This window comes from Hemiscyllium ocellatum, chromosome 2 (assembly GCF_020745735.1).
Source record: "Hemiscyllium ocellatum isolate sHemOce1 chromosome 2, sHemOce1.pat.X.cur, whole genome shotgun sequence".
In the NCBI taxonomy this organism is placed as follows: domain Eukaryota; kingdom Metazoa; phylum Chordata; class Chondrichthyes; order Orectolobiformes; family Hemiscylliidae; genus Hemiscyllium; species Hemiscyllium ocellatum.
In genome coordinates, this window is record NC_083402.1 from 120,852,347 (window position 1) to 120,974,242 (window position 121,896).

At 42.3% G+C, this 121,896-nt stretch overlaps 2 protein-coding genes across 3 annotated transcripts in view; one reads left to right on the forward strand and one right to left on the reverse strand.

Annotated features, from left to right (window-relative positions):
* Positions 1-4,124, forward strand: part of LOC132824792 (coronin-2A-like) — a 153,829-nt gene extending 149,705 nt beyond the window's left edge. For both annotated transcript variants that reach the window (XM_060839539.1, XM_060839543.1), the window contains exon 13: positions 2,456-4,124. In XM_060839539.1, the coding sequence (XP_060695522.1) occupies positions 2,456-2,587 (132 nt within the window). In that variant the 3' untranslated portion in view covers positions 2,588-4,124. The remainder of the gene's footprint in view (positions 1-2,455) is intronic.
* Positions 4,125-46,250: 42,126 nt separating this feature from the next.
* On the reverse strand, positions 46,251-102,401 carry gda (guanine deaminase). Its single transcript, XM_060841761.1, has 14 exons — positions 102,270-102,401; positions 83,124-83,212; positions 81,194-81,368; positions 77,079-77,166; positions 73,658-73,763; positions 72,416-72,443; positions 69,991-70,098; positions 66,974-67,081; positions 64,524-64,621; positions 63,193-63,260; positions 54,876-55,022; positions 49,854-49,972; positions 49,722-49,749; positions 46,251-46,318 (listed from the first exon to the last, which is right to left on the reverse strand). Exons 1-14 carry the CDS (start codon positions 102,399-102,401, stop codon positions 46,251-46,253), a joined length of 1,362 nt encoding a protein of 453 aa, XP_060697744.1.
* Positions 102,402-121,896: the final 19,495 nt, after the last annotated feature.

Genomic DNA, 121,896 nt, shown 5'->3' on the forward strand with positions numbered 1-121,896 from the left:
CTAAACAGTGCTGTAATATCACGAGAGTTTCTGTTTCAGCTACCCTTCCAGGCAGTTAGTTCCATACTCCAATCACCCTCTGGGTGAAAACATTTCACTTCAGTGCATTAACCGGACTGCATGCAGTACTCCAGGTGTGGCCTAACCAGATTTTTACACAGTTTCAGCGTAACCTCCCTACTCTTGTATTCTACGACTCAGCTAATAAGGGCAATTATCCCAAATGCCTTTATCATCAGCTCTCCTTCCTTCAGGGATCTATAGGTATGCGTGTTAAGGTCTCTCTAATTGTCAGTACCTTCCAGGGTCCTACCATTCAGCGTGTTGCCCTTGTCTTGTTAGCCCTCCCCAAGTGCAGTACTTCACACTTTTCCAGGTTGAATTCCATTTGCCACTCCTCTGGCCAGCTCACCAATCCATTGATGCCCTCCACAGTTTAAGGCTGACCTTATTAATTACCAGCTGATCAATTGGAGGTTTGATCAATTGTCATGTAACCTTTTGAAGGTTACAAACTTCTTGATTGTTTAAGTCCAAATGAATGTACATCATAAACAGGAAGAGCTCCAGCACTGAGCCCTGTGGCAGCCTATTGAATACAGCATTCCAGACACAGAAACATTCTTCGTAATACAATCCTGTCCTTCCTACCTCTCTGCCAATTTTGGTTCCAACCTAAAGTTTTGCCCTGGATTGCATGGGCTCTTGCTTATCAAAAGCTTTGAAGCTGTTCATATAAGTCATTATCAAATGCATTACCTTCATAAATGCTTCTGGTTACCTCCTCAAAGGATTCAATTAAATTTGTCAAACATGACCTTCCTTTCACAAATCAATGCGAACTGTCCCTGATTAATCCATATCTCTTGGAGTACAGATATATTCTGTTCTTCTGAATTATTTCTAATTCTAATCCCCATCACTAAGATTAGATTGACTGAGCTGTAATTTTCTGGTCTGTTCTTTCCTCCGTTTTTTAACAATGGGTCAACATTAATAGTCCTTTGGTACCTCGTGTGACCAGTGGGCATTTGAAAATTAGAGCCAAAGGCCCCTAATATCTTGCCTCCCTCAACAGGCTCAGCTACATCTCTATGGATTTCTCCATTTTTGAAGCTGCTTAACCTGCTATCTCTTCTCTCTCTGCTAATTTCTTCTTATATTTCACACCTTCCATCCTGAAATCTACACCCTCACTGTCCTTTTTCATCGTAAAGACTGATGCAACATATTTTTTAAGGATTCTGCCCACTCCTTCTGGGTCTACAGCATATTACCTTTGTGCTTCCCAATGGGATCTACTCTTTCAGATTTTGTCTACTTTGTCCCTTTTCATGCAATCCAGATCATCTGCTTTTTTTGCCAGTTATTTTAAATCTGTGCTTTCTAGTTACCAACTTTCTTGCCATTTGAATCAGTTTGTCCTTGTCTTGTTGCATGTAAGCATATGAATTGGAGAAGTACCATATTTGACCCCTCCTAGTTTGCTCCACAATTCAATAAGATCAGAACTTCAACTCCGTATTCCCATCGAATCCCTATCATTATAGTTTGTCTACCTCTGCCTTTAAAGTGTTCAATGACTCTGCCTCCTTCACTCACTAGGGAAGAGAATTCCAAAGACTGTCAAGGACTGAGAGGAATGAAAATCCTCCTTACCTCTGTCTAGAATGGAGGACCCCTCGTTTTTAAACCATGTGCCTAATTCTAGCACCTCCCACAAAGGAAGCATCTAACATGTCAAGTCCCTTTAGAGCCTTGTATTTGAATAAGGTTACTCTTCATTATTTCTAAAGTCCAATAGATACAAACCCACCTGTGCTTGTATGATAACACCTCAGCCTACCCGAAGTATTGGTTGAGTGAATTGTCTCTGAACTGCTTCTAATGCATTTACATTGTCTGTGAAATAAGCCAGCCAAAACTCCACACAGTACTCCTGTTGGGGCCTCATCAGCACTCTATGCAACCGTAGCAGAATGTCCTTACTTTTATATTCCAGTCCCCTTCCAATAAACGTCAACATTCCAATTGTCTTCCTAATCACTTGCTACATCTGCAAGCTAATTCTCTGAAACGTACTGTCCAAAACCCCTCTGTGTTTCATTCATTTATGTATGCTCTGCTGTAAAGCAGGTCCTCAGCTCATTCACTGAACTATTGTCTTGGTGGTTTTAGTCACTGGTTGTTTGCCTTTGCATTCCCATTTCCTAGACCAACAATGCTGCATAATACCCTCTGAGGAGGAAACAACTGCCTGCCTGTCCTTTAGCTGGTCGTGTATTCAGTCACCAGCTCTCCCTCAGTTTTGCTAATAAGCATTTCCCAGATCAGCCACTTCAGGCTTTTCTAACATAACCCTTGAAAGATTTAATCAAAGCAAACAAAGCTTTCCAATTAAAAATGGTTTCTCTTGAGGGGAAAAAAACATGACTTCTGGTTTACTTTTGTCCAGCTTCTGCAGATGTTTTACCGACAACAAGAAGAGATTCGAAGGCTACGTGAGCTGTTGGGGCAAAAGGAAATTCGAGTGAAACAGCTGGAGCTGGAAATTAAGAATATCCGCTTCACCCCCATCAGTTACTGAAGAGGAAATGTCGAGTTGTTTTGGTGGATGGGGAGGGGAAAGGGTGTGGAAGGGAAAGAACAGTGTAAATGCAGCTAGCCGATATAGCAAAGCTACCCTGAGAACTTGAAATAATTATATTTTTATTGAAAAGATTAATTTTTAAAACTGTACTTGTACAGGGTGCACATTTTTGTTTTTTATTTATCTCTTTATATGATGGTGTATATACACTAATTTTTTTTAAAAGCATACAGTGGCTTGAAATAACCTATACTTCTGAGCTTGTCAACTGTAACATGTCTGATTTACTCCAGTGGCTAGGGGTTGGTTAGCTCAGTTGGCTGGATGGCTGGTCTGCAAAGCTGAGTGACGCGAGCAGTGTGGGTTCAATTCCTGCAACAGTTGAGGTTACCATGACACTCCTTCTCAACCTCTCCCCTTGCCTGAGGTGTGGTGACTACCCTTAGAAACCACCACCAGTTGTCTCCTTGTAATGAAAGAGCAACCCTAAGGTCCGGTACAACGACGGTGATTTTATCTTTTTACTCCGGTGGTTACTGTAGCTTTTTTTGTGTGGACTAAAGATGCATTTCCTTTTCATGGTCACCACCAGATACTGATTCGCACATCTGGTGGGGCTACTGTAAGGAGAGGAAATGCACCAAATAGCCAGAATGATGTAAAAGATTGTGTTGGATTAAGCAAACAGATTACTGCCATGGAAATTAGTCAGCTTTTTATAGAAATATATACATAAAAATGATTTGCTATATTGTTTTTTAAAAAAAAATCAAGAGTTATATTAACTCGGAAGATTAACTTGGCAGTTTTTAGGCTGAAACATTGTGCATAGCATATCTGTCCGTCCTCGTATTCATTTATTCATAATTTTAACTGATTTTGCTTTTGTTTTCGCTTTGTTTGTGTCACTAGTGTTTCACTATGGAGTCTGTTCTGTCACGCTGTTCTGTGTGGCTGCCAGAGACGTGCACAATTTTAGAAGGTGCAAAGTTTATTTAAAACAAACGTGCTGGAAATTGTGAACATACCTCAGTCCTCCTTATGTTCAAGATTACTTCACTTCAATTAAGGAAACTATGAATAAAGCAAGTTTTTTAAGGAAAGAAAAAAGTTTCAAAATCCCTTTTCACCCACTTCAAAGGCTTTTGGGGAAGGTTGCAAGGGACTTTGTCAAACCTATCTTTCCAATGAGATACAATGAAGTTTGAGCAGTGCTGATCCAGAACTGTCTTCCAACTAATGCATAATACTGTTGATACTGGAAAACTTGACATTAAAGCAGAAAATACTGGAAAAGACTCAGCAGGTCTGGCAGCATCTGTAAAAAGAGAAAGAGTTAAATTTTCAGGACTTTTGTGACCTTTTCACTGTGTGCTATCAAAAAATCTCATTCAAAAATTTCAAATTATTCCATTTTGTTTCATTTTATGTTCTCTTTGCATGGGTTATTTGAAACATAATTGAAACAGAGTTTTGCTAATTATTTGCTACAAAGTTTTGTACACAATGAAATTGTTATGCATCTTTTTCAAAACCGGGTTGATCTAACTCATTCAAACAAATTGTTAAAGTTGTCTTTTATTTTGATTAATTTTATCTTGCTGTAAGTTTTTGAAACTTTTCAGATTTTGATATCTGCAAAGAAGGAAAATAATCAATTCATACAACCCAAAATTTTGTCCATTTTAATTTAACAAGTATATTTTAAAGATGTATACACCTCAATTGGAATCACAAATGCTCCTATCTCTGTAGACTTTGAGTTGTGGATCAGCGGTCTATCTTTTGATATAAATAGATTAAACAACAAAGTCAAAGGCAAATGTTTCTACGTTGAAACCAGTTTATTCAAAGCAATTTTGTACTTAGTGGCTTTAATGCCACCCCTTACCAAAAAGCAGGATTTGGATTCATGAAAATGTTTTCTGCAAATGGTTTGTGTTTGAAGTCAGTTCTGAGGGAATAACAACTTGCACTTGCATAGCATTTTTAATAACGCATTAGAACATTTGAGGCACTTTGTAGGGAAAATACAAAACAAAACTGCAAATAAAATGGCAATCATTAAGGAAAATTGTGGATAACAACATCATCAAGGTCAGTTTTGAGGAGCGTTTACAAGGGAGTGAGAAGTAGAAATATTTAAGGAAGGAAAGTTTGGGGCCTAGGCAACAGAAGGCCTATTCACCAATTAGTGCATCCATTAAAATCAAAGCTGCTCAAGAGGCCAGAGTCAGATCAGCATAGATAGCTGAGAGGGTTGCTGGGTTGGAAGCGAATACATCAGAGGAATTTGAAAACAAGGATGACAACTTTAAAACCAAGTCATTGCTTGACCAGGAACATGATAACTGCTACTAAAAATGGATGTTTATATTGTCAAACCGTGCCAAGCATTTCCTGATCAATTGCGTATCAATTATCTCCACCCACTTTCAATAACATCTTCTTTGTTTTCCTGGGGGGATTATCCATTTTTGAAGTAGCTCAAGGGGAAAGTGCACATTCTTGAAAAAGTCATATCAATATGTTCTAGTTTCACAAACACAAGTTATATTTCTGACTCAGGCATGAGTGTTCCCATTTGATGTAATGGAATGTTATAGATCAGATTGAAAATCACCTCCCTTGTCCTGTGCCTTTGCTGTAAAGATGACAAGTGATACTTGCACGTATTGCCTCCAAAAACTAAATTATAAAGGATTTTGCATTGAATTTGCACTACAGAAATAGGCCATGCAGACCAAAGTCTGGATTAATGGTGCTGGAAGAGCACAGCAGTTCAGGCAGCATCCAAGGAGCAGCGAAATTGACGTTTCGGGCAAAAGTCCTTCATCAGGAATAAAGGCAGTGAGCCTGAAGCGTGGAGAGATAAGCTAGAGGAGGGTGGGGGTGGGGGTGGGGAGAAAGTCGTCGAGAGATAAGCTAGAGGAGGGTGTGTGGAGAGATTTCGCTGCTCCTTGGATGCTGCCTGAACTGCTGTGCTCTTCCAGCACCACTAATCCAGAATCTGGTTTCCAGCATGTGCGGTCATTGTTTTTACCATGCAGACCAAAGTGTCTACACTAATGTTCACACATCACAGGAGCCCCCTCCCATCCTCCTTCATCTTGACTTATTAACATAGCCTTCTGGATCTATCTCCCTTGTGTGTCTTTATCTAGCTTCTTCTGACAGGCACCTATATTATTTCATGACTGTTCACTTATTCTTGCAGACAACCCTTTTCACTGTCGCAAGTGAGCTCACCTATCTCTGCTTTGATGAGGAATCCTGTTGCCATGATAGTCATATAGATAATCACAGAGTCATACAGCATGGAAACATACCCTTCGGGTCCAACCAGTCCATGCCAACCATAGCCCCAAACTAAACAGGTCCCATTTGCCTGCACTTAGCCCATAGCTCTCCAAATCTTTCCTATTCGTGTAGTTATCTAAATGTCTTTTTAACATTGTAACTGTACTTGCATCCACCACTTCCTTTGGATGTTCATTCCGCTTCTGAACCATACTTTGTGTAAAACATTGCCCCTCATGTCCTTTTTAAATCTATCTTCTCTCACCTTGGATAAAAATGCCGCCTCATCTTGAAATCTCACACACTGGGGAAAATATGCCTGCCACACACCTTATCTCTCCCCCTCAATATTTTAAAAACCTCAACCTTTTGTGTTCCTGTGAAAAAAGTCCCAGCCTACCTAGTCTCGAGATCCTTATAACGCAATCCTTCCATTCCCAGCAAATCTTTTCTGAGCCTTCTCCAGCTTGGTAATAGCCGCCTTATTACAGGGTGACCAGAAGTGGGCACAGTACTCCAGAAGAGGCCTCACCAATGTCATGTACAACCTCAACATGACTTCCTGATTCCTTTACTCAAGGGTTTGAGCAATGAGGGCAAGTGTGCTAAATGCCTTCTTAACCACCCTGTCTACCTGTGAAGCAAACTTCAAAATATTATGTACCTAAAACATAGATGTCACTGTTTGGCAACACTACCCAAGGCCATACTCTAAATTGTGCAAGTCCTGCCCTTTTTTGATTTCCTAAAATGCACCATCTCACATTTATTCAAATTAAACTCCATTTGCCACTCCTCAGCCCATTGACCCAATTGATCAAAGTCTGGTTGTAATCTTTGATAACTTTCAGTATTCACTATGCTACCAATTTTGGTGTCATCCTCAAACTTACTCACAACACCTTCTATATTTTCATCTGAATCATTTATATAAATGACAAACAAAAACGGACACAGCACCAATCCCTTGGAGCACTGCTGGAAATCGGCCTGCAGTCAAAAAAAAACCCTCCATGATCATGTTGGTTGGCCCAGGTTGTCAAGTAACAGTGAGTTTGATGTACGTTATACCTAACTTGTGTTCCGTTTGACCTCTGATAAATTGCTTCTTACCCTACAGCAACACGTGATCTACTGGAAGTTAGTCAGCTAATGGAAATGGCCATTGTACAGAGAAAGAGATAGGCCCTGGGAATCATTCATGATTCTTCTCTACACCAATCTCCCAGTTCTATATTTGAAAGAAAACTACCACTGTGTTACAGTTGGAACAAATTCTGTGATGATTTTAATCTGTTTAGGATTTAACATATGTTTGATGTTAAAATATGCAATGCAAAAGTAAACTATTCTCCCATTTCAGATATTTCAGTAATATGTTGGTCTCTTCATTTCTGATATATGAAATTTAGCAGTATGAATTAATACAACTGACTAATCACTATCTTTTATGAAGAGGAATTGAGTTAATAGTGTTTGAAATGCTATTTTCATTGTCAATCAACAAGTACTGAACTAAAGGATCAGATATTGCCATCTAAAATGCTTCTTAATGGAAGTTAATGGAAGATTTGATAGAGCAAATATGAAGAACCTGTTTCCAGTGGCAGGAAGGTCTGTAACCAGAGAACAAAGATGTAAAATGATTGAATGAGTTGCTGATTTGGAGGTTGAATATATATATGATGAGGTGAATAGCCCCCCTGTTGCACAGTAACAATTTTGCAACTCTCATGACTAAACTAGGAACAATACACAACATTTCTGGGAACAGAGTTTAAATAGTTGGAGGTAGAGAGAGGGTCAGACTCCATCTCAGGAGTACTGACTTTCAGCTCTCCTGCAAGAAAGAAAGTTGGATGGCTTTGTGCTGTTAGAACAAACTTGGGAGGAAGTTCTTGGAATTAGTAAATGCCTAAGTATTGGAGTTAAGGTTCAGAAAACATAATGGAGAGCTGAGAAAGTGGAGAAGTTGCTGGCTCTTGGGAAAGTCGTGAGGAGGTCAGAGAAGCATGTAAATATTAAAACTTCAGGGCAGCTGAGGAAGTGCCAGTTGAAAAGTCCCAAAGCAGTATTTGCTTCATAAAATTGAGCAAGGTTAGTGTTGGAATTATGCTTGTGAATGAGTACTGGGATGTAGTTTCAGAGTCAAAGGGATTATAGACCCAGGAAAGTAGTGTCATTGATCAGAACCGGAGCAGATTTGAATGGTATAGTTCTTGAGAGGGAGGCTGGATCAACAATTGTGAAGAATTGTAGTCTCTTGGGAAGTTTAATGAGATCCAATGACCCATCATATTAGTATCTTGGGAGTTATCCTTGGGATCTGCCTTGACTGCATTTGCTATCAGGTATACACTGTACAATGTTCAATATCAGTGCATTACCCATGTTTACCATAATCTAACTGAATGCTGCACAGGTACTTTACTAGAATTGGGGCAATGCAGAAGGAGATCATTTGGCACACCATGTCTACACTGATTTTCTCAGCATTAAAACTTCCAGCTAATTTCCTGTCTTTTCCCCATAACCTGGATGGAATCATACCTGGCACATAAGAAGATGTCAAGGTCAAAAAGTGTGACAGTGGAAAAGCACAGCTTGTCAGGCAGCATCCAAGGAGCAGGAGAGTCGATGTTCCTGGCATAAGCCCTTCACAGGAAGATGGTTGTGGTGTTTAGTGGTCAGTCATCTCCGCTCCAAGTCATATCTGCAGGAGTTTCTCAGGGTAGTGTCCTAGGCTGAACCAGCTTCATCAATGATCTTCCCTGCATCCAAATGTCAGAAATGGGGACATTTACTGATGATTGCACAATGTTCAGCACCATTCGCGACGACTCGGATACTGAAGAAGTTCATGTTCAAATGAAACAAAACCAACACAATATCTGGGCTTCTTTTTTTTTCTTTTTCTTAAGCAGTGCCCTTCACATCAAAGGGCAATGCTCACTCCTGTTTATTTTTTTATTTTTTTCTTCTTCTTGTTCTTTTTTTTCTTTTTTTTTATTAACCCCCACACTACCGCCTAACTGCGGTAGTGCTTATTATTTTTATCCCCAGCACCCATGGTGTGTGTGTGCGCAGGTGTGAGACACAGTGAGAGACAAGGTGTACAAATCTTTATTCAATTTCCACCACCAGGAAAAGTAGGAAAACACCCGAGTGGCCTGTGACAAGCAGTGCCCTTCACATCAAAGGGCAATGCTGTGTGAACAAACAGTGAAGGGGAGGGCAGGGACTAAATCAAAATAGAGTTGGAGGGGGAACAATATCTGGGCTTAGCTGACAATTAACAAGTAATGTTCATACCACACAATTATCAAGCAATGACCATTTCCATTAGGAGACACCACCACTTGACATTCAATGGTATTACCATCACTGAATCTCACACTGTCAACATTCTGGGGCTCACCATTGGCCAGGAGCTCAATTGGACTCCACATTTAAATGCTGCGGCAGGAAGAGCAAGTCAGAGGCTGGAATCCTGCAGTAATTAACGAACTTCCTGAGACACCAAAACTTGATCACCATCTACAAGGCGTCAGGAGTGTAATGGAATGCTCCCCACTTGCCTGGATGAGTGCAGCTCCAACAGCACTTAAGACGTTTGACATCATTCACAGCATAGCAGCCTGCTTGATTGGCACCACATTCACACCCTCCACTATCAATGCTCAGTAGCAGCTGTGTATGCTATCTAGTAGATACATAGGAAAGATTCACTAAAAATCCTTAAACAGCACTTTCCAAAGCCACAACCACTTCCATCTAGAAATATAAGAGCAACAGATACATGGGAACGCCACCACTTGCAGGTACACTTCCAAGTCACTCACAATCATGACTTGGAATATATTGCCAGTCCTTTACTGTCACTGGGTCAAAATCGTGGAATTCTTTCCCTAAGGGCAATGTGAGTCTACTTGGTGCACATGGACTGCACCACCTTCTTGAGGGCAACTAGGGACGAGTATTAAATGCTGGTCAGCCAGAAATGCCCATGTCCTATGACAGATTAAGAAATACTGCACATTATTTCTATTTAAATAATTATCCAATGTCCTCTTGAATGCCTTAATTGAGCCTACCTCTATCACACTTGCAGGCAGTGCATTTCGTATCCTAACTACATGTTGTGTGAATAAGTTTTTTTGTCACCTCACAATTACTTTTGCAAAGCACGTAAATTGTGATCTTTTGTTCTCAATCCGATTATGAGTAAAATAGTTTCTTCATACCCACTCTTTCCTGATCCCTCAGCATTTTAAAAAGTTATATCAAATCTCCTCCTGTTAGCTTCCTCCATTCCAAAGAAAACAATCTTTTCCAATCTATTATCATTAATTGACTGTCTTATCCTGGAGCCATTCTTGTGAAAGGAAACTTCTACTGCGTTATAGTTGGAACAAATTCTGTGTTGACTATAATCTGTTTAGACTTGCCTTCTTTCCAATGCATTTTCAATCTTACAATATGGCACCCAGAGCTGAACAAAATACTCCTGCTGAGATGTAACTCGTGACTTGTTTAGTTCATAACTTCCCTCCTCTTGTACTCTGTTCTCCTATTTATGAAGTCAAGAATATTGTATACTTTATTAACAGCCCTCACTACTTGTCCTACCATTTTTATGTACTTATACACACAGGTATATCAACTTCTGCACATCTTTTAGATTAGCATCTTTTGTTTTATGTTGTCTCTGCAATTTCCTTGTACCAAAATGCATCACCTCACAGTTCTCCACATTGTATTCCATTTGCCATGTATCCAAAACTCCACTAATATGTCTGTCTTTTAGAAGTTCTATTCTGTATTCTTCATAAATTGCAATTGTTCTAAGTTTTATGTCATTTGAAAATGTTGACATTGTCCCCTGCACACTAATATCCAGCTCATGAATATATAAATATAGCAGGAAAAGCAAGGGTCCCAATACTGATTCCACTACAATGTGTCAAACCTTCTTCCAGCTTGCAAAATACCCATTAACCATTACACAATGATTCATATCCTTTTTGTAGCCATGTTGCTACTGTTCCTTTTATTACATGACCTGTAACTTTCCTCACAAGTCTGCTGTGTCACACCATATCAACTACATTTTAGATGTTTATTTTACATCATATTAATAGCCTTTCCCTCAATAAGCATCTGTGTTACCTCTTCAAAAGAACCTGCAGCAAGTTAGTTATACTTGAATTTCCTTTGAACTCATGTTGGCTCTTCTGAATCCATCCCCATTTTTCTGAATGACTATCCTGGATAATTGTTTCTATAAGTATGCCCACCACTGAAGTTAAACTGATAGATCTGTGCTGGCCCCACCTTTGTAACTTTTTCAAACTAAGGTGTGATGTGTGCAATTTTCCAGTCTTCTGCTATAACCCCAAATCCAAGGGAGATTGAAAGAATGTTGTCAGTGTCTCCATAATTTCCACAATCATTTTCTTCAATATCCTTGGATTCAGTTCCTCAAGTCCTGGGCCTCACCAACTTTAAGTTTTGACAGCTTATCCAATACCACCGCCTACTAATGACTTTGGTTCCTCCTTTGTCACCCTGGGAGACATCTGCATTGTAGGTAAAGACCAATACAAAGTAGTCATTTAACATGTCAACAATGCCACTTGCCTCTAAGGGTAAACCCTTTTTTTGGTTCCATATCAGCCCAATTTCTCCAGCACCAGTCTTTTCATATTGAAGTGCTTATAGAAGATCTTAGGGATTTTCTATTATGTTAGCTGCCAGTCTTTTTTCATAATCCCTCTTTGTTTCTTATTGTTGCTTTGTATATTGTATTTTGGTTCTAAATTGCACAGTATTGCTGTTTGTTCAAAATCAAATATTCTGTTACTAAGTCTCTTGATGTCAAATTTTATCTACTTTTTAAAAAAAAACAAAAAATACTGATACCTAAACAGATTGTAAGATAAGTTGGTATGGGATTGTAACACAGTTTTTGGGATTTTCCAGGGACTGAACCTGGGACACCTCAACCCAGTGCTGTACCCCTTGACCCACTGGGCTAAGGGGTCATATATCTTGGGCACGTACAGCAAGGTTGAGTGCTCCCCCACAAAGCTAAAGTTGAAGCTTCTCTGTCCTTAAAACAAAACAGGAGTTCCTCCAGTTCCTGGGGAGGATATTTGGATTCTAAAGAAAGCTTTTCCCAAAATTTAGTGAGATATTAGCTCCCTTAACAAATACATTGAAGAAAAATGTTAAATTTTACTGGACAGAATCCTATTAAATTGCATTGAAGATCAAGTTGGCACTAACAACATAAGTAAGGCTAGGAAGGAGGACCCCTTTGGGGATTATCAAGCATTTGGAAGGAAATTGAAGAACATGTCCTCGAGGGCCATAATCTCTGGATTACTGCCTGAGCCGCATGCTAATTGGAATAGGGATAAGAAAATTAGGGAAGTAAACATGTGGCTAAGAGATTGGTGTGGGAAAGAGAGTTTTCATTTCATGGGACTTTGGCATCAGTTTTGGAACCAGGGCGATCTATACCGATGGGACAGTCTCCAACTGAACCGATTTGGATCCAGTGTCCTGGCGAAAAGGATAAATAGGGTGGTCACGAGGACTTTAAACTTGCGAGGCGAGGGAAAGGGAAAGCAACAGGGAATGTAGAATCAAATAGTAAGATAAGCAGCAGGTTAGCATGTGTGCAGGGTTTAAGTTCAAGGCAGACTAGCAATCACGCAAAAAGGAAGGATACCTTAGATGTGATGGAAATCATGAGGATAAGAAAATTAGCATTAAGGTGCTTTACTGAATGCTCGAAGCATTCGAAACAAAGTAGATGAATTAACAGCGCAAATCATCGTAAATGATTATGATGTGGCAGGCATCACAGAGACGTGGTTGCAGGGGGTTCAGGACTGGCAGTTAAACATCCAAGGATTTACAACTTATCGAGGTGGACAGGGAGACGGTGTTGTTAGTTAAGAATGAAATTAAATCTATGGCATTAAATGATTTTGGGCCAGATGATGTGGAGTCTGTGTGGGTGGAGTTGAGGAACCACAAAGGTAAAAAAAAAACTATAATGGGAATTATGTACAGACCTCCCAGCAGTGCTCAGGACCAGGGAAAAAGATAGGGCATGTCGGAAAGGTAAGGTCATGGTGATCATGGGAAACTTCAATATGCAAATGGCTAGGTGAATTACATTGCCGGTGGAACCAAAGAAAGAGAATACATGAAATGCTTACAGGATGGCTTTTTGGAACAGCTTGTGACGGAGCCCACAAGGGAGCAGGCTATTCTGGACTTAGTACTATGTAACAAGCCAGACTTTATAAAAGATCTTAAAGTCAGGGAAGACTTAGGAGACAGTGATTATAATATGGTAGAGTTCAGTCTGAAGTTCAAAAGAGAGAAGGCAAAATCGGATGTAATGGTGTTACCGTTAAATAAAGATAATTATGGGTGCATGAGAGAGCAACTGACGAAAATTGACTGGAAGTAGAGCCTAGTGGGGAAGACAGTAGAGCAACAATGGCAGGAGTTTCTGGATGTGATTGAGGACACAGTACAGAGGTACATCCCAAAGAAAAGAAAGATGACCCGAGGGGGGATTAGACAACCACAGCTGAAGAAGGAACTCAGGAAATGTACCACAGAACAAGTGAGAGCCTATAAAGTGGCCAAGCGCACTGGGAAATCAGAAGATTGGGAAGACTACAAAAACAACAGGATAACAAAGAGACAAATAAGGAAGGAGAGGATCAAATATGAAGGTAAGTTAGCCAGTAATATTAGATATGATAGTAAAAGTTTCTTTCAATACATAAGAAACAAATGAGAGTCAAAAGTAGAGTTGGGCCGCTCCAAATTGATGCAGGGAGACTAGTGATGGGAGATAAGGGAATAGCTGAAGAACTTAACAAATACTTTGCGGCAATCTTCACAGTGGAGGACAGGTGTAATATCCCAACAATTAAGGAGAGTCAAGTGGCAGGGTTGAGTATGGTGGCCATTACAAAGGAGAAAGTACTTGATAAGCTAAAAGGTCTAAAAACTGAAAAATCTCCTGGCTTGGAAAGGCTACATCCTAGAGTTCTGAGGGAGGTGGCTGAAGAAATAGTGGAGGCGTTGGTTGTAATCTTTCAAAAATCACTGCAGTCAGGGAAAATCCCAGATGATTGGAGAATCACTGCTATAACCCTCTTGTTCAAGAAAGGATCAAGACAAAATATGGAAAATTATAGTCCGTTTAGCCTAACCTCAGTTGTAGGTAAAATTCTAGAATCCATCATTAAGAATGAGAGTTCTAAATTCTTGGAAGTGCAGGGTAGAATTAGAACAAGTCAGCATGGATTTAGTAAGGGGAGGTCATGCCTAGCAAACCTGTTAGAATTCTTTGAAGAGGTAACAAGTAGGTTAGACCAGGGAAATGCAGTGAATGTAATCTACCTAGACTTCCAAAAGCCTTTGATAAGGTGCCTCACGGGAGGCTGCTGAGTAAGGTGAGAGCCCATGGTGTTCGAGGTGAGCTAATGGCATGGATTGAGGAATGGCTGTCTGACAGAAGGCAGAGAGTTGGGATGAAAGGTTCTTTTTCGGAATGGCAGCTGGTGACAAGTGGTGTCCTGCCAGATTCAGTTGGGACCCCAGCTGTTCAATTTATATAAAAAATGATCTAGATGAAGAGACTGGGGAATTCTGGCAAAGTTCACTGATGATACAAAGTTAAGTGGACAGGCAGATAGTTCTGAGGAGGTAGGGAGGCTACAGAAAGATATAGACCGTTTAGGTGAGTGGTCCAAGAAATGGCTGATGAAATTCAATGTGAGCAAATGCGAGGTGTTGCACTTTGGAAAAAAGAACACAGGCATGGACTATTTTATAAATGGTGAGAAAATTCATAAAGCCAAAGTACAAAGGGATCTGGGAGTGCTAGTACAGGATTCTGTAAAGGTTGACTTGCAGGTTGAGTCCGTGGTTAAGAAAGCAAATGTAATGTCATTCATTTCAAGAGGGTTGGAATGTAAAAGCAGTGAGGTGCTACTAAGACTTTATAAAGCTCTGGTTAGGCCCCATTTAGAACACCATGTTCAGTTTTGGGGCCCACACCTCAGGAAGGACATTCTGGCACGGGAGCGTGTCCAGCGGAGATTCACACAGAAGATCCCTGGAATGGTAGGCCTAACATGTGATGAACGGCTGAGGATCCTAGGATTGTATTCATTAGAGTTCAGAAGGTTGAGGGGAGATCTAATAGAAACTTACAAGATAATATGTGGCTTAGAAAGGGTGGACGCTGGGAAAATGTTTTCATCAGGCAGACCCGTAGGCACAGCCTTAGAGTTAGAGGGAGTCAATTTAGAACGGAAATGAGGAGACATTTCTTCAGCCAAAGAGTGGTGGGACTGTGGAATTCACTGCCATGGAGTGCAGTGGAGGCCAGGACATTATATGTCTTCAAGGCAGAGATTGACAAAATCTTGCAAGGAATTAAGCGATACAGTGCGGGTAAGTGGCGTTGAAATGCCTAACAGCCATGATTGAATGGTAGAATGGACTCGGTGGGCTGATTGGCCTTACTTCCACCTATTTCTTATAGTCTTATTTTGAAAGTTGTGTCAATATATAAGCCTGATTTAGCTCCTCTTGAGTTTCAGTAGACCTTTGAAAGTGGCTGTTGATGCCATTGATGTAGATGTAGGAGCAACAGTAATTGAAGGCCATGACAATGACATTTAGCTTCCAGTCGGCCAGTTCTCCAGTAAGTTAATGCTAATCTGAAATATACTCCACCATCAAGAAAGAAATATTACCATCTCATTTTGGCTCATCTCCATCTTGAAGTATATGCCTCAAATACTCCAGGGAAAATAGTTTATACTGATTGTTATTCGTTGGTGCTTTTGGAGATGTTCCATATGAAAAATCCCAGGCTGTTCTACTTGAGATTGCTGCAGCTCATCAACCTAAAAATTGAAGGTGTTTGCTGGGAAAGACAATTTAATCATGAATGCTGTGTCCAGAGTTTGTTATGACTCACTGAGATACCATGCTGTAAATCAAGCTGCCCTATTCCTGCAGTGTACCAGATGTTAAAGTTGGTTAGTTTTAAAGTACACACCATACCATAATTTACAATTCAGACAAAAGTTCATAGAAAACATAGACCAGGTTTCTGTACTAAACATAGATTTCTTTTTATAATAAGTAATTAGATTATAGTTACAGATAAACAGATATAAACCAACTAAATATAGTTACTTATTAAAACAGTAGTTCATTTTTTTAAAAAACCCTTTACACACACACAGACAAGCAAATAGGCAACACTGATTATTCGCTAATTTTGTTTCCGATTCCTTGTTGAGATGATTCTTCTTCAGCTAGACAGAGCTGTTCAGTTGTCTTTCACCTGGAAGCTTCTGCTGGTTTGTAAGAAGTACCGAGTGACTAATTCACTTGCAAAATACCTCTGATTTATCAGTTTAAGATTTATAGCTGAGAGCAACTGCTGCAGGAAGAAAACCGTTTTTCTTCAAGTTTAAGTGGAATTTTTTTGTTGCAGAGAACAGGTAGCCTCTTTTGGGATAACAACTGCATACCATTCTCTCTCTTGCTCTCTCTCTTTGTGTCTATGTCTCTGTAATTTGTTTCCTGTCCCAACCTGCTCAGTTTGCTAAGAACCAATCAGATGTTCTAAACAACTCTTTGGCTCCTGATTGTCAGCACATGGCAGGAAGCCATTGCAGGAAGGACATACAGAACATAATTCCAATGTTGTTCTTAATGTCCTTGTAAGGACTGTGCCTTTTTCTTTTTGTCTTTAAAGATTGGGGACTACAATAAGAATGAACCATTTATAAAAAAAAACATGGATTTACAGGATGACTGTATAATTTCACAGTAATGAATTTGATACCTATTTGAGGCAATGGCTTCCTGCTATGTGCTGATGATCAGGAGTAATTGACATTTAAATCATGTTACGTGTACATTTTCTTGTTTAAGTTAAGCTTTTACACTATCTGTAAATGTGTAAATAAAAGGGTTATCTGTACAGTATGAAGTAACTATTTGTTCAAGATTCCTCAGAAAAAACTTGCAATATTTTCAAACCCATTGTAAAAATCCTTCACTATGATGAAGATTTCCTTCTTCATGTGAGTAGGCGTGGTGAAATTCCTTTCCAACATTCTCGCAGAACACAATATTCAAAGAACAGGACTTTCCAAAAGATGTTTGGGGGCAATGTTCAATTCTGCCACATGACAGGAGTAAGACTTCTGCAAGTTTTTAAAAAGTTAATCAATACATTTCAGGGGTCACTGGGGACTGAGTTTATTAGCTGGAAGTAGAGACACAGTTAGCTGTCTGCAGGGAAGGAGTTGAGAGCAGTTGCACGGCTTTTTGCTGTTAGAACAAATTTGGCAATAAGCTCGAGGAATTAGTAAATGGCTAAGTGAAGGATTCAGGATGTAGTCAGGGTCCTGGGAAGACACAAGATTACTGACTCACTGAGGAAGTTGAGGGACTCAAAAAAAGACTCCAAGGATTAAAACTTGGAGTGTGGGAATGGAGAAGTCTCTAAGCAGTGTTTGCTTCATATAACTGAGCACAGTTAGAACTTGGTAAAGCACAGGAACCTATCTTTCTCAGTGAAACTACCTGTCAATGTTGAGCTGGAGTTATGCTTGTGAATGAGTACTGGAATATGGGTTCAGAGTCATGATTGATGAGAACAGGCGTACTCATTGAGGCAGTGCATTATTTCAGTGGTACCACTTGTAAAAGGGAATTTCAAGGCTGATCAGCAGAAGTGAAGAATTGTAATCCCTTGTGAAGAAAATAAGATTTGGTGATTCATTGAGTCCTTATTGTCAAGTGGGGAATTACTGAGAAATCTGTTGGATCTGTCTTGATCACATTTGCCACTTGATGTGCACTGTGGGGGGTTTGAACAGTGTATTTTACCCATGATCACCACATTAATTCTGGGTGTTAGAAATCAAACATAGAAAATAAGAGCAGGAGTAGCTGTGCTGCTATTTATTATGATCGTGGCTGATCAACAAGATTCTGGTTTTCCACAGAAAGGAGAAAGAAGCTATCCTCCCCCCAAAGCAAGCATCATTTTTATCATCATTATAAATTCTCTTTGCACAGTGTCAAAAAGTGCCCTTTTGTCCTGATAATATGGAGTAGCCATACAGATTTAAACAAATTTATAATTTTTATTTTTACTTCTATCCCTCTGGAAATAAAATGTTGTGGTTTGTTTGTTTTTAATGATCTTGCTATCTCTGAGGTGCAATGTTGGTGATTGGTGTATTGCTAATCAGAGATCCCATTGCTTCTCTACCACATGGAGACTTGCAGCCTCCAGTCCATATGTGACCCTGTTCCTTTTCCCAAATTGTACATTTCCCATTTTTTCTTCTTATGGAGTCATAGAGCATGGAAACAGACCCTTCAGTCCAACCAGTCCATGCCAACTATAATCCCAAATTAAATTATTCCCACCTGCCTGCATTTGGCCCATATCCCTCCAAACCTCTCCTATTCATGTATTTACCTAAATTTATTTTTAACATTATTACCTTACACCACTTCCTCAGATAGTTCGGTCCATACATGAACTACTTTCTGTATAAAAAAATTGCCCCCTCATATCTTTTAAATCTTTCTCTCTCTCACTTTACACATATATTTCTTGGTCTTGAAATCCCCCACCATAAGAAAAAAACACCTGCTATTCACCTTATCCACACCACTCATGAATATATAAACCTCTGTAAGGTCAACTCTCAACCTCCTCTGCTCCAGTGAAAAATGTGCCAACCTATCTAGCATTGGCTTATAACTCAAATTCTCCATTCTCTGGCAACACCCTAGTAAAACATTTCTGAGCCCTCTCTAGCTTAATAATATCCTTTCTCTAACAGGGTGACTAGAACTGAACACATTACTCCAAAAGAGCCCCATGCAAAGTCAACCTCAACATGACATCCCAACATCTATACTCAAAAGTCTGAACAATGAAGGCATGCGCGCTAAATGCCTTCTTAAACACCCTGTCTACAAGTGTCACAAACTTCAAAGAACCATGTAGCTGAACCCCTACTTTTCTCTGTTCTACAACACTATCCATCGCTCTGCTTTTAATTTTATAATTGCTGCCCTTGTATATTTTACCAAAATGCAATACCTCGCATTTACCCAAATTAAACTTCAATCCATTGTGCCAACTATCTGTCCATTTTGCAAGTTAATTATTGTCTTCCTGTAATTTGTTGTCATTCTTCTCCACTTCAATCTCCCACACCCCTCCCCTAACTCACCAGTTTGGTATTATCTGTAAATTTAGAAATTATGTATATGATTCCAAAGTTCATAATCATAAATCTAAATTGTAAACAGCAAATGTCCCACTTTTTCTGCCAGCTGCAAATGTGTTGCTGGTCAAAGCACAGCAGACCAGGCAGCATCTCAGGAATAGAGAATTCGACGTTTCGAGCATAAGCCCTTCATCAGGAATAAGAGAGAGAGAGCCAAGCAGGCTAAGATAAAAGGTAGGGAGGAGGGACTAGGGGGAGGGGCGATGGAGGTGGGATAGTTGGAAGGAGGTCAAGGTGAGGGTGATAGGCCGGAGTGGGGTGGGGGCGGAGAGGTCAGGAAGAGGATTGCAGGTTAGGAGGGCGGTGCTGAGTTGAGGGAACCGACTGAGACAAGGTGGGGGGAGGGGAAATGAGGAAACTGGAGAAATCTGAATTCATACCTTGTGGTTGGAGGGTTCCCAGGCGGAAGATGAGGCGCTCCTCCTCCAGCCGTCGTGTAGTTGTGTTCTGCCGGTGGAGGAGTCCAAGGACCTGCATGTCCTCGGTGGAGTGGGAGGGAGAGTTAAAGTGTTGAGCCATGGGGTGATTGGGTTAGTTGGTTCGGGTGGCCCGGAGGTGTTCTCTGAAGCGTTCCGCAAGTAAGCGGCCTGTCTCACCAATATAGAGGAGGCCACATCGGGTGCAGCGGATGCAATAGATGATGTGTGTGGAGGTACAGGTGAACTTGTGGCGGATATGGAAGGATCCCTTGGGGCCTTGGAGGGAAGTGAGTGTGGAGGTGTGGGCGCAAGTTTTACATTTCCTGCGGTTGCAGGGGAAGGTGCCGGGGGTGGAGGTTGGGTTGGTGGGGGGTGTGGATCTGACGAGGGAGTCACGAAGGGAGTGGTCCTTGCGGAACGCTGATAGGGGAGGGGAGGGAAATATATCCTTGGTGGTGGGGTCTGTTTGGAGGTGGCGGAAATGACGGCGGATGATACGTTGTATGCGGAGGTTGGTGGGGTGGTAGGTGAGAACCAGTGGGGTTCTGTCTTGGTGGCGGTTGGAGGAGCGGGGCTCAAGGGCGGAGGAGCGGGAAGTGGAGGAGATGCGGTGGAGGGCATCGTCGATCACGTCTGGGGGGAATCTGCGGTCCTTGAAGAAGGAGGCCATCTGGGCTGTGCGGTGTTCTGGTATCCTTGGTGGTGGGGTCCGTTTGGAGGTGGCGGAAATGGCGGCGGATGATACGTTGTATGCGGAGGTTGGTGGGGTGGTAGGTGAGAACCAGTGGGGTTCTGTCTTGGTGGCGGTTGGAGGAGCGGGGCTCAAGGGCGGAGGATGCGGAGGTTGGTGGGGTGGTAGGTGAGAACCAGTGGGGTTCTGTCTGCGGAGGTTGGTGGGGTGGTAGGTGAGAACCAGTGGGTGCGGAGGTTGGTGGGGTGGTAGGTGAGAACCAGTGGGTGCGGAGGTTGGTGGGGTGGTAGGTGTGCGGAGGTTGGTGGGGTGGTAGGTGTGCGGAGGTTGCGTTCCGCAAGGACCACTCCCTTCGTGACTCCCTCGTCAGATCCACACCCCCCACCAACCCAACCTCCACCCCCGGCACCTTCCCCTGCAACCGCAGGAAATGTAAAACTTGCGCCCACACCTCCACACTCACTTCCCTCCAAGGCCCCAAGGGATCCTTCCATATCCGCCACAAGTTCACCTGTACCTCCACACACATCATCTATTGCATCCGCTGCACCCGATGTGGCCTCCTCTATATTGGTGAGACAGGCCGCTTACTTGCGGAACGCTTCAGAGAACACCTCCGGGCCGCCCGAACCAACCAACCCAATCACCCCGTGGCTCAACACTTTAACTCTCCCTCCCACTCCACCGAGGACATGCAAGTCCTTGGACTCCTCCACCGGCAGAACACAACTACACGACGGCTGGAGGAGGAGCGCCTCATCTTCCACCTGGGAACCCTCCAACCACAAGGTATGAATTCAGATTTCTCCAGTTTCCTCATTTCCCCTCCCCCCACCTTGTCTCAGTCGGTTCCCTCAACTCAGCACCGCCCTCCTAACCTGCAATCCTCTTCCTGACCTCTCCGCCCCCACCCCACTCCGGCCTATCACCCTCACCTTGACCTCCTTCCAACTATCCCACCTCCATCGCCCCTCCCCCTAGTCCCTCCTCCCTACCTTTTATCTTAGCCTGCTTGGCTCTCTCTCTCTTATTCCTGATGAAGGGCTTATGCTCGAAACGTCGAATTCTCTATTCCTGAGATGCTGCCTGGCCTGCTGTGCTTTGACCAGCAACACATTTGCAGCTGTGATCTCCAGCATCTGCAGACCTCATTTTTTACTACACTTTTTCTGCCACTTGAGTCTAAAAACAAAGGACTGTAGATGCTGAAAATCTGAAACAAAAACAGTGGTGGAGAAACCCAATAAGTCTGACAGCTGCTGGAAGGAGGAGTAGAACTAGACAGGGTAGATGCAGGGAGGGTGTTCCCGATGGTGGGTGTGTCCAGAACCAGGGATGACAGTCTGAGGATTTTGGGTGGACCACTAGAATGGAGATTAGGAGACATTTCTTCACCCAAAGAGTGGTGGACCTGTGAAATTAATTGCCACAGGAAGTAGTTGATGACAAGACATTGAATGTATTCAAGGGGCAGGTAGATATAGCACTTGGGGCAAATGGGACCAAAGGTTAAGGGGAGAGTGCAGGATTAGGCTATTGAGTTGGACGATCAGCCATTATTGTGATGAATGACGGTATGGCCGAATGGTCTCCTCCTGCTCCTATCTTCTACATTTTTATGTTTCAAGTCCAGTGACCCATCGTCAAAGTATAGAATGACTAGTGAGATCAGTGATAGGGTGGAAAAGAGGGGACTGCAATCCCCCTCACCACTCTTTCAAAGCCTCCCCCCCATTACTTTCCACATTGCAGACATAACCACACCAAGACACAGGCCTCAATCCTCATTGGATAGTTATTGTGACTATTTTATCATGCCATTTTTCATATTGGCCATGAATACTTTAAACACACATATACTAGTTTCAGTAACTTGAATTGTGTGTGTATGTGTGTGTGCACCCAGACACTGTCCCTCTTTAATCAACCCTCCTCTACTGTGCAGGTGCATGGGACTAGAGTCATAGAGATGTACAGCATGGAAACAGACTCTTCGGTCCAACCTGTCCATGCCAACCAGATATCCCAGCCCAATCTAGTCCCACCTGCCAGCACCTGGCCCATATCTCTCCAAACTCTTCCTATTCATATACCCATCAAAATGCCTCTTAAATGTTGCAATTGTACCAGCCTCTACCACATCCTCTGTAAGCTCATTCCATACATGTACCATCCTCTGCATGAAAATGTTCACCTTAGGTCTCTTTTATATCTTTACCCTCTCACCCTAAACCTCTAGTTCTGGACTCTCCAACCCTAGGGAAAAAACTTTGTCTATTTATCCTATCCATGCCCCTCATAATTTTGTAAACCTCTGTAAGGTCACCGCTCGACTTCCGACGCTCCAGGGAAAACATCTGCTTCTAATCATCTTACGAACGTTCTTGCCTAATACCATCAAAATTGGCCTTTCTCCAACGTTTAGATCTGGTCTATCCTTTTCCATCACTATTTTAAAACAAATAGAGTTATGGTCGCTGGCCCCAAAGTGCTCCCCCACTGACACCTCAGTCACCTGCCCTGCCTTATTTCCCAAGAGTAGGTCAAGTTTTGCAACTTCTCTAGTAGATACATCCACATACTGAATCAGAAAATTGTCTTGTATTCACTTAAGAAATTCCTCTCCATCTAAACCTTTAACACTATGGCAGTCCCAGTCGATGTTTGGAAAGTTAAAATCCCCTACCATAACTACCCTATTATTCTTACAGATAGATGAGATCTTCTGACAAGTTTGTTTCTCAATTTCCCTCTGGCTAATAGGGGGTCTATAATACAATCCCAATAAGGTGATCATCCCTTTCTTATTTCTCAGTTCCACCCAAATAACTTCCCTGGATATATTTCCAGGAATATCCTCCCTCAGCACAGCTGTAATGCTATCCCTTATCAAAAATGCCACTCCCCTCTCCTCTCTTGCCTCCCTTTCTATCCTTCCTGTAGCATTTGTATCCTGGAACACTAAGCTGCCAGTCATAGTCATAGAGTCATAGAGCTGTACAGCTTGGAAACAGACCCTTCGGTTCAACCCATCCATGTTGACCAGATATCCCAACCCAATCTAGTCCCACCTGCCAGCACCCGGCCCATATCCCACCAAACCCTTCCTATTCATATATTCATCCAAATGCCTCTTAAATGTTGCAATTGTACCAGCCTCCACCACATCCTCTGGCAGCTCATTCCATACACGTACTACCCTCTGCGTGAAAACGTTGCCCCTTTGATCTCTTTTATATCTTTCCCCTCTCACCCTAAACCAATGCCCTCTAGATCTGGACTCCCCGAACCCAGGGAAAAGACTTTGTCTCTTAATCCTATCTATGCCCCACATAATTTTGTAAACCTCTACAAGGTCACTCCTCAGCCTCCGACGCTCCAGGGAAAATAGCCCCAGCCTGTTCAGCCTCTCCCTGTAGCTCAGATCCTCCAATCCTGGCAACATCCTTGTAAATCTTTTCTGAACCCTTTCAAGTTTCACAACATCTTTCCAAAAGGAAGGAGACCAGAATTGCACGCAATATCCAACAATGGCCTAACCAATGTCCTGTACAGCTGCAACATAACCTCTCAACTCCTGCGCTCAGTACTCTGACAATTAAAGGAAAACATACCAAACACCTTCTTCACTATTCTATCTACCTGCAACTCCACTTTCAAGGAGCTATGAATTGCACTCCAAGGTCGCTTTGTTCAGCAACACTCCGTAGGATCTTACCATTAAGTGTATAAGTCCTGCTAAGATTTGCTTTCCCAAAATGCAGCACCTCGCATTTATCTGAATTAAACTCCATCTGCCACTTCTCAGCCCATTGGCCCATCTGGTCCAGATCCTGTTGTAATCGGAGGTAACCCTCTTTGCTGTCCACTACACCTCCAATTTTGGTGTCATCTGAAAGCTTACTAACTGTACCTCTTATGCTCGCAACCAAATCATTTATGTAAATGACAAAAAGTAGAGGGCCCAGCACTGATCCTTGTGGCACTCCACTGGTTACAGGCCTCCAGTCTGAAAAACAACCCTCCACCACCACCCTCTGTCTTCTACCTTTGAGCCAGTTCTGTATCCAAATGGCTAGTTCTCCCTGTATTCCATGAGATCTAACCTTGCTAATCAGTCTCCCATGGGGAACCTTGTCGAACACCTTACTGAAGTCCATATAGATCACATCTACTACTCTGTATTCATCAATCTTCTTTGTTACTTCTTCAAAAAACTCAATCAAGTTTGTGAGACATGATTTCCCATGCACAAAGCCATGTTGACTATCCCGAATCAGACCTTGCCTTTCCAAATATATGTACATCCTGTCCCTCAGAATTCCCTCCAACAACTTGCCCACCACTTTCCCTACAGTCTATATCTTCCATATCCTTTTCCACAGTAAATACTGATGCAAAATATTCGTTTAGTATCTCCCCCATTTTCTGTGGCTCCACACAAAGGTCGCCTTGCTGATCCTTAAGGGGCTCTATTCTCTCCATAGTTACCCTTTTGTCCTTAATATATTTGGAAAAACCCTTTGGATTCTCCTTAATTGTATTTGCCAATGCTATCTCATGTCCCCATTTTGCCCTCCTGATTTCCCTCTTCAGTATACTCCTACTTTCTTTATACTTTTCTGAGGATTTACTCGATCTATCCTGTCTATGCCTGACATATGCTTCTTTCTTTTTCTTAACCAAACCCTCAATTTCTTTAGTCATCCAGCATTCCCTATACCTACCAGCCTTCTCTTTCACCCTGACAGGAATATACATTCTCTGGATTCTTGTTATCTCATTTCTGAATGAGATAACAAGACGTCCCTTTACCTGCGAATATCTGCCTCCAATCAGCTTTCGAAAGTTCTTGCTAATACCATCAAAAATTGGCCTTTCTCCAAGTTAGAAATTCAACTTTTAGATCTGGTCTATCCTTTTCCATCACTATTTTAAAACAAATAGAATTATGGTTGCTGGCCCCAAAGTGCTCCCCACTGACACCTCAGTCACCTGCCCTGCCTTATTTCCCAAGAGTAGGTCAAGTTTTGCACCTTCTCTAGTAGGTACATCCACATACCGAATCAAAAAATTGTTTTGTACACACTTAAGAAATTCCTCTCCATCTAAACCTTTAACACTATGGCAGTCCCAGTTGATGTTTGGAAAGTTAAAATCCACTACCATAACCACCCTATTATTCTCACATATAGCTGAGATCTCCTTACAAGTTTGTTTCTCAATTTCCCTCTGACTATTGGAGGGGGGGGTCTATAATACAAACCCAATAAGGTGATCATCCCTTTCTTATTTCTCAGTTCCACCCAAATAACTTCCCTGGATGTATTTCCAGGAATATCCTCCCTCAGCACAGCTGTAATGCTATCCCTTATCAAAAATGCCACTCCCCCTCCTCTTTTGCCTCCCTTTCTATCCTTCCTGTAGCATTTGTATCCTAGAACATTCAGCTGCCAGTTCCTGCCCATCCCTGAGCCATGTTTCTGTAATTGCTATGATATCCCAGTCCCATGTTCCTAACCATGCCCTGAGTTCATCTGCCTTCCCTGTTAGGCCCCTTTAATTGAAATAAATGCAGTTTAATTTATTAGTCCTACCTTGTCCCTGCCTGCCCTGACTGACTCACTTCTGTTCTCAGCTGTACCCGTCTCAGATCGATCTCTTTCCTCACTATCTCCCTGGATTCCTCCTCTCCACCCCCCTCCGCCCCTTACTAGTTCAAATCCTCCCAAGCAGTTCTAGCAAATTTCCCTGCCAGTATGTTAGTCCCCTTCCAATTTAGGTACAATCCCTCCTTCTTGTACAGGTCACTTCTACCCCAAAAGAGATTCCAATGATCCAAAAATGTGAATCCTTCTCCCATACACCAGCTCCTCAGCCATGTATTCATCTGCTCTATCCTCCTATTCCTGCCCTCACTAGCTCGTAGCACTGGGAGTAATCCAGATATTACTACCCTTGAAGATCTTTTTAAATTTCTGCCTAACTCTCTGTAATTTCCCTTCAGAATCTCAATCTTTTCCCTTCCTATATCGTTGGTTCCACTGTGGACAATTACCTCTTGCTGGCCCCTCTCCTGCGTGAGAACATTCTGCATCCTCTCTGAGACATCCTTGATCCTGGCACCAGGGAAACAACACATCATTCTGCTTTTTCTCTGCTGGCCACAAAAATGTCTGTGGTTCCTCAGACTACAGAATCCCCTTACACAATTGATCTCTTGAAAGCCGATGTACCCCTTGTTGCATTAGAGCCAGTCTCAATACCAGAAACTTGGCTGTTCGTGCTATGGTCCCCTGAGTATCCATCATCCCCTACATTTTCCAAAACAGCATACCTGTTTGAAATGGGTATATCCACAAAAGACTCCTGCACTACCTGCCTACCTCTCTTACCTTTCCTGGAGTTAACCCATCTATATGACTGTATCTGAGACTTTCCCCCCTTTCTATAACTGCCATCCATCACATACTGTAGCTGTTGCAAATTCCTCATCGCTTCTATCTGTCTCTCCAACCGATCCACTTGATCTGATCAGATTCGCATCCAACAGCATTTGTGGCAGATATAATCCGCAGTAACCCTTACACTCTCTTTAAACTCCCTCATCTGACAAGAAGTACATATCACTGCAAAGGCCATTTTTGCTCCTTCACAATCCACTGACCCAGAAATAACACCGCCTTATTCCCTCTACAAAACACTGCACCAAGTTAAATTAATAGATATAGCTTATATTTTAAATTTAATCAAGAGATTATCTCCAAAAACATATAATCAAGAAAGAACCCACTGTACTCACTAATGCAGCCTTTCTCTTGGATAGACTTAAAACAACAATTAACTTATCTGATTCTGTGCTGTGAACTTTGCCCAAACCGGATCCTCCAAGATGAGTTGTGAATTTCACTGTTTGTTAATTTTCCCACATGCACTCCGATGTCCAGCGATACATAAATTCAAAAACAGCAAAGGCAGTAACTGTGCAGGTTCTTTCTCTCTCTCTCTCTCTCTCTCTCTCTTTCTTTCTCTCTCTCTCCTGCACTGTCCTCACCATGTGCTTCCTTTGTGTGTTCTTCTCCCTTTTAAAACTGCTGTTGTTTTGACCTTTTTTTCCAAAGTTCCAAAACAATGCAACAGCATATAAAACAGTAATTGCTGCTCCTGGAATTCGAGGAAATCACCTCCAGCACCTAAAATATGTCAAAAAAAGGAGCAGCTCTTCCAGCCAGAGATTTTTCCCGTCCTCCATCTTGGATTACCCAGAATCCAATTCCTACTTTAACTTGGTTCCATTCTCATCCATCCAGTTTATTACCAGCAATTCCTGCTTTGGGTTCTCTTCCTGTTCCCACCTCTGCAGCAATTACCCTCAATCTCTTGTTGTCTATTTGACCCCAAGCTGAGTTTCCACCATGTATCTGTACATTTATTATTGAGGATGATGTGGTCAACCAGGTCAAAATCTAGAGGTGGATTAGAAAAAATATAGAAAGGGATCGATTCCATCTACCCCAGTCAAAAAGGAGGTTATTTGTGAGTTTGATCTGAACTGTTTCACACCTGTGGGACAAGTGGAACCTCGATTGGACGGATTCAGCTATGGAGCTCCAAGAGAAAGGGGTTGAGTTCTGATAAGGTGCCAACATGTTCAAAGCTTTGGGAAGATATAGGCTGGGAATTTGCAAGACTGGGGAACTCAACGAAAGTGGATTTTATACAGAAAAATTAATCAAAGGATTATTTAAAATATTTCTCTGTCCAGCAACTTATCTTGAGACAGTTAAAAAGTAGATCCTCGAGGGTAGTAATATTGGGGTTACTCTCAATGCCATGAATAGCGAGGGTAGGTATAGGCAGATAGAGTAGATGAATGCATGGCTGAGGAGCTAGTGCAGGTGAAAAGGATTCACATTTTTGGACCATTGGAATCATTTCTGGGGTAGAAGTAACCTGTACAAGAAGGACAAATTGGGAGGGGACTAATATACCGGCAGGGAGAATTGCTAGAGCTGCTTGGGAGGATTTCAACTTGTAAGTGTGAGAGAGGGACCCAGAGAGATAGTGAGGAAAGAGATCAGTCTCAGACTAGTACAGTTGGTAAAAGGAGTAAGTCAAACATTCGGTAGGCAGGAAAAAAGCAGAGAACGAGGTAGAACTGATAAATTAAACTGAATTTATTTCAATGCCAGAGACCTAACAGGTAATGCAGATGAATTCAGGGCATGGTTTAGAATATGGGATTGGGATATAATAGCAATTAGAGATGTGGCTCAGGGATGGACAGGACTGGCAGCTTAATGTCCAGAGTATGATTGCTATTGGATGGATAGAAAAGGGAGCAAGAGAGGAGGGGGAGTGACGTTTTTGATAAGGGATGGCATTATGGCTGTACGTAGGGAGGATATCCCTGGCAATATGTCCAGGGAAGTTATTTGGGTGGAACTGAGAAAAAAGAAAGGGATGATCACCTTCTTGGGATTGTATTATAGACGCCCCCGTTGTTGTCAGAGGGAAATTGAGAAACAAATTTGGAAGGAGATTTCAGTTATCCCTAAAAATAATAGGATGGTAATGGTAGGGGATTTTAACTTTCTAAACATAGACGGGGACTGTCATAGTGTTAAGGGCTTGGATGGAGAGGAATTTGTTAAGTGTGTACAAGAAAAATTTCCGAGTCAGTATGTGGATGCACCTACTACAGAAGCAGCAAAACCTGACCTACCCTCGGGAAATAAGGCAGGGCAGGTGACTGAGGTGTCAGTGGGGGAGCACTTTGGGGTCAGTGACCATAATTCTATTAATTTTAAAATAGTGAGGGAGGAGGATAGACCAGATCTAACAGTTGAAGTTCTAAATTGGAGGAAGGGCCAATTTTGGTGGCAGTAGGCAAGAACTTTCAAAAGTTGATTGGCAGTGGATATTTGCAGGTAAAGGGACGGCTGGAAAGTGGGAAGCATTCTAAATGAGATAACAAGAGTCCAGAGACAGTATATTCCTGTTAGGATAAAGGTCAAGGCTGGTAGGTATAGGAAATGCTGGATGACTAGAGAAATTGAGATGTTGGTTAATAAGAAGGAAGCATACAACAGGTATAGACAACAGAGATTGAGTGAATCCCGAGAAGAATATAAAGGCAATAGAAGTATACTTAAGAGGGAAGTCAGGAGGGCAATAAGGGGGGAAGAGATAGTTTTGGCAAATAGGATTAAGGAGAGTCCAAAAGGATTCTACAAATGAGGACAAAATGATAATTAGGGAGATAGTAGGACCCCTTAAAGATTAGCAAGTCTGCCTATGTGTGGAACTACAGGAGATCGGGGGATACAAAATGAGAATTTTGTATCAATGTTTACAATGGAGAAGGAGATGGAAGACAGAGAACATGGGGAAGTAAATAGCAACATCTTTAAAAATGTCCATATTGTAGAGGAGGAGGTGCTGGACATCTTAAATTGCATAAAGGTGAATAAATCCCCAGGACATGATCAGGTGTACCCTAGACTTCTGTGGGAAGCTAGGGAAGTGATTGCTGAGATATTTGTATCATCGATAGTTACAGGTAAGGTGCCGGAAGACTGAAGGTTGGCTAATGTCTTGCCGCTATTTAAGAAAGGTGGTAAGGAAAAGCCAAGGAGCCTTACATCAATGGTAGGCAGGTTGTTGGAGGGGTTTCTGAGGGAAAGGATTTACATGTATTTGGAGAGGCAAGGACTGATTAGGGATGGTCAACATGGCTTTGTGTGTGGGAAATCATGTCTCACTAACTTGATTGAGTTTTTTGAAGAAGTGATGAAGAGGATAGTTGAGGGAAGAGCAGTGGGTGTGATCTACGTCGATTTCAGTAAGATTTTCAACAAGGTTCTTCATGGACACTGGTTAGCAAGGTTAGATCACATGGAATACAAGGAGAACTAGCTTGAAGGTAGAAGATAGAGAGTGGTGGTGGAGGGTTGTTTTCAGACTGGAGGCCTGTGACCAATGTAATGCCACAAGGTTTGGTGCCGTGACCATTGCTTTCCATGATTTATATCAATGATTTGGATGTGAACATAAGAGTATAGTTAGTGAGTTTTCAGATGACACCAGAATTGGAGCAAAGAAGGTTAGCTCAGAGTACAAGATCTTGATCAGATCAGCCAATGGGATGAGGAGGGGCAGATGGAGTTAAATTTGGATAAATGTGATGTGCTGCATTTTGGAAAGGCAAATCAGAGCAGGATTTCTATATTTAATGGTAAGGTCCTGGGGATTGTTGCTGAACAAAGAGACCTTGGAGTGCACATTTATAGTTCATTGAAAGTGGATTTGCAGGTCGACAGGATAGTGAAGGCGGTGTTTGGTATACTTTCCTTTATTGTTAAGTGCATTGAGAATAAGAATTGAGAGGTCATGTTGTGGCTGCACAGGACATTGGCTAGGCCACCTTTGGAATATTGTGTGCAATTGTGATCTCCCTCCATTCAGAAGGATATTGTGAAACTTGAAAGGGTTCAGAAAAGATTTATAAGGATTTTGCCAGGGCTGGAGAGTTTGAACTATAAGGAGAGGCTGAAAAGAGTGGGGCTATTTTCCCTGGAGTGTTGGAGGCTGAGGTTTATAGAGGTTTATAAAATCATGAGGGGCATGGATAGGGGAAATAGACAAGGTCTTTTCCCGAGGCTGGGGGAGTCCAAACTAGAGGGCATAGGTTTAAGATGAGAGGGGAAAGATTTAAAAGGGACCTAAGGGACAACTTTTTCACGCAGAGTGTGGTGCATGTACAGAATGAGCTGCCATAAGAAGTGGTGGAGGCTGGTCGAATTATAACATTTAAAAGGCATCTGGATGGATATATGTATAGGAAGGGTTTAGAGCAATATGGGCCGAATACTGGCAAATGCGACTAGATTAATTTAAGATATCTAGTTGGCATGGATGAGTTGGACGAAAGGCTCTATTTCTGCGCTGTATATCTCTATGGCTCTGTGACTCTGTTTCAGTCATAGAGCCATAGAGATATACAGCGCAGAAATAGAGCCTTTGGTCCAACTCATCCATGCCAACCAGATATCTTAAATTAATCTAGTCGCATTTGCCAGTATGGTTATAAAGAAGCTCTACAGTGTTGAGGCCATTTGGTCAGCTGAGTCTGTAGCCATCCTCTGAACAGCATCCTGCCCTTGTCCCACAACACTTTACTATGGCTAGCCCACCTAGCTTGTACATCCATGGACATTACAGGATAATTTACCATAGTCAATCTACCTAAACTGTGCATCTTTGAACTGTAGGAGAAAACCGGAACAGCCGGCAGAAGCCCTCACAGAGTCACGGTGTTGTGTGGTGACAGTGCTAACCACAGTGCCACAGTGCATGCATCCTGCGAAGGTAAATAAAATACATTATCCCTCTTCATTCTCTTGAACCTCTCAGATCCATCTGAAATGATCTACCAACAGTATTCCACTTCGGTTGGACCATTTATAATTGGATGCATTCCAACTTTCACTGAGCAATGACTCCTCTGTCTCCTGTATAGTTTCCCTTGGCAAACTCCAAATATAGTCCATGTAGTACTCCAGGAGGCATTACCTCGATGTGAAGACTACACTAGTGATAGTTAGCTCTCTGTCCTTCACCAATATGTTTAATTCCATAGCCACATCTTTTCTTTTTATTTTGGCAATGACACTTCTGTTTATCTTATTTTTACCCCGCATCCATGTTGTGTGTGTGTGCAGGTGTGAGACACAGTGAAAAACACGAGGTGTACAAATTTTTATTTAATTTCCACCACCAGGAAGAAAGGAAACATCCAAGTGGCCAGTGACAAGCAGTGCCCTTGTTAGAGGGCAGTGCTGTGTGATCAAACAGTGAAGGGGAGGGCAGGGATAAGTCAAAATAGAGTTGGATGGGGAAATAATACACTCCACTCCCTGCGGCGCCCACCTCTCCCTGAACAACTCCAGTGTTTTGGTAGACACAGCGTGCTCCTTCTCCAGAGACACCCAGGCTCTAACATAATCGCGGAAGAGGGACAAGCCACCTCCTTTCTATCTGATCTCCTGTTCATCATCAAATCCAGGTTTTATAAAGTTGTAAAGATCTCTTGATCAATTGGATCAATGGGCTGAGGAGTGATAAATTAAGTTTAATTCACATAAATGCAAGGTATTGCATTTTGATAAAACAAACAAGGGCAGGACTTATACAATCAAAAGTATGGCCTTGGGTAGTGTTGTAGAACAGACAGACCCTTGTATTCAGGTTCATAATTCTTTGAAGTTTGTGTCACATGTAGGCAGTGTGGTTAACAAGTGTTTAGCACTTTGAGTATAGGAGTTGAGACCTTATACAGAGGTTGTACAGGATGTTGGTGAGGCATCTTTTGGAGTATTGTGTCCAGTTCTGGTTGCCCTGTTATACGAATAATGCTATTAAGCAACAGTCTTCAGAGAGGGGACTCCTGGGTAATGTACAGCATTGTTTGTCTCTTCGTAAGTGAATAAGGGGTTTGTAGTAACAACCCAGTGGAGGATGGCTACACAGGGGCCATGGCTTGTCCTGAACCTGTTGAGCAATGACTACTCTCTCTGTGATAGTTCAAAGACCGACTGATGAGGTTTGTCACAATGGACACCTTATTGACTTCCTGAGTTTTCTATTCCTCGGTCCAAAGGATGGTTGCAGTAGATTTAGTTCAGGAAAGAACTATTACCTGTGTACTCCTATAACTATGTAAAACTTTTTTTTGGCTCTGTCACCCATCTTCAAGTTTTAAATGCTTCCTCATCAAACAAGCTAGAAATGCAGACTTCCCAAGTGTCAAATAATGCAGATTCCATTCTTTGTAAGTGCAGGAACCTGGCAAGTCTTATTAAACAAAATAGGGCGACTGTCTATGCGGAGTTTTCACATTCTCCCTGTATCTACACGGGTTTCCTCTGGGTGCTCCTGTTTCCTCCCACGGTCCAGGGATGTGCAGGTCGGGTGAGTTGGCCATGCTAAATTGGCCACTGTGTTAGGTGCATTAGTCAGAGTGAAATGGGTCTGGGTGGGTTACTCTTCGGAGGATCGGCGAAGCCTTTCTCCACACTGTGGGGAATCTAATCTAATCTAATCTAATCGAACCAGCAGACCCGAACAAAGAAAGGGCTGGCCTTACGAGAGAAAGTAACCAAGCTCCCACATTGCAATGACATGGACAAATCAGAGAACTGTGTCAAGAGTCTATCTGACCGACCACTCACAGACACTGCAAAAGCTGTCCTAGTATGAGAGATGAAATATAGCCACAGGGAGGTAGGCAAAAAGGACTTCCTAGGAATCAACACTTAAAGACAATGGACCTACAGAAGAAACCCAGCAGGCCATCAGATAGACGGTAGCACCAAAACTAAGCCAAAAGAAAGAAAGGAACACCCTCGACACACTTGAAAGGAAAGCTGTGGAAGGACTCAGAAAAGACAGAAATATTGTAATCCTGCGTGTTGATAAAGGGTACGTGACTGTTGAACAGAACACAGTGTATGGAAAAAGTGAGCACACTAATAACCGATATCTACACCAATCAACAGGTGATGATGGACTTGACTTCATATTACAGCAGCCCTGAGGAACTACACAAAGCAGGGGAACTTAACAAGACAGGCTTCCAAAGAATGAAATCAGAAGGGTCCAACGCACCCTGTTTTTATAGATTGCCAGAGGTGCACAATCAAGACCCCCGTCCAGACCCAGAGTCTCACTTCCAAGCGCACCAACACACAGGCTAGCCAAGGAATTGCAATGAAAACTAAAACACCTGGTAGACGAAACAACCCACTCCATCTATGCCACCCAGAAATTTCTTAGCATCATCAAAGATAGTGGACGACAAGATCATGGTTTCCTTCAACGTGATGGTCCTATTCACATCAATAATCATCACCTTAGCCAACGAAACACTGGCCTCACTGCCAGATGAACCAGACATACCATCAGCAAGGAAAGCATCATCAAACTATGGAACCGGTGCCTCACAACACACTTCACCTTCAACGACAATGTCTACAAATTAATCAATGGTATGCCTATGGGATCACCAATATCAGGATTTCTAGCAGAAGCAGTTGTGCTTCCCATGATCTAGCCCAAGCTTTGGGTCAGCTGTGTGGATGATACCTTTATCATCACAAAACAAGACAAGCCTGAAGAAACCCACAAACACAAGAAACCCATAAACAGTATCCTCACTGGTATAAAATTCATCAAAGAGGAAGAGAACAATAACTGACTCCCCTTCTTGGACATCACAGTAGAATGAAAGGCCAGTGGAGAACTGCAGACCAGTGTTTACAGGAAGGCTGCACCCACTGACCAGACACTCAACTGCAGAAGCAACCATCCCAACACTTTCAAATGGAGCTGCATCAGGACATTATTTCAATGAGCCATAACACACTGCAGCACTCTGGAACTATGGGAAGCTGAGGAGAAACACCTGTACAACGTATTCAGGAACAATGGTTACCTGATAAGCTCAGTTGGCCATTGCCTGCATAACGGACCTAAACAGGAAGACACAATACGCCCAGAGATTCTAGTCACCCTACCATATATCAAAGACATTTCAGAGGTGACCACCAGACTACTCCGGCCCCTAGGCATCGTGGTAGCCCACAACCACACTAAAACAACTGCTGATGAATTTTTTGAAGAAGTAACAAAGAGGATTAATGAGGGCGGAGGGGTGGACATGATCTATATGGACTCCAGTAAGGCGTTCAACTAGGTTCCCCATGGGAGACTGGTTAGCAAGGTTAGATCTCATGGAATACAGGGAGAGCTAGCCATTTGGATACAGAACTGGCTCAAAGGCAGAAGACAGAGGTGGTGGTGGAAGGTTGTTTTTCAGACTGGAGGCCTGTGACCACTGGCGTGCCACTGTGAACATTGGAGGTATAGTTAGTAAGATTGCAGATAACACCAAAATTGGAGGTGTAGTGGACATCGAAGAATGTTACCTCAGAATATTTTGATCAGAGGGGCCAATAGGCTGAGAAGTGGCAGATGGAGTTTAATTTAGATAAATTCAGGTCCGAGGGACTGTTGCTGAACAAAGAGAGCTTGGAGTGCAGGTTTATAGCTCCTTGAAAGTAGAGTTGCAGGTAGATAGGATTGGGGAGAAGGCATTTAACATGCTTTCCTTTACTGGTCAGAATATTGAGTACAGGAGTTGGGAGGTCATGTTGCAGCTGTACTGGACATTGGTTAGGCCACTGTTGGAATATTGCGTGCAGTTCTGATCTCCTTCCTATCGGAAGGATGTTGTGAAATTTGAAAAGGTTCAGAAGAGATTTACAAGGATGTTGCCAGGCTTGTAGGATTTGAGCTCTTGGGAGAGGTTGAATAGGCTGGGGTTGATTTCCCGGAACGTTGGAAGCTGAGGGGTGACCTTGTAGAGTTTTAAAAAATCATGAGGGGCATGGATAGGATAGAATCTTTTCCCTGGGGTGGGGGAATCTAGAACTAGAGGGCATAGCTTCAGGGTGAGAGGGGAAAGAAATAAAAGAGGCCTAAGGGGCGACTTTTTCATGCAGAGGGTAGTACGTGTATGGAATGAGCTGCCAGAGGAAGTGGTGGAGGCTGGTACAATTGCAAAAGCCATTTGGATGAGTATATGAATAGGAAGGGTTTGGAAGGATATGGGCTGAGTGCTGGCAGGTGGGACTAGATTGGGTTGGGATATCTGGTCGGCATGGACGACTTGGACCAAAGGGTCTGTTTCTGTGCTGTACTATGACTGTATAGTATTGTCTAATGCAATGCAACTCTTTTGACCTGAAGATGCCCATGCACAGAATATTCTTTTACTGAATGCTACATTATTGGATGCTATTCTCTAACTCACAGAATGATATAGCACAGGATACCCGTTGTGTCTATGAAGAGCATAAAACCATAAGAAATAGGAACTGGAGTAAGCCGTTCAGCATCTCCAGCCTGCTCTGCTCTTCAATAGGATCATGTCTGATCTGACATTCCATACAAGCCTGTTACTGTGTCCTTTCCCAATACCCATTCATTCTACAATTCATCAAGAATCTATCTATCCCACCCTGAAATGTACACAGGAACACTTCACCCAAAGCTCTTGAAGGATTTCCAAAGATTCATAACTCTCTAAGAGAAGACATGCCTCCTCATTTCAGTCTTAAAATGGCATCATTTTATTCTGAGCCTATGCTCTCCGATCCTAGACTCTCTCATGTGGGGAACCATCACCCAGTCAAGCTGCTGAAGAATCCTATTATGTTTCATTCTTCTACACTCCAGTGAGTAGAGTCCCAACCTACTTCACCTTAGCTAATAAGACAGTCCCTCCATTCTGGGGATCATCCTCATAAACCTTCTCTGTACTGCCTCCAGTCAAATGATAACTTGCCTCAAACAAGGGGGGATGAGTGTAGTTTGGTGCTCATCAGTTGGTATTTACTGTGACCAGATGTCGACTCACCAGCATCTTGTGCAGTTGCAGTAAGACATCCCTACTTTTATACTCCAACCCCTTGAAATAAGGGCCAGCATTCCATGAGCCTTCCTGATTACCTTATGCTCCTGTGTGCTAGCTTTCTATGTTTCATGTATAAGAACCACAAATCTCTTTGTGTTGCAGCTTTCTGTGATTTTTCTCCATTTCAATAATATTCTGTTTGTGAGAAACGAAGCTCACTCACTTCAATAATTTCAGTCCGAGACAAGATCTGAAGCAATCAGTATGTATATTATACGCTTGCAAGCGTGGTGCCTAAAATAGACACGCAGAGTTTATCAAGTACATATCTTATATAGGATTCACTACTCCAAACCCGGTGCCCATTACTATTGTTTATCTCTTGCCTTAACCGGCCTTGTGCATAACAAAGTACAAGTTTTACTTGGCCATTTCACCACATCCTGCTGTGGTCCATTGTTAGGTATATCGTCCTTCACTGCCATCTGTTTCCCTTACTTGTGACATTTCCTCCCATTCCTCAACCATATTGATCCTTATGACCTTTTAATTGGGGCTTGATTTTTTTTCTGTTTTGGGAAACAGATGCTTATAACTACTGTTTGTACAAGCATATCTGGCTTTATCCTACATCCTCACAGCACCTTATCTATTTATTTGTGACATCTATCATTATTTGCAGGCACGTTTCATTCTTGTATGCACATTTTAGCTAATACAAAAACAATTACATATTTCCTTCACATAGTTTTCATTCTTGTTGACTCAGCTCTTGGTTGAAATAATTAGACACTGGTGTGAGTGCATTTACCTTGCATAAATAATTATGATTGCAGAAGTAACACTACTTTATCTATATCCCACATGTTTTTTCACATTTCTCCATTTACCAACTTTTTGCCCACTTGCTAAATTTATCAATATCTCTCTGTAAACTGTTTGCATCTCTCTTGCTACCTACTTTCTACCTATTTTTGTGTCGTCTATAAATTTGGCTGTAACCCAGACAGTGCATTGACACGACTCTTTTAGGAGTGATCTAGTTGGTCCCATCCAGTCTCATTTTTCCATTGAATGCTGTCATTTTTGTTTCCCATTCAAGCATTCAGGAAAATCATCTTTCAAACTTACAATTAAATCTGCTCCCACTAATCTCTCAGACAATACACTCATTAAAACTTGCTATTTTGAAAAATTAAAGCCCATTGACTCTGGTTCTTTTATCAATTGTTCTAAATCTGAGTTCTCCACTTACTCTTTGCTAATGGAAATAATTACTTCTTCTTTATTCTATCAAAGCACCTCATGGTTAAGGTTATGAAAATTAACTACACTAATCTGAAAGATAAGCTATTACCAATGAAACTATTGCTTACCTTCAACTTTTCTTTTTTATTATATTTGTCATTTTTTTAACTCAATAATTGTCTGATGCTTCTGTGCTATCTTCTTTGCATTTTTTTTACCTTCTGGGAAATTAATGATATTTTTGAATAAATTTCACCATGTTTTTGTAATACCATTATACATTGCACAAGGCCCATGTGCGCAAACCAGCAGATAAATATCCCGGGAGCTTTGTTATGTCTGAATATGTTTCATCCTTAATCTACAGAGCTGATTAGTATTATGTGCTCATTTTGCTATGCAACCTCTTAAATTTCCTGTAAGAGGTGGGACTTGTAATAACGGGGAAGAATTTTTGATGTTTCTTTCTGTTTGATTGTATATCATGGTTTAGAAAATAAATGGTTTTATTGTCAGACTTTGCCCCAGAATACAGATTGATTTGAGAAATAGTTCAAACAATGTCATTATCTTCTGTTTAACTTATGTCCCTCTGATGTAATTATGTCTTGTTTTATATATTTTAATTATAGTAGGCTGATGATAAAATTCTAATCAGCTACAACCTGCCCAAGAACTCTTGACCCTTAGACTTTTGTCATTGTACATTCTCTATTCATTTACCTCCCCATTACCAGTCATGGATCCAGCAAATGACAGCATCTAATCCTCCTAGAGTTCTGTTTTTCTTCATCTTTCCTTCCCCCTTTAAGACCCTCATTAAAACACACCTCTTTGATTAAAATCCTCTATTACCTTCCTCTGCTAGCCCTGTTTGGGTGGTTATGGTTCTGTGAAGCACCTAGGGATAGTTTACTACATTAAAGGTGATGTTGTGACTGAGATGGAGTGGGAAAATAGATTAAAAGGCATAACTGTAAATAGGAGTTAAAGAACCATTACACAACTGACAGCAACTACCTCTTCCTTCAAGACGCAAAAATTCAAAATAGATCAAAAAACCATGGCTGACCAAGGAAGTTCAGGAATGTATAATATTAAATGGAAAAAATGTGTAAAGTTGGCATAAATAGAAGTAATTCTGACAATGTCGAGGTTTTAGAATACAGGAAAGGCAAAACGAGAAATTGATAAGGAAAAGGAGAACCGACCATGACTGGCAAAAAGCATAAAAGCAGACTCTCAAAGCTACTACAGGCAGATACAAAGGAAGCATTTGGCTAAAATGAATGTATTATAGACAGAGCCAGAATAATTTGTAATGTGGAATAGAGAAATGGCAGAGAAGCGAAAATATTTTGATGTTTTATTCTTACAAGAAACCTTCCAGAACTAAGGATCCATGTGACTAGGGAGAATGAGGAGATGAAGGAAATTAGCATTAGTAAGACAGTTGTACTGGAGAAATTAATAGGGCTGAAAGTTGATGAAAGCGGTGGCTCTAAAGGTAATCAATATATTGGTACTTAGCTTCCAAAATTCTATAAAGCCTGGAGATTGGAAGGTGGCAAATATTGCTCCACTATTTAAGAAGGGAGTGAGAGAGAAAAGAGGAAACTACAGATCTATTAACATTGGAATAGAGAAACAGCTAATATCTATTATAAAGATTGGGATAAATGATGATAATGATATGATTGGACATAGTCAGGACAGACTTGCAATTGGGAAATCATGTTTCACAGACATCTCGGAGTTTTTGAAGATGTTACTGACAAAGTGATGAAGGTGATTATATTCTTAGATTTGCAGAAGGCTGTGGACAAAGGCTTCCACAGGAGGTTCATTATAAAAGTTAATGCACATGGGCTGGGAGGGAATACAATAGCTTGGATTAATGATTGGCTACCAGACAAAAAACAGAGAATAAGTATACATGGGTATTTCTCACTTTGGTAGGCTGTGGGGTACTGCACTTGAGCCCTAATTGTTCACAATATCTATCAATGATTTCGAGGTGAACATTTCCAAATTTGGAGATGATGCTAAGCTAAATGGGAATGTGTATTGTGAGGAAGATGTAGAATGGCTTCAGAGGGATTTGGACAAGCTTAATAAATGGGCAAGAACATAGCAGATAAAATATAAATTGGGAAAATATGAGATTTTTCACTTTGGTAGAAGAACCAGGTATGCAGACTGATTCTTATATAGTAAGAGGTTAGAATGTGCAGATGTACAAAGGAATCTGGGTGCCCTCATCAATAATTCACTGACATGCAGGTGGACCAAGCTATTTAGAAGGATAATGGGACTTTCTCCTTTAACAAAAGAGAATTTGACCGCAGAATTAGTGAAGTCTTGGTTTAGTTGTACAGGAACTTGGTTAGACTGTATACCAGCATCTCCAAATTGTAATACTGTATGCAAATTTGGTCTCCTTATCTCAGGAAAGATATCTTAGCCGTAGATGGACTATGACTAATGTTCACCAGACTTGCTTCAAGCTTAGTGAGACAATCTTATGAAGAGCAATTGGGTAAACTGGGCCTGAATTGCTTAGAACTTCAAAGAATGGGAGGTGATCTCATTGAAAATTACAAAATACTTAAAGGGATAGTCAGGGTAGATGTGGCTAAAATGCTTCTCCTGGTTGAGGACTTTAGAACTAGGGACAAAATTTAAAAATAAGGGGAAAGTCACTTAAGTCTAAGATGAGGAATAATTGTTTTACTCAGCAGGTTGTGAACATTTTTGAGTTCTCTACTTAAGAGGGCTGTAGAAGCTCAGTTTTTGAGTATGTTTAAGATCAAGATTGATAGATTTCAGACTAATGGGGATGGTTTGGGTAAAAGTCATAGAATCATACAGTCATACAGACTTTTCAGTTCAACTAGTCCATGCCGACCAAATTTCCCAAACTAAGCTAGACCCACCTGCCTGCATTTGGCCCATATCCCTCCAAACCTTTCCTGTTTGTGTACTTATCCAGACCTCTTTAAATATTCTAACTGTACTTGCATTCACCACTTCCTTTGGTAGATCATTCACACATGAACCACTTTCTCTGTAAAAGATTTGCCCCTCATGTCCTTTTTAAATCTTTCTCCTCTCACCTTAAAAATGCCCCCCAGTTTTGAGCCTGACCTTAGTGAAAAGATCTTTGCTATTCACTTTATCTATGCCCCTCATGATTTTATAAGCTTCTATAAGATCACTCTTCAATCTCATATGCTCCACTGACAAAAGTGTGAGCCTATTCAGCCTCAGCTTATAACTCACGTCTTCCATTCCTGCCAACATCTTGGTAAATCTCTTCTAAACCCTCTCCAGTTTAATAATATCCTTCCTATATCAAGGAACTGCACATTGGATTCCAGCAGCGTATTCACCAACAGCCTGTACAACCTCAACATGACTTCTCAACTCCTATACTCAAAGGTCTGAGCAAAGAAGTGTTCAATTAGCCATGATTGCATTGAATAGTGGGATAGACTCAACAATCTGAATGGACTTCTTCTGTTCTGATGTTCCAATATGAATACAAGTTACTATCCTTGAAAGATTTGATTGCTTGTTTCTGTCATGGTTGCTGGTTGTTCTTAAGTGCTATAATGTGCTGGTAACTTACATTTTCTGGATGCTGGTTCATTAATAATTCCCATATGTGAAGTAATTAGCAAATCTCAAACATAACTAAATTAGTTGGTTGCTTTGTTAGGAATCAGAAGGCTGTGGGTTCAAGTTTCATTCAAGTTTCATTTTCATTTCTAAGCACAATGAAAATCCAGGCTAATACTCCCAGTAAACAACTGAGGGACTATTTCACTGTCAGATGTGCCATCATACAGATAAGATGTTAACCTAACACCTTCTCTGGTGGATTAAAGATCAAAAGATTAAATAAAGAACAGAGGAGTTTTCCCTGGTACAAGACTTACCTCTCAAACAACAAATGGTGCAACTTTTACATTACTGCTACTTGTGGGAACCACCCTGTAGAAATTGGCTGCCATATTGGAAGAGTGACTACACCTCCAAAGTATTTCATTGACTGAAAGCAATTTGGGATTTTTCACTGTGGAGCTGGCCCACACATACAGATTGACAGTGGGGAGGACTGTTGTAGGTAAGAAATTGTTATTGCCATTAGGACATCCTGAAATGAAAGTACTTTTATAGAAGTGAGGGAAAAAATGGATCAGATATACAAAGTACAAAACTTGCACTCATTGGAATATTTGCGCAAGGACATTTAAATAAATGTTGAATTGCACTTCATGGTCCACAACTGCATCATTGTTGTATATGAGAATAGTTATTTTATTCCACTCAAGAATCATGACTTGTAGATAATAAGCAGGGTGATCACTTAGATCATCGTGATACAAGGTGATCAAAAAATAACAGATTGGTACAGGCGTTTGGAATAAGATGTCATAGTCTAACTTGAGTTTGAAGATCTCTTTTACATAACTTGAGAACTCTCAGAAGGGAAACAATTGCAGCTTGTTCAGCTAATTTCTTCTAAAGCTGTAGAACTAAATCTGAAAGTGAAACATGAAATTAAGGGTTTATGGAGTGCAATTATTAAGTGCTATATGGTTTACAATGTTTTGAACACGAAGGTTAGATTCCATCATGCCTTTGCAGAAAAGGACTTTGACCTTTGTTTGCTGGAAATTGTCATGAGGAGACAAGAGCAGAAATGTACATTCCCTCTATTAATACAAATAATTGATTGGCATTGCAATTTAACATTTGAAATGTAAATTCCACAAATCATTGAAAACTGGCTGTTTGGGATGGTTATTTCATTCAATCAGATACTTATACTCATTTTGATCTACCCTGGTGTTAGTGCTCCCTTTGAAGTCTTGTCTAAACCCTCCTTCAACTTATCTAATCAACACAAATTTCCATTACATTGTCCCTCATGTTGTTAGATTAGATTACTTACAGTGTGGAAACAGGCCCTTCGGCCCAACAAGTCCACACCAACCCACCGTAGCGCAACCCACCCAGACCCATTCCCCTTCACCTAACATTATGGGCAATTTAGCCAGGCCAATTCACCTAACCTGCACATTTTTGGATTGTGGGAGGAAACCGGAGCACCCAGAGGAAACCCACACAGACACGGGAAGAATATGCAAACTCTACACAGAGAGTCGCCTGAGGCGGGAATTGAACCCGGGTGTCTGGCGCTGTGAAGCAGCAGTGCTAACTGCTGTGCTACCGGGCCACCCACCTAGCTTCTCCTTAAATGCTTCTGTATTATTCAACTGAACCTCTCCCTGTGATAAACCGTTCTACATTCTCAGCATTTTCTAGATAAAGACATTTTTCTTGAATTCCTAATTGGATTTATAGCATAATCTTACATTTACAGAGATTGTGTGACATAGTGGATAGTGTTTCAGCCTTTGAGTCAAATGTTCTGGGTTTGAGTCCTGCTCCAAGTCTCACTGACCAGATGTGTTCATCACATGGTCAAACAAGTTGAGTATCAACCTGCAAAACTTTGCAAAGTGTGTCAAGCGCAGGTAGTGAGAACAGGGAGGTTCCTGCTCGAGTTTATAATGGAAAGGATGCCTCCAACATCTCTACAGCTCTAGACTATAATATCTGTTTAAAAGCGCATGTTGCCACAATAACCTGGATTCCCTGAGTGAAGTGCAACATGCTACAACCATCTTAGATTTACGACCCCTGGTTTTTTACTCCTTTACAACTGAAAACACCTTGTCAATGTCTACTCTCTCAGGCCCTGTCATTTATTTAAAGTCTTCTTGAGAATCATCTGGCCAAATAATGTTGAGTTCTGGTGATGCACAATTAACTCTTATTCTTTGTATGAGAAGCACATGGAAAATCACAACAACAAAAATATGATTGGACTGAAAACAGATTTAGTTTTGAGGCCTCAGTCAATAATTCATCACTGAATATGTTCACAAGTTTGCAATTTATTTATATAGTCAGATATCTTTCAGAGCAAAATATAGTGATATTTATTTAGATAGCAATTTATATTTGTAAATTGTTATGAAATACTGCATACTAATTTGACACAGGATAGTATATAAATCGTCTGAAGTTCTGTAATAAATAAAAAAATAGAATACCCATTATTACAAGATTTAAGGGGAGGTAATGCTGTTATTGCTAAATTAGTAATCTGGAGACTCAGGTAAGGTACTGGGGCGCTGGATTCAAATCCCATCATGCCAGATGGTGGAATTTGAATTCAATACAAATCTGGAATTAAAAGTCTAATGATGACCATGAATCCATTGTCAATTATTAGGAAAAACCCATCTGGTTCACTAATGTTTAGGAAAGGAAACAGTGTTCCTTACCTGATCTGGCCTACATGTGACTCCAGACCCACAACAATATTATTGACTCTCAACTGGGTAATTAGGGATAGGCAATGAATGCTGGCCTAGCCAATAATATCCACATCCTGTGAATGAATAAAAAAAACCTACAAATTGGGCACAATCTGGAGTATCTAGCATGCATGCATATGTAAGTATAAATTACTCATCTATTCATTGATTCCAAACCCTTCCATCAGAATTGGGCAAAGGAGCAAGTTTTTATATTGTTTAAAAAAGTACGATATTATTACTTTTCTTGTAATCATCCACATACACAACTTTTGTCATTATATGTTACGTGTTAACTATATTCAAAAGCTGATTATCTGAGGGTGTATTTATTGCCAGTAGCCAAACAAAGCTTAATACATTTCCTAGTGTCTTCCCAACTCCCTAAACTATGTGTTGCAGCATAGCAATGATGCTAATACTATAATGAGGAAGTATTAGTACCTGTCCTAACCTTGGCTTATTTCTGGACAGGGCACTGTTAATTCTTATTTGCACAGTTTCCCATTTCTGTACTGGGTTCTTATAGTTTCTGTGGCATAGGAATATAGCCATACAGCTCATTGCCCCACAAAAAGCCATTAGGTAACCACTGACATTTTCATTCCATCTGTAATTTTCCAGAAACGTGGACGATGGAAATAGAGGTAGTATTTAAATATAAATCGTTTGTTAGATCTCAGAGGGAGTGTTGTGTCTGAATCTGGCCTTAGCCTTGGAAATGATACAAATTTACTACATGGGACCAGGGAAGAGTGACTTCAGTTGCGTGGAAAGATTAGACAATCCTGGATTCCTCTCTCCAATGCAGAGAGGAGCAAGTGAAGATTTAACGGCAGTATTCAAAGACATGAAGGCTAATAGAGAAAATAAGGAGAAATTGTTTCCACTGAAAGGATTTTGATAACCAGAGGACATAAAGTTAAACTAACAAAAATATCTAGAGAGGCGATGAGGAGAATTTTGCTCACACAGGGATTTGTGTATGACCTGCAATATGCTGCTTGAAAGGGCAGTGGAAACAGAATCAACAATAACTTTATGAAGGGAAATTGAAGAAATGCTGGAATGGGAAATATCAGGAAGAGATGAGGAAACTGGAACTAATTGGACAGCTTTTTCACAGAGTCAGCACAGTCTGATAGCCCAAATGGCTCCTTCTATGCTGCATCATTGTATGAATGTTTGTGCTTTCCTCACCTGTCCCAAGTCGCTCATGATACCCAGGTCAATGTCACTCAACTGCACTGGATGAGGCAAGTCAAACTCCTCTGATTCACTTTCTGTTGACCTTGACTGGAATATGTGTCTGTTCTGGGAAATGGATTTGTCCAGGAATGATGTGTCTCAAATCCTAGTGCTTGGATTCGTGAAGTAATACTGGATGGTGCCTATGGGCATGGTATATCCAGAGAAACACAAATTAAGTGGCAAAGAGGGGAAAATAACCCTTGAGAAACACATGGATGGATTTTACAAGTAAATGGATAACAACACAAATGAATTCACTGACTCTCAAAAACCAAACTGCAGATGTATCAATCTCTGCGAAGTATTCTACACTAATGTCAAGTGATGGGATTTACCATATAAAGCCCTAGCCTAATTATAAAAAAAGCAGCTGATGAAACAAAAATCATAACATAGTAAGCAGCAACGATAAGCCTTTTATAATTGATGTTTGCTGTGATTAAAAATATTATGCAGTAACTGTGTATATCTGCCTAGATTTAGGTAGCATTATTGTTCTAGGCATTTGGGAAAGGCACCACTTTCTTGCCAGCCACATATACTTCCACCATGTTCCGGTCATCTCCTAAAAGGACAGAAATGTTAAATGAATTAAATGCAATTGTGAACTTTCAAAATAAGTGCTCTTTCCTTAATACAACTCCTGACTTACTGATGCCCCTGATTCTCACTGATACCATCATAACAATTGTCAAATACTAGGATAGTGTTTACTTAGATTTCCATCATCTCCCACTCTCCATAATGTTAGTGTCCACATGAATGTAATGGGCTGAATGGCCTCAATCTATCATGATTAGTCCATGATTCATCCAAACCATCCACTGCTACATACCCTCAATCATACTAAGTCTCTTTCAAATATCACAAATCAGCTCAAAGATCTGGGCTTCCTCCTGGATCAGCCATGCTTCAATTTTAACATCTTCATCCTTGTTTCAAATTTTTCCATGTTCTCACCTCTTCCCTATCTCTGGAATGAAAAGCTTAGAGCTACTTTATTCTGATTCCGAGTGCATTGCCAATTTTACTCAACCTCCAATGGCAGCTCTTTTCTCAAAATACCAGAAGAAAATTAGCAAGAATTATCGGTGGGGCAAGGGCAATTATAATACGATCAGGCAAGACTTAGGATGCAGAGAATGGGGTAGCAAAATGCAGGGGATGAGGACAATCGAAATGTGGGGCTGGTTTAAGGAACAGATATTGTGTGTCCTTGATATGTATGTTCCTGTCAGGCAGGGCGGAAGTGATAAGGTAAGGGAACCGTGGTTTACTACAGAAATTGCATCTCTTGTTAAGCGGAAGAAGGAGGCTTATGTGACGATGAGATGCGATGGTTCAGATGAGGCAATGGAGAGTTACAGATTAGCTAGAAAGGACTTAAAGAGAGAGTTAAGAAGAGCAAGGAGGGGACATGAGCAGTCTTTAGCAGGTAGAATAAAGGATAAACCTAAAGCTTTCTATAGGTATGTGAGGAATAAAAGGATGACTGGATAGGAATAGGGCCAGTCAAAGACAGAATTGGGAAGTTGTGTGTGGAAACCGGAGAGGTGCTAAACAAATCTTTCTTATCGATTTTCACTCAGGAAAAGTAGAATATTGTACAGGAGAAGAATGAGATATGAGATATTAGACTAGAAAGGATTGAGGTTAGTAAGGGGGTGTTAGAAGGAGTGAAAGTAGACAAGTCCCCTGGGCCGGATGGGATTTATCTGAGGATTCTCTGGGAAGCTAGGGAGGAGGTGTTGAAGCCTTTGGCTTTGATCTTTGAGTCGTCATTGTCTACAGGTTTAGTAACAGAGGACTGGAGGATTGCAAACGTGCTCTTGTTCAAGAAGGACAGTGGAGATCACCCAGGTAATTATAGACCAGTGAGCCTTATGTCTGTTATAGGAAAAATTTTGGAAAGGATTATAAGAGATAGGATTTATAATCATCTAGCAAGCAACAATTTGTTGCAGATAGTCAACATGGATTCATCAGGGGCAGGTCATGTCTCACAAACCTCATTGAGTTTTTTTGAGAAAGTGACCAAGCATATGGCAGTTGATGTGATGTACATGGACTTCAGTAAAGTCCACATGGTCCATATGGTTCCACATGGTAGTCGGAGGAAATGCAGAGGCATGGGATTGAAGGTGATTTAGCAGTTTGGATTAGAAACTGGCTTTCTGAAAGAAGGCAACAAGTGGTGGTTGATGGAAAATATTCAGCTTGGAGTCCGGTTCCTAATGGTGTGCCACAAGGATCTGTTTTGGGACCACTGCTGTTTGTCATTTTATAAGTGACTTCAATGCAGGCATAGGTGGATGGGTTAATAAATTTGCACATGACACTAAAGTCAATGGAGTAGTGGACAGTGTGGAAGAATGTTGCAGGTTGTAAGGGAACTTGGATAAACTGCAGAATTGGGCTGAGAGATGGCAAATGGAGTTCAATGCAGATAAATGTGAGGTGATGCACTTTGGGAAGAATAACAGGAAGGCATAATACTGAGTCAGTGGAAAGATTCTTGATAGTGTGGATGTGCAGACGGATCTTGGAGTCCATGTACATAGATCCCTGAAAGTTGCCACCCAGGTTGATAGTGCTGTTAAGAAGGCATACAGTGTGTTAGGTTTCATTGGTAGAGGGATTGAGTTCCAGACCCATAATGTCATGCTATAACTATACAAAACGCTTGTGCTGCCACATTTGGAATATTGTGTACAGTTCTGGCCGCCCCAGTACAGGAAAGATGTGGAAGCATTGGTAAAGGTGCAGAGGAGATTTACCAGGAGGTCTTATGAGGAAAGGCTGAGAGACTTGGGTCTGTTCTCATTGGAAAGAAAAAGGCTAAGAGGGGATTTGATAGAGACATACAAGATGATCAGAGGATTAGATAGGGTGGACAGTGAAAATCTTTTTCCTAGGATGATGATGTCAGCTTGTACAAGGGGCCATAGGTACAAATTAAGGGGTGATAGATTTAAGACAGATGTCAGAGGTAAGTTCTTTACTCAGAGAGTGGTAAGGGTGTGGAATGCCCTGCCTACTATTGTAGTTAACTCGGCCACATTAAGGAGATTTAAACAATCCTTAGATAAGCACATGGATGATGGTAGGATAGTATAGGGGGATGGGCTCAGATTAGTTCACAGGTCGGCGCAACATCGAGGACCGAAGGGCCTGTTTTGTTCTATGTTCAATGTTCTATCTTCTAAAATTCCATGTTGTGTCCTAAAGCCTGGCCATGTTGGTATTGTAGACTTCTGGGTCATGTAGACCTTTGGAATTCTGCAGTTATTTCTGTGTGAAATCTATGTCCAAGATTGTGGACATTGTAATCCCTTAAAAATTACCTTAGCGATTCAAGAAGAATTAGCTTCTCATTGACAATTAAAAACTAAAATAAGCAACGTATCACATCTACAACCCATGGGGTATCCCAGGATCAGTTTGGTCCTTGTACATAAATAGTCACTTAGTAATATGAAACTTGAATATTACAGAAAATTGAGACCTGTTGCCAAATCATTAAATGGCTTATTCTTACATAGCTCAACATATGTAGAAAGTTGTTTTCCACAATCAAAAGGAACACGGTCAAGCCTTTTTTTAATTACCCAAAAGCAATGTCTTTACTTTTACTACCCTTTTTGTTTTCTCCATTGGCCTTGGCAAATCTGTTGCCAACCTATCATCACCCTTTGCTCCTGTAAATTATTGTGATGGTTTGAAATTTGCCATTCTTGTGTTTGTCCTGATGAGTGCAAGAATTAATGTTTCAGCAACGTCTCTCTTTTTAGCAAGATTCATGTTTAGTTCTTCTTAATCAAATAAATTCTAGATTAGAAGATCATCTCTATGTAGAGGGATTACTTCATAGTGTAGCATACTAGAACACCAAAATTTGATCAATATCTGAAATATTTGTGAAGTTGCTGAGGATTTATGTAAAAATTGCAATAACATTTTGAACTCACCTAAGTTCAAGAACTTCTGGAAAATATCCTTGAAAATTAGAAGGAAGAATCTCAGTGAATTTTCAGAACAATTAGGATACTGAAAGCATTCTTTCTCATCTGTGTTTTGAAATTAATGCATCATATAATTACCTCCTGTGTGTCATCAGTGAATACATCAAATGGACTATTTGGGACATTGGTGTTGACAAGGATTGCATCAAAGTCCTTCCCTACCTCAAAGTTACCCGTCACGTTATCAAGGCCCAAAGCTGCAAAAGACAAAGCAATTTTTCATTCACACTCTTAATCTTGCATTCACTTGACTCACAAAAGGAGTTAACAGTTACATGGACAGTCTGGACAAATTGGGATTGTGCACCTCACAGTATAAGAAGTAAAGAGGAGCTTTGATTAAAATCAAATGTTTTGACAATGTCAATAAAGAGAAACCATTTATAATAGCTCAAGAGTTGATAATTAAAGGACACAGATTTAAAGTGATTGGAAAAGAAACCAAAGATAAAATGGAGAGAAAATCGCATTTTTTATACAATGAATGGTTAGGAATGGGAATGAGTGATGGATTAGGTAAAAACAATGACTGCAGATGCTAGAAACCTGGGTCTAGATTAGAGGGTTCTGGAAAAGCACAGCAGTTCAGGCAGCATCCGAGGAGCAGTAAAATCGACGTTTCGGGCAAAAGCCCTTCATCAGGAATACAGTCACAGTGCCTGAAGGGTGGAGAAATAAATGAGTGGAGGGTGGGGAGAAAGTAGCATAGAGTACAATAGGTGAGTGGGGGAGGGGATGAAGGTGATAGGACGGGGGGAGGGTGGAGTGGATAGGTGAACAAGAGGATAGGCAGGTAGGACAAGTCATGGGGACAGTGCTGAGCTGGAATTTTGGAACTAGGGTGAGGTGAGGGAAGGGGAAATGAGGAAACTGTTGAAGTCCACATTGATGCCCTGGGGTTGAAGTGTTCCGAGGCAGAAGATGAGGCGTTCTTCCTCCAGGCGTCTGGTGGTGAGGGAGCGGCGGTGAAGGAAGCCCAGGTCCTCCATGTCCTTGGCAGAGTGGGAGGGGGAGTTGAAATGTTGGGCCACAGGGCGGTGTGGTTGATTGGTGTGGGTGTCCCGGAGATGTTCCCTAAAGCGCTGTGCTAGGAGGCGTCCAGTCTCCCCAATGTAGAGGAGACCGCATTGGGAGCAATGGATACAATAAATGATATTGGTGGATGTGCAGGTAAAACTTTGATGGATGTGGAAAGCTCCTTTAGGGCCTTGGATGGAGGTGAGGGAGGAGGTGTGGGCGCAGATTTTGCAATTCCTGCGGTGGCAGGGGACGGTGCCAGGATGGGAGGGTGGGTTGTACGGGGGCGTGGTTAGGGTTAGTCACGGAGGGAACAGTCTTTGCAGAAGACAGGAAGGGGTGAGGAGGGAAATATATCCCTGGTGGTGGGGTCCGTTTGGAGGGGGCGGAAATGTCGGCAGATTATTTGGTTTATGTGAAGGTTGGTAGGGTGGAAGGTGAGCACCAGGGCGTTCTGTCGTTGTTACGGTTGGAGGGGTGGAATCTGAGGGCGGAGATGCAGGATGTGGACAAGATGCGTGAGGTCACCTTTAACCACGTGGGAAGGGAAATTGCGGTCTCTAAAGAAGGAGGCCATCTGGTGTGTTTTGTGGTGGAACTGGTCCTCCTGGGAGCAGATGTGGCGGAGGCAGAGGAATTGGGAATATGGGATGGCATTTTTACAGGAGGTAGGGTGGGAAGAGGTGTAATCCAGGCAGCTGTGGGAGTCGGTGGGTTTGTAAAAAATGTCAGCGTTAAGTCGGTCGTCATTAATGGAGGTGGAGAGGTCCATGAAGGGGAGGAAAGTGTCAGAGATGGTCCAGGTAAATTTAAGGTCAGGGTGTAATGTGCTGGTGAAGTTAATGAATTGCTGAACCTCCTCGTGGGAACACGAGGTGGCGCCAATGAAGTTATCAATGTAGCAGAGGAAGAGGTGGGCAATGGTGCCGGTGTAATTATGGAAGATCAACTGTTCCACGTAGCCAACAAAGAGACAGGAATAGCTAGGGCCCATGGCTACCTCTTTGGTCTGGAGGAAGTGGGAGGATTCAAAGGAGAAATTGTTAAGGGTGAGGACCAGTTCGGCCAAACGAATGAGAGTGTCGGTGGAAGGGTACTGTTGGGGACGTCGGGGAAAGAAGAAACAGAGGGCTTGGAGGCCCTGGTCATGGCAGATGGAGGTGTAGAGGGACTGGATATCCATGAGTGATGGATGCAGATTCAGTAAAAAAAATTCCAAAAAGTAAAATGGATAAATAGTTTGAGAAAGAAAAATTGTAGGAATATAGGATAGGGGTGGAACTAATTGGATTATTCTTTGAGAGGGCTGGCGCAGACTCAATCTGCTAAATAACCTCATTCTGTTCTATAATTCAATAATGAGATGACATAACGTTCAAAATACGGGGTACATTGGCTGCTCCACAATCCCAAAAGGTTTTCATTTCTGAGGTTCAGAACATAGAATACAAAAGTAGGAACAGGCTGTTTGGCTCCTTGAGGTTTTTATTCAGTCACGAGATGTGGCTGCAACTGACAGGGCCAACACCTATTGCGATTGCTGATTACCCTTGAGAAGATGTTGCTGAGCTGCCTTCATGAATCGCTGCAGTCCATGTGCTGTAGGTAGACCCACAATGCTTGTAGGGAAGGAATTCCAGAATTTTGACCCAGCAACAGTGAAGGTGCAGTAATATATTTCCAAGTCAAAATGGTGCGAGGCTTGGAGGGGAACTTGCAGGTGATCATATTCTCAAGTATGTACTGCCCTTGTCCCTCTGGCTGGTAGTGGTCATGGCTTTGAAAGGAGCTATCTAAGCAGCTTTGGTCATTTATCTGCAGTGCATCTCATAGATAGTACACACCACTGCAATTGTGAATGTTGTGCCAATCAAGCGGGCTGCTTTATCCTGGATGGTGTCAAGCTTCTTGAATATTGTTGGAGCTGCATCCATCCTGGCATGTGGGGACCATTCCATTACACTCTTCACTTGTGCTTTTAGATAGTAGACAGGCTTTGGAGAGTCAGGAGGTGAGTTACTCACTGCAGTATTCATAGCCGCTGACTTGTTTTTGTAGTACAATCTAAATGTATTACAACCTCACTGTATGTACATGGCTAGTCCAGGTCAGTTTTTGGTTAATGGTTACCCAGGAGGTTGACAGTAGGGGATTCAGTGATGGTAATACCATTGAATGTAAAGGGATGATGGTTAGATTGACTCAATAGAGATGGTCATTGCTTGACACTTGCACAGTGGGAATAGTACTTGCTACTTTACAGCCCAAGCCAGGATATTGTCCAGGCCCTGCTGCTTCCTTCAGTATCTGAGGAATCCTGAATGGTGCTGAACATTGTGCAATCTGCCCTTATGGTGGAGGGAAAGTCATTGATGAAACAGCTGAAGATAGTTGGGTCTAGGACACTACCCTGAGGAACTCCTGAAGAGACGTTCTGGATCTGAGATGACTGACCTCGAACAGCCACAACCATCTTCCTATGTGCCAGATATGACAACAACCAGAGGAGAGTTTGCCCCCTGATACCCATTGATTCCAGTTTTGCTAGGACTCCTTGATGCTACAGTTGGTCAAACGCAGCCTTGATGTCAAAGGCAGTCAGTCTTGTGTCTGTTAAGCCTGCTCTGTCATTCACCTGGGTCATGGTTGATCATTTATCCCAATGCCTTTTTTCCCATGTGCTTCCTATATCCCTTGTCATCCTCAATATTTCAAAGTCTATCAATCTCTGTCTTGAACATTCTCAATGACTGAGCTGAACCATCCATCTGGTGTAAAGGTCTCCTAAGGTTCACTACCACCTGAGTAAATAAATTTCTCTGTATCTCAGTTCCATCTGATTGTCCTTCATTCTGAGGTTGTGTCGTCCCTGGATCTCCTGACAAAATGTTGCTGAATTTGGTGGTGAAAGAGTGTTATCCATAGGATGAGAGGGAAAAAAACAGCCTGAGAAGGCGTGATAGGACACTGAGAATTTGCTTGTTTTGTGGAAAAAGAGCAGTAATATTATGTGAGGATGCGGCAATGATTTTCACGAACACAAGGTTGTCTGGAAGGCCTGGCTATTGTGCAATTGTTGTTACTTGCAGTGCTTGTTCTCATGGATCATACGATACCTACAATGTGGAAACAGGCCATTTGGCCCAACAAGTCCACACTGACTCTCTGAAGAGCATCTCACCCAGACTCACCCTCTCTACCCTTTCCCTGTAACACCGCATTTCCCATGGCTAATCCACCAAAACTACACATTCCTAGTCATTTTGGGCAATTTCCCACAGCCAATCCGCTTCGCCTGCATATCTTTGGACTGTGGGAGGAAACCCCTACAGACACAGGGAGAATGTGCAAACTCTACACAGACAGTCGCCTGAGGGTAGAATCAAACCTGGGTCCCTGGCACTATGAGGCAGCAGTGCTAACCACTGAGCCACCATGCCATCAATGTTCTGCTCAATGAGTACTTATTATGCAAACCTACACGTATGGAGGTCATTCAATCAATTCTGGAGATCAAAGGTAAATGAATTGGCATACTATCACACAATGAAAGCCATACAATGATTAACCCTGCTGTCAAACTTTGCACTCGATATTTCAGCATTCCTTGCCTCTTAGCTTGAAACGCAAGAAATAAATACAAAGTGAAGGCTCAGGCATTATCAATAGAGGTCTTCAAAACAGTAGTGAGTTTTAACGGCAGACGTATGGACATTCTTACTTATTGAGGTATACAAGACCAGAAGGTATACAATAAGATAGATGCCAACATATCAAATTCAGGAGAAGATTCTTTACCCAGGAAATGGTGAGAAATTTAAACTTGCTATCACAAGGAGTGGTTGAGGTGAATAGTACAGGCACATTGAAGGGAAGAGTAGATAAGCATGCAAGAGGAAAGGGAAGCCAAAGATATGCTTAATAGCTGTGATCAAGTAAGGTGGGAGGAAGTAAGTGCAAATATTAGTATAGACCAATTGGGTTGAATAGCCTGTTAGTGTGACTGAATAATTCCACTGTAATTATTATGTATTTTGTTAAATTAAAAATAAAGTTTGATGAAGTTTAGTGACAGTTTCCTACCTTGACTGCCACCAAGAGTAGCGAGCCTAAATATTTCCTGGTGTGTAAGCCTTTCATAATTGGAAGATTGAAAGCCCAGAATGTTGGTCACATCAATTGCAGCTCGCATGGCATTAAGTACAGACGGAGAGTAACCACCTGAAACATCTAAAACAGATATTAATAATGGTTAGCATAGACCTGTAAAAATAGCTGAGTGACTACATGAGAGGATATCTTTTATATTTCCATCAAAACCAACATGTACCAAGGTGGTGGGTAATCTTGATAGGTGAGACAGGCAAACTGGATATGGGATTTGTCCTGCTATCTCCCTACTTCACTTTTCGACACCACCCCCTCCCTGGTTGCAAATGCTGGTTGGACATGTTCCTGGAAATGTCATCACTGTCATTCTCCAATTTCCAATACATACTCCCATGTACCCAGATTGCAAATACTCAACCATGTGTGGACTTCCCTCAAACATGGAAGGGGCAAAGTTATGTATCACTAGGATCCATTTCCAAAGTGTACTTTGGAATGTCTTGAAAGGTGTAATAGAAATATAAGCTCATCCTTCCCTCTTCCCTCCTCACCCTTCTCTTCCTTCATTCGCTCATTCCCCCCTTCCAGCAACCTGTCGTTCTCTCATCTCTCCTTTCTTTCTTTCCTCCAAATACCTGATGGACGTCTACCCAGATACAGTCATCCATGGGGGTGAGGAGACAAACATTGGCTCTGATAGAAGGTCCCAAGACAAAATTGTATTTCCTTTCTTGATCAGAATCACTCACAGCAGCCCAGAGAGGCAAGGGTATGTACTAGAACAATCTCTAGATGCCTGCTGTCTGACACTTGAGATCTATTTAACGAGCCTCCTGGCAGGGAAGATCAATTAAAACTGTTAGAAAACTGCAACTAGGTTGATTTTCCCTCTAACCAGAGTAATTGCTCTCTGCTGTGATACCAGAAGAATTGGCATATCTAACTATAGGTAACTTTGTGCACCAATATACCAGCAGATCTCAGCTTTGACCCAGTCATGACGTACCAGATAAACTTGATTTTGTTGTGATTTTGCAGGTAACTTGTGGACTTGAGACAGGGTGCCTGGTTCAAACTTACCCACTCATTCTCATAGCCTGTCACGCTCACTCACTCAGCCAACACCCTCAATCATTTACTCACTCAACCTCACGGAGCCACTCACCTAACTGACTTACCCTCAGTCACCAACACCATCAATGAACACTAGGCGACACGGGAGTAACACTAGGACCAGGTTAGCTCTGGAAGGCGTGATGGGGGAGTAGGCTGACAGCCCCAGGAAGTGAGGGTAGATGTTGGGGGGACTGGCGGAGGGGCCTGAAACATGTGACCAACAGTGTCCGGGTCCACTTTCAGAGACAGTGCATGGCCAGGGGAAGGGGAAAGGAAGTAGAGATGCAGGGTCAGTGATTGCAGCCACAGGACCATTTACTTTCAGTTCAGTAACTGGCTGCTGCTGGTGAGACAAAGATAGCACCGGTAGTGGAAACCTCCATCCCTTTACCTCAGTTCCCAAAGCCCTTTCGTTGGCAGCTGGTTTGGTGCAAGTGGTGACCCCCTGTCCACAGCATGGAATCAGATTTCCTGCTTTGTCTGCGCATCCAGGTTGAGTGAAACTAAGAGCTGAATGATTGGTGCAGATGGCACGCAGTGGGGACAGCCTGGAAGGGGCAGTAATGGCCTTGTGGTATTATTGCTGGACTGTTAATCAACGTATCATCCGCCGTCATTTCCGCCACCTCCAAACGGACCCCACCACCAGGGATATATTTCCCTCCCCTCCCCTATCAGCGTTCCGCAAAGACCACTCCCTTCGTGACTCCCTCGTCAGGTCCACACCCCCCACCAACCCAACCTCCACTCCCGGCACCTTCCCCTGCAACCGCAGGAAATGTAAAACTTGCGCCCACACCTCATCCCTCACTTCCCTCCAAGGCCCCAAGGGATCCTTCCATATCCACCACAAGTTCACCTGTACCTCCACACACATCATCTATTGCATCCGCTGCACCCGATGTGGCCTCCTCTACATTGGGGAGACGGGCCGCTTACTTGCGGAACGCTTCAGAGAACACCTCAGGGACGCCCGGACCAACCAACCCAACCACCCCGTGGCTCAACACTTTAACTCTCCCTCCCACTCCACCGAGGACACGCAGGTCCTTGGACTCCTCCACCGGCAAAACATAACAACACGACGGTTGGAGGAAGAGCACCTCATCTTCCGCCTGGGAACCCTCCAACCACAAGGGATGAACTCAGATTTCTCCAGTTTCCTCATTTCCCCTCCCCCCACCTTGTCTCAGTCGGTTCCCTCAACTCAGCACCACCCTCCTAACCTGCAATCTTCTTCCTAACCTCTCCGCCCCCACCCCACTCTGGCCTATCACCCTCACCTTGACCTCCTTCCACCTATCACATCTCCATCGCCCCTCCCCCAAGTCCCTCCTCCCTACCTTTTATCTTAGCCTGCCTGGCACCCTCTCCTCATTCCTGATGAAGGGCTTATGCCCGAAACATCGAATTTCCTATTCCTTGGATGCTGCCTGACCTGCTGTGCTTTAACCAGCAACACATTTTCAACTGTTAATCCAGAGACCCAGTAATGTTCTGGGAACCAAGATTCAAATCCTGCCATGGCAGATGGTGTAATTTGAATTCAGTAAAATCTGAGTAAGGTTCTAATTATGATTGTGAATCCATTGTCAATTGTTGGGAAAAACCCATCTGGCTCACTAATGTCCTTTAGCGAAGGAATAGAACATAGATAGAAAAAATACAGCGCAGTACAGGCCCTTCGGCCCTCGATGTTGCGCCGATCCAAGCCCACCTAACCTACACTAGCCCACTTTCCTCCATATGCCTATCCAATGCCCATTTAAATGCCCATAAAGAGGGAGAGTCCACCACTGTTACTGGCATGAACTCACGACTCGCTGAGTAAAGAATCTACCCCTAACATCAGTCCTATACCTACCACCCCTTAATTTAAAGCTATGCCCCCTCGTAATAGCTGACTCTATACGTGGAAAAAAGGTTCTCATGGTCAACCCTATCTAAACCCCTAATCATCTTGTACACCTCTATCAAGTCACCCCTAAACCTTCTTTTCTCCAATGAAAACAGCCCCAAGTGCCTCAGCCTTTTCTCATACGAACTTCCTACCATACCAGGCAACATCCTGGTAAACCTCCTCTGCACCCGTTCCAGTGCCTCCACATCCTTCCTATAGTATGGCGACCAAAACTGCGCACAATACTCCAGATGCGGCCGCACCAGAGTCTTATACAACTGCAACACGACCTCAGGACTCCGGAACTCAATTCCTCTACCAATAAAAGCCAGTACACCATATGCCTTCTTCACAGCACTATTTACCTGGGTGGCAACTTTCAGAGATCTGTGTACATGGACACCAAGATCCCTCTGCTCATCCACACGACCAAGTATCCGACCATTAGCCCAGTACTCCATCTTCTTGTTACTCTTACCAAAGTGAATCTCTTCACACTTAGCGACATTGAACTCCAGTTGCCACCTTTCAGCCCAGCTCTGTAACCTGCCACATCCTTCCTCACTCTCAACAACTCCACTGACTTTCGTATCATCCACAAACTTGCTCACCCAACCTTCTAGCCCCTCCTCCAGGTCATTTGTAAAAATGACAAACAGCAATGGTCCCAAAACAGATCCTTGCTGAACACCGGTGGTAACTGCACTCCAAGATGAACCTTTACCATCAACTACTACCCTCTGTCTTCTTCCAGCCAGCCAATTCCTAATCCAAACCTCCAACTGCCCCTCAATGCCATACCTACATATTTTTTGCAGTAGCCTACCATGGGGAACCTTATCAAACGCCTTACTAAAATCCATATACACCACATCTACCGCTTTACCCTCGTCCACCTCCTTAGTCACCTTCTCAAAGAATTCAATAAGGTTTGTGAGGCACGACCGGCCCTTCACAAAACCATGCTGACTATCCTTGATCACATTATTCCTATCCAGATGTTCATAAATCCTATCCCTTACAATTCTCTCTAAGACTTTGCCCACAACAGAGGTAAGACTCACCGGCCTATAGTTACTAGGGTTATCCCTACTCCCCTTCTTGAACAAGGGAACCACATTTGCTATCCTCCAGTCTTCTGGCACTATTCCCGTAGACAACAAGGACATAAAAATCAAGGCCAATGGCTCTGCAATCTCCTCCCTTGCTTCCCAGAGAATCTTAGGATAAATGCCATCAGGCCCAGGGGACTTATCTACATTCACCCTTTCCAGAATTTCCAACACCTCTTCCCTACATATCTCAAAGCCATTCATTCTAATTAATTGTGACTCAATATTCACATCGGCAACAATGTCCTGTTCCTGAGTGAATACTGACGAAAAGTATTCATTCAGTGTCTCCCCAATTTCTTCAGCCTCCACACGCAACTTCCCACTACTATCCTTGACGGGACCTATTCCTACCCTAGTCATCCTTTTATTCTTGACATACCTATAGAAAGCCTTTGGGTTTTCCCTAATCCTATCAACCAAGGACTTTTCATGTCCCCTCCTTGCTGCTCTTAGCTCTCTCTTTAGATCCTTCCTGGCTACCTTATAACTCTCAATCGCCCCAATTGAACGTTCACGCTTCATCTTTACATAGGCCGCCCTCTTCCCTTTAACAAGGGATTCCAATTCCTTATTAAACCACGGCTCCCTCACACGACTCTTTCCTCCCTGCCTGACAGGTACATACTTATCAAGGAAACTCAGTAGTTGTTCCTTGAACATGCTCCACATATCGATTGCGCCCTTCCCTTGAAGCCTACTTTTCCAAGCCATGCATCCTAAGTCATGCCTCACCGCATCATAATTTCCCTGCCGCCAGCTATAACTCTTGCCTTGTAGTGCACACTTATCCCTCTCCATCACTAGAGTAAAAGTCACCGAATTGTGGTCACTGTCCCCAAAGTGCTCACCTACCTCCAATTCTAACACCTGGCCTGGTTCATTACCCAGAACCAAATCCAGTATGGCCTCACCTCTTGTTGGTCTGTCTACATATTGTGTCAGGAAACCCTCCTGCACACATTGGACAAACACTGACCCATCTAACGTACTCGAGCTATAGCTTTCCCAGTCAATATCTGGAAAGTTAAAGTCCTCTATAACAACCACCCTATTACTTTCACTCTTCTCCTGAATCATCCTCGCAATCCTTTCTTCTACGTCTCTAGGACTATTAGGAGGCCTGTAGAAAACTCCTAACAGGGTGACCTCACCTTTCCTATTTCTAAGCTCAGCCCAAACTACCTCAGATGGCAAGTCTTCATCCATCATCCTTTCCACTGCTGTAATACTATCTTTGACAAGCAATGCCACACCTCCCCCTCTTTTACCCCCACCTCTGACCCTACTAAAACATTTAAACCCTGGAACCTGCAACAGCCAATCTTGTCCCTGTTCTACCCATGTCTCCGTAATAGCCACAACATCGAACTCCCAAGTACCAACCCACGCTGCAAGTTCACCTACCTTATTTCATATACTTCTCGCATTGAAGTATACACATTTCAAGCCACTTTCCTGTTTACAGGCATCCTCCTTCGAGATTGATGCTATGTTCCTAACCTCCCTACACTCCAGGTCCTGCACCCTAAAACTACAGTCTAGGTTCCCATGCCCCTGCAGAGTTAGTTTAAAGCCCCCGAAAGAGCACTAGCAAACCTCCCCCCAAGGATACTGGTGTCCCTTAGGTTCAGGTGTAGACATCATGTTTATAGAGGTCCCACCTTCCCCAGAAAGAACCCCAGTTATCCAGAAACTGGAATCCCTCCCTCCTGCACCATCCCTGTAGCCACGCATTTAACTGCTCTCTCTCCCTATACCTTGACTCTCTATCACGTGGCACGGGTAACAAACCAGAGAAACAACTCTGTTTGTTCTAACTCTGAGCTTCCAACCTAGCTGCCTGAAAGCCTGCCTAACATCCTCATCCCTCTTCCTACCTATGTCGTTGGTGCCAATGTGGACCACGACTTCGGGCTGCTCCCCCTCCCCCTTAAGGACCCAGAAAACACGATCAGAGACATCACGTACCCTTGCACCTGGGAGGCAACAGACCAAACGTGAATCTCTGTCGCCCCCACAAAACCGCCTATCTGTGCCCCGAACTATCGAGTCTCCAATAACTATTGCTCTGCTCTTCTCCACCCTTCCCTTCTGAGCAACGGGGATAGGCTCCATGCCAGAGGCCTGAACCCCGTTGCTTATCCCTGGTAAGTCATCCCCCCACAAGTATCCAAAACGGTATACTTGTTCTTGAGGGGAACGGCCGGAGGGGGTCTCTCCACTGGCTGCTCCCTCCCAGCCCCCCTCACTGTCACCCATCTGTCTACAATCTTTGGAGTTACTACTTCCCTAAAGCTCCGATCTATGACCCCTTCTGCCTCCCGAATGATCCTAAGTTCATCCAACTCCAGCTCCAGTTCCCTAACACGGTCTTGGAGGAGCTGGAGATGGGTGCACTTCCTGCAAGTGTAATCAGCAGGGACGACCATGGCATCCCTCACCTCAAACATGTTGCAAGAAGAACATTGCACTGCCTTCACTGCCATCCCTCTAAAAGTAACCCTTAAAAAAAAAACTAGGTCTAAACACGAGAATAAGCAAAATGCAGCACTTACCTTCTCACCACAACGGGTCTTATTATTAGGTGAGAGGAGGAGGGCGGTTGGGAGGCTCTACCTCTGTAGTGCCTCGGGTTCCTCTCCTGCGCGCCTTTATAGGAAAACAACTTACCCAGGTAAGCTTGTGCTACACCAGCTTCCGGGTCCGCTCCGCGCTTTTTAAAAAAAAATTCAAATTTAAACCGTTAAACAAACGTCCCAGAGCCTTCAAGCAGCCACCTGCCAAATAGCCCTTACCTGCTCTGCTGAGAGAGTGAGAATCTGCCATCCTTACCTGGTCTGGCCTACATGTACTCCAGACCCACAGTAATGTGGTTGACTCTTTACTACCCTCTGGATTATTAGGGATGGGCAATAAATGCTGGCTTGGCCAGTGATGCCCTCAGCCCATAAATGACCGCTCTTTGGGCAGTCCGATACCAGCTGAAGGAGTTGACCCTGACTGAGTGTTGCAGACTGTTACATTCCAAGGTCCAGGACTACGTGTTGAGGGACGCGCTGATGCTTGGGGCAGCTGCCTCCAAGGTGCAGTGGGGAAAGACCACCATGTAACATCTGCCTGCCTAAGAAGAACAGGGGATCCACCCAGTCATGTGGGCTCTGCTGACGCCTCAGCAGATGAGCTGGATAGTAAATGTACAGACTTGTATATAAGAAAAATAAATTCTGATGTCTGTATGTAAAGCAATGTAATGTGTGCACAAGAATGGCATGACCAATTGTATAGAGATCCAAATAATTTCATGAATAAAGTTTATTTTTGAAATAAAAAAATGAATTTTTTTAAAATCAGAATGAGAAAGGTAGAGAGAAGGGGAGAAAGAGAGAGGGAGATATGGAAGGAGATGGAGATGTAAGGAGGTCTGGAGGGAGGAAGGACAAAAGAGAGGGGAAGAAAGCAGAGAGACAGTGAAGGAGGGAGGAAGAGAGAGGGAATGGGAAGAGAGAGTGTTGGTCGGAGTGAGGGAAGAAGTGGGGGGACAAAGAGAGGGAGAGATGCTGAGAGAGGGAGGGAGGAAGGAAGACAGAGGGAGAGAGAAGTTTGAGTCTGCAATCTATTTTCAAAATCTAGGTTAACTCTCCGGCATCCTAAGAAACATTTTTAAATCTTTGTATATTTTTATTGGTAGTAATTTGTGATAAAATACAATGTGGAGGAAGGAAAAAGTGGTTTCATTAATTACCAATCCATAAAGACCTGCATAATGGTGGAGATGTTCATGACGTTTCCTTGTATTTTCTTTGCAGAAGTTAGTGAAGAAGACAAGGATGGTAGGGAGGGATGAGAGGGTTCCAGTGAAACTCTGGGCCAGTATGAAGTAGGATACTTGGAGCCCCAAGGCAATGGTTGACCAGAACCAACATGAAAAATCCCAAAGTGGAAATTGCCAAAATGGAATATCTCAACCTACTAAATGTCAAATACTGCAGATGCTGGAAATCCGGGACAAACACAGAAAGTTCTGCAGAAATGCTGCAAGTTTGGCAGCATCTGTGGAACGGGAGAAATAGTTCACATTTCAAGTCTGGTATCTTCATATTTCAAATACATTCTTATTAAGAAGCAACAATATTTAAAAAGCACAAGATCTTTTACATACCAGTTCCTAGTCCTATTTTCACTTGGTGATTCAAAGCATTTCGGACATCAAATAAGCCACTGACAAGTCTAAAAGATAAAAAGAAAGAGGACTAATGTCTCCATATCCTTGATGAACAAGTTCAGCTTCCATATTGGGTTTTATAATGCATAGACTTGAATGTAATCTTCACATCAACTGAGTTCTAAGGAAGCATCCCTCAGCCTGAAGTGTTAACTTTGATGTTTCTCCACAGATGCTGCCAGACCTGTTGAGCTTTTCCAGCAACTTCTATTTTTCTTTCTGATTTCCGGATTATACAGTTCTTCTGGTTTTTATCACAATAGTACATCCAACTCTTGAAGCGCACTTTATCTTAAAGCTAGGTATTGTCCAATAAAAACAGTAGGGAATTCAAAAGAAACTTCTTTCCTTCGAAAGACTTGAGTATGTGGAACTCACTTCCATTGGGAGTAATTGAGATGAGTACTCGAGATGCCTTTAAGGGGAACCGAGGCAAATATCTGAGGTGAGAGGAATAGGAAGATGTGCTGAGTAAGTGAGATAAGGTGATGAGAGGAAGTGCCAGAGAAGGTTAGTGTGGAGCATTAATTCCTGTCTTGCACAAATTACCTGTTTCTGTTGATAACTCTGATGGAATTCTGTGTAAAAAGGCAGCCAAAAAATTGTCAAAATTTAAAATCTTTGAAATTCTAGACCTGCCTCCCTAGTTGGAATTTCTAATCATCAGGAAATGGGAGAGGTGGGATCAAGCTTCTACGGTCCTGCACAAAGCAGCCATTGTGAAGTTCTGGTCTGAGAGGACCCTCTCAACCAAATCTCCATGTTTCCATGAGATAGGGGGAGTCATAGGACACAGCCAGAGAAAGCTGGGATTCAGCCTCACCAATTCCAATATTCTTCCACTAGAAGCAAAATTTTGCTTTTATTGTGCACCATTCATTACCACAGGATAACCTGAACTGCTTCACAGCCAAGCAAGTCCTTCTTGAACAGCTGTAATCACTGCTGTAATGTAGCAAACTCAGCTGCCAGTTTGCACACAACAAGCTTTCAAAGACAGCAATGTGATGATGACCAGAGATTCTGTTTGTTCAGGTTGGCCAGGACACACCAGGAACTCCCCTAGCTTTCTTCAGAATGCTGGCCATCTGAAGGGTCTGAAGTGATTTGGTTTAATGTCCCACCAGCAAAGTGGCACCTCAGACATTGCAGCACTCCCTTTAGTCCGCACTAGAAGGTTTGTCCTGGATTTTGTGCTTAAGGGACCACAATGCTAAGATTTACAACAGGAATATATCTGGCCCAGATTTATGTGGTTGTATACTTACGAGGTGTTTGAATTTGGACAGTGTGAAACGGCTGCTCCTTTTTTTTGGAAGACTTTTAGCTCATCATTGGAGAGGTATACTCCATGTGCCATGATTGTCTGCATGAAAACATCATTTGTGACAGCCAGTTAATGACCAAAAGCTCATTTAACTACAATCAGCAGCCTGGGAGATATCCAGGTGAAGGTGTATAAGAGAGATCGATGAAGCAACTGGAGAGACGAGAATAAGAGTACATACATGGTGAGAGAATAGAGGGGATGTAGTTAGCCACACCACAAAGGATCATGAGTATCTTCCTCCATTAGAGAGAGACAATAGATCAAATATAGCTGGAGGGGTACCAAGTGTCAGGTATGGGGAGGAGGCAGGACCTTCAAGAAATACCGACAAAACAGGGTTTGAACCTACACTGTTGACTTTATCCTGGACCACACTCTAGTCATCTAACTGAGCTAATCAACTTTCAAAACCAGAAGAGAGAAAAGGACAAACAGTGAAAGTAGTAAAGAGAGAGAAAAAGAAAAAGAGAAAGAGAGAGAGAGATAAGCTAAAAGTATGGAAACCATCTCTTTACATAAAGCCAAAATGGAAATTTGCTGGATTTTAGTAGAGTGATTATATGCTTAGTTGAATGGCCCCTTCAATGGACCAGTACAGACATACATACTGGACTGAATGGCCTCCTTCTGTGATGAATCATTGTATAATTCTATGACAGGATGATATCAGGAAAAGACCATGCAATCCATCTGGTCTCAACTCCACAACCGTGTTGCATTATGTACCATAATACATCTGCTCAGCACCCAATCAAAGTTCTTGGGAAAGAAACTGATTAATAAAGTCAAGTCAATTGGGGAATGAAAACTCTGGGTAATTTATCTCCAATCACAAGCACCTCCCCGCTTCCACCCGCCTCCCCCCCCCACCCCCCTGCCCCCAGCATGTCCCTGGCCCCACCCATTTCCCTGGACATTATAGAATCAGTCCAGGACAGTCATTTTTTTAGAAGGTCATGACTATCTAATCAGAAACAGACTCGTCCCTAATAATAAATATAGAAAACCAAGACAAGCAGAAGACTAGACATGAATAGGAGCAGCCAAAACATAAAAGACAACTTAAAAAGTGCAATGCGACAGGAAATCAGCATGCATTGCTTGAAATAGTTTGTTCCATTGTTTATGAATAGTGTGAGCAGTGTGAAAACCTGCACAGGTCATTTTAGCATCATCTCCTTCACAGGCATTGCTTCACTGAGAACAAATTGACACACATTTCTCTCTCTTGTTTTAACATCATATTAGATTAGATTACTTACAGTGTGGAAACAGGCCCTTTGGCCCAGCAAGTCCACACCGACCCGCCGAAGCGCAACCCACCTATACCCCTACATTAACCCCCTACCTAACACTACGGGCAATTTAGCATGGCCAATTCACCTGATCCGCACATCTTTGGAGTGTGGGAGGAAACCCACGCAGGCACGGGGAGAACGTGCAAACTCCACACAGTCAGTCGCCTGAGGCGGGAATTGAACCCGGGTCTCAGGCGCTGTGAGGCAGCAGTGGTGAATATAATATAATAAGACAGAATCTGGATGAAGGGAGTTGTGGAAAGATGGAAGGGAAAACAGGGATGAGGGGGCAGGAGCAATAGGTAGGGGTAAAGGGCCTACGTTTGTTCCCCGCTCCTATGTTCCTATGAATTGTGCAAAACCTGAGGGTAGGTTCTGACTAGGCCTTGGTACCATCACTTTCTTTGCTTTTCAAAATAACTCCCAGGGTGGCAGATGGAGGGAGGGCATAGGAGGTGATATATCCCTCATCTAACTTCCCCCATTCACCACCCAGAACTGATGCTCCAATAAAAGAAAACAAAATTGAGATTTGGTTTGCTATCTCACCTCTCACAACTGCAGGACATGTTGCAGCTACTTAAATATTTCTGGACTTCCATCACCATTATGATATAGCTAATGCATCAGACAATTTGTGCACAGCCAGACCTCATAAACATAATAGTGATAATAGTCAGAAGGGGTGGCACGGTGGCTCATAGGTTAGCTCCGCTGCCTCATAGTATCAGGGGCCTCTATTCAACCCAACTGGAAGGACAGACAGGACTCTGATTCAAAAACTGTGACAGTGCAGCACTTCTTCAGCATTGCGCTGTGAGCATTAAGCTAGATTTTTGGTACTTAGGTGTTTGGAGGAGGATTTGAATCCACAGCTTCAAGTTGGAGACACAAGGGCTATTTGCTGAGCTCTGGCTGACATCTAAACAGCAGAAATAGCTGGAACCCCCACGTCTGTCCTCTAGCTGAATTACTGGGCCTGTTGTCAGACATACGAGCTTAGAGTTCAAGCACATGAAGGATAACAGATGTTTTAAGAACTGCTCCAAGTGATTGTTTGAAGAAGAAGAATGTGGCAGCGCGCACTAACCTTATCATTCAAGAGGCTGTGTCTGTCGTAAACATCAGTATAATTCTTGCATTCTGGAAACAAACTCTTCACAAGCTCCACTTCGGGACGGCACTCACTTATGTGACTCTGGTTATATATAAAAAAAAGCTTATTTGTTTCTTGATGCTGCAATGAAATTCTTCAGACTCTGAAGTACATGTTGTGAGCTTTAAAAGATAGTACAACCTCTGCAAAAAGGTTGTTTTACCAAACTTTTCCTATCATTGGTTTTGTTATATACGGGGTTGGGCTCTGAAGAAATTAATGCCAAACATTGAAATGAGCACTACTCAGTATGGTGTGTCATACAGACTTGGGTGAGAGAACAGCTCTGGATCTAATAAGACTTACCATCAAGATCCCCCTCATAGTCTGAGTAACAATGTCCAGTAACTTGCTATAATGCAATAAATCACATATTGTCAAAGAAGACATAATTGCATTAAAATATCTGGTGGCTTTCTTCTATATAGTAGATAAGTTATGCATTTTAGATCCTAATCTAACAGGTGAATGGTGGCAAATAATGTACCTGTTGGCCCATTTACTGATGTATCTGCAGTGAACATCCACCACATAACACGGTAAGCAGTGGTGAGCTTAGAGCAAATCTTCATATGCAACATTAAGAAGGCTACTGACAATGGGACAAGGTATATGACCATTTAGGGATTGGCATGCTAAATGGGGCATGAACCATATGACATCCTCACCACTTTATCCCAGATTAAATGGTCTCACCTAGAAAATGGTTTGCAACTTTACATAATTTATACTGAAGTTTAAGACAGCAGAACAAGCTTGTGTGTTGCCATGTTACGTTACAGTACTACTGCTCTGGAAATGGGGTGACCATCACCAGCAGGGATCATGTCAGAGGGTAAGTGAGAATGATGGTGCCAAACTACAACCTTTTCAAATGCCCTGAGATGATGGAAACACTTCATAACAAAGAATGCAGAATTAAAATGGTGCATGACTAGCAGGCAGGTGCAGAGCTATTTCATCCACATGTAGGACAAAAGGTCAGAGTCATACACTCCACAAAGGGAACTTGGTTACATGCAAAGGTACCTCAAGTCTTCAGTGAGCCTAGATCTTATGAAATCACAACATCCGATGGAGCAATATTGTGAAGGGAGTGAAGCCAGTTAAAGGAGGTACATGGTAAATAATCCAGACATGGATGGTGTGATGGAACACTACAGCAGCAATCAACACGATGATATGTCTGCAGACCAAAAACAGCCAAGGACAAAATCCACACTTCCAGAAAGTGACGTTATAACAATGTCTGGAAGTGTTGGCAGACCACAAAATTAAATATGATCATTTAGACTTTTAAATTTTACAATCCATATTTCTACACAAATAATTTTGCTATTATTCAAAGTTTATGTGTTTTCACTTGTTGCACTTGAGAGTTATCTTTGGAAAGGAAGAAGATGAGTGCTATCACTTTAAGAGTGATCAAGAGACTCAATACGCAGATGAAGGAAGTGCCTTAACATCATTGCAAGGTCAGGACCAATAATCATTCTGCATTGTAGCACTTTAGGCAAAGGATGAAATGAGAGATTACTACCTTATTATTTTTGCTGTAAACAACCACACCAGAGACTTTTGATATTTTTAAACCAACCCGTTCAGATATGCACACATCCTGGGCAGGTGAAAATTGAACCCTACACCTTCTGACCTAGAATTAGGGACACTGCCACTGTACTTCAAAACTCCAGTAGCGATCTTCATGTAGGCAAAAAAAGTATGCACAGTATTTAGTTAGCAAAAGAGTACAGGTTTTAAGGAGCATCTTAAAAAAGAGGGAATTAGAGAGGAATAGAGGTTAACGGTTGAATTTCCAGAGCTTAAAGTCTCAACAGCTGAAGGTACAGCCATCAGTGGTGGAACAATTAAAATCAGACATGCACAAAAGACCAGAATGGGAAGCACAGAAATCTCAGATTTAGTGGGGTCACTAGATGCTACAGAGATAGGGAAGGGAGAGGCCATGTATTGTGGCAGACCTGGAACAAATATAGATCAACGAGCACGCACATGATCGGTGAATAGGACTTGTTCCAAGTTAGGGTACGGACAGCAAACATTTTGAATGAATTCACAATATGGTGAGTGGAAAGTGGGAAATTAGGACTACTTTGAAATGATCAAGTCTAGACGTAACAAAGAAATGGAAAATAAGATATAAGCAGACTGAAACTTATGATATTGCAGAGGTGGAAGAAGGTAGTCTATCACTTACTTGTGACTTCTATATGATTAATGTACAGAACAAGAGAAGTAATTCTGTGGAACTCATTCAATTTTTCCATTTGAGATTAACATAGCTCCTAGAATGCTGTTAGCAGAAATGTTGAAATTGACGTGAATGCAAATGGTTGATGATCATTGAGTTTAGTGTGAAATTACAAAGTGCGTAGAGTAAATAAAGAAAATTTGATATCAATGACTGAAGGATTGATAACCATCTCAGACTGAGGAACCAGAGGTAACATGAGGAAAGCCCTTTTCTTTTATGCAAATATGATTAGGATTTGGAATGCACTGCCTACTGGTGAACATAAATGCACCAAAACCTTTAAAAAGGGAACTGGGTGCATTTTGACATTAAAAATTGGAAAAGAATCAAGGCATGGGACAAACTGGATTGCTCCTTGAAAGAGGTTTTACAGAATCAATGGGACAAATAGCTGCCTTTTATGCTGTAATAACCTAAACTTTTATAAATGTCCAGTTTAAACAGGCACATTTTAAGGTTATAGTGTCATTGCTATCATCACAAATGCACTTTTTTTTTGTACGTTTTAGTTTGAACATGCCTCAGCCATAGATTATGGTGTAAAATGAAAAATCAGGATTTGCTTCATTTGTTCCTTCAGATACTAGCATTGAATGTTTAAACTACTCACACTTGCAGCAGGAAAGTAAGACACCAACAGTTTTTTGAAACACATTAAATTCTATGATGGCAGTACCTGAATATGCAAACCCTCAGAGCTTGCATATGCCCCCAACTGTTGCATTAATTCAGAAGTGCAGCTAGGCACAAAACGAGGAGTCACAATGGGTTTTACCAGAGGATACTGGAAATAAAAAAGAGGCAAATATTTGCATGTAGCTCTGTTAACATAAACACACACACAGAGTGAGTAATTCATCTCCTAAAAAGGTACATTTTTGAAGTACATTTTTCAACAACAATTAAAACTAAAAATGCTGAAATTATTTGGCAGGTTGGGCAGAATCTGTTAAGAGAGAAGCAGAGTTAATGCTTTTGATCTTTCATCTGACCTAGAACAATAACAGGGTCTTGAGGAGGTAGGAATGGGAATCGCAGAACCACTAACAGCACATGATGTTGGAAAAACAGGGAAGAAGGTTCTGGTCTGAGATTGAACTCAAAGTTGAGTCCACAAAGCTGTAAAATGTCTCATGGAAGGATAAGGTCATTTTGCTTGAGCTTCTGTTGCATTTCTCTGGAACAGCAAATGAGGCCAAAAACAAAGAGGTCAGAATGAGTGTGGATGGGAAATTAATATGACAGAGGACTGAAAGTTCAGGATCAAACTTGTAGAGTGAATAGATGTGTTTTGTAAGACGGCCCCCTCCCAATCTGCACTTGGTCTCCCCCATGTATTGGGGAGGATATCATAAAAAGGGAATATGCTATACTAATGTACTATTTATACTTAGTGAATAGTGTTTGCCAATCTCCCAAGTGCAGTCAGTTCATGTGATTTTAAATCAGGACTATGCATCTTTGGCAAGGTGGCTCAGTGCTTAGCCAGTGTCAGAGACCAGAGTTCAATTCCAGCCTCAGGCAACTGGCTGTGTGGAGTGCACACATTCTCCCCTTGCCTGTGTGGGTTTCCTCCCACAGTCCAAAGACATGCAGGTAAGGTGAATTGGCTATGTTAATTTGCCCATGGTGTTCAGGTAAATATAAGGTGGGGGGAATGTGTCTGGGTGGGTTATGCTTCGGAGGGTCGGTGTTGGGCTGAAGGGCCTGTTTCCACACTGTAGGCATTCTATATTATCTCCTTCTGCCTTGCACCATCATCTCTGTGGATATTTATTTTCTTGTGACTTCCAGACTATCATGGGGCTACCCTTTCCTTTTCCCCGCACACTATTAATCTTTTATTCCATCTCTGTATGAGGTTAAAACATCTTACGGTTCTTTTTCTAGTTCTGATGAGAGGTTATCAAGCTGCAATCATAGGGTCATACAGCTTGAAAACAAACATTTCGGCCCAACTCATCCATGCTAACCAGATTTCCTGAAGTGAACTAGTCCCATCTGCCCGCACCTGGCCAATATCCTTCTAACCCCTTCTTATCCATGTATCTGTCCAAATATCTTTTAAAAGTTGCAATTGTACCCGCCTCTAACACTTCCTTTGGCAGTTCATTCTATATACACTCCGCTGTCCTCTGTGTGAAAAAGTTGCTCTTCAGGTCCTTTTAAATCTTCCCCTCTCATCGTAAACCTATGCCCTCTAGTTTTGAACTCCCCTTCTGTGGGGAAAAGATCTTGGCTATTCATCTTATCTATGCCCCTCATGACTTTACAAACCCGTGTAAGGTCAATGATCAGCCTGCTACGCTCCAGGGAAAAAAGACCCAGCCTGTTCAGCCTCTCCTTATAGTTCAAATCCTCCAGTCTTGGTAAGATCTCGTAAATCATTCTTATACCCTTTCCAGTTTAATGTTTTTTCCTATCAGTCCCATCGTGAAGCTGCTCCAGTCTGGAGATTGGTGCTTTCTGATTGGGCCTTTTGCCTAGGGAACCTAACAGCACAGTGGGCGGCACGGTGGCACAGTGGTTAGCACTGCTGCCTCACAGTGCCAGAGACCCGGGTTCAATTCCCACCTCAGGCAACTGACTGTGTGGACTTTGTATGTTCTCCCCGTGTCTGTGTGGGTTTCCTCCCACAGTCCAAAGATGTGCGGGTCAGGTGAATTGACCATGCTAAATTGCCTGTAGTGTTAGGTAAGGGGTAAATGTATGGGTGGGTTGCGGGTCAGTGCGGACTTGTTGTTTCCACACTGTAAGTAATCTAATCTAGCACTTTTTAATAATCAGAATACCTGATGATGACCTCATAGAAAGCCTTATGATTGCAATGCAAGAAACCAGTCAAGTATGGCAGTGTGTGGATCTACTCCTAATCCATAATCACGTCAATGTTGGTAAGATTCTGTTCATTGGCTTTGATTTCTCTCTAGAGATGCTACCAGACCCAGAGAATATTTCCAGCATTTTCTATTTTTATTTCAGATTTCCAGCATGTATTTTATTCTGCTTTGACTCTAAAGTTTCCACCAAATTAAACTGTACACTGACATTTCCAATTGCTCTGACATTTTAAATATTGAGTCTAAAAGGGCTTGGCTTACCTTCCGCCCGGTTAGTTCAGCAACAAATCTGTGAATGACAACAAAAGTTCAATACCAGCATCTTATATTGCTGTGTATAATGTAAGATATACCTTGAGCATCCAGGAACCCATCACAACAAGTGAAAACATTTCTTAGGCCACAAGATACCATTCATGATTGAATTTAGCACACAAATAATGCTCAGGAATAAATTCAGAGACCTACCACAGTGAGGATATTTTGAATGGGCTAATGACAGTCTTGAGGAGAAAGTGGGGTCTGCAGATGCTGGAGATCAGAGCTGAAAATGTGTTGCTGGAAAAACGCAGCAGGTCAGGCAACATCCAAGGAACAGGAAATAAGCCCTTCCTGATGAAGGGCTTATGCCCGAAACGTCGAATTTCCTGTTCCTTGGATGCTGCTTGACCTGCTGCGCTTTTCCAGCAACACATTTTCAGCTAATGACAGTCTTGAAAACAACATACCCAACTATATAGTGTTCATGCTGTAGCTGAATGTGCTACAAAAACACCTTTATGAATGGATGATTTTTTTTATTGTCCTATGCCCTAAACTGTGGAATTCCCTCCCTAAACTTCCTCTTAACTGATTTAATATGTTCCTTAAAAACTATCACAATGAAATTATTGGTCACCTGTCTTAATAGTGCATTGTGTGGCTCAGTATCAATTTTTTTGTTTGATAAGGGTCCTGTGGAGTATGAGTTGATACTGTGTGGCTGGGAAAGCACAGCAGGTCCGGCAGCATCCGAGGAGCAGGAAAATTGACGTTTCGGGTCGGAGCCCTTCATGAAGGGCTCTGGCCCAAAACATCGAATTTCCTGCTCCTCAGATGCTGCCTGACCTGCTGTGCTTTCCCAGCAACACACTGTCAACTCTGACCTCCAGCATCTGCAGACCTCACTGTCTCCTGTGGAGTATGGCTTATCTCTACATGTCTTTAAATACCCAAATTGTTACAGAAGGCTCATCTACTTAATGCAACCGCCAACCTCATTCTGATTCTGTGGAAAACATCAGAAATCCAAGCGCAACAAAAAGTGACTCCCTTTGTTACTTTTCCTTGTGTTTTCTTTTTCCCCCTCTCATATCCAATTGTTTTTTGCTCTTTATTTTTGTTTCTCTGTTGGATTTGAATCAGATTTACACCCCTTCTTCCTCCAGCATTCTTTTTCCTTTCTCAAAGATCCAATCTCCCTGGTTAAGAAATATGATGTTGGTCCCAGTGAAAGAACCTTACCTTTTTGTCTCAACCACAGCTTCGCACAACTTTTCCTTGTACTCAGGAAACAAGTCATTAAGGTCCATACAGACTTTACCTACAAAAGCACGCTGGCCCAAATTATCTGTGCAACACAAAAGAAAGTCTACGTTGTGTATTCACAGCTTTGTAACAAGCAAAAATGTCTACCACTTTGTAGTAATTTGATGCAGTCATGTCTGTTGCACTCTGGTTAACAGTAAAAGAGTTCTGTTGAAAAGACCACATTGAGCCTTTCTACAGGACAGTATGGAAGATTGCTGTCTTATATAATTCTATAATATAATTACATAATTACATTTAATCATTTATCAACTAAAGTGCTTCAAATAAATACATATTAATTTTCAGTTAAATAATTAAATAAACAACTTTATCACTGTGATTTGTGGCTCAGTCTATACCAATCTTGTCTCTATGTTAGAGACTGCTGTCTCAGATTTCACTCCAGCTCCTCAAGGACATAATCTAGACTGATACTCCATCTCAGTGCTGCAATTCAGAGATGCCTTCTTTCAGATGAGATATTGAACTGAGACCCTGGGTAGATGTATTTTAAAAACATCTGTCGCACTAGTTCAAAGACGATCGGAAAATAGTTCATCATGTCCCAGCTAAAAATCAAACAAAGTCACGAAACCTTTCCTGGGGTCATTCCTGCTCATGGAAAATTGCTGTGTATAATTTGGCTGCATTAGAACATTACAACAGTAGCTACAGTTTAAAAGTGCTTCATTAACTTTGGAGTGTTATAGGACACTAGGAAAGGCAGTATATACATGTGAGCTTTTCTTCTTAAATAGCTGTCTGGTAATACAGATTATCTCTGTCTGGTAATACAAATTATGGGTATTACTGAAAAAAAGACATTTTGTTGAAGCTTCTTTTTTTATCTTGCACCTATCAGCACAATTTGTGCAAAATAGTAAGATGAAATGAAAACAGCAGATTGGTTGGCAAATGGACTCTGTTTGGTTGAGGTATTGCCATGGAACATGTACTGGCTAATCATGATTGACAGCGAATGCTTTCAGCTGTTAGCAACAATAAAGGTACTCAACAATCCTGTGCTTGCAAAACTCATAATGGTATCCAGTATTGAATGTGATTTCACAAATGGACATTGCTTGATAAATAATCCTGAAAGTGTGAAGAATTATCCTGACAACCAATTTAGGATTGTTAATTGGGTTTGCACTGTGGCAAACTTGTGTGCATTAAATCTAAATATGTTAAGACACAATGATCTGTTCTTTGCAGACAGAAAGAACATTTATACGCACAGGTGACAGCCATTCTCTGCTTCATTTCTTTGGCAATGCATTAACCTATTTGAGCCAATCTGCCTTGCTTAAAATTTAAACAGAAATTAACTGTCAGTCATCATTAACTGGTGCAATCTTGATAGTAATACTTTACTAATGAGAATCCATTTGCTAACCATTGGCACTCTCCTCTCCTTTGGTACTTCTTGCCAATCTTCCAGATAAGTAAAACCGAAAAGCTTTGTCAACTGTGTCTTTCTAACTAAAATTTATATTGACAATATATAGAAAAATATCAAAAATACTGGGAGTCTGAAATATAAATAGGAGATGCTAGAAATATTCTGCAGCATCTGTGATTCAAGAAATTTAACTCAGAGCTTAGTAGCAAGTAGAAATGTCTATCATTTTGTAGTAATTTAATGCAGACATGCCTGTTGCATTCTGACTAACAAGAAAGGAGTTCTGTTGAATAGACCACTTCAGGCTTTTGTACAGGACAGTACAGAAGATTGCTGTCTTATATAATTGTATAATATAATTACACAACTGCATTTAATCATTTATCAACCAAACTGCTGCAAATACGTACATACTAATTTTCAGTTAAATTAATAGATAAACATCGTTTTCACTGATGAAAACTCTTCTGATCTTCTTTGAATTAGAGCTACAGGACTTTTTTTTAAATACATCTAACTAAAGTCTCAGTTCAATATCTCATCTGAAAGAAGGCATCTCTGAAGTGCAGCACTGAGATGGAGCGTCGATCTGGATTATGTGCTTGAGGAGCTGGAGTGAATCTTGAGCCAGCAGCCTCTAACATAGAGGCAAGATTGCTATAGACTGAGCCACAAATCACAGTGATAAACTTGCTTATCTAATAATTTAAATGAAAATGGACATTTCAGAAAAATGAACAATGAGTTCTGATTAATGATCTTTGGTCTGAAACTTTAACTTGGTTTCTTTCTCCCTGTCTAACATGCATAGCTAGTATTGTAGCATTTTTTTTGTATTTGTATCTGAAGCCAGAAAGTCTTAAATACAACAACCAAGATTAGTTCCCCTGAGAAGGATAACATCCCTGTGGAGTGATGGGTGGTGGCTGCAATAAACATGACATGGATAAATTATACCAAGTATAATCAGCAGGGATCATTTGGAAAGGCAGGGAAGGCTCAATAGACTGAATGGCCTACTCCTCTTTATAAGTGGTTTGCTTTTGGGCCAGATATCCCATTTGAAAAGCTTGTTTTTAATGAGCACATTTAATGTAAATAAAACAACAGCTGCTATAATCGAGCAAAAATTGGTATTAAGCATCATAAAGAGAAATTATGACAGGTGCTTAGTCAGAGTTATTTTCGACATTTTGGATGGAAATCCCAGAAGCCTGAGACACAGGCAGATGAGTTCACAGTGGTGGAATGATGAAAAATAGTCACGTGGAAGAGGAGAACAGAGGAGTTCAGAGATCTTGGATGGTAGCGGAGGTTTCAAACAGAAATGAGAATCTAAGAAGAAGTTGTTCCCAGATCACAAGCCAATATTGGTTAGTCTTATGAGAGAATAGAAGCCGATATGAGATAGGATATGGGTAGCATGAGCTTAAGTCTAAGAAGTGTGTTAAATAGGACAGCATTAGAGAGTCAAAGCTAACAAATCATGGGTCCTAAGAATAAGTATAGTGAATCATTACATATCACAAATTATTTGTTAATAAATAGCAGTCAGGGGAATGTAATTTCACAAAAATAACATAAAATCAATCCCAGTCACCTACAGAAGTATGGTTTCCAGGCCTGAATTGTAACTATCTTCTTCCTGACTGGGACCTACATTGTATGCAGACTGAAAAATTGATGTGGAATGGACATTGGACAGTCAATGCATGTGATTTTGCATTTAATTTCTCAACCAGGGTGTATAAACTTGGCGTTGGGCAGGTAGGAATCAGTCCAACCCCATCTTCCTGTACTGAAATAAACAGTATACATTGATGTTAACAAATAAATTTAGTTCAACTAAAGCAATTTCACCACCACCTTCTCAAAGGCAACTAGGGTCGGGCACTAAATGTTGGCCCATCCAATGATATCCCCATCCCATGAGTGAGTAAAGTAACTTTTTACCTATGATGCTGCAAAGCTTTAAAGTTGATTCGGTGTGAATGGTTGCAAAATAACATGCAGTGGTAGTGCCATTTCTCAGAGTTCTTTTCTGTCAAACAATGAAGACATCATTAGCACGAAGTTTCTCTTTTACCTTTAAAAGAAGAGCTTTTATTCCTTTTCTACAGGGTTTCCCTGATCCATGTAGCAAAATATCAATCAAACTTGATTCTGTAAAAAATTTACATGGAAGCAATGGACCATTCATTTTCCAACACTGGCATTTATGTTCCAAAAGGTCATTTCATCTCCACTTCCAACTAAATATTCTTCTGCTCCTTTTTGCCTCTTGTTTACCTAATTTCCTCTTAAATGTGTTAATATTATTCACCTAAACCACTATCAATGATAACAAGTTTCACATTCTCTCCATGTCTTTGGTAAAAACATTTTTCCTGAATTCACTGTTAGAATTATAATTATAATGATGATTACTCATTTTGGACATGATTGATAGTGATATTTCTCTCCATCCTGCCTACTGATCCTCCTTATTACTTTCACAACTTCTCCAGTGCTTTGATATCCTTTTACTAAAAACTGTCCACAGTTCTTCTAACTAGAGCTCAGTAGACATTTAAAATAACTTCCCTTCTTTTCAATTCCATTTCACCAGAAAAGCATCTTAGTGTTGTGTTGGCACTTTGAAACTGCATGTGTCACTACTTTTAGCAATTTGTAAACTTGTACGCCAAGGTCCCCTTTGTTCTTGTACCTCATTTAGTCAATATCGCCATTGTTCTCATAGATACCACTTTAACAACTAACTGGGTGGATGGACAAAAGTGGGAGTGAATGACCAAAACTTTACAAGGAAATCATTGTGTCCTTTGAAATTTAGAACCTGTTTCTATGTGATTTCTACACACTTTGCAGATATGTCAGGTATAGTGAATCACTCTGGGAGAAGCTAAAATCATTAGCACATAAACCTCATGAATTGGTTAGAACAGTCACATTCTGCACAGTGTTACCTGTGGTTCAGTGGGCAGCACTTGGTGTGTCTGAGTCAAAAGGTAATGAGTTCCACTCCAGAAACTCAAGTCAAGAATGAAGATTGACATGCCCAGCACAGTACGGAGAAAGTGCTGAATTGTTGGAATTCTTTCAGAATGTTGAACTAAGATTCTGGGCGGCACGGTGGCACAGTGGTTAGCACTGCTGCCTCACAGCGCCTGAGACCTGGGTTCAATTCCCAACTGTGTGGAGTTTGCATGCTCTCCCCGTGTCTGCGTGGGTTTCCTCTGGGTGCTCCGGTTTCCTCCCACAGTCCAAAGATGTGCTAAGGTGAATTGGCAATGCTAAATTGCCCGTAGTGTTAGGTAAGGGGTAAATGTAGGGGTTTGGGTGGGTTGCGCTTCGGCGGGTCGGTGTGGACATGTTGGGCCGAAGGGCCTGTTTCCACACTGTAAGTAATCTAATCTAAAGATGCAGCCCATGCACCTCTCAGGTGGATGCAAGCCATTTCATGGCATTATTTCTAAGAATGTTCTTACTATTCTGGCCTATATTATTGAAACAGCTAGGCTGCTCATTACCAAACTGCTGTTTGTGACAACTGTCAATGTACAAATTGGCTGTCACGATTTGCAGTATTATGTAAGAGTTAAAGTTAGGGACTACAAACTAAAATGGAAGTCAGACACTTCTACACAGCTAAAGTATCAAGAAGATTTTTACAACTTGAAAAGATCAGTGGGATTGAGTGTTATTTTTGCAGCTGGACAAGGCTATATTGTTTTTGGATCAGCGAGACTGTTGCATTGCTGAGACACAATAGCACTGAGAATCTTTGAGTTAAGGGAAGATTGCCTGACGACAGCGCTCGGATTGGTTCAGCTGTAATCTGTTACAGATCCATGAGGACCATGCTGGAGGAAATGTCTGTTTCTCTCCGTCCAATCTACTTTGTCTCTGTGACTGAAAAGACCAAAACAGAAACCTAGGAACTAAAATGGAAGCATTCTAATACAAGAAGACACTACTAAGTCCACCAAATCAGTGATTGAATTGGAGATTGATTGTTGTGCTGTCTATGTGAATAGTGTTTTAAAGGGGTATAGTTTAAGTTGTATACTACTAAATTAGTGTTCCTTTTCCTCCCAATTATTAGAGTAAAAGAGGCAAGCTTCATCACAAGCAAGGCACATGAGGCTGACATGTAGTATTGTGGATTGTCATTTATGTCATTGGCATCTGTTGCCAAACTTGTATAAACACTGGTCATTGTGAGTGTGCCTCACCATTTCTCTTTTTCCCAGCTAATGATTTCCAGGATACGACAACCAATGTTGAAAGTTTTCAGGCCCCACTTGCAAGCATCTCTGACATTCTACAATCTGTAAAGACTGAGACCAAAGATTAAAAAAAAACTCCTGATCAAAGAATTCCTCTAAGCTGATGATGTTGTGCTCGTCCTCCACACAGGAACTCAGCCAAGAAGACTCACAAACTGTTCCTCCCATCTTTATAACTTGTTCTGTCTGACTTCAAATGTGAAGAAAACTGGGGTCATGAGATAAAGTTGCATCTTTTACCCTGGACACACTGAATGCACCCCACTGGAAGTCATTAGCAAATGATGCCACCCAGGGTCAGATAACCTGTCACTTGTTGCAGAACATGATACAAAGAGAAAATAGTCGCTATCTTTGTCTAACTCATGAAACGTCTACGGAACCAAGTAAATGTTTTTGTAAGTTCTGTGTTCTCAACACTTTTCTATTTGGCTGTGAAACATGGGCAACTGTACACTGCTAGGAAAGGAAGCTCAATAATTTCCATCTTTGACATCTGTAGCTGGTGTGAGTTTGCCTAGAACATTGTGCATTACCTAATGTTTATGCTTCTCCTATAATATAAGAAACTGGGCAATGATATTGTGGCATTGATGAATCCAACAGACATTTATTGCAACTACTATATATAAACATTGTGTGTGTGTAAATGCCTGGGCTAATATTAACCTATTATTTTGCAGTGGATGAGCATGCTTCCAGTATAGTGTCATACTTCAAATAACCAGAGGGAAGATAGATCTTTATAGTCTTAGATCACATGCTAGTCACATTAGAGTGGTGGTATCATTAGCATGTCTCTTTAATGTATACTGAGATGCTGACAGTGAGTCACAACACAATAGCGAATATATCTTGATGGCCAAAATTGTGAATATAACAATTCTCTCAAATCTTCATTCATAATGATGACACATTTTTAGGTTATTAATTCAACATGTGAAAGGACTAATTAAAGATTGCTCAGAAAAATATGTAATTTGATCACTGGGTGATCTAAGGCAATATGATGAGGGAAAAAATGAGGACTGCAGATGCTGGAGATCAGAGCTGAAAATGTGTTGCTGGAAAAGTGCAGCAGGTCAGGCAGCATCCAAGGAGCAGGAGAGTCTACATTTCGGGCATGAGCCCTTCTTCAGGAAATATGATAAGGGAAACATGGGAATCACATAATTCTTGGTGTGGGCAACAAATTTATGAGAGGTTATGGGTGAAGATATTTTAAAATAAATATTTGATCAGAATACTTTTTCCTGCATTTATTGGAGGTTTGACCATAATAAGTAATACCCAAAATATATACTGGTGGTAATATGGTAAAATAAACTTTTGATAGATAAATCCAAGCAATTTCCAAACCAATTAAACACAGCTAATTGAATAACTTGTTGTTGGACAATGCAAGGTTGAGGTGTTAATTCGCTTTTAAGTTGTTTAATAATTGCTGCATTAACACACTTGCTGCCTGCTGCCTGTAATGGAAGTGGTGACAAGCATTTGAGGGAAATAAAATTTGCATGACAAAACAGAATGTATGAAAGGATTGCTGTACAGACAGCCAGCATTTACTCAATGGGTGGAATGGCCTTTTGTGCCATAACATCTCTTTGACTGAGATGACAGAATTAGTTACTGCTAGTATTCCTAGGAGAAAGAAAAGGGCAGAACTAGTCATTGCAGCCTGGAAGATAGAACAGTTTTGAGTTCATAAACACCTCCCATCATTTTGATGAAAGACATTGGAAAATATATTGAGGTATGTTAAGATATTAGACATACCACTAGTTTAGTGTAGACATCCTCTGTAAACTTTGGGTCTTTGAATTTGGATTCAACAGGAAATGTATATCTGACCAGCCATTCAAGAAGTGGTAGATCCAAGCAGGTTCCCATGTTGGGATATTGTGATGCATGGATGTGTGTGTCAACTAGCCCTGGAATAAAGAATTCCTCCCTGAAATAAAAATAATAAAAATTATTTAACGTTTCATTCAATTTAATGCAGTTCATGAAGGACAACAGCAATAAAGTTAAGATTTACACACAAAGTGATTTGATTGCTTATTCATTATTGGCTTAAAACAGTCAACAGTGGAACAATGAAATAAAAGCCATCATATTAGAAAGAAAATTGCAGACCCTAAAGCTTCTGTGTTCAAAAGTCAACATTTACACTGCATTTCTCTGATAGAGTCAAGGTACACTGGGATTTGATGGGATTACATGGAATTTTCTAGCACAGAAACAGGCCATTCAGTCCATGATAGAGTTTGTGCTCCACACCAGCCTCTTCCAACTGAATCTTCATCTCAATCTATTTCTTCCTGATCTGCTTATGTGGCCTCTTGTTAAATGTATCAATATCGCATCAACTGCTCCACATAACAGCAAGTTCTACACTCTCATCACTCTCAGGAAGGATTTTTCTCCTAAATTCTCTATGGATCTTATTCGTTACCATTCCCCCTGTGACTATGAGAATGGCTGTTCTTCATTCTACACTATCTCTGCCCATCACTCCTTCCTTATTCCTCATCACCCTCTATCCTTCGACATCACCTCTCCCTGTTCACCCCCCATTGTAGCAGTCACATGAAAAGTTTAGCATTATGGAACATAATGATTTCCAGCATTCTATATTCTTTGTGACTTCTGATCTCCCATCAGCCAAGAATGCAGTGTTCCACTGTAAGGGCGATGCTGTTTGCTTGGAATTGTATACATCATCAGCAATAACAAAATGCATTAATATAACCCTTTTATTTTCACAAAATGTCCCAAATTACTTCCCAGAGTTGTTTAACCAAACCAAGTCATTGACGGGACAGATGATCAATAGTTAACTTGAAGTGGCACATGTTAAGGTACATCTTAAAAGAATGGCTTGAGCCCCAGGCAGCTGAAGGTATGATTGCTCATGGTAGGACAATGGAAACCTAAGAGAATACCCAAGAGGCCAAAGTCAGAGGAGCACAGAGATCTCATGATCCCTATAATGGCTGGAGGAGGTTACAGAGATAGGGAAGAATAAGGCCATGGAGGGATAAAAGTGCGACTCATAGAAAAAATGGTTTTCTACTCAAGAAGCCTTTCACCCCATTCCCCATTTCCCATAGAGTTAGTTCCACAGCCAACACCCACAATTCTCTTGCTGGAAAAAGACAACAAAGACAAGAGAAGTCTCCCATGCTCAGTGTGCCACTGCCTGCCATAGAAATAAGGAACAGAAATGGATAAATGGTCAAAATAAGGGATAATTCCCTTTTAATACGAGGCAATTGGTCACTTTGTCCTTGGAAAGCTCTCTGTTTCAAGATGATTACTTCACAAAACGGCTTTTGCTCTGGACACTTGAGTGTCTTTGAGCCCAGTTCCTTCTGAAATCAGCATTTCCAACTACTCACCATCCTTATTTAATGTCTGAGGGAAGCATTATACCAAAGTTGGGAAACAAAGCGGGATATTTCTTCTGAGTAGATTGGGAAATAAGTAGATAGTGAACAAGAAAACATGGAATAAAAGTAAAAGAAGCTGGAGCTGCAAATCAAAAACACTTTAAGATAGAAACATTTAAGAATTAAGGTTACAAACATTTTATTCATGTTGCAAAATCTCTAATGTGCTTTTAGAGATTTTCACTGCAAACTCATAAACTTTCATGCAATGCATAGCTAAGGAGTGAGGATATTGTTTGATGATATTCACTAACCTTTCTTGAAGTACTCTGATGTTCTCTTTCTGGAAATGCCATGCTTGGGATAACTCTTCCTCTTTATCAGTGTTCTCGATGAAAACAATCTATGTGGTAACAAGAGATGTGGCTTAATTCAGTTGTTCCTGATTGGAATGTTGAGGGCGGAAACTTTTATAACCCTGAACAACATGGGCTAAGGTGAGAAATCTGGTGCAATTGTATGAAAGGCAAGGCCTTTCTCGAGCATCTAGTATGGCATCAAGTTAGGATTCTCACTGGAAAGTGACGAGATGCTTCTAATAGAGATTATTGTTCATTACCACCCACATTAACATTAGGTCTTATGTCATTAATATGCAGGTTTCTCTTCTACCAGAGAGAAACTAGAATCTGAGAATTGAACGTAGAGTCGCAGGTAGATAGGATAGTGAAGAAGGCATTTGGTATGCTTTCCTTTATTGGTCAGAGTATTGAGTACAGGAGTTGGGAGGTCATGTTGCGGCTGTACAGGGCATTGGTTAGGCCACTTTTGGAATATTGCATGCAATTCTGGTCTCCTTCCTATCGGAAAGATGTTGTGAAACTTGAAAGGGTTCAGAAAAGATTTACAAGGATGTTGCCAGGGTTAGAGAATTTGAGCTATGCGTAGAGGTTTAATAGGCCCGGGCTGTGTTCTCTGGAGCATCGGAGACCTTCCAGAGGTTTATTAAATCATGAGGCGCATGGATAGGGTAAATAGGCAAGGTCTTCTTCCTGGGGTGGGGGACTCCAGAACTAGAGGGCATAGGTTTAGGGTGGGAGGGGAAAGATATAAAAGTGATGTAAGGGACAACTTTTTCACGCAGAGGATGGTACCTGTGTGGAATGAGCTGCCAGAGGAAGTGTTGGAAGCTAGTACAATTACAACATTTAAAGGCATCTGGATGGGGATATGAATAGGAAAGGTTTGGAGGGATATGGGCCAAGTGGGACTAGATTAGGTTAGGATATCCGATCTGCATGAACAAGTTGGAGCGAAGGATCTGTTTCCGTTTTATACACCTTTATGACTCTAATTAGCTTGGATGGGAGTGGCTAGTTCTCATATACCAGGATTTCTAGTTTTGGTTTTAGGTTTAGCCCTTAGCAGTTACTGTTGTAGGATTAAAGGAATGGAAGCTGTTTGTCTCCTTGACTACAGCCAATAGCTGGGAGATGTTCTCTTCCTAGATTACATGTGAGACAAAATCTGCTTTTCTAAATTTGTTTTTTTGCCAAACGGTGTGATTATGAGGTGTTACTATATTGGAACAGTTAATTGGCGATACTTACAGTATCAATTAATGTGTTAAGTTTTCCAATAGAGTTAAGTTATTTTAAATTCCTCTTTCTTTGGTTGTATTTTAACTTCTTTGTTTAAATGTTTTGCTTAACGTTGCATTTCACCTGGAAAAAGGCACTTTACATTTGCCATAAAGATAAGAAAAAGTTAGGGTCTAGGTTACCTTGCTAAAATATTTTGAGGTGATCTGGACTGGTTCCTAACAAAGGAGAGTTGAAGACGGGTTGACAGGTACAAGATGCAAGTAATGTAGAAGGTAGGATATTATGGGGTGTTGCCTGTCTCTGTGAGGCAACAGTATATACATAGACGAAGATACACTTAGAGTTTGAGAAAAATCAATTAATTTATTAACTATTTAAGTGAATTACACACATCTTTCATTCCTAGAGATATCACAAGCACCGTCATTTGCGACCCTGGGTTCTATAATCAGCTCCAACTGTTATTACGCGGGAGAGTTGCCTTTTCTTGATGTCTTCACCATGTCTCCTGACATCAGGTATTTCTTCACAGTTGCTAATATCTAGAGTTGCTGCTGAAATGAAGGATTCCCCAGGCTGCTTTTTGTACAGATCTCTGTACCAAGTGCATGCCTTATGTGGAATAATCTGCCACAGTAGGGTTTGAACCCATTCTCCAGAGCATTAGTGGGTCTCTGGATTAACAGTCCAGCAATAATACCATGAGGCCATCACCTCCCCAATGTCAGCTCTCTCATCGGTTTCCTGTTAGGTTAGCACAGTGTAGACAGTTTTACCTAATGACCCCAAGGAAGGACAGTCAGCAGTTTCATAAGGTTCAGAGGCCATGAAACAAATCTTGATAAACATGTAATATCACTCGCACGATACAAATAACAGATGGTGCAAGCTGACCATATCCATGAAATGCGCACAAAAAGCAGAAGTTCTAATAAAATTATGTGGAGTCACAAGGATTGAAATATCCAGAAGAGCTAGGGTACAAAAGCATAGGCTTGGTCTTGCAAAAGATAGTTGACTTGAAGTTATATTTTCAACCAATGTTTCACGCAACCATTGGGATACAAAACGGTATGATGTTATTTTGATTACAGCTGGCAAAGTGCTTTGGAAACTGCCTCTAGTGATCACTGTCCTCTGCATGGTTAGGAGCTCCAAATAAAAATCAATTTGTTCTACTCATCACAGGATTCAAGACTCGTCTTTGAAATCTCTCTCCAGCAGCAGTAGTCCACATTGAAGTCCAGGAAGACTCATGTCAATCAAGGGGGCCTGATACAATAAGGCAATGGCAGCATTCAGGTTCAGTCCAGCAACTTTTGTATAGTCAGGCATGCGGTCGGGAGGAAGCCTATGGAATTGACAGGGAGAGTTCTCAAGAAAGGATATTGATGTTTGGGGGTTCACCTGTACACAGAGGTTGAGCCTGGAACTCATTGACTGTAGGCTACTTCCTTTAGACTTTGAGACGGGGCTGGTTGCTTTCACGTGGTTTGCCATGTTTGCTGCTGATGAGATTTACATAGCGATGAACCAGACAGCAATAGTTCACCCCCTTGATTGAAGATGACTGACCAGCACGACAAGCTGCCTGGCTATGTCTATGTACTAAGCGGCAAGGCATCGCAGCAGTTCTGTGAGCCTTTCAGCTTTGGCCAAACTGTATAAAAGCCAAGGCAAGGAACAGTACGGCCAGGAAAGGATGCTGAGGGCATCCAAGTTGGTGCTGAGTGAATGAGTGCTAAAAGTGCAAGAGAAGAACCCTGAGATGAAGCCTGGCTTAATCTGTGAGCTGAGTGTGTATCCCTGAATGCAATGTGTCTTTGTAGCAGCATTGCAATGATCATTTCTGGTGGATCCCAAAGTATACAGTAGGTTTAAGATGTGTCGTTATTGTGAAGCAAGGTTGGCATTTGTTGGATGCCAGTGTGTGTGGATGCGGGGTGGGGGTGTTGTTTTGGAGCATGCCCTGAGATGTTGGTACTACGTGACCAAGATGGAGGTCCACAGCAGCAAGTATTGAGTTGGATTTGCTAGGGCCTACTCTAACTTTCTAGTTTCTATCCAATGTGTGGTCAAATTGGAACCTGCATATTATTGGGGCAAACTTCAATGTGAATGACTTGTTACTAGGCATCTCTTCATGCTCGAGCAACAATCTCATCTCACCGTCCTGAACTCTTTGGAAAATGTTCCTTGCTGCTCTTGACACCGAGAAAAATTTCACTGAACTTCTCAATAAGACCATAAGTTACAAGAGTGGTTCTCCCTGATTTCTCACAAAAGTCCAAGGTATTCAGGGCTTTATAAGACTCTTAAAGTTTGGTTCTCTCTCCATAGCTACCTGTTTCCTGACATTTTGAGTATTTCCAGAATTTTCTTTTCCATATTTCAGATTTGCATTCAGTAACTGCAGTAATTTGCATTTGGAAATACTTGGGGCTATTTTCCCTGGAGCATTGGAGGCTGACGAGTGATCTTAAAGAGGTTTATAAAATCATGAGGGGCATGGATAGGGTAATTAGACAAGGCCTTTTTCCCAGGTTAGGTGAGTCCAAAACTAGAGGGCATAGGCTAAAGGTGAGAGGGGAAAGATTTAGAAAGGAATTGAGGGGTAACTTTTCACGCAGAGAATGGTGTGTACATGGAATGAGCTGTCAGAGGAAGTGTTGGAGACAGCTACAATGACAACATTTAAAAGACATCTGGATGGGTATATGAATAGAAAGGGTTTAGAGGGATATGGGCCAGGTGCTGACAAATGGGACTTGGCCAGATTGGGATGTCTGGTTGATGCAGACGAGATGGACCAGAGAGTCTGTTTCCATGCTGTATAACTCCATGACTTTGACTTCTGCAGTGGTTTCCAAAGCACTTTACAGCTTTAAGTACTTTTGAAGTAAAGAACTACTCCAATGCCGGAAATGCAGCCATTGGTTTACACTCAGCATTGTCCCACAAATAGCAACATGATAAAGAACCTAATAATCTGCCTTGCTGGTGATGTTGATTGATAGTTTAAAAGATGTCATGGTGAAACCAGTGACGTGGGATCTTTTATTTCTGAGGCCTCAACATTTCTTTTCACGATGGCAACTCTGACAGTGAAACATTCCTTCAGTAATGCACTGACAAATAAGGCTGAATATGGGGCTCAGGTGTTATTTTGATGTGACCTTCTGGAGGATGAAGCAATGTGAATGTTTCCTAAAGGTATTTGAAGAGAAATGAGGCGAGGGCCTTCTCTCTCTCTGTCCTGTTTGTGGCACCATTGTTCATCGTCCCAGCGGAGAGGAGCCGGGTTGGTACAATCCAAATGCACAACCCCTACGGCCCAGCAGGGGTCCTCACCTTCCTTGCAGAGTACTCACAGCACCAACATGGTGGACTCCTTCAGAGTGTGGACCAGCAAGTGGCAGGTCAAGGTGACCCTGAAGGGGGGAAGGAGTCACATAGGATCACACTGTATGCAGATGATGTTCTTGTCTTCTTATCAAACCCAACAGTCTCAGTGCCACACCGAATACAATGCATCATCTATTTGGTAGCTTCTCAGGTTATAAGGTCAATTTTGTGAAGTCAGAGGCCATGCCCATGGATCGTCTCCAAAGAGTGCCTGATCCTGAGGGCGGATCTCTGTTCCCCTTTGGATGGTCACAAGAGGGCTTTCTCTACTTAGGTATATTTATTCCTCCCATTTTTGATTGGCTAGTTAAAGCCAATTTTGCTCATTTACTCAAAAGAATCGAGCAGGACCTTCTTAGATGGGAGGTTCTTCTGACCTCTTGGTTAGGTCTGATAGCCCCCATTAAAATGAACATTCTGCTCCACCTGTTGTATCCTATGCAAATTCTTCCTCTGCTTTTTACTAAGCAAATATTTAGAAGACAGAGCGGTTGGTTTAGTTCTTTTATCTGATATCGCAAGCAGTCCCTAATTAAATTGACTAAATTGCAGTTACCTTACAGACTGGGAGGAGTGGGCCTCCTAGATATCAAAAACTATCAGTTCAGGGGGAGCCTCACACATTTTGGTTGGACATCGAAGATCTCAAGCAAAATGCCCCCTTATTAGCCTGCTGTTCTGAGACAAAATGAGAACAGTTAAAGAATATTGCCGTAGCCTAATAGTCATACAGTCATTCAGTCATAGAGATGTACAGCATGGAAACAGACCCTTCGGTCTAACCTGTCCACGCCAACCAGATATCCCAACCCAATCTAGTCCCACCTGCCAGCACCCGGCCCATATCCCTCCAAACCCTTCCTATTCATATACCCATCCAATTGCCTCTTAAATGTTGCAATTGTACCAGCCTCCACCACCACATCCTCTGGCAGCTCATTCCATACATGTACCACCCTCTGCGTGAAAAAGTTGCCCCTTAGGTCTCTTTTATATCTTTCCCCTCTCACCCTAAACCTATGCCCTCCAGTTCTGGACTCCCCAACTCCGGGGAAAGGACAGCCGCAACATGACCTCCCAACTCCTGTACTCAATACTCTGACCAATAAAGGAAAGCATACCAAACGTCTTCTTCACTATCCTATCTACCTTCGACCCCACTTTCAAGGAGCTATGAACCTGCACTCCAAACTCTCTTTGTTCAGCACCACTCCCTAGGACCTTACCATTAAGTGTGTAAGTCCTGCTAAGATTTGCTTTCCCAAAATGCAGCACCTCACGTTTATCTGAATTAAACTCCATCTGCCACTTCTCAGCCCATTGGCCCATCTGGTCCAGATCCTGTTGTAATCTGAGGTAACCCTTTTCGCTGTCCATTACACCTCCAATTTTGGTGTCATCTGCAAACTTACTAACTGTATCTCTTATGCTCGCATCCAAATCATTTATGTAAATGACAAAAAGTAGAGGGCCCAGCACCGATCCTTGTGGCACTCCACTGGTCACAGGCCTCCAGTCTGAAAACCAACCCTCCACCACCACCCTTTGTCTTCTACCTTTGAGCCAGTTTTGTATCCAAATGGCTAGTTCTCCCTGTATTCCATGAGATCTGACCTTGATAATCAGTCTCCCATGGGGAACCTTGTAGAACACCTTACTGAAGTCCCTACAGATCACATCAACTGCTTTGCCCTCATCAATCTTCTTCGTTACTTCATCAAAAAACTCAATCAAGTTTGTGAGACATGATTTCCCATGCACAAAGCCATGTTGACTATCCTCAATCAGTCCTTGCCTTTCCAAATACATGTACATCCTGTCCCTCAGGATTCCCTCCAACAACTTGCCCACCACCAAGGACAGGCTCACTGGTCTATAGTTCCCTGGCTTGTCCTTACCACCCTTCTTAAACTGTGGCACCACGTTTACCAACCTCCAGTCTTCCGGCACCACACCTGTGACTATCAATGATACAAATATCTCAGCAATAGGCCCAGCAATCACTTCTCTAGTTTCCCACAGAGTTCTCAGGTATGCCTGATCAGTTCCTGGGGATTTATCCACCTTTAACCATTTCAAGACATCCAGCACTTCCTCCACTGTAATCTGGACATTTTGCAAGATGTCACCATCTATTTCCCTACAGTCTATATCTTCCATATCCTTTTCCACAGTAAACACGGATGCAAAATATTCATTTAGTATTTCCCCCATTTTCTGCGGCTCCACACAACGGCTGCCTTGCTGATCTTTGAGGGGCCCTATTCTCTCCCTAGTTACCTTTTTGTCCTTAATATATTTGTAAAACACCTTTGGATTCTCCTTAATTCTATTTGCCAAAGCTATCTCATGTCCCCGTTTTGCCCTCCTGATTTCCCTGTTAAGTATACTTCGACTTTCTTTATTCTCTTCTAAGGATTCACTCGATCTATCCTGTCTGTACCTGACATATGCTTCCTTCTTTTTCTTAACCAAACCCTCAATTTCTTTAGTCATCTAGCATTCCTTATAGTTACCAGCCTTTCCTTTCACCCTGACAGGAATATACTTTCTCTGGATTCTTGTTATCTCATTTCTGAAGGCTTCCCATTTTCCAGCTGTCCCTTTACCTGTGAACATCTGCCTCCAATCAGCTTTTGAAAGTTCTTGCCGAATACCGTCAAAATTGGCCTTTCTCCAATTTAGAACTTCAACTTTTAGATCTGGTCTATCCTTTTCCATCACTATTTTAAAATGAATAGAATTATGGTCACTGGCCCCAAAGTGCTCCCCCATTGATACCTCAGCCATCTGCCCTGTCTTATTTCCCAAGAGTAGGTCAAGTAGGTACATCCACATACCGAATCAGAAAATTGTCTTGTACAAACTTAAGAAATTCCTCTCCATCTAAACTTTTAACACTATGGCAGTCCCAGTTGATGTTTGGAAAGTTAAAATCTCCTACCATAACTACCTTATTATTCTTACAGATAGCTGAGATCTCCTTACAAGTTTGTTTCTCAATTTCCCTCTGACGATTGGGAGGTCTATAATACAATCCCAATAAGGTGATCATCCCTTTCTTATTTCTCAGTTCCACCCAAATAACTTCCCTGGATGTATTTCCAGGAATATTCTCCTTTAGCATAGCTGTAATGCTATCCCTAATCAAAAATGCCACTCCCCCTCCTCTCTTGCCTTCCTTTCTATTCTTCCTGTAGCATTTGTATCCTGGAACATTAAGTTGCCAGTCCTGCCCATCCCTGAGCCATGTTTCTGTAATTGCTATGAAATCCCAGTCCCATGTTCCTAACCATGACCTGAGTTCATCTGCCTTCCCTGTTAGGCCCCTTGCATTGAAATAAATGCAGTTTAATTTATTAGTCCTACCTTGTCCCTGCCTGCCCTGACTGTTTGACTCACTTCTGTTCTCAGCTGTACTGTCTCAGATCAATCTCTTTCCTCACTATCTCCCCGGGTCCCACCACCACCACCACCACCATGCCCCCCCCTCCACCTTACTAGTTTAAATCCTCCCAAGCAGTTCTAGCAAATTTCTCTGCCAGTATATTAGTCCCCTTCCAATTTAGGTGCAATCCGTCCTTCTTGTACAGGTCACTTCTACCCCAAAAGAGATTCCAATGATCCAAAAACGTGAATCCTTCTCCCATACACCATATCCTCAGCCATGCATTCATCTGCTCTATTTTCCTATTCCTGCCCTCACTAGCTCGTAGCACTGGGAGTAATCCAGATATTACAACCTTGAGGACCTCCTTTTGAAAATTCTACCTAACTCTCTGTAATCTCCCTTCAACTCTCAACCTTTTCCCTTCCTATGTTGTTGGTTCCAATGTGGACAATGACCTCCTGCTGGCCTCTCTCCCCTGTGAGAACATTCTGCACCCTCTCTGACACATCCTTGATCCTGGCACCAGGAAAACAACACACCATTCTGCTTTTTCTCTGCTGGCCACAGAAACGTCTGTCTGTACCTCTGACTACAGAATCCCCTAACACAATTTATCTATTGGAAGCTGACATACCCCTCGTTGCATTAGAGCCAATCTCAATACCAGAAACTTGGCTGTTTGTGCTACGTCCCCCTGTGAATCCATCATCCCCTACATTTTCCAAAACAGCATACCTGTTTGAAATGGGTATATCCACAAAAAACTCCTGCTCTAGCTGCCTACCTCTCTTATCCTTCCTGAAGTTAACCCATCTATGTGACTGTATCTGAGACTTTCCCCCCTTTCTATAACTGCCATCCATCACATACTGTTGTTGTTGCAAAATCTTCATCGCTTCTATCTGTCTCTCCAATCGATCCACTGGATCTGATAAGATTTGCATCCAACAGCATTTATGGCAGATATAATCCGCAGTAACCCTTAAACTCTCTTTAAACTCCCACATCTGACAAGAGGTACATATCACTCTATTAAAGGCCATTTTTGCTCCTTCACAATCTACAGACCCAGAAAATAACACCGTCTTATTCCTCTACAAACGCTGCCCCAGGTTAAATTAATAGCTATGGCTTATATTTTAAGTTTAATCAAGAGACTTATCTTCAAAAACATATAATCAAGAAAGAATCCACTGTACCCACTACTGCAGCCTTTCTGTTGGACAGACTTAAAACAACAATTAACTTATCTGATTCTGTGCTATGAACTTCGCCCAACAGTTCCTCCAAGATCAGTTGTGAATTTCACTGTTTGTTAATTTTCCCAGACCTACTCCGATGTCCAGCGATACATGAATTCAAACAGCAAAGGCAGTAACTGTGCAGGTTTTTTCTCTCTCTCTCTCTCTTGCACTAACCTCACCATGTGCTTCCTTTGTCTGCCCTTCTCCCTTTTCAACTGCTGTTGTTTTGACTTTTTTTTTCCAAAGTTCCAAAACGGTGCAACAGCATATAAAACAGCAATTGCTGCTCCTGAAATTCGAGGAAATCACCTCTAGCACCTAAAATATGTCAAAAAAAAGGAGCAGCCCTTCCAGCCAGAAATTTTTCCCGTCCTCCATCTCATCAATACTGTCAAGGCGTGGAGGGCAAAATTGCCAAAATATCATTTCTGACACCCATAGTTGGCATGCCAGGCTTTCAGCCAGGGATGATGGATTCTGGGTTTAAACTATGGGCAGCTAGGGGCATGTCTTGCCTGGCTGTTTTATTCGAAAGGAGACATATTGTTGTCCTTTGACCAGTTGGCTCAGAAATAAGAATTGCCCAGGAGGGACCGCTTTCATTTCTTTCAAGTTAGAAACTTCATACAACAAGAGACCACACTTCTAACTGATCTGTTTAGGTCCAACATGGAGAAGAGGGTGCTGAGTGCTGAGGGTACATAATCTGTTTGCAACACTTTTCATCTATTGGGAGAGGGTCCCTTGGACAAGACTGAATGACTCTATAAGGTTTGGGAGAGGGATATCTTCTGAAATATGGGAGGATATCTAGAAAAATGCAAGAAGGGTTTTGATTTGCAACAGGACCCACACCTTGCAGTTGAAGATTCTCCACAGGAACCATCTGGCCCCAGACCACCTCACTAAATTTAAAGCAGGAGCATCTCCAATGTGTCCTAAATGTAGTGAGCGTGGGCACCCTTACTCATTGTCTTTGGCCCAGACACAGACTGCAGGCATACCGGCGCGCTGTGGTAGGCGAAATAGAGAAGGCCTTGGGGACGGAAGTGGAGATGGACCCAGTATCTCTTCTTCTTGGCTTTGTTAATCCGCTTTCATTAGATGCACAAAAAAAGGCTTTTCAGTTTCCTCACATTTTTTGCCAGAAAGAACATTCTATTAGGGTAGATGTCAGAAAATCCCCCAGGGTTGGCGGGCTGGCGTAAGCTGGTCATGGAGCACATACCCTTGGACTTTCTTACGAATATGGTGCACCATAAAACTGAGAATTTCTACAAGACGTGGCGGCCCTTTTTGGACTACCTGGGTACAGATTTGTCCACCATACTAATAGGAGCCTTTGTATAGCCATGGCAATTCTATGTAATGAATCTGGTATCCAGAGGGGAGGAACTACCAACATATGAATATCTATAAACATATGCGCTTGATGATCGAGGGCTATTGCTTTGTTTTGCTGAGCTGTGTTATCGTTATTAATTATTATTATTATTGTTAAGACTTTTCTTTTTTAGCTTAGTTATTAGTTGATTCTTACTCATGTAATTAGCAGTTTTTTAAATATTAGTATGAATTGTATGGTTTTGTGCTTATTGTAATATTCAAAAGAAAAGATTTTCTTTTTAAAAAAATTATGTTTAAGAAGAAGGTGACCTGAAGGTGGATGCCAGTTGGAATATTCTTCACCCCACCCACCAGCTTCGCTCCGTGCCAAACCTGAGTGAGGTCAGGGCACATGGCAGCAGACTGCAAAGTGACACTCTGCTGTAACTGTTAACAGGAGGGGTACCTGACTAAGCACTGTCAGGAGTCTAAGAGCTGCAACCAGTGTGGAAAATCAGGCCACCTGTACTTCATGGGGATTGGTGGAAACAAATGACCAGAAATTACAACACAGCTGGTGGATCCCAAAAAGTCAGGAAGACACCATCTTAGTGCCAGACCAGTCATTCTGGCCAGAGATTTCAACTACATCATTGATGCGGATGGATAACCTGGAGGGACTGGCAGCAAACTGGAGTCCGGCTCCAGATTCCTAATGGAAAACGGCTAAAATCACCAAGCTGCGTGGCTTCTTCAGCACCCCTGCAGTCGGAGTGCAGCGTATACACGTGGTCGCAGCCAGAATGGGTTCAGCCACTCAAGGATAGATTTCCTGTTTGTGTCCCAAGAGTTCACAATTGGATACACCAATGTCCAGTGTTCTTCACTAACCACTGCCTCCTGCTGGCCGACTGTCAGCTTTAAGACAACCAACGGGCTGGTTTGGGCTCGTGGAAGCTGATTGTGAAACTCTGACCCCAGAAATCTTTGCGGAACTCAAAAAGGACTACAAAGATTGGAGAAGTGTGAAACCCCTCTTTGAGTCTCCAGAAGATTGGTGGGAAACAGTCAAGAGTCTGCACCCCGGAGCAGGATGAGATATGCTTATGTATCTATCTCCAGAAGGTGCACAGGGAGAGCTCTGTGCTCAGCAGCCTGAAGAAAAATGATAGCTCTATTATGTCATCTCAGTCTGACATCCTGAGGATCAGCAAATTCCTTTATTCCAGACTGTATGACATAAAGCACACAGACAGCATGGTCTCCCAGTCATTCCTGTTCTCTCTGTCTTAGACAACAGCACACGGGAGATGCTGGACAAGCCGTTATCTCAAGAGTCCTTAAGAAAGAATAAAATTCTCAGAAGCAATGGTTTACTGGCCAAGTTGTTTTCAGCTCTGTGGGACTAGATTGGCCAGGACCTGATGGAGGTGTATGACAGTATGCTTCTGGCAGGAGCATGTGTGAATCCATGAGGAGAGATATCATTATTCTCAGCCCCAAGCGGAAGGGGGAGCAGTAGGAAATTAGAAACTGGCCAAAAGTGAGGATTGCCACAGAATACACCAGATGACCTCCTTCTTTAGAGACCGCAGTTTCCCTTCCCACGTGGTTGAACATGCCCTTCAAAGCATCTCATCCACATTCCACACCTCTTCCCTCAAACCCCACCCCTCCAACCGGAATGAGGACAGAGCCCCTCACTCCTCACCTTCCACCTACCAAACTTCGCATAAACCGCATCATTTGCTGACGTTTCCGCCATCTCCAAACGGACCCCACCACCAGGGATATATTTCCCTCCCCATCCTTTTCTGCTTTCCGCAATGACCGTTCCCTCCGTGACTATCTGGTCAGGCCCATTCTCCCCACAATCCACTACCCCCCCCCCCCACCCGGCACCTTCCCCTGCCACCACAGGAATTGCAAAACCTGCGCCCACACCACCTCCCTCAACTCCATCCAAGGCCCCAAAGGAGCCTTCCACATCCATCAAAGTTTTACCTGCACATCCACCAATGTCATTTATTGTATCTATTGCTCCCGGTGTGGTCTCCTCTACATTGGGGAGACTGGACTCTTCTCGCAGAGCGGTTTAGGGAACATGACTGGGACAGCCGTACCAATCAACCCCACCGCCACTTGGCCTAACACTTCAACTGCCCCTCCCACTCTGCCGAGGACATACAGGTCCTGGGCCTCCTCCACTGTTGCTCCCTCACCACCCGACACCTGGAGGAAGAACACCTCATCTTCCACCTCGGAACACTTAAACCCCAGCGCATCAATGTGGACTTCACCAATATCCTCATTACCCCTCCTCCCACTTCACCCCAGCTCCAACCTTCCAGCTCAGCACCGCCCTCATGACCTGTCCTACCTGCCAATCGTCCTTCCCATCTATCCGCTCCATCCTTCTCTCTGACCTATCACCTTTATCCCCACCCCCATCCACCATTGTACTCTTTGCTACCTTCTCCCACCCTCCTCTCTGACCTATCACCTTTATCCCCACCCCCATCCACCCACTGTACTCTCTGCTACCTTCTCCCACCTTCCTCTCTGACCTACCACCTTCATCTCCACCCCTATACACCTTCTATGCTCTTTGCTACCTGCTCCCCAGCCCCAACCCCTCCCATTTATCTCTCCACCCTGGAGGCTCTCTGCCTTCATTCCTGATGAAGGGCTTTTGCCCGAAATGTCCATTTTCCTGCTCCTCGGATGCTGCCTGACCTGCTGTGCTTTTCCAGCACAACTCTAAATTAGAAACTGGTGACCAATCTCACTGTCGAACGTGAAATATAAAGTTCTGTCTAAGATCATCGCCAACTGGGTCAGGTTTGCTCTGGGAGGGGTGATTCACTCCAACCAAACTGAGCTGTACTCAGCAGGTTGATCTCTGAGAGCGTCGGACTCCCCAGGGATAGGAATGCCCACATGCAGAGCTGGGGGAGGGGCTTCCTGCCTCATCAGCCTGGACCAGGATAAGGCCTTTGACTGGAAATTGCACATTTACATGTGGGAGTGTGCTCTCCAAATGGACTTTGGGGAGGGAATCTGCAACTGGATCCAACTGCTCTACACCAGCATCATTAGTACAGTCTCAATCAACAGGTGGGAATCAGAAAGCTTCCCGCTCAGATCGGGAGTCAGGCAGGACTGCCCACTCTTGCTTGTCTTATTTGTGTGTTGTATGGAGCTTTTACCCGGGTCTGTCAGGAAGAATGCGAACCTGACTATTCCAGACAGCCTGCAGCCTGTCCACGGATGATGTCACCATGTTCCACTCAGATCCTCCATCAGTGTGCAGACTCATGAGCATCTGCAACCGGTTCAAACTGGCCTCAGGGGCCAAGGTAAATCGAGGCAAGAGTGAGGCCATGTTCTGTGGGAACTGGGTTGACCACTCCTATATCCCCTTCATCGTCAGTGCAGATTAACTGAAGGTGCTGGGTTTACGCTCAGCAGGGCCAGCGCATGCGCAAAAATGTGGGCGATGTGTATCGCCAAGGTGAGACAGAAGCTGGGCAGGTGGGAGCACTGCTCCCTCTCTGTTTTGGGTAAAAATCTAGTCAGCAGGTATGAAGTACTCTCGCTTTTGCTGCATGTGGCGCAGGTCTGGCCCATTCAAACCTGCACCCGTTGTAGTCACTCAAGCCACCTTCCATTGAAGGTCAAACATCGACCGTATCCACAGGGACAACACGGTACAAACCTCTGGATAAGAGGCAGGAGAAGGTGAACCCAATGCCACCTTCATCCTGATGGTCACCTATATGTTCAGCTGTGTTAAACTGTGCATAGATCTTTGGTACGCAAGCACTATGTGTTATGAAGGATGGGTCTGGACTTGGTGCTGCAGACTGCTCCATGTAGTTGGACTGTTTCATATCACTTGTCATTCAGATACTAATTTGCAAAGAAAAGCGCTTTGGACCACAAGAGCACAAGGACGTAAGTAACATCCTCAAGATCCTATGGAAAAAGGATCCTGTCACGTGGTTCCCTGAGGAGACTGACAAAGTCATTTGGCAGAATGCCTCATCGTCAGAGTTTTCCAATAAGTACCAAGATATAGCTGGCTGGTGGTGAGAAGGGCACTACTTGTCAGATCCTTCTCGCATACCCAGTCTCTATGCTCCACTGTATATTGCCCTTGAAGAAACTTGGGGGATGCAGGGGATGGAGAGGTCACTCCACCCCCCCCACCCCGCCCCCCATTCTGGAATGTATCTTTTCAAAGAAGGCCTGGAAAGTGATTTAATATAGAATAGTATGGCACAGGGGTCTTTTCAGTTATCAGACCCTCTCAATGCCTCAGAATGAATGTAAATAGTGCCATGCATGAGTCAGAGATGTCTTTCGTTTCAACAACATAATCTACATGGACTTTAGGAAGGCATTTGACAAAATTCCCCATGGGAGACTGGTTAGCAAGGTTAGATCTCATGGAATGCAGGGAGATGACAGAGGGTGGTGGTGAGGGTTGTTTTTCAGACTGGAGGTCTGTGACCGGTGGAGTGCCACAAGGATCGGTGCTGGGGCCACCACTTTTCATCGTTTATATAAATGATTTGGATGTGAGTATAAGAGGTATACTCATTAAGTTTGCGGATGACACCAAAATTGGAGGTGTAGTGGAAAGCAAAGAAGGTTACTTCAGATTACAATAGGATCTTGATCAGATGGGTCAGTGGGCTGAGAAGTGGCAGATAGAGTTTAATTTAGATAAATGCAAGGTGCTGCATTTTGGGAAAGCAAATCTTAGCAGGACTTATACACTTAATGGTAAGGTCCTAGGGAGTGTTGCTGAACAAAGAGATCTTGGAGTGCAGGTTCATAGCTCCTTGAAAGTAGAGTCACAGGTAAATAGGACACTGAGGAAGGCATTTGACATGCTTTCCTTTATTGGTCAGAGTGTTGAGTACAGGAATTGGGAAGTCATGTTGCAGTTGTTAGGCCACTTTTGGAATATTGCATGCAATTCTGATCTCCTTCCTATTGGAAGGATGCTGTGAAATTTGAAAGGGTTCAGAAAAGATTTACAAGGATGTTGCCAGGATTGGAGGATTTGAACCAAAGGGAGAGGTTGAATAGGCTGGTGGTGTTTTCCCTGGAGTGTCGGAAGCTGAGGGATGACCTTCTAGAGGTTTATAAAGTCATGAAGGGTATGGATAGACTAAATAGACAAGATTTCTTCCCTGGGGTGGGGGAGTCCAAAACTAGAGGGCATAGTTTTAGGGTGGGAGGGGAAAGATATAAAAGAGACCTAAGGTGCAACTTTTTCGCACAGAGAGTGGTACGTGTATGGAATGGGCTGCCAGAGGAAATGATGGAGGCTAGTACAATTGCAACATTTAAAAGGCATCTGGATGGGTATTTGAATAGGAAGGGTTTGGAGGGATATGGTGGAACTAGATTGGGTTGGGATATCTGGTCGGCATGGACCAAATGTTTCCATACTGTACATCTCTATGACTCTATAACTGCAGGGAATATTAAATGTTTTTTTATTCAAAGACTGTACAGAACTGCTTTATTATCTGCATATGTACATAATGTTTTGATGAGTAAATTGTATTGTTGCAATGAACTTTTCAGCAGAGATCAAGTTCTGTTCTACCGAGCAATCCCTGACCAAAGAGATCCCATATACGTCTGCAAACCTGTTCAATTCATAACTTTTATTCCAAATTCCATCACCCCCTAAATTTCAGTGCAAGTTGTTACTTAATCAGTTATATCTGCAATATCCATTTCCCAATCACAATACTACTACAAATAATAGGCATTGAACTTGTTACAACATACAGCAGCACGTTATGTGCAAAATCAGTTTGGTTACAGCATTTGCCAAGTGCTGTAAATGATTACAGATGGGAAAGCCATGTTTTGATGATGTGGAATTTCTTTTTCGTTCACTCAGTGAACTGTGGTGATTGATTTTCCAAGTTCAACTCGCCTTAAACTTGAGTGACTCAAGCCAAAATTATGGCTCATTTTGTTTCAACGAAGTCAGGTGAGTGGGATTTTTGTTTGAAATCGTGAGAGTAAATACAGAGAAGCTGTCGCAAGGTTTGTGAAGGTTTGTAGCCCAGGTTGAGGATTAGGGTGGAGGTTTGCTGGCTGAGCTGTAGGTTTGATATCCAGAGAAACTGTTTCATGTAGCAGCAAGGTCAGTAATCAAGCGTACGCAGATTTAATATGGTAGCTAAAAGAACTGGCGTAACATAAAGAAAACAATATTTCATAGTACGCCATTGTGATCCAGAATGTTAAAAATCACGCAACACCAGTGGGTGGCTCGGTGGCACGGTGGTTAGCACTGCTGCCTCATAGCGCCTGAGACCCAGGTTCAATTCCCGACTCAGGCGACTGACTGTGTGGAGTTTGCACGTTCTCCCCGTGTCTGCGTGGGTTTCCTCTGGGTGCTCCAGTTTCCTCCCACAGTCCAAAGATGTGCGGGTCAGGTGAATTGGCCATGCTAAATTGCCCCTAGTGTTAGGTAAGGGGTAAATGTAGGGGTATGGGTGGGTTGCGCTTCGGCGGGTCGGTGTGGACTTGTTGGGCCGAAGGGCCTGTTTCCACATTGTAAGTAATCTAATTTTTAAAAACCAGGTTATTGTCCAATAGGTTTATTTAGAAGCACTAGCTTTCAGAGTGCTGCTCCTTCATCAGGTGATTGTGGAGCCGGATCTTACGACACAGAATTTATGGCAAAAGATGCAACTGAAACGATTCATCTCATAGTTGGAAATAAACCTGTTGGACGATAATCTGGTGTTATGTGACGTTTAACTTATCCCACCCCAGTCCAACACCGGCACCTCCACGTCGTGATTCAGAATGTGCTGCCTGAAAGGGTGGATTGGACCAGATTCAGTTGTAACGTGCAGCAACGATAAATACTTGAAGTCGAAATATTTGCATCGGTCATTTAGAAAGAGCACGGGAAGTGGAAATAATTAGACAGCTTGACTGAAAGGGTCAGTCAGGCACAATGAGCCAAACTGCCTCTCCCTGCACTGTTTGGTTCAGTGTTTCTCTACTCAAGCCCAAGCTGGTCCTGACTGAGGAGACACGATAAGAGATTTGACAATGTGCCTGGCTCATGACATGTATTTGCCAAGATATCATCCATTGGTCCCTGGAATAACGAGAAAGCATATTTGAACCAGAAGGGGAAAAGCATAGAGTGTACAGAACCACTTTAGTATCTGTGTATGTACTCGTTTTATGTCCTGGACTATGGACCCTGGATCCTCAATCAAGAAATAAAAACGATAACTGGAGCTTACCACCATATGTCGAAATGTGGTACTTGTGACAGAGTACAAATTCTCATACAGAGATTATACCACGATTAGAAATTGTCTCACGGAGACCATACAAATACAATTCCCTAAATTACAAATAAAAACAGAAATCGCTGGAGAAACTCGGCAGATTTATCAGCCTCGCCCCACAGGTGCTGCCATAGACCTGATTTCACCAGCAATTTCTGGTTTTGTTTCAGATTTCCAGCATTTGCGGTTCTTTGTTTCATTTGCAATTTGTATCAGTGTTGGAACCTGTACTGTGCTCTAATCCTTGTATCGTAAGATAAAGATTTTCACGCAAATCAGGTTGTTAAGCCTTGCAAACCTCAGGGTGATATTGAATTCCTTCCAGTGTGGGATCAGATCATTCGGCCCATCGAGTCCACGCTGACCCTCTGAAGTGAATCTGATCTTGATTCAACCCTTATGCGAAAGCGCTGCAATACCTTATGTGTCACTCGACCTGAAATATTAACTCTGATTTCTCTCTGCAGATGCAGCCGGACCTGCTAGCATTTCCAGCAATTTTTATTCCCCACGGCTAACCTGGACACCATGGGCAATAAATCCACCTGACCTGCACATCTTTGGACTGTGCGAGGAAACCCACGGAAGAGAATGTGCAAACTGCACACAGACAGTCGCCCGAAGCTGCGACTAAACCCAGATCCCACCCACCGTCGGGAAGCACGGCTAATAAATGAACTAACACACCGTTTCCCACAGCCAGAACCAGCTGATCGTGACATTTGGATCAGTGACAGAAAACATCCTCTTGTCAAGTCCATCCTATAGTGTGGTGACCACAGATTTATACAGTACTCCCACAGTGACTGAAATAACATTGTTTGCAGCTCAATCACAAACTCATTTCCTGTTCAATACCTGGACTAATAAAAAGGATTACACACTTTTGTACCTAACGCTTTTTTGAAAGAAATGTGAAGTCACGCAGCACTGTTCGATGCACTCCTGAAAACAAATCATCCCAATTTCACAACCGATTTCGCCATTCCACACTAACTTTTTTGTTTTAAACGAGAATCTCAAATCATGCAGCACCGTTAGACGCACAGCTAAAACCAAAAGACCCCAATTTAACATCCGATTTCGCCCTTCCACATTAACGTTTTGTCTGAAATGGGAAATTTGAAACACAGGTGCTCACCTTTCCCGTCCTGTTAACTCCCAGGATACGAGGGGTAAGCGTTTCCATTGGGGAAGTGTGAGTGGCATGGATAAAGGTCCCCTTAAAAACCTGGAGGCTTTCGCCTTGTGGACAGGGAGCTTCGCTTGTCATGGTGTGAACTGATGGGCTTCTTCTCCAGCACCGAGAAACAGTGGGGAGAAAATGTCAAGAGCACACCACTTGCCTGACTGAAGCTGACGCTTTGGGCGTGTATATCGAACAGTGGGAGGATACCTTCCTTTTGATAAACAAATAAGAGTCCGCTGGGTTTGCCCTTGAATCATCAAACCAAAGGGGCCAAATATTTAGCAGTCGAAGGAATAAAATCTAAGCAAATAATCATGTCGTTCCTAGTGCCACACCACAATTTTCAAAGGACAGATTTCAGTCCCCAACAATTGACACTGTTGAGGTACCCAGTCTCACATTTAGAGTCAAAACACATGGAAGGACTCCTTTCAGCCCATCCTAGTTGAGCAGGAATCATCCATTTTCCACATTGCCCCAAATGGTGTTTCAAGTTATCAGTTTAATTGTTCGGAAATATCTTGAGGGTTCACATCTCTACCACTCTTTTGAGATCCAGATACAAGCCTCTGGGTGCAAAGAGTTTTCTTCAGATCCCTTCTAAACCCCCCACTTCTTACCTTAAAGCTGTTCCCTGGTTACTGATCCCTCTACTAAGGGGAAACATTTCTCCCTATTTGCCCTGTCTATTGTCCTGAAAACTGTGTCATAAGGAAAACCAACCCCAAGGATACCTAGTCTCTCTTCATAGCTGAATTACTTCAGCTCTGGAAACATCCTGATGAATCTCTTCTATGCCCTCACTAGTGCAGTCATGTCCTTCCTACCGTGTGGCGCCCACAGATTTACACAGTACTCCGACTGTGACCTATATGTCGTTATATGTAGCTTCATTACAAACCCCTTGACTATTCAATGCTTGGACTAATAAAGTTAAAAATCACACAATACCAGGTTACAGTCCAACAGGTTTATTTGGAAACATTAGCTTTCAGAGCACAGTTCCTTCATCAGTTTGTTGTGGAGACTAAGATCGTAAGACACAGAATTTACAGCAAAAGTTTACAATGTGATGGAACTGAAATCATAAATTGAAAGAGACCTGGATTGCTTGTTAAGTCTCTCATCTTTTAGAATGAACATGTTGGTTTCAGTTCTTTCATAAGTAAAATGCAGAACTTCTTAAAAGTTACATTCTCAAGAGATTTTTAACAATTGGTGTCATGTCTGGCCTAGATAATGCACGTAGTGTGTGAGGTGCCCTGTGTGAGACTGTCTGTGCCACAATGGTCAGACTGATTCCAATCAAAAAAACTGATTTGCAGAATATTACATGGATTCATGCTGTTATTGAACAAAATAAAATGTAATTTTGCAAGTACAAATTCACCCCACAAACTTATATGTGTGTGGGTGTGCATGTGGGCGTATTTGTGGGGAGGGAGTTGAGGGGGTTATGAGTGCCTGTGAGAGAGAATTTGTATGTGTGTGCATGTGGTTAAAGTGGTATAAGACTATGAGAGGGCGTGTGTGTGTGTGTGTGTGTGTAGGAATATATGTGAGCGTATGGCTGAGAGCTTACTTATGAGAGAGGGTCTGCATGAATATATGGGTCTGTAGGAATGTGTGTCTGTATGTGTGTCTGTGTCTGTGTGTGTGTGTAGAGTGCAGTGGGGTCATCTGTAGTGTGGCATGAACCCAAGGTCCTGTGTGAGACCATCCCCATGCATACCGAACTTGGCTATCAGACTCTGCTTGGCCATTTTGCGTGATTGCCTGTCCCGAACTCCGCCTTGGAGGATAGTCACCCGATGGCTAGTGCTTCCAAATAGACGTGTTGAACTATAACCTGGTGCTGTGTGATTTTTAAGTTTACACACCGCAGTCCAATGCCGCCATCTCCAACTCATGGATTACTAAAGAGAAGGATTCCATACTTTTGCATGTAACCATTTTTAAAAAAATATCAAATCATCTAGCACCATTCGATGCACATCTATAAACAAAACATCCCAATTTAACACCTGATTCCGCCCTTGCGCAATAAGCTTTTGTTTGAAATGGGAAATTTGAAACATGGGTGCTCACCTTTCCCATCGTGGTAACTCCCAGGAGGGATGAGAGTTTCCATTAGGGAAGTGTGAGTGGCATGGATAAAGGTTTGTGCCTTGTGGACAGGCAGTTTCGTTTGTCATGATGTGAACTGATGGGCTTCTTCTCCAGCACCGAGAAACAGTGGGGAGAAAATGTCAAGGGCACACCACTTGCCTAACTGAAGCTGACGCTTTGAGCATGCATATCGAACAATGGGAGGATATCTTCCTTTTGATGAACAAATAAGTGTCCGCTGGGTTTGCCCTAGAGTCATCAAACCGAAAGGACCAAATATTTAGCAATCAAAGGAATAAAACCTAATCAAATAATCATGTCGTTCCTGGTGTCCATCACACACCACAGTTTAAACAGGACAGGTTTCAGTCCCCAACATTTGACACTCTTGTATCCGATGCCACATTTAGAGTCAAAACACATGGAAAGAGTCCCTCCAGCCCATCCTAGTTGAGTAGGTCAATAATCATCCATCTTTTCTAATCCCATTTTCCACACTTCCTCCAAAGCCTTCAATGTTATGGTGTTTCAAGTCGTCATTTAAATTGTCCGGAAATATCTTGAGGGTTCACATCTCTACCACTCTTTTGAGTTCCAGATACAAGCCCCTGAGTGCAAAGATTTTCCTTCAGATCCCTTCTAAACCTCCCACTTCTTACCTTAAAGCTGTTCCCTGGTTACTAAGGAGAAACATGTCTCCCTATTTTTTCTGTCTATGGCCCTCAAAACTTTGCTTTAAAGAAAACCAACCCAAAGGATATCTAGTCTCTCTTCATAACTGAATTACATTAGCTCCTGATGAATCTCTTCTCCGTCTTTATTATTGTAATCACGTCATTCCTATCGTGTGGTGACCACAAATTTACACAGTACTCCGACAGTGTCCTTAATAACATTATCTGCAGCTCCATCATAATGTCCTTGCCTATTCAATGCTTGGACTAATAAAGTTAAAAAAAATCACATAATACCAAGTTATAAGCCAACATGTTTATTTGGAAACACCAGCTTTCAGAGCACTGCTCCTTCATCAGTTTGTTTTGGTGTATAAGATCATTAGACACAGAATTTATGGCAAAAGTTTACAGTGTGATGTAACTGAAATTATATATTGAAAAAGACCCGAATTGTTAATTAAATCTCTCATCTTTGAGAATTATTGTGTTGGTTTCAGGTCTTTCATAAGTAAATTGCAGAATTTTTTTCAATTACATTCTCAAGTGAACTTACATTACATTCTCAATTGGTGTCATGTTGGCCCAGATAATGCATTTAAGGTGTGAACTGCCCTGTGTGATACTGTCTGCGCCGCAATGTTCAGATTGATTCGAATTTAAAAAATGGATTTACAGAATATTACATGGATGGTGCAGTTTTAAATTAAAATGTTATTCTGCCATACAAATTCACCCCTCAAACTTATATGTGTGTGTCTGTATGTGAGCAGAGGTAGAGGTCTCTGAGTGTGTGTGTGTGTGTGACATGAACCCAAGGTCCCGGTTGAGACCATCCCCATGGGTATTGAATTTGGGTATCAGCCTCTGTTTGGTCACTTTGCTTTGTTGCCTGTCTCCAAGTCTACCTTGGAGGATGGTCACTCGAAGATCTGAGGGCAAAAGTCCCGGACTACTGAAGTGTTCTCTGGCTGGGAGGGAACCCTCCTGTCTGTTGATTGTTGTGCGGTCTCCATTCACCCTTTATTGTAGTGTCTGTTCGGAGTCACCAATGTACCATGCCTCTGTGCATCCTTGCCTGCAATGTAAGAGATAGATAACATTGGTTGAGTCACATGCATACCTGTCACGTACACTTGAAAAGATGAACAACTTAACAAACAATCCAGGTCTTTTCCAATATATAATTTCAGCTGCGTCACCTGTAAACTTTTGCTATAAATGCAGTGTCTTACAACCTTATACTCCACAATCATCTGATGAAGGAGCAGTGCTCCAAAAGCTAGTGCTTCCAAATAAGCCTGTTGTACTATAACCTGGTGCTGTGTGATTTTTAACTTTGTACACCCCAGTCCAGCAGCGGCATCTCCAAATCATGGACTAATAAAGAGGATTCCATACTTTTGCATGTAAACCTTTTTAAAATCTCAAATCATCTAGCACCGCTCGAAGCACATCTTAAAAACAAACATCCCAATTTTACACCCGATTTTGCCCTTCCACAGTAATGTTTTGTTTGAAACAGGAAATTTGAAACATAGGTGCTCACCTTTCCCATCCAGTAACCCCCAGGATTTGAGGGGTGAGTGTTTCCATTGGGGAAGTGTGAGTGGCATGGATAAAGGTCACCTTAAAAACCTGGAGGCTTTGGCCTTGTGGACAGGGAGCTTCGCTTGTCATGGTGTGAACTGATGGGCTTCTTCTCCAGCACCGGGAGAAAATGTCAAAGGCACACCACTTCCCTGGCTGAAGCTGACACTTTGGGTGTGCATATCGAACAGTGGGCCCATACTTTCCTTTTGATAAACAAATAAGTGTCCGATGGGTTTTCCCTGGAGTAATCAAACCGAAAGAGTCAAAGCATTAACAATCGAAGGAATAAAATCTCAACAAATAATCATGTCGTTTCTGGTGTCCATTGCACACCACAGTTTAAAAAGGACAGATTTCAGTCCCCAACAATTGACACTCTTGAGGTATCCGATCCCACATTTAGAGTCAAAGTACATGGAAGGACTCCCTTCAGCCCATCCTAGTTAAGCAGGTTAATAATCATCCAACTATTCTAATCCCATTTTCCACACTTGCACCAAATTCTTGAATGTTAAGATGTTTCAAGTCATCATTTAAATTGATCTTAAATGTCTTGACGGTTCACATCTCTACCACCCTTTTGAGTTCCAGATACAACACCCGGGGTGAAAAATTTTTTTCACATCACCTCGAAACCTCCCACTTCTTACTTTACGGCTGTTCCCTAGTGACTAATTCCTCTGGTAAGCGGAAACATTTCTCCCATTTACCACGTCTCTGGCCCTCAAAACTTTGTTCTGAGGAAAACCAACCCCAAGGATACTTCAGCTCTGGAAACATCCTGATTAATCTCTTCTCGCCCTTTCAAGTGCAATTATGTCCTTCCTATCATGTGGTACTCCGACTGTGACCTATATAACATTGTATGTAGGTCTATCACAGACTCCTTGCCTATTCAGAGCCTGGACTAATCAAGTTAAAAATCACACAATACCAGGCTACAGGCCAACAGGTTTACTTGGAAACACTGGCTTTCGGAGCGCTGCACCTTCATCACTTTGTTGTGGAGTATATGATTGTAAGACACAGAGTTTATAGCAAAAGTTTATGATGTGATGTAACTGAAATGACATATTGAGAAAGACCTGGATTGTTTGCTAAGTCTCTCATCTTTTAGAATGAACATGTTGGTTTCAGTTCTTTCTTAAGTAAATCACAGAACTTTTTAAAAGTTACATTCTCAAGTGAAATTTAAGAATTGGTGTCATGTTGGCCCAGATAATGCATTTAACGTATAAGCTGCCCTGCATGAAAATGTCTGTGCCATAATGTTCAGACATTCCAATCTAAAAAACAGATTTACAGAATATTTAAAGGATTCATGCAGTTTTTGAACAACATAAAGTGTAATTTGTCAAGTGTGTGTGTTTTTGTGCGGGTTAGGGGGTCATGAGTGTCTGTGAGAGAGAGAATGTATGCGTTTAAGTGTGCAATTAAAGTGGTATAAGTCTCTGAGATGGTGCATGTATGTGAGGGTGTGGGAATGTATCTGTGAGCGAATGAGAGAGAGCTTGCATATGAGAGAGGGTCTGTGTGAGTGCATGGGTCTGTAGGAGTGTGTGTGGGTGGGAGTGTGTCTGTGCCTCTGTGTGTGTCGTGCAGTGGGATCACCTGTAGTGTGACATGAAACCAAGGTCCTGATTGAGAACATCTCCATGGATACCAAAACTTGGCTTTCAGCTTCTGCTCGGCCACTTTGCTTTGTTGCCTGTCCAAAGTCCGCCTTCGAGGATGGTCACCTGCAGGTCCGAGGTCGAATGTCCCAGACTGCTGAAGTGTTCTCTGATGGGGAGGGAACTGTCCTGTCTGTTGATTGTCGTGTGGTGTCCATTCATCCGTTGCCATTGCCTCTGCTCGGTCTCATCAATGTACCAGGCCCCTGCTCATCCTTTCCTGCAGTGTACGAGATAGACAACGTTGGTTGAGTCACATGAGTAGCTGCCACATTCATTCGAAAAGATGAGAGAATTAACAAACAATCCAGGTCTTTCTCAATATACAATTTCAGGTACATCACACTATAAACTTTTGTTACAAATTCTGAGTCTTACGATCTTATATTCCACAAACAGCTGATGAAGGAGCAGCACTCCAAAAGCTAGTGCTTCCAATTAAACCTGTTGGACTATAACCTGTTGTTGTGCGATTTTTAACTTTGTACACCCCAGTCCAACACCGGCATCTCCAAATCATGGACTAATAAAGAGAAGGATTCCATACTTTTGCACACAAACCTTTTATTAAAATCTCAAATCATGCAGCACTGTTCGATGCACACTTAAAAACAAAACATACTGATTTAACAACTGATTTCACACCTTCTACAGTAACTTAGAGTTTGTTAGGGAAATTTGAAACATGGGTGTTCACCTTTCCCATCCTGGTAATTCCCAGAATACGAGGGGTGAGCGTTTCCATTGGGGAAGTGTGAGTGGCATGGATAAAGGTCCCCTTGAAAACCTGGAAGCTTTCGCCTTGTGGACAGGGAGCTTCGCTTGTCATGATGTGAACTGATGGGCTTCTTCTCCAGCACTGAGAAACAGTGGGGAGAAAATGGCAAGGGCACACCACTTACCTGGCTGAAGCTGACACTTTGGGTGTGCATATCGAACAGTGGGAGGATATACTCCTTTTGATAAACAAGTAAGTGTCCGCTGGGTTTGCCCTGGAGTCGTCAAACCAAAAAGGTCAAAGAATTAACAATCGAAGAAATAAAATTTTTATTTGTTGTCCCTGATGTCCATCACACACCACAGTTTCAGTCCCTAACAATTACAACTCTTGAGGTATCCAATCCCACATTTACAGTCAAAGTACATGGAAGGAGTTCCTTCAGCCCATCCTAGTTGAGCAGGTCAATAATCATCCATCCATTCTAATCCCATTTTCCAACTTGCTCCAAAGTCTGGAATGCTATGGTATTTCAAGTCGTCATTTAAATTTTCTTAAATGGCTTGATGGTTCACACCTCTACCACCCTTTTGTGTTCCAGATACAACTCCCTGGGTGTAAAGATTTTTCCTCACATCCCTTCTAATCCTCCCACTTCTTACCTTAACGCTGTTCTCTGGTTACTGATCCCTCTGCTAAGGGGAAACATGTCTCCCTATTTGCCCTGTCTATGGTCCTCAAAAGTTTCTTCTAAGGAAAACTAAGCCCAAGGATATCTAATCTCTCTTCATAGCTGAATTACTTCAGTTCTGGAAACATCCTGATGAATCTCTTCTTCGCCCTCACTAGCGCAGTCATGTCCTTGCTACCCTGTGGTGACCTCAAATTTGCATAGTATACTGACTATAACCTAAAATAAAATATTATCTGCAGCTCCATCATAAACACTTTGCCTATACAATCCCTGGACTAATAAAGACAAATATTCCCCTTAACATTTCAACCACTTTATCTATCAGACCAACCTATGAATGGATAAAGACATCAATGTCTCTCTGATCTTCTTTACTTCCTGAAGTCCTACTCCACTGTCATGTTAGCCTTCCATAAATGCATCAGCTTTTGCAATTGAATATTTCCTACTTCCTCCTCAAATAGGTTTTCAACTGAGTTCTGAAACTTCACAGATGCTACTGCATGTCCTGTTTTTCTTTAAGCTGTTAATGATGCATTTGCACTAAGAACAGAGAATTGAGTTTTGCTGAAAGATCACCCCATGCAACTGCTCATGCTTGATGTGAGCATCTGCATTTGGTGCCAATATCTATCTATCTTCATTTCTCTGTGTTTATCTTGTGATGAATCAAGTTGATGACAATACTGGACAAGTTAAATTCCCAAGTTGAATCTAATAGACCTTAAGTTTTCTTTTTGCAGTTTCGGTTCTGTGGTAGTCAGTCATTGAACATAGTCACAAAAGCAGCAAAATTTATTTCACAAAGCAAATACAATCTAGATACACACACACACATATATATATGTATGTGTGTAATTTTTAGTGAAGAAATTGGAAGTTCTTACCAGAGATGGTATAAAAAGAGATTCAACCTCTTTCCCTGGCAATATTCTTCAGAAAAATAAAAAAAAGTAAGAACAGGATCAGGCCATTCAGCCATTAGTATCTGCTCTGCCATTCAATAGAATCATCCTAATCAGTACACTGTTCCACTTTCTCCCTATGACTTTTGATCCCCTTAGCCCTAAGAACTATATTGAAAACATTCAATGCTTTGGCCTCAACTGATTTCTGTGGCAAAGAATTTTCACCACTTGCTAGAGAAGAAATTTCTCCTAATCACAATCCTAAATTGCCTACACTACAAAGTTAAACTGTAACCCCTGGCTCTGGACACCTTGGGTTATTGGGAGCATCCTTCCTGCATTTATCCTGTACTGTTATAGGTTTCTATGAGATTGTCCTACATTCTTCCAAACTCCAATGAATATTGTCCTAACCAATCCAAATTCTCTTCATACATTCTGCCACCCCAGGAATCAGTCCAATTAATGCATTTCCTCCAGAATATCTCCCCCAGAGGAGACGAAAATTGCACCATTACTCCACAAGTTTCACTAAAGCCTTGTATAATTGTAAGAAGATATATGTGTTAAATTTTATCACACTTTCTCCAGAATCTTTTTGTTTCATTTGTGGGATGAGTGCATCACTAGCTGGGCCAGAATTTATTGACCATCCTAAATTGTCCTGGAACTCAATGGTTTTCTTGACCATTTCAAAGGGCATAAAGATTTAATAATACTGGATATATGGAGTCACATGAATTTCAGCCACATCAGCTAAGGATGGCAGATTTCCTTCAATAAATTTCATGAGTGAACCAGATGGATTTTTACAATATTCGACAAAGGTTTCATGCTCATTACTGGGCCAGCTATTAATTCTAGATTTTTATTGAATTCAAGTCTCACCATGATGGTTTCTCAAATCTATGTCACCAAAGTATTACAACGTAGGGTTCTGGATTATGAGTCTAGTGGTGTTATCACTATGTCAACATCTTCCCATAAAGTGCCTTCATTCAATCCTTTATGCTTTGGAGACTTGGACAACATACAGCAGGCACTTCTGGAGAAATATTACAAGTGATGCTTTTAAAAGATCCTCCTAATTCAATGGTAAGAACAGTGTTCCATCAGCAGTGCCCTCTCCTCAACCTGACAGTGTAGTGTTAATCAATATTCTGCCAGTTACTAATGACCAGAAACTGAACTGAACTAGCCGTATGAATATAATGGTTACAGGAGCAGGTCAGAGGCCAGGGATCCTGCAATGTGCAACTCACCTCCTCTCTCTCCAATGTTTAAACACCATCTGCAAGGCACAGGTCAGGTGTGTAATGGAATATTCTTCATCCACTTGCCTGAATAAGTGCAGCTCCAACAACACTCAAGATACTTGATACCATTCAGGACAAAATGGTCTGCTTATTTGAAACCCCATCCACCACCTTCACCATTTACTCCCTTCACCGCCACTGCATAGTGGCAGGAGTATGTATGTTCTGCAAGAGACACTATGGGTAACTGTTATGATTCCAGCCAATGTTATTGCCGGACAAGTCAGATCCCAAATTGAAACTTGGCTTAATAAATCATATTTTATTCTGCTTTGGTTTTAACAGTGTGATCTCTCACTAGAATTTAAGCATTTAATGTTGCAGGTTCAGTTTTAATAATAAAGCAGAAATTTATTAAACAAAAGGAAAATGATAAAATAGAATGATCAAGGTATTTACTTTTTGTGCTTTTATATTCATTTGTGGGATGTGGGTGTCGCTGGCTGACCCATATTTATTGCCCATCCCTAGTTGCCCTTGAGAAGGTTGTTGGAGCTGCACCTCCAGCCAAGTGGAGATTATTCCACCACACTCCTGACTTGTGCCTTGTGCATAATGGCCAGGCTTAGGTGAGTCAGGAGGTGAATTACTTGCCGCAGTATCCCTAGCCTCTGATCTGCTCTTGTAGCCATTGTGTTTACGTGGTGAGTGCAGCTGAGTTTCTGTCAATGATTATCCCAGGATGTGGATAAGTGGAGATTCAGTGATGTTTACAACAATGAATGTCAAGGGACTGTGGTTAGTTTGTCACTTATTAGCAATGGCCATAGCATGGAATTTGTGTGATGTGAACAATACTTGTCACTTGTGAGCTCAAGCCCAGATATTGTCCAGATCTTGTTGCATTTGAACATGGACTGCTTCAGTATCTGAGGAGTCGTGAATGTGTAATCATTGGCGAATATCCCTACTTCTGAACTTTTTTTCACCTTTTTCTTTCTTCTGGTTATATATTTTCCTCCTCCTGGTTACTTTTTTTTGTCTTTTTTTTCTTTTTCTTTGTTTTTTCCTTGTTTTCTCTTTTTTAAAAAAACCCCACACTACCGCTCCTGTGGTAATAATTATTTTTCCCCAGCACCCATGTTGTGTGTGTGCAGGTGTGAGACACAGTGAAAGATACCGGGTCTACCAATCTTTATTCAGTTTCCACCACCAGGAAGAAAGGAAACACCCAAGTGATCAGTGACAAGCAATGCCCTTCACATCAAAAGACAATGCTGCATGATCAAACGGTGAAGGGGACGAAATAGAGTTGGAGAAGGAAATAATACACTCCACACCTTGTGGTGCCCACCATTCCCTGAAAATCTCGAGGGTGTTGGTGGACCACATGCTCCTTCTCCAGGGACACCCATGCTCTGACATACGTGTAAAAAATGAGGTCTGCAGATGCTGGAGATCACAGCTGAAAATGTGTTGCTGGTTAAAGCACAGCAGGTCAGGCAGCATCCAAGGAATAGGAAATTCGACATTTCAGGCATAAGCCCTTCATCAAGGGCATAAGCCCTTCATCAAACGTCGAATTTCCTATTCCTTGGATGCTGTCTGACATACGTGTGGAAGAGGGGCAGGCAATCGGCCCTAATAACCCATTCTGCAGCCCGCTGCCTGGACCTGTCGTGGCCAGTTTGGTCAGGCCCAGGAGCAGACTCATGAGGAGGTCCTCTGACCTCCCCTCCCCACTCCGCACTGGGTGCCCAAAGATCAGGAGTGTGGGATTGAAGTGCAACCAAAACAGGAGAAGGTTTTTAAGAAAATCAAAAAAGGAGTGCATTCACCCACACTCAATATATACATGGCCCAGGGACGCTACGACACCACAGAACAAGCAGTTGGGCTGGGAGTCCATAACCACCGTAATCTGTGATTGCAGAGGATGGCTGCGTGCAGCACCTTCCACCCCAGATACCTGAGAGAAAGGGGGAGGACTCCCACATACAGTGCCCTCCACTGGGCATATTCATCGCTTAATGGCAAATGAGCACACCAACTTCTGACCTTATATTGGATGGAAGGTCATTGATGAAGCAGCTGAAGATGGTTTGGCCTAAGACACTACCCTGTGGAACTCCTGTAGAAATGTCCTTGAGCTGAGATGTCTGAACTCCAGCAACCACAATACTCTTCCTATATGCCAGGTATGATTCCAATCACCAGAGAGTTTGCCTTCTGACTCCCATTGGTTCCAGTTTTGCCAAGGTTTCTTGATGCCACACTTGATTAAATGGAGCCATGATGTCAAGGGCTGTCACTCTCACCTCATCTCTGGAATTCAGTTCTTTTGTCCAGGTTTGAACAAAGGCTGTAATGAGTTCAGGAGCTGAGTTTCCCTGGCAAACCCAATCTGGGCATCACTGAGCAGGTTATTGCTGAGTAGGTGCTGTTTGATAATACTGTTGATGACACCTTCCAATACTTTACAGATGATCGAGAGTAGACTGATGGACAGAAATTGGTTGAGTTGGATTTGTCCTGCTTTTTTTATGGTCAGAACAATGTTTTACATTGTCGGGTAGATACCAGTTGTAACTGTACTGGAACAGCTTAGCTAGGGGACCAGGAAGTTTTGAAGCTCAAGCCTTTAGTACTATTGCCAGACTATTGTCAGGGCCCGTGATTTAGCAGTATCCAGTGTCTCCAACAGTTCTTTACATCATATGGAGTGAATGAATTGGCTGAAGACTGGTATCTGCAATGCTGGGGACCATCGGAGGAGGCAGAGATGGATCATCCATTCTTTGCACTGATGTGCTGGGCTCTTCCATCATTTAGATTGGGGATACTTGAGGAGTTGTTTAATTGTCCACCACCATTCATGACTGGATGTGGCAGGAATGCAGAGCTTAGATCCGTTGGTTATGGGGGCCACTTAGCTCTGTCAGTCATTTGCTGCTTATGCTTTTGGGCATGCAAGTAGCCCTGTTTGGTGGCTTCACCAGGTTGACACCACTTTTTCAGATATGCTTGGTGCTGCTCCTGGCATGCTCTCCTGCGCTCTGCATTGAACTTTGAATGATGGTAATGTCTAATGGTAATGGTTGAGTGGAGGTAAGGCCAGGTCTTGAGGTTACAGATTGTGCTGGAGTAGGTTTCTGCTGCTGTTGATGGCCCACAACTCCTCATGGATGCCCAGTCTTGAGTTGCCAGATCTGTTCGAAGTCTGGCCCATTTAGCACAGTGATAGTGCAATACAAAATGATGGACGTTTCTCAATGTGAAGATGGGACTTTGTGTCCACAGGGACTGGGCAGTGGACACTCCTACTGATATTGTCATGAATAGAAGCATCTGTAGCCAGCAGACTGGTAAGGATGAGGCAAAAGTGAAGACTGCAGATGCTGGAGATTAGAGTCAAGATTAGAGTGGTGCTGGAAAAGCACAGCAGGTCAGGCAGCATCCGGGAGGCAGGAAAATCGACATTTTGGGCAGGAGCCCTTCATCAGGAATGAGGCTTTTCCCTTTTATTGGTTCCTTCACCACCTGCCACAGACCCTGGTCTAGCAGCTATATCCTTTCAGAACTGACTAGCTTGATCAGTAGTGCTGCTGCTGAGCCACTCTTGATGGTGTACATTGAAATCCCCCACCCAGAATCCATTTGTGGAGCCCTTGCCATCCTTAGCACTTCCTCCAAGTGTTGTTCAAGATGGAGGAGAATTGATTCATCAGCTGATAGAGGACATTTCGTGGCAATCAGCAGGAAGTTTCCTGGCCCATGTGTAATCTGGTGTTGAGGACTCCCAGGGCATCTCCCTCCTATCCACACACCTCTATGCTGGCACCTTTGCTGGGTCTGTCCTGCTGGTGCGACAGGAAATATCTCGGGATGGTGGTCTTAGTGACTCCGACACTGTCTGTACGATATGATTCTATGATTTTGACTATATCAGGCTGTTGCTTGACTAGTCTGTGAGACGCTTCTTCCAATTTTAGCACTAATCTCCACACGTTGGTGAGGAGGACTTTGCGGAGTTGACAGAATTGTTTCTGCCATTGTCTTTTCCGGTACCTAGGGCAGTGATCATCTGGTTTCATTTCAGTGAGACCATGTAGCGATTGGTACAAATGAATGGCTTGCTCGGCCATTTCAGAGGACAATTACAACACAAATGTAAAGAGCTTTAAACATACAGTAAAAGCTCAGCTTTACAAGTTCTAAAAAAAAAATGCTTTGTTCAGGACCCAAAAGCAGTTCTTCCACATATCAGAGAAAAAAAATTCTCCCACCTTGATAGGGTTAAACTAACTGTGATTTTAATTTCTGGACTGAAAATATGGACAGCTTCTTCTCAAACTATCATACACCTGAATTTAAACATACTCAGCTTCAATTAACCCCTTCTAGATTTTTTTCCAAAATTTTGGTTTCGGACGATCATTAAATACCTGAGTCTGAGGAATTTTACAATATTCTCCCCTTCTCAGCTGCACTGTTCTGCACAACCATCACCTTCGGAGAACTTCACAGTAGTGCCCAAAATAAAATGAAAACTGAAGGAAAAGTCCCTCCCTCTGAGCAATGTACACTTACCCAAACGCTCAATGGTCTACCTTGATCAGATATAAAATCCTAAAATCAACACAAATCCACAAAGAAGTTTCAATGAACTGCGTAAGAGAAATCACCATGGCTACAGAAATATTTCGAAGTTAATTATTAACTTCAGAAATACCAAAATTAAAATAAATGATATCAAAAATATATATAAATCCCATAGCTCACCACGGCCCATCCGATTTAATCTTGAAAAGCCATGATGTCCACTGCCAAGAAGGACAAGAACAGAGGATGTACCATAATCTGCAAGTTCCCCTCCAAACCACACACCATCATGACCTGGAACTACATCACTGTTCCTTCACTCTTACTAGGTCAAAATCAGGAAACTCTCCTTCTAATTTTCCCCCTTTGCGAATGTTATTATATGCCAAGGATGTTATAATATACCAAGGACTCCAGCAGCAACCATGAATGAATTTTAAAAAACCCTCAAAAACAAGCCTTGCTGGGTGGAACATGTTGTTCATGTGCATGACACCAGACGACTGAAGCAACTGGTCTGCTTGATCTTGCTTCTGACAGGACTGTCAGGAGGACAGTAGAGATGCTTTCAAAATGTCATCAAGAGATTGTAGAGGAGATTAAACATACCTGCCTACGAGTCCCTGGTTTGTGATGACGCAAAACAGAGAAGGTTAATTCAAGAGAGCATCAAACCCATTGTGAAGCTTTGTTGAGAACATGCAAAAACAAAATTGGGGGTGCACAAACCACCTAAAAAAATACAACTCATCAAACTCCAGTTACTACACAGGTCACGGAATCTGCTAGTCACCATTGGATTGTTAGTATTTCAAGAAGGATGCAATTATTTTGAAGAGAGTCTATAGGAAGTTTATAAAAATGTTGGAATGGTTCGAAATTTCCTGCCAAGGGGAAAGATTGGATAAACTGGAATCGTTTTCCTCAGAACAAAGGAGGCTGAGGGGTGGGTTAATTGAAGTGTAAAAATAATAAGGGGCTCGAACAGAGAGGAGAGGGAACAGATGTTTCCCCTATTGGAGAGGTAAAGAATGAGAGGTCAGAGATTTAAAATTATTGATAGACTGATTAGAGGGGACATAAGGTAAAACTTTTTCATCGAGAAGGGAATGGGTGTCTTGAATTCACTGCCCAGCTTGCTGAGTGAGGCATAAACCCTCAACTCATTTGAAAGGAACCTTGGTCTGCACCTGAAACACTGTAACCTGCAGGACTGCAGAACAGAATCTCAGAAGTAGGATTGGAATGGGTGGCTAGTTTATTCAACTGGCACAGACATAGTGGGCTGAGTAGTCTCTTTCTCCACTGTAATGTTTCTGTTGTTTCAAAAGGAAGGGGTCAATTATCAAGGTTTCCTTGAGTGAAATAAAGAATAATTTTATTACCTATTAACACTGATTTTAAAAAAAATCAAAATGCAACATCAAACACACACAAATACAGATAGTAAGTGTAAAAGAGAGTGTCTGGCGGAGACCAGGTGAATAAAAGTTTTTGCTTTGCTAGCCTAATTTTATTGGACCTTGATTAATTCCTTTCTTCTCTTACAGCATACTTCAGGTAAAGCAAATTCCGCGTCTCTCAAACACAAGAGTTCAACAAGAAACAACATTGTCAGGAGGTGAATCCTATCTGTGTGTGTTACAGGAAGTATTTATTTGTATCATTTACACGTGTCATCATACATCATTTAACTTGTGCATTCACATTTTGAGATGTTTATTCACACGCTTATTATGTTTTTTTGTACAAATTAATGTTCTTCACTTATAAATGCCTCGTTGGGTTCATTCAAGTTTTTGAAAATTGTACAGTACACACATTCAGAGAAAATCCAACAAGCCCTTATCATACGTTGACTTTGGCAATGTCACATTGAACTTAAAATCACATCAGAATTGAAATTTGTGGTGCTGGAAAAGACACAGCAGATCCAACAGCATCAAGTAGCAGGAGAGTCGACATTTTGGGGGCATGAGCCCTTTGTCAGGAATGTGGAAGGAGAAGGGAGCTGAGAGATATATAGGAGGGTGGGGCTGGGGAGGGGGGAAGGGGGGGGAAGGTAGCTGGGATGGCAATAAGTGGATACCGACTCATAGTTGCTTAAAATCACTTCAGGCAAACAATGAAATTAAAATCATCGGGGCTTCAGCATATGGCTTCACTTTAGTCTTCATCATTTGCTCAATGTGAGCATCAGACAATCGCCCAGAAACCAGTGTCAGCCAGATACTGATGGTAATTCAGGCTTCACAACAACAACAAACATTTTCAACTGGTAATACTGATCTGGAATGCTACCAGGCCCAGCTGATCGGAGCCCAGGAAAAGTCTATCATTGACAGCCGGAGTCAACCCTGGTTCAATGAGAGCAGGAGGACAACACCAGGCATATCTTAAAAAAAACTGAGGCGTCAACCTTGGAAGTCAATTAGAGAGGTGCACTGAGATCAGTCAGCGGTCTGCTCACTCATTGTTCGAGGCTGTCCACCTGAGTCAATTCAGGGTATGGGAAATGCTCAGTCCTGGGGATCCTTCCACTAAATGTTAAGGGGATGTTATCAGGGGCAACTACTGTGGAAGGGGAAGCGGTGAAACTCAATTGTAGGGAATAGAGGTAGTATGCTGTGTTGTAGAGAGAGTAGTAATTGTGAAGGGAACAGTCAATATGTAAGGAAGAGAGGTGACTCAACATGGAAGGGAAACAGGGGGTATGCGAGGTGGTGATCATTGATATTCAGCACCACTTGGCTTTAAGGGAGTACTATGGCCTACTCCACCAGTTATGTTGCCGATATGCCTGGGACTGGAGAGAGGACAGGATAAATTGAGGAGATGTGGATTGAGACAGACAAATTAGGTTGGGAGTGGGGAAGTTCAAGTTTGATAGGGATAGAGACCAAAAAGGGAATGTATACGTTTGGGTTTCATCATGGGGTAAGAGACTGAGAATGAGATTCATTGCTTCCTCCATCGTGCTGTAACTAATAAGTGCTCAATGGAGCTGAAAATGGCTGCTAGCACGCTTTCATTTTGTGAGGAAAGGGACCATATCAGAAATATGAGGCCTTCAAAGTACAATGGCATTACACAAGGCACTCACACAGTCCAGATGGAAGAGCCCTGCGAGTGTTAAATGCTGCATGTGAATCTTAGGCAGTGCCCTACTATGTGAACACCAAATTCTGGCCCCAAGCACTCTTAACCATATCATACGTCAGGAGTTATTCCCATTGATGGCTATGAAGCACAAGCAATATAATGCAGCCCAGAGTGATTCACCCTAGTTACCAAAATAGCAATCACCTTCCAATATCCTTTAGACTGCCCATGTGCAGGAGCTGCTCATTTCACACCTTGTACCATTAACCGTGCACCGCAAACCTCTATAGCTTCCTTGTTATTGTTGTGCAGCTATACAGACTCTCTCATACAGATGATGATGAACAGTGAATATTTATTAACAAATGGGAAAACATGTTTACAATGAAGTTTCACTCATGCCATCATGTGTCCAGAGAAGGTTTGCTTCTTTCTTTCTCTCCCAGTATATCTCAGTCCTGGTTCTGTAGTAGGTGTAGGGATAGTCTGACCAACAGTGCAGCCTGTTGATCTTGGAGTTTTGCTTGGCTGATCCGTTGGAACATGAGTGTCTCAAGGTCCAGACCCACTGTCCGTATCCTGGCGAGAGAGTAGTTCATGCTAATCAACTTAAACTCCTCTATGCAATTGGGGGGAGCGGGGAAAGTGGCAGGCAACGTGGAAGTGTAAGGTTTGGTCACCCCTCAGTAGTGTCCTGAGAGAAGACATCTAGAGGGCCTGAAAGTGGTTCCTTCTCTATTTGCCGGCTGACTAGGAAGGGGAAACTGAGTGAGGCAAAGGTCCCCTATTAACAATCGGTGGAATGATAGAGTGAAGGCCTGTGTGTGTGTCCATCTAACTCTGAGACTGCTGGACCTGGCAGCTGTCAATCTGTTCATGGAGGCAGCCAGACACTCATATGCCAGATGTCGCAGGGTCCCAACAGCTTTGGTGCAGTCGTGCAACCTTTGTGTCAGTCTCTCCAGTACCTCCATGAGGTCATCTCCTGCTTGGGACTGCACAAGTACCTGTTCTCCAGCAGTCCTCCAAGGGCCAGCAACTTCAGATGCCGTTTCCTTCAACCAGCTGTTGCGATATGGCAGTGATATACTCAAGTAGATGTTCCCAACTCTAGACAAAATACTCACCAAGGTGTCAGTATCTGAGTTGGTGGAGCCTACAAATGGCAGTCTTGATGGTTCATCCTCTGAGTCACCCATTTGTTCTTCCTCAAAAGGGAAGAAGGGATGTCTTGCAGGACTACAGTCTTGAACACTGAGACAGTGCTGTTACCATGATTACCGGAAGGACTCAAAAGTGAGACTGTGTCGTGAGCAAGTTTGGGTATGTTCAGAACACATTCACCACGGTGTTAATGGGACATTAGCACAGCAATGCAAACTCCAGGATATGGGGTTTCCAGCATCTCCACAGGAATGATCCCAGTCCTCACTAGTAAGCGCTAGCATCCTCTCTTTCTAGGTTATGGAGTCAAATGTTGGGCACCCCACCACCGTTTTAGCTCTGTCGGCCCTATCATGAGTCATATTCTTCTGGATTGAGACAAAAGTAGAAATTGAGTGAGATGAAAGTGTGTTGCACAGCTATTGCTGCTGGAAGGATGGTTGGTGTCCCAAGTGAGTGAGTATGCAGCACAAAGGCTGTGTACTGTTAGTTGTTTGGGTGCTTACTGGTCGTGGTGGGGGTCTTGGGGAGTGGGGGTGGAGTGGTGGTTGTGCATTGACTGAGGGAAAATATTTTATGCAAGACTGAGAGTGGTAGACCATGAAGTTGGTGAAGATAAGTGCCGTAGCAGAGATGGATTGAGTGCGATATATCAGAGAGAAGAGTATGGCACTTACCATGGCAAAGCAGATATGGTAATTAATCTTCTTGTTAGACTGCTGGACATTTCTCTGGACAATGGGTGATAACGACAGAGCAGACATGGTCTGGTGTTGTGGCCGTCTGGAATGATCCTGGAGGAAGAGGATGGCATTCCTCTGCAGCCTCCTATTCACCAGAACCTCCAGGTCATTATTTGCAAAGCACAGTACCAATTTCCCCTTATTTTCCATACTCAGGGCAAATAAATTGAGCCTTGCAGGGAAGCTCTGGATGCCGGATGTGAAATAGCCTTTTAAATATGGCACTGATGTCAGGAATCCTTAGATGTCCTGGGAGTGGAAAGTACTTCTGTCCATGGTGAGTTCAAGATAATAATCAGCTGAGTGCCATGTGTTGTATCATTTATGATTTGAGTTTGGGATG

Bases quoted from the DNA above. Each gene is read 5' to 3' on its own strand.
- gda (XM_060841761.1), bottom strand. From the start codon at position 102,401: ATGACAAGCGAAGCTCCCTGTCCACAAGGCGAAAGCCTCCAGGTTTTT. The intron at 55,023-63,192 runs GTATGTAAAAGA...TATCTGTTTTAG, and splicing joins GAAAATAGGACTAGGAACTG to ATGTTTCAGGTGGTTACTCT. The intron at 49,750-49,853 runs GTAATTATATGA...CTAATTTTCAAG, and splicing joins TCACTGATGACACACAGGAG to GATATTTTCCAGAAGTTCTT.